The sequence below is a fragment of the Pomacea canaliculata genome, linkage group LG4 (genome assembly GCF_003073045.1).
Source record: "Pomacea canaliculata isolate SZHN2017 linkage group LG4, ASM307304v1, whole genome shotgun sequence".
Classification (NCBI taxonomy): domain Eukaryota; kingdom Metazoa; phylum Mollusca; class Gastropoda; order Architaenioglossa; family Ampullariidae; genus Pomacea; species Pomacea canaliculata.
Genome location: NC_037593.1, coordinates 23,742,940 through 23,867,300, shown reverse-complemented (window position 1 = coordinate 23,867,300; position 124,361 = coordinate 23,742,940). Strand labels below are relative to the sequence as shown.

Genomic DNA, 124,361 nt, shown 5'->3' with positions numbered 1-124,361 from the left:
GTTCCCTGCCCATGAGATTCATGAGAGGATCAGGAACTATAGAAAGAAAGAACATTATAATTATTCTTCTCTTCCTTTCTTGCCAACTCTAACCTGCACCCAGTGTCAGGTAAATGTTTCCGAAATGATTGTGACATGTTTGTAGCCAGTCTCTTACCTGCGATTGTTGTTCATGTCCTAAACGAAGGAATGACGACCACCTCTAGAACAAGCTTAGCTCATCCCTTAAAGGTTGGTAGCACTCTGCAGGTCGCCTAATCACCAAGTATCTGTCTTCTTTTGCTAGGAGCGGTAGAAAGAGGCTCCGAACAGCTCCCAGGCCGCTGTCCTTTCTCACTTGAGTAACACTGAGCCTGCACCTCTAGTAACCATTCATTGGGACTTGACGTGCGTGCGCTACACAGATCTGTTTGAAAAAAACGCCACCAACGCGACAACAAACAAGAAGTCGGTCCTCTTATGTCAATGATCAAGCCTAAGCGCACAAAGCACTTCACCGGCAAGCGCTCATCATCAACCGAAGGCTCATTTGCCTGCGCGCGACCGAAGTCATCACTTCCTGGTTATCGAAAAAAAAAAAAAAAAAAAAAAAAAAAAAAAAAAAAAAAAAAAAAAAAAAAAAAAAAAAAAAAAAAAAAAAAAAAAAAAAAAAAAAAAAAAAAAAAAAAAAAAAAAAAAAAAAAAAAAAAAAAAAAACAAAAAAAAAAGAGACAAAAAAAAAAAAAAAAAAAAAAAAAAAAAAAAAAAAAAAAAAAAAAAAAAAAAAAAAAAAAAAAAAAAAAAAAAAAAAAAAAAAAAAAATTAAGAAGAAAAAAAAAAAAAAAAAAAAAACAAAAAACAAATAAACACAAAAAGAAAAAAAAAAAAAAAAAAAAAAAATAGAATAAATAAAAACACCCAACACCACATCTCTCTCGCGGCTCCGAAGAATCGGAGGCGGTGGTCCTCCTCCCTGCGCCTTTATCACCGCTCACGCGTCTAATTCAATCTGCTTGCAGGCCTTTGTACTTTGCCCCTTCCGCTAAGAAAAAAAGCTGACGTAAAAGTCCACGTGACCAAAACAAAAAATCCCCGGCTCCGCACCTGCAGCGTGCGCGAGGGTACGTGTTGGCTGCAGCGGGAACGAGAATGTGACAAACAGCTGACGAATTGTAAGCAAACGGAATACGTCATCATCCTCATGTTAGCTGTTTCGGGATGTAGGAAGCTGCTATTTAGTGCTGATGTGGTCTCGTCATTGTCGTAGCCGCGCGCGAGCTTTCGGAGGCGAAGCCGGCAGCGAGTGAAGGCCCTGCTCGGCAAGCTGACGTCAAAAATAGCTCGCTTGCTTGCACCGACCGCCCGATTATCAGCTGACTAGGAATCAGGTCAGCGCTGAAAACTCTGAGCAATAGGCCTCTTCTCAGCAACGGCCCCGGCCCATTGTAAGAAAAAAAAAATATCGATGATGGCTTTCGACCGCAAGAAAAAGCAGGTAACCTTCGCTCATCGGCAGGGATTTAGTCAATCCCGAAGGACAGACATCGTCCAGTCGTCAAGGCGCCTGCAGCCTAAAGATCACGGTTGGCTTGCCTACTATCTTTGCTCGTGCACTCCGAGACCGCACAATTGTCGGTTCGCCACGCTGCCAGGCGTGATCGCTTCAGCGCGGTAAAAGTCACAGTCTGCTCTCTTCTCTGGAAAAGTGTCAAAATTTTCCTACCCCAAACCAGGTTACACGCGCACTTTGGGCAAGTAACTGAGCTTCAAAGAGCAAGCTTAACAATGCCAAAGACAAAGGCAAGGAGACTAATTTGACACTAATCCAGCCCTGGCATGGAGGGTCAGGAGAGGGGGCTGATAAAAAGGTACAAAAAAAGCATGGCGTTGGAAGTTCTTTAACATAACCGTGTCACCAAAGTGAAATTGTTAAAACACATGGGTGTTGTTTCAATATTTTTATGATCATACATACTGTGAACCATTTCTTTCTCTGCTTCTTTTTTTTGCAATGTATGTAAAAGGCCAGAAACACTAGTAGCATGAACATAAAGCTTACATTAAAAACACCACTCTATATATAATATAGTCTCCCTCGATTGCCCCTCAAGTCTTTCTCCCCAACATGTGCCCCCCCCACCAACCACCACACAACACCACACACCACATATATATGAACCTACCTTGCCACTAATGTTGGAGTCAAGCAGGGCTTGTGCTGTCTTGTCAAGCACCAGCATCTGACCGAACCTGAAATTCAAAGGGAGCAGGGGGGATGGAGCCACTGCCACCCATATGTTGGTGCCGGAAGGTCATCTCTTTTAATGACCACTGTAGAAAAACCACTACTTGCTACACTACTGGAGCATGCAGGGCTTGAAGTTCTTGAAGATGATTCCCAGCTGCTGCATGCACCTGATGAAAAAAGTAGCTTTGGATGTTGTTGTCTCACAACTTGTTGTTTGGGATATGAATGTCCTAACCTCCCCATTATTTGGCAAAGTGCATATCTTTTTTCAGACTTTGGTTCCATAAACATTTGTGATAACTTTTTATGTGATGATAATGTCTGTATGTGAGATAATAACTTTTCCGTAATCTCTGGCATAAACATGGGGCATGAAAAAGTATAGGTTTCTAAATGGTGTAAGAGCCGGCGCAAGAGAAGACAGCCCAGGTACCTCTGTAATTGCTGGGGAACGTTGGCGACTTGGGACTGACAGACAATGAGGTGAGCACCATGGCAGCAATGGTTTCGTCCATCATCTCAACATCGTCGAAGTTTCCGCCGTTCTCGCTCGACCCTTCTGTGTCCCCTGAGCTATCGCGGTGCGTCTTTGCGCCTGTCGCAAAGTATCAGGACAAACATATGCTAACGCTCGTTAAACAGGCCGCCCGACCATCACGCACATTCATTTCAGCAAAAGCTAAACTATCATAAATGATCATATCCTGTTTCAACAGTTAAAAGTAAATAATATTCAACTCTTCAGTCACGCACACACACATTGCGAAAAGTCCCGCTCGCTAAAGAAAATGCTAACGTCATCACGGCTCGGTTCTTTGGTTGCTGGGCCTCGAACCACCGGCTGCCGTGAAAGTCCAGTGCAGTCACTTGTAAACGCCCATAAAGTGCGCAGCCAACGCGTAAGATAAGGGTTTTAAAGAACAGCATTTTGCGATTAAAATACCCGTTCCCTAGGGATCAAATAATTATTTTGACTACACGTGGAAGAAAAACACTTCTTTTAATGACTGCGGGCAAGCCACGTTTGGTGGCCGGCTAAGTTACGCAAGAATCAGCTGGGGCCTGTGACTTGACCTTACTTTTGTGTCCGCTTTACCGGACCGCCTGCTTTGCGCAAAACATTGTAAACGAAGGCATTGAAGTGGCGTAAGCACGTTAACAAAGGCAGTAAGACTGTAACATATAGAGAAAGAGGAGTGTTCACACGATTTAAAAGAGGAAAAAAAAAACCGTAAAACCACACTTACTGCCTGTTTGAAAGCCTGTGCTGGAACGTCAATATTGTGGGAAAACAGCCCGGCGTTTGGGTTCGCTGAGCTGTAAATCGGCCAGCTTTGAATAGTCTGTGTCCTGATCAACAAGCCTGGCAGATTTTCGACTTTCCATCAGACGAACGTCTTCAAGTCTGCGGCAGATGTTGACATTCTCTGTGTTGCCGTGTTTGACGGTGATTTATCACCTCGTCCGACTCTCGTTATGATAACACCACTAAGCCGGACACTTTTCTCGACCGTTCATCGTGACATAGACCCTTTGTGCTTTTTTTTAGACGAAACCAAGCCGGTCCTGTCTGAAATCCAGGACCGATCACATGTGAAGTCGGCACATCTGCCTTCGAACCCGTCGTCAAAATGGATAGTGTATGTGGCTGAAGAAGAGTTGTTTCTTCGGCCACTTGGGCACGAATAACGCCAGGGTAAAACCGCCATCTTTGCCACAAGGCACTCACTCGAGTCCCAACGATAGATCGCTTGCCAATCGTTTTTGTCCCAGACATAACTTATTAAGTGATCATGAGATCAAGGTAACAATTACAATGAAAATTAAAGTTGGCGTCTTTCCCCAATTTTCCAAATGCGCAGGTATGCAACAGCAATCGCTGACGTCCCGCAGCAGTACCACTGGATGTAAACCAAATGCCGGCGAACTGCGCCGGTTTGTTTTGGTGCTGGCAAAGGCGGAGCTTTCGCGCAACGTCAACACGGCCACATGATCAGCAGAACGTAGTCTAGTTGGGCGGCCTAGCCACACCTCCTGGGTTTGGTTGGCTAGCTCTCCGTAGCTGCCACTCAACTTGAAGGTTGAAAGTTGAGTGCAAAGGTCAGCGCAAGTTTGGTACAGTTGCCACCGATTTTCTGTTTTAGTCAGACGAAAGCTTTCTGCACATTTTTCATCTAACAGGGTTGAAATTGAGTATGTGCACCGTCTGCTATTGCAATTTAAAATTTTGTCTCAAAAATAAAGTACTTTTGATAGTAAAGAATTAATGTCCTGATATCTATACCGGTGCTGACTTCAACAGCGTCACATTTTTTTTAAAAAAACAATATGTATGGTACTTCTATAGATATGACAGTAAACAATGTGACTTAATATATTATAAAGTACTAGAAATATAAGCATTTAGTTTATATTATCAAAAGTTAATATCACATATGTTTTACTAGTTGAACATAAAAACAATGCAATCGTATCGTCAATCAAGTACGGTAAACGGAACAGCTAGGAACAAAATGGGGGCGGGGAAAACTCGGTCACAACTTTGCCGCTCGCGCTGCTTTTCCCACAATTCACCTGCCATAATGTCTGCGCCCTGGTCTTGCAGGGCGTCTGCAATGCTGGCTAGTTCGATAGAGATGCTGTACGTTGTTTGTCTGGCGCAACTGCTTGCAAGCACAATGTGCAACACTGCTGACCACTTTGAAGGTGTGACTGCATGGCCATTATATGTAGCTTCAAAGTGAAAGGGTGTGATTAGACTGCATGGATGTTTCATCAAATCCATATGCTTATCACATTTTAAGCTTTTGTTCGGCGTCAGCAGCAACGGTTACTGTTCAAGTGTGGTGTGTAAAGTGAACAAATAGCACACACACACACACAAGATTCAGTCCTGTGTCGTGAGCAGGTTAGGCGCAGATCCTGTCTTTTACGATCGATATTTTCAGGGCAGCAAAGTCACATGCTTTCAGTTTCCAAGGTTTAGTTAAAACTTTTTTCCATTCACCCTCACATGCATCTCCCCTCCCCACTTCATATCTCCCTCACCACCCGAAAGATTCGTTGACGAAAAGATTCGTTGATGCTAGATTTTATTCATTTAGCTTTGTACAGAGAACAGTATACCCTCCAACGGGTAGGATACAGGGTTGGTTGGTTGTTTTACTCTGTGCCAGCAACTACCCAACGGGTAGGAGGAATTATGCACTAAAGTTTTCACAGTCAACACAAATGGTCGAGGGATGGTTTGTGTGATTTTGTTGGAGGGAAAAAGGCATCATGCTTGAAAATGAATGTTTGCATTTTTAACATATGGAATAAACAGAAGACTGTCCATGAAGGAAAACCAAAGCAATAATTGATAGACCAAAAACAAAGAGAATATTTTTGTGATATCTCTATATACTAATAATAGGAAGTGTTGGTAATGGAAGGTGTGAGGAAAGAAAAAAATGCATCTGTGAACTGCATACAGAGAAACAAAGGTTGTCAACCACATTAGTGGGTTTTCCCCTCCAATGTAGGTGTTTGTGTGCGTTGGAAACTTGAATACTCTTTGCTACTGCATGATCTGTGCACACATGCACAACTTTAAGAGAACATTGTGGTAGAGGCAAAATTTTAACAGATATATGAAGTTGATAATCGGCTATGTAATTTGTCAGATGGCACCAAAAGCACTTTTTAAAGCCAAGGTTTCATTAACTTATTAACTAATTATTTTATCACAATATTTTCATCTAGAGATGCAGCCGATAATTATGTTTTGTAACATTTAGCTTATTCGTTTGCATTGCCTGTGATGCAGCTTAGGGCGCTTTTGAATGATGATAGATTTTTATGAGAGCAGAAGGTTTTGTATCCATGAAACTTGTGCATTTCTGATGTCAAACTGCACAGCTGTAGTCTTTCTCTGTTTGGTAGGATCTCCAGCATGATCATTTTTTAATTAACAGGAGAATTGTTATAGTAATTAATTTTGCTTTGAAACTTGAGCTGTTCTATTTTTATTTGTGCAAATGAATTTTAAATGGGCTTGGCTAATTTTAGTTCCCCATATCTTCATATTAGTCTTATTCTGAGACCTACCTCTCATTGTTTACATTGCTCACTTCTTTATTTAATATTTCCTACTATTCTATTCTCTCTTCCAACACACATGGTCTTCAACAGACTTAAGCAACCTTTTTTTTTCAAATCAGAGTTATGTAGAAACCAAGAGTTCCATGAAAAGTTGCTCATGTTCCATGAGATCATTTTTAAAAAAACTTCACTTTTGAGCATTGCTATCCATAGTCACACATAGACAATGTGGGTAAGTGATAAAGAATTTAAACCTTCAAACCATTTATTTCACTGCCTGTGTCTCATCTGTGGCAGATAAGTGAATTGCAATTGTACTTGCAGCATAATTATATCAATTATTATATCTACAATTTGTTGATCATACTACCATAGAATGAGCTGTATGATTTTTTTTTCCTGCAGAAGGTTTTTTAGAATCTGAAAATAATTAACACAGTCTCTCCAGAGTCAGGCAGCCCGGTCCTGCAATGGTTAGCACCTGTCACCAATTTGGTGAAGGCTGGCTGTCCAGGGTTCAGCTCTCTCATCTCTGTCACACTGTTCTTTCTCTGCATGTGGTATCTGTTTACAGGGGTGGTTGCCTTGACATGATATAGCCTTAGTTGCTTGTCCCTCTCCCCTCCAGGGTAATAAGAAAAGGTTGAGAAAGGCTGGGCATGTTTTCTCTTGACCTGTGTACTTGTCGCTGACTTGCTAGACTAGCATATGTCTCCTTGTCTTTAATTTGCTAAACTTTGTTTCCCAGCAGCTTTGAGGCTGTTTTGAAAGGTTAGATTAATTTTGTTACTTATATCCTCACCTTATCCTCCATCTCTTTTTGTGATTAGGTTTCCTGCTCTGTAGACATTGTGGACTGGAAGTAACAAGAGCAGACAGCCTAGTAAAAATTCCAAGTCAATTGGCACACAGACAACGAAATGATACACTTGCTGGTGCAAAAGGTGTACTTATACAGCTGTTTAAAAATCCACAAGGTATTTAATCTTCCCTAGAAAGCACTATTTTTGAGAGAAAGAGTATTAGAATGCGGTTTGATATAGGGTTTATTTTCCTATTTTCTGGGGAAAAAAATTTAAGTCTTCGTTTTCAATGTCATTTGAGCTGTTATTTGCTGTATCTTATTCTTGATGTGCATATATCATCCTGGTCAGCAGTAACAATTGCTTTGTTTGTTTCAGATTTATCAGATCATTTTTTTTTATTGATATTTACAGGAAAATATTTTGAACTGATCACATCTTCTGAAGCAGATGTGCAAGAAGTTGAACAGGTAAACAAGAAGGGTAAAGGCTCCCCAAACCCATCTTCCTTTATTCCTCATTTTCTCAGTTTTGACAAAAATAATTAGGTGTTTTGAAACTGGATGTAAAAACTTTAAACATAATCACAGTTTAAAGAGAAAGAGGCAGGAGATTCCAAATTCCAGAGCCTAAGAAGAAGGAAAGTTGGCTGAAATTCTGCTATCTAATTTGTGGCTCATGAAAATCAGCATTAGCTGATGGAAGAGATCATCATGGATGATAGAGTAGCTCTGATAGGCATGATCAGACAATGTTTATATTTAAAGCCATGCCAGTAACTAAGACTATATCATGGCACATGATCAGACAAGGCCATGAAGACATCTGACAAAGTAATTTCATGTTCCCTATGGCTATTATACTGATTAGCTATGCATCTTGCAGGTAAAAGTAGTTTGTAATACATAATAATAAATTGCAATACATATATTTTAATTGTAATGAATTGAGCAAAGTGGGAGCATCTGCTGGATACATATATTGCCTCCTATGGTATTCTCTATCAGCCTGCCAAGATTTGGTGCTATATAAGTTATTTATTTGTAATAAATTATTTTAACAATGTATGATTGGCTCGTGTTGCAGCCTCACTTAGCTGATTCCTGGTTTCCTGGTTTTACCTGGACAATAGCTGTTTGTCCTCGCTGTGGATATCATTTAGGATGGTATATGAAATTGTCATCTGAGATTCTCAGCATAAATGCATAGAAGCAGCATGAGAGAGAAAAAAAGAGAGAGTGAGATTTCTTTAAAATGATGCTAGTTAATGATTCTTTTTTTCTTCAAACCTTGTTAGATTTTTTGGTGAATAAATTTTAATTTAGAATAGAGGGATGCACAATAATCAAATAATTTATGTATTGCAGGGTGTTCAAACCTGTTAGTACATCTGTGATGAGCGATTCAATGCATAGAACTAATTACATGCAGCAGTTTATTGGACTCATTTTAGGAAATCTGCTTCATGAACAAGGCAAGAAATTTCTCTAAACTATTGAAGTGTTTTGACAAAATGTGGCACTACTTATGCTGAAGTTGTTGCATGGGATATTTAGACAGATGTATAGTGCCTGGTATTTTGATCTACCTGATATAAGAAAGTTGTGAGTCTATGAAGGTGCTGTGTAAAGATTGGTTCAGTCAATGTATGATTTAAAATGAAGCAAAACTTCAGAAACTAATAGCCAGTCATCAGTAGTGGATATTGTGCTACATAATCATGAAAAACAGACTTTTCTAGAAAGTGACTGTAAAAATTGATCAAGGCAGTACTTATGAACACCATTGTGCAGTTTACCAAATTTTCTGTAATTTTTCATGTGTGCACTGATCTGTGTTATTAAAGCAATAACTGTTATAAAACCCCAAAGAGAAACATCCAGTAAAAATGCTAAGTTGAGGAAGAGTAACTGGGTATTCTTTTTTTATTTAAATACTGTTGCTTGTTGTTTGCTGTTTCAGAAGCTGAGTCAATCATTGCTGCCCCCAAAACATACCTGAGCTAAACGCCAGACAGAAATATTTGCTATTTAAATTATTCTCTGTCATGAAAGAGTGCAGCATGAAGGTGGTTTGAAGTTTTGAGAAATGGTTGTTGTTGATATATTGTTGCTTTTGTTATAAGCTGTTATTGAAATGTATCACTTATATCGTTCCTATGTAAATTTCCTATGCACGCTTCATCATTGAAACATTGGTGCTGAATTGTAAATAATTTTGTGTGGTATATTTGTTGTTTGAGCCATGACTTTGATCTGCAAACTCTCAGGTTAGTTCAGCTAAAGGTCCTTCTTAATTAGACATATATGGGTGAATATTTGACCAAGTTAGGCAACTTTACACAACAGTTATATAAAAACGTTGCCTAACTTTATTCATACCTGTTGAATTAAAAAGAACCTTTAAGGAGGCAGATCTTTTTCTTCACAGAAACAACCTATGTGGATGTAGTCATGTTTGTTTTCACTGATAGGGATAGCCTAGCCTTATGGGCATATGACCAGTTGATCCAGTAAAGGTTGGTTATGGACTAGTCATGTCCTTTCTTCAGGTTTCAGGTACATTTCTGGTTGATTTTGTGTGTGTGTGTGTGTAATGAGTATATAAGCATGAAGAAACTGACTTACAAAAATATGTGTATGACTGACAGTTTTTCTTTGTTTTGCATTGAGCAACTTTTATGAGGTCAATAGTTGCAGACATCATATGAATACCAACCCTGGATGACTTACCAAATAAAGAAGCTTCTATCTTATTAAACAAAAAATGTATCTTTCAAGAAATTGGGCAAAGAAGGAAAAAGGGTGAATAACCACGGACACATATATACATATTCATGGAATAACAGGTTGACATACCATTTCCCTCAATTTGAAAATTTGTGTGTTTTGTTAGCATGATGAAACTTGTTTTTGAATGAACTTTAGCCCCCTAACCCTTTGTAGAGTGTTCACCTTTCTTTAACCAGAAGTCTGCAGAAAATCTAAATACATTGTTTTCTGCCTGTCTTTAGATATTTTAAGGATTTGAAATTGGAGATTATGTGAAGTGAAATAGAATGCTGATAAAAAGTTGATTTATATGTTTATTTTTAGTCATATTTTGAGGCATGCATGAAATTTCAGATGTAGCTTTATTTGTGTTCTTGAGAAATGCCAAGGAAAGAATATAATATTTTGGTGAATGTTTTTGAGTGTTTCCATTAAGTGGAGTGAATCTCTTTTGGTGTCCTATTAAAAACATGCATAATATCCCACAAAAAGTTTCAATTTTTACCTTATTAGTAATACCTTATAAAATACCTTAATGTACACAATGCTGGTCATTAGGTAATCAATGCATATACCTGCTTATATATTCTTAAAGAGGAAGTATAGCATGTACCTTTCAGTACTTTTGATAATATTAAGAGTTGAATGAAGAAATATTCAAATATACTTTTCATGCTCACCATAAATAATCTATCAACAACAAAAATTGCAATAGCATTTATCAATCTCAAGTGTACGTGTATGCATGTGTATATATAACATAAATATAGTGTGCATATGTATGTATATAAAAGAAAAAGTAACATTAAATAAAGCCTGTAATCTGTTAAAATTTGATTAATTTCTAATTAATAGAAATGCTACATGGATGAACACATTTGGCCACAACTATGCATATTTTAAAATGCTTTTTATCACCTACAGCTAATGGTAAATATTTCATTTTGACATTGTACATCTTATAAATTGCTGCGACGTACACTGAACTATGCATAAATATAATAAAAACATTATCAAAATTATTTTAGTTCTTTGACAGTATGACGGGACCAATTACGAGATGTTTTCAAGAGACAGCAACTGATAATTACAACATTGATCATATCAGTCTGCACCCAAGCAGAACGTTACGCTGTGCAGAAACTGTTAAACGCGGTATGTCGACCTTTCCCTTTCAACAAATTCATCGTCTCATGGTCTCGTCTAGTAGAAGTAATCGATATCTAGATAGACAAGGGATCGACTATCTCAAGTACAATGTCTGTTGGTCTCGTCTAGAAGTAATCGATGTGTAGATGGACATTAAGGGACTTGATCTGGTCCTCACTTCTCTATCTGATCTTTTCCGTCCGACAGCGTGTCTTCGAAAATGTCAACGTTATAAAATAAGCATTACCCAAAGGAATCCATTAACCTTAAATACTGTCCGCTAGGCATGAAGATTCAGTATAACCACAGTTATATAGGTTGAAATCGCGGTTTTCCCTTTCAGGCCGCCTTACCACTGTTACCAATGAAAACGAGCAGACGTCTAGTGGGTTAGTCATCACATGACTGTCACATGATCCGGCGAGTACAGCGACTTTCCAACATGGAGGACCACATTAAAAGGAGTATGCATTTCGAGTGCTACACACGTTAAACTAGCACCATGACTTTAACAATATGTCTCTGACAGAAGAATCGATAGTGATTCAAAGAGTAGCAAACTTTATTCGAGAATTTTGTAAATGGAACCGTTATACATCTACACAGAAACTGATAATAATCATCGTTGCAGGCGCTTTTGCAGCTGTTTTGTTTGGTCAGTATGGTCTGTTTGTGTTATTGATTGTCAGTATTGTGTTGACAATCAAAGCTACAAACTGGATACTATCAATCGATGTGTCACACTCGGATACAGAGCCAATAGCACAGCATCTAGAGAAGCTATTTCAATTGATCGAAACTCTGAAGGGGATCAAACATCGTATACAGAACTCGGAGAGCCATGAACCATGTACAGAACTGCGAGCCCGCAGCGAGTCGATCGCTTCTCCAGCAATACCTGACCTGGACGTCGACGGAGAATCAAGTTTTAGCGGTATTTTCAATAAAGCCATTCGATTAGAGCTCAATTCAATAGCGTTGCTCATAATTAGAGACTTTGTGCACGTATGGTATCACAAATTCAGCTACAACCCACAATTTCCGAAAGACTCACGGGTGTTTCTGTTCAAAGCCATCCACAATGTTGTGGAACGTATTTCACGACTGTCTGCTCACGAGACTGTCTCAGAACTTGTTGATTCCTATCAACAACACCTGGCATCATTCTATATGTGTGTTGAGGATAGTCATTCTGAAAAGTCAACATACAACGATGGAAAGGATGAGATGGATCATGATTGGTGGACGGTGGTGGAGGAAGTGTTTCAGGAAAAGTTCCAGCTTCACTACGCACTTGAGAGCGCAGAATCAGAACGGCAATACTTGCGTGCAGTAACAAAAGTGATTTTGATGGGTACTTGTGCTCCAGATGTTACGTCAACCAGAAGTACGGTGATTTTTCTTACTGAAGTTTTGTCCATGAATGTTGTACTTCCAGTAATGGAAATGCTGAGCACACCCGACCGACTCTATGAACTTTTGATAAGACTAACATACAATGGGGATAATGTCATTCTGAGTGATGATGTTATGAGGCAGCTGATTGATGATGAGGTTAGCAAAGTTAAGTCCCAGTTACATACATGCCAAAAAAACCCAGAAAGTTCTCATATGGAGTCGCTGGACAGCAAATTAGATACGATGAAGCTTGAACCAAACAAATATGTTGAATGTGCAGCAGGCAGACAGCCAGTATCAAGTCAGGGATTTTCACAAGAAAAGTCCTGGGAGGAAAACTCAAAGAAGAACATTTCTCAAACAGAGTCCTTGCAATTAATTGTGAGAGAGACTAAAACTGACAAAGATTCTGAAAGCAGAAGGGTGGCAGATGGTAAAGAAAGCTCAGAAGTTGCACAGGAGAATGAGGCAATCAAAGGCAGCCCATCGTTTACACTACTAGATTCTACTTCAATTATGACAGATCAGTCCCATTCTAATGACCGTTCAATAACAGACACAACAGTTGTAACTCCTGTTGTGTCTGATGCCACTGGTGTTGATGATTCTAATAATGAAACTGGAAATGGTAACTTAGATCTTGCAAAGAGTGCACAAGAATCAGTTGAATCTTCAGTTATTCTTGATGGGAGTGGTGAATATTCAGAACAAAGACAGAACATTTATGGTGAAATTGTAACAACTGTTCCAGCCTTAGGACCCAAACTTCGAGCTTTCAAAGATCTCTTTCGGCCTAAAAAATCCAAACAGCAGCAAGTAGAAAAGGTAGAAATTGCAAGTGAAATGAAGATGGAACAAGAAGGCCAAGAAGGGACAAGCAAAGTATCAAGTGACAATATATCTTCTGTTCAGAAACTGAAATCTTTGCGTCTCAGCCCCCTGCTGAGCAGGTCAAACAAGTTTTTAGACTTTGGTAGCAAACAAGACAAAATTGTGATACAAGCAGCAGAAGGTAAAACTGATGTAGAGACCCATCAAGTGACTCTCTGTCCTCAGAGACAGAAAGAGAACAAGGCAAGCACTCTCCAGGCACTCTAACGACACCTAGTCCAACCCAGTTAATCAAATTCTTTCAGCGCATACGCAAGGCATCAGCTGAACCTAAGAAAATGTCTCTCTCTCCTGCTGAAGTAAAATCATTGGGATCTCCACCAGCTGACTTGGAAAATAATGCTTTCAGTTTCAGTTCTCTTGATAGCACTACATCCTGTGCAGTCTCCACAGATCAGTCTGTAACGGGGTTAGTGGTGCCATCTGTGCAAGTGACTGATGAAAGTGATAAGCACGAGGATGATATTGTCTCGAGCTCAAGCTCGAGCCTCAACTCTTCCCCCTTCTACAGTGTAATTGGTGTGTCGTCATATGATGTTATGCCAACAGAAAACAATGCCCAAGAAAATCAGAAAAACACAGATGTTGCATTTGACCTGAATGAGGAGGGGGAGGAGAGCAGGGAGATTAGTGATGGAAGGTCAGGGCCATCACTGGATAGTTCCTTCATCTTCCAGGACATCTCCATTGCTTGGACAATGACGTGCCAACAGTTCCGCAGCAATTCTCAGTTCACTCTTTACCAAATTGAGGTAGGGCATTTTTTTTATAGTAAGAATAATACGAGGTATGGTAGGGAGAGGGTGTTGTTTGAGTATTATTTGAGCTTGCCTGTTTTGTGTGTGTGTGCGCATGTTAGAGAGGGAAAATCTGTGGCTACATGTATAAACTTGTGAAATTAATTAATTACAAATTAATGACAGCATTTGACCACATTACCATTCATCTAAAGCTTGAACCAGATTGGGATCGGTGGTGTCACATCTTAATTCATACTGTTGTAAAATGATGTGGTAACAAGTTTGTTATGGTGAGATTACAGATTTATTACACTGTGTATATGTATTGTAGAGATGTTTATTGAAATTACTGTGGCTGAACTCACAGCTTGATTAAAATTGACTTTTAGTGACTTTTTCCTCAATAAATCAATTTTAAGTTCCATGAAATTGTTGTGGGTAACATCAGTGTATTGCTTGTCAAAATGAATGTATTGTTCAGGGAATAATGTAATACTGCTGTAGAGTATATGTGGGGATATGTTTGTAAATGAGGGGATCTAGTTTATGAAAAAACTTTAATCTTTATTATTTGTTTTAGCAGAAAATGATACTTCTATGTTGTAACATGACCCTCCTTAGACTAAGAGAGAACTGTGAATATAAATGTATATAAGTACAAGTGGTATATAATATGTAGTGTTATACAGTGCACTATGAGTTTATGGGCAATGTACAAATAAAAAGTTTTCTTTATTTTTGTGGAAAGTATGAAGCTCTTCACTTCTCTGATACGGGTATACCAGTTCTACGAACAGGATGTGTTAAACGTCGTTATCGAGAATTTGTCAACTTGATGTTACGCCTGGAAGATAACTCCGCATACAAAAAGCTACTAAAAGGTTTGTAGAATTTCCTGAATTAATTTATGTTCAGCAGCATGAAGTCAGGTATTCCAAGTCAGAAATTTATTATTTAAAAAATGTGATCTTATGTTGAAACTGGAATGGGACAGTGTATCTGGCACCAAGTCTGGCAGATGTCTGGATCAATCATTTGAGGATCAAAGCCCATTTAGTCAATTTCTTATTTTGGAAGTTTGTTTAGTCAGTCCATCAGTTGGTTTCAAACCATCAAGTATTAGCTATTACTGGCTTCATGAAACGTTCCAGATTGGACTGCAGAGCAGTAGAACTTCAGTGTTCTGTACCCCTGATATTTACAATCATATCAGAATACAATCCATCTAATTCCAAAAACATCTGAAAACAGAGGTCTTAGAAATGGAGAGCTACAAAATCTGTGGTTTAGGTGGAGACTAAGGCTTCCTAATCTGACCTATCTCAACACCTCATACAACTAATCTGAAGGCAGATGTCATTTACTTAGTACCATCAGGTCATAAGTTGCATAGACAGGTGTCTACGCATGCATATATCCACAAAGAGTTGTTCTTCAACTGCTTCATTATGTTAAATTTAGATTAGCAGTGCCACAAAAAGTTGGCACAACTGGATTCAGGTCTGAAAAGTTATGCTTGGCATGTTATGTCATTAAAATTTATTCTAGCTATGCAGTACGTTTACAGGTAGATTAAATATGTTGCTGAGTTAGCATTTGTAGGCAATGCAGACAGTCCTACAGATTTTTCTGGCTATACATTATATTGTCACTCATTATAAATCAGCCATAAACATGAACTGCATTCAGTAATAAATTGAGACTGAAAGGCACCCCTTAAATTTGTCCAGAATGATGACAAAATATTACAGGTTATTGACTGGTAGATTGAAAAAGTTGTATACAATATTTTAGTGTTGGATAATGCTTCTCACCTATTATCACTGGAATTGAAAAGTGATTTACATTGAGAAAAATGTTGATCAGAATGTGCCTTAGAAACATCTTCTCATCAGTAATCCATTGAATAGGGTAATGCAGGGCCTTAAAGGTCAGAGAAAAGGACAAGTGTCAGGTGCTTAAAAAAATGGATTTTTTTGCAACCTCTACCATAAAAAAATCATAAATAAATGGTATACAACCATTTGATGCACTTTGGGGATCATTCATGTTGGTGTTGGTAATGAACTGTCATCTAAACAGTGTCATCATTTATAATCCCAGCTTTGTCATTATCTTTGGTGCAGCTTGATGTTATTGACTGCCCCAGTGACTGCAGCCTCCTGTGCTGTGATACTTTGTCAGTCTCATCCAGCTCAGAAGCATTTCTCTGTAAACTGATTGGCAGAGTAAATAATGCAGGAGGCATACAGCCAAGAGATCTTTGTGGTCCCACATTAGTAATTACAAGTCATTGTCGCAGGCGTTCTCTTTTAGAAAACATGACAGTGGCTCAGAATTCTGGAAATCAGTTGAGTTTTTATCTCTCTCTTTCATCCTCTTTTTCATTTATGCCTGCGTTTTCTATCTCACACACACACACCCCTTCCACCTGCTCTTGCACAACTTCAGACAACATTGCATTGGCCTCCGATTTTTCCCAACAAGTGATATATAATTGTAACTTTTTGAACTGCACAACAGAGAAAATGCATTATATGTATGCAAATACACTTTCTCACTCACACACACACATGATCTGTGTCAGTGACTACTTGTTAACAAAAATGATTTGACCTTGTCTTAGCAGATTTAGAGTTGTAACATAGTGTATTGCAAATATCTGGCAAATTTGGTGTTATTTGTGAATGGTATGTTGTGTTAGTGACTGATATGTGGTGTTATTTGTGACTGACATGCATTATCTACCAACATGTTAACTGGCATTTGGCAGATATAAAGGGCCCCAAGCGCTGGGTGTCATTACCATTTAAGAACATGGATAAGAAAACATATCTACTCGTCAAAAGACACTGGAGCAGTTTCTAAAGGTATTGTAAATTCAGTTATAATTTGGCTGTTGCTGTACTACAGTTTTTGTGTCTCCCATTTTATCACATATCCTTAGTAAATTTGCATTTTGAACTTGACAGTATTGCCAATGTGAATCAGTCTGAGTTTTCTGTATAAACTTTTAACTTAAGTAATTTTTTAGATTTTTACCCATCTAAAATAACAACTTGTAAAATGGAATTTGAAGAAGTTCTGCCACACACACTCTCTTTTTCTTTTATGTATCTCTCTCTCTGTCTCTCCCTTACTCATCCTCTAGTTTTTTTTCTCTTTTGCATCCCTTCTCCTGCATGTGCTGCAAGTATACAGCATATGTAACTCTATACATTGCAGAAGATTATTAAGCATTACAGTAACTAGTTTGTTTGGTCACTTCTGCTAACCAGTTCGATCCCATTTATTTGAGTGAAAATAGTTACCTCCATCTGAACAGACTGCAAGCTCCATCAGTCAGCCAGGTTGATGTGGAAATAGTGATCACAGACTATAGAAAGACAGTAGTAGCCAAGTTCTTGTCTTATTCCACTACAGACTTAATGTCATAATATATATTCCACTGTAGCCAATATTTTCTCTGGATATGTGATTACATTTGATTATCTACACTAGGTGGTCTGTTAAGTTTGACAGAATAGCATAACCTTAAATTAGATAAGGAAAATAACCATAAAAATACCTGCTAAAGAAATGGATTCATAAATGGTGGTGACAGTTATTTGGATACTTAATTTTGTCTGAAATGCAGGGGAAAGGCTCATTTTTTTTTTAAAGTGATGGTCATATTCATTGGATTACTTCGACCATCCATTTTTAGGTCTGTTTTGACAATTAGACGTCTAACAAAGTTCACTGCTGGGACTTGCAGGCCTTGATACAAGTGGAGGCTGTGTGTAATGGCCCAGAACTGCGGGAATTCCTGGCTTATGAAGGTGACTCCCACATTGCATTTGTCCGCAGAACTACAGAAATCAATGTTCCTCGCCTGGACAAGGTAATCATGGTGTCACATGCATCAATAAGCTTGTGCATATTTTTGTATGCATGCAGGTAACAGACTTGTGGATGCACACACACACCTAACACATACACACACCTAGAAAAAGATAGAAATGATTCATGTTTGTTCATCTTCCTAAAATGCACCTATTTCTTTGTTTAAATATTTTTTAGTGGACAAGAAAATATCCTCTAATGGCATCTGTTGAAAAAGAACCAAGAAATCTCTCCATGATTAAAAGCTCTTTGTCTCCTATCTGTTTATATAGTTTAAACCTGCCTGAGTACATGGTAGACAGTAAAACCCTTGTTACCTGCAGTCTAAACTTGCCAACAGATGCTGGTCAAAACCATGTCAGGTGTCTTTGATAAGCTCAAGAATCTTCCCAGCCTACCTCAGGAGGTCATCTCAGGCATTCGTGGTCGTGATAACACAGCTGATAAAAAAGATGATGCTCACCTTCTTCGGGATGCAGATGGCATAGTGCTGACCACGGAATTTTCCCAACAAATGGTATGAAATTTTAACCTTTTGAGATGAAGAACAGAGAACACACATGGTAGATTTGTGTTTTATTTATTGTAGAAGAAATATGACTTATGATGTTTAAGAGGTATATTTTATCCTATGAATAAATTTCTTGCAGAAAGAAAGTTTATTAAAGGCAGTTTACAAGACAGATATATCATTATAAAGATCACTATTCATATGTATGAAAGTGTTTGCTACTTCCTTACAAAGATTTAGGTAAGACGGACTAAAACAGTTTTACTGTGAAGTAGATGTGGAGAGTACATAGCCAGCAGCTGTTTAACTAGAAGTCATTTAGTCATTTAATACTTTTTCACACTTTATAATGAACTCTTGTATGCAGCCTCACAGCAACCTTATGAAGGACTTTTGTGAGAAATTTGTCAGTGATGTTCAACTAGAGGGTCTTATTCCCAGGAGCCCTGCCTCTCCTTTGACACTTTTGCTACAGGATGAGAGTTTAAATCTCTCAGACCACATGCTTGCTCAGGTGCCCAGACTGGATAGCAGCGGAGCAGAGTCATCAAAGCAAGAAGCTAGTGGGTATTTTTTGGTCCTGAATTTTTCTTTTTTCCATGCATAGCCCTCACAGAGTATGAACATTTTTATCATCGTCATCATAATCATCATCTATTTGTTGAATGACATGCTCAACCCATCTTGTAGGTGTATGCATGCATGCATCAACACCTGTTATGTGCACACCCTCTGACCATTAAACACCTCCCATGTCCAGATACTTTTGGTCCACATGAGTTGGTTTTTAACACAAAACAACCTTTTGACTGGACAGTTTTGCTTTGGCTTTGTGACAGTGTGACTCATTGTCAAATAGTCAAACAGCTATATGACTGGTTTATGTTTGTTGCTGCAGCCTGGGAAAATGTGCTTTTTCATTTCTTTTACACATGAAAATTTTATGTGAATGTTTATAGCTTTTTCCAATAATCGAGATGAAGAAGAAAGTGCAGTCAGTTAATTAAAGCAAAGTCTTTAGAGTCTTGTTCTACAACACCATCAGTTTTGCTACCCAAACCGTACAAGTCTCAACTCCTTGAGACAAAGTTATGAAGCAAGATCAGGGCTTCTGCTAAGGCTAAGTTCTTTGGGGTCCCAGGGACCCCTTCTTCAGATTTTTAAGGGGTCCCTGTTCTTCGCCCAACTTTGAATGGGACCCCATCGATGAAAATTGAAGGGGTCCTCCGAACTTTTAATGCATACTGTACGCAAATTTTTGCGTAAGCAGAAGCCCTGAAGATGAAGTGTTGTTCCACGAGTGGGGAAACCAGTGACAAACATCTGGTCTCTGAAGTTGCATAGCAGTATGTAGATCACAGCCCCTGTGGTACACATGTGAGACACAGACTCTGATTGCCGATAATAGAGAGGAAGTTATAGGCATGCAAGACCAAGTGCCTGAGGAAGCTGCTCCAAATCTCTAACATGGAATGCAAAATCAGTGACTTTGTATAGAATACAGTTGCCATTTAGTGGAGCACTAGGAACCCATTCTCACAACAGTGAAGCAGCACAGGCTGGTCTGGTTGCCCATGTAAGGCAGCTCGACACGCTAAGACTGACCTTCAGAGTACCTTGGAGGGGGTCCATGCCAAGGTGGACTGAAGAAGAATTGGCTTGCAAACATTAAGGATTAAACATGAAGGACCTCTCCATTCCACTTGACAAGCCAAAGTAGGCAGCCTGTAACTCAGCCACTGTGTTGTCCCATTGTTCTCAGCAGTAAGTTCCAACAGACCAGCATAGCTCTTTTCCAGCTGGTACCAGTCAAGGAATTAATGAATGAATGGAATAAAAACAAAGGTGATAAATATATGACCTATGCATACATGTGCTTATGTATACATGGTTCCTGTGAGCAGGTGCCACTGAAGGTGACTCCGGTACAGGGAATTCTGCAGAAGGACTCACAATGTATGATGCAGGAGCGAGTCTACTAGTGCAGCTTCTTCCTAGTCAGCATTGGTTGTGCCACGAGAGAGTCATGAGAGGCATGCGTAATCTTCTCGGCAGAAAGATAGATAGGTGACTAAAATATTTTAAATTTTATTGTGGTGTTGTTTTCTTTGAATTTTCTATCATGATTTTTGCATTCTGCTCTTCTCAACTTTGCAGAGTAGAGACTAAAAAGAGTAAGCAACAAAATTTTCAACCAATTTTATGAAATATTTTAGGACAGCTCTTGAATATGTAAGTCAGGTTTATGACTTTTAGAAGGATGAGAAAGAACATGGCAAAATATGAAAATGGAAAATGACTCAGAATTCAGCTCTGGAAATTTTGTGTGTGTATGTTTTTGTTTATTTGTTTGCTTTCTTTTTGGCTAGGGAAGAGGGAAGAATAGGGACAACTTTTTGAAAACTTTAAAATGATAGGTTCTTTTAATTGTCATAGCAATTTGACCAACCTTTTTACATCCTGAGTTTTTTTTCATTTTAGAATATCAAAGTCTTAAGATTGAAAAACTCCTCTGAGATAATTTGGATTGGCCGATGCACACAATAGAAATGAAAGCAGTGCATTGAAAAATTTGCAATTTGACAGTGTTCCATATTTTTTTTAAATGCATGTGCCTACCCTTCTTCCTAATCGAAGGTTAATCACATCCTGTCATAAAGACATTGACCCTAAATGTAACTGCACTGCACTTGTCAGCTTTGACTTACAAATGGCTGTGCAACTCAGTGTCTAGTCTGACAACAGAGGAAAAGGTGCCTTTGCTACCTTACTTCCTATTTAAAGTTAAATTACATGCTCTGTTTTAAAGACATTGACCCTAACTGTGACCAGCTATAGCTGCACTGAACTTGTCAGCTCTGACTTACAGGTGGCTACGCAACTCAGTGTCAAGCCTGACAACTGAGGAAAGGTGCCTGTACTACATCCGCTTGCTCCGAGAAAACGTTTGGCCAGGTGGAACTTTCATGTCAGGAGGGAGAACAGAAAAATCAATGGAGGAAAAACTGGCTACAAAGGCTGTGGCAAAATGTCTCCTTCTGGAATTCTTTCCAGGTAAATTCACTTTGTCTTTTTAGGTTTGGTTTGCATGTGTGAATAACTTAGGTGAATTTGCTAAGGTGTGCATGTGGAATCAAGATGGTGTGAGAGGGGGGAAAAAATCCCTCTGCCATTTTTTAATTTTACTTCTATAAATTGAATATTAATGTTATTGGATTAACCAAACGATTGAGTGGATGGCAAGTAAATGTAGTGTATGCATAAAAGCAGGTCATTTCATGGAGCATGCCTTAGTTCTGTGTAAGTGAATGGGAGAGCCATGAGGGCTGTGGCTAATATATTTGATGGAGGAGAGAGACGTAGATGAGTGTTTGTGGTATGATGCAAAGGCATGTTAATGTTTGCATCTGTTAGATCAAACTTGGTCTGAGCATTTCTGAGTCTGATCACAATTACCAGCATTGCTTAGAGTACATCAGAAAGTGCCAGGCTGGACTTATGGTTGTGACTGACACAGCTAGTATTTACTTGCAGGTATAAAGTTGTGACTGACAGCCAGTATTTAATTTTGCAGGTGTGGTGCAGCACTTGCTGGGCACAGAGAGTGTGGACAGTGCAGTGGACAAATTCTTGGGGTCTTTCCAAAACCGCAGACTAAATAAGTGAGAAACTTTTTTTTTTTTTTTTGTTGTTGAAAAGGTTATTGTTTTTTGAGAAGCCAAATTGACATACATCTTTGTGCATGAATTCATAACAGCAACAGATTTTATTGTGATATAAAAGCTGTTTCATGCTGCATAGATGTTTTATTATTAGTCAGTCACATAGACCAGAAGAGTTTCTTTTGAGAGTACAATGTCCTCAAGCTGTGCCAGTAGTAAGCATGTTTCACATGGCACCATCATGTCTGTATTTCCAGTCTCTTTCATTATGTCTAACTTATTAGTGTCAGCATAATCTGTTCCAGGCACTTCCTCTATTCATCCCTGGATAAACTTTTGGAAAAACTATTTCCGGAGATGTTGGACCCTAGCTTCCAGAGTCGAGTCCTTACATGATGCAGTGTTGTTGAGCCCTGGATCCTGGTATTTGTAGCACCCTGTCCTAAATATGTCCACTAACTAATGATATATTTTTAGCTGTAAAACACTTTGAGTGCTCGGAGGGTGCATGTCTTGCTAGTCAGGTGTAGGAGTGAAAATGTAAGTTATTGCCATATAAAGCTTGTCATAATGTATGGTGTGCAAGAGAGAGGACATGGCATACTGTGTAATAATTATAATTGCTGCTGTGATGCATGCACACTGTGTGTGAGGTATATAGACTTGATGTGCTGCATATTATGTGATGTGTTCTGTTTATGACTGACATTTTGTATTCAGACTGAAATACAGCATATAGTCTCCAGTGATTATGTCATATGTGCTATCATGGTTGAGATGTGATTTGTGATAAAAAAAAAATATTTGCTTTTGTATCTGCTTGTTCAGGTCCATATTTCCAGGCAAACATTTATGTTTTTGCAAATATAGATGTGCACTAGGTGCATGCATTCAGATGTATGAGTGGTATGCACATACTAGCAGGTGTAACTGCCATCTGCTGTTTTACAGAAATATGTATGATGATGTTTGTCACATTGCACTTCATGGATAGTATCAGCATCCTAGTCTGCTTCAGTCACATGTTGCAGAAGACAAGAGACAGTGTGTTAGAGCATGTTTTATAAAGTTGGGTATATTTTGCAGCATGTTTCTTAACTTTTTGTATTATTCATATGATAATAACCAACTATCCCTAAAATGCTGAAGTTCCCTTTGTCAAAAGTAAAACCCTCAGAGCACCAACATTCACATGTTAGAGTTAGTTTATCTGCCATTTTCATCATAACAGATCTTTGTTTTTTCCTTTTTTTGGAAGGGGAGTGTGCTTCACTGGCTTCCTTTTCCATGAAAAATGAAATAGTATAAATCTGTATCAATTCCAGGTATTGTATATATTGTTTCAGCATTCTCAGTTTTATTTCTGAAGCTATTGTGCCTAGTGGTGCTATGATACATTTTGCTATTTGTAGCTTTTTGTTTTGAGCTCATTTAACATTATCACAGTCTAAAACACTTTGAATGTTCTAACCCATATAGGGTCTGTGTACATGCCTTCATTTCTGTCAGTACAATGTATACACTTGAATGATTTTCAAAAGAACTAGGTGTGCTTTGTCTGTGTGATACAACAGTACCTAACAGTTGTGTGAGTGGTAGGTATCTGTAATGCACAACTGAAATTTGTCCCATCACCTGTACAGCGCCTTGGAATCAATATGACTGTTGAGTCTCTAGCAAATGTTTAGTTGTCAGAAGAATCTATGAGCAGTGAACATGAATGTACAGCACTCTTGTATGATGATAAGCTTGTCACTGTATGGTAGTTATGGTCATAATTGTTTATATCATGATCATAGTATGTAGTATAAGCATATCAACAGCTCCTTACCATGTTTCTACAGGGTAAGCATATTTACAGCTGTTTTCTTTGTCACCAGTGGAGTATTTTTGCAGCTGTTTACACTTTATTACGATGGGCATTCAAATGAAATGTTGCAGATGGCGGGCAGATGTCAGTCGAGCATCCACATTTCATTTGACTGCCTCTTATATCATTGTTCCTCACGCATACTGTCAGCTGACTGTGTTTTGTCCTTACAACATTTATAGTATCAAAGCATGACACAGATGATTTAAAGTGATGGTACACTCTAGAAAACAGTTTGTTTTAAAGATTTTTTATAACATTAACACTTTGACCACACATATCTCCAAGACTTTTAAAGAACATGCTTGAAAATTTAGATAATAGTTTACACTTTACAAAGACACTAAAATCAATGATCTATGTTTTTGAGTACTGTTTGAAAGTTATTTTGAAAAAAAATAGTACAGTAAAAAAAAAATCATTGATTACAGATTGATGATAAATTTTCCTTGTAACTACATAAAACATATATTTTTAGATTGTTATTTTATATTTGATTATTCCAAATTCACAAAATGTTATTAGAAATCTTTAAAACAAAACACTTTTCTAGTGTGTACTGTCACCTTAAGACGGGAAAAAACCTCATTTTCAGATGAACATTTCCAAGTCTTTTATGTTTCAGAAATTTAGGGGACAGTCGTAATTCTTTTTTTGGCTGCTGTCTTAGTGCTGTTATAAACATGCACTTAAGGCTAGCAGAGTTTTCAGGTGCACACTTCTAATCCATTTCTTTAAGTATAGTGGGAAGAACAGCAGCATTTGCAATATGCTTGTTAATGGCTGAATCAGTGGTGAATAAGTCCTGTAATAGGAGAAGCAGCTTGTTATTGTTTTTGTCAGCATTAGATGCTAGGCTCACTCATGTAGATTTGTATCAAATCACACAGAACCAAGAGAAAAGAAAAATTATTCATTTTTGTTGTTCATAGAAAGTGTTAACACTCTTAATGATGCACATAAACTGTTATGCTTTATTGGAAAATTTGGTATGATCATTTGAATCTCATTTGAATACATTATATGTTCATTTAAAATAAGTGCTCCTAGCAACCAATGACAGCTAAAGAATAAGAGACAGTCCTGTAGTGCAACACATTGAGGATCATGCATCATCTTCGCACTGCATTATATCATGCACTTTGCCTTACAAAGAGTTATTTGCTGGTGCAAACTTCTTTACCATCTAGTTGTGCCATGTCTCATTTCATATTGTGCAATATGTAAGTGACGATTACTAAGCTGCCAAACAGACCAGCTCAGGGATGTGAAGAAAATCTATTGCCTTTGGGCTGTTGAAAATACTTTGTTAGATGTCCAGGCTTTTGTTCAGAAGGTAAAGGTAGACCCATAACATGTGAAAGTGAGTTGTTAGAAACCATACTTCTCTCATGCCAGGTTTTTTTGTTCCTGCGCAGCCTTTTCTTTCTTCAATCCTCTGGGAGTTCAAGTACCCAGCTGGGTCAACTGGGGAAATACAGCGTGAGTGTTCTAACCACTCAGCTGTCTGCATCCCCAAAGTTTTGACTAACATATTATATGAAAACACCTGCAGCAACTGTTCGGATCTTTTGTGAACATTTAGCCAATCGTATGCAAGAGCCTGAAGAGGAGTACAAGCGATGTCCTGTCAAGATTTGTTTCCCCTTTATTCCACTATCATTTTCATGACAACTAACATTAAAATACCTAACATTATTTATGAGTATTTTATCATATTGGATAGCTTGTTTGAAAGAACTGGTTGAAAGCAAGTGGGGACCAATACATAAAAGCTTTTGCTTACAAAGTGTAATTGAGCAGCTGATAATTGACATTCCGGACAAAGCCAATAGTATTCCATACTTTTGGGGCTTATCTTGAGCCATTCTCTTCTCTTTGTGAAAAGTAAATGCTATGGAGAAGTTAAAAAAAAATTACATGTTTATTATTTCTTGTGGAATAAATTTTGGATGTGATAAGTTGAGCAAAATTTTTTTTAAACAAAATATGTGGCTTGTTCAATTTTCAATATTAAATGTGTTGGACAAAGAACATTTTAAATGACCAATTATGAAGTTTCACAGTTCTGTTTATATGTGGGGTTTTATGATTGTTAAAATATTTTAGAGTTTATGTTCTGTTATATAGTTCCAGGTTTTACAGGAAGAATGCTGTGATAATGTAAAGGAAGTTTCAGAACTGTAAGATAACCTGTCATTATTATAGCATGCATGCATGTGGGTCATAACATCATTTTGCATGTCTTTTTTAATTTTGACATTATGGAATTCATAAGACACATTCAAAATGCAAGACTGCATAGCATATACTTTGCTGGGTGTGTTGGCAGGCCCAAGATTACTTCCTTGTTTGTGGAAAACATTTTTGAGTTTAACATTCTTCTTGTGCAGGAACCTTGTCACACAATTTGAATCATCATGTCTACTAGCATGCAGCAGATTAAGAAAACAGCACAGCTATATTCTGATGAGAGTGCAATCTTTTGTAGACTCAGCATGCATTTTTGTGGCCTATTGTGTCAGCTTGATGACATTCCTAAATATCACTGTTTTTAAAAAGATATATGGATACAAAAACAAAAAAAAATAAGGATCCTGTTCATGTTTCTTTTTTTCAGAATATTTTAGCTGGGAAACTGTGGATTCCTGTATATATTTGTGTATGCATGGATCCAAAATTTGGGATTTTACTATTGCTCTACCCATTTTCACCATTCAAAAATAAAAGGCACAGAGCCTTCTAGGAAGGCTTGTAATGTGTTGAATGTTTACATTCTATTGGTCTTATGCTTTTTAATTTCTTTTTTAATAGAAAATGTGTAGAGCAGAAAGCTACCAGGCGTCACTGAAATGAGGGTTAGATTAAAGTCATCGTGGTGACTACTAACCACAAGTGTGAAAAAGAAGCAGCCATTTTTGTCACCTACTCCCCAACACAGATAATGGCCCTGAAAGTCACTTCTGTGTCTGCATGGCATACCATTATTTAGTCAAGTGGTTTGTTTATAATGAGACTTAAAAACTATTTTTAAAAACTAAAACTCTGTAAGTTGCATTCTCCCCACCCCACCCCCCAACACCACTGAAAAGTTGCAAAGAAAGCATTGGACTTTTAAAAGGGACATGAACAAGCTTTGCACGTAGCAACCATCATCACAAAAAGCAGTAAAGCAGTTGGTTTAATGCCTGGTGTGTGCAAAAATATGGTTTTGACTATGCATATCCTTTTTTTCAATATGCATTGATGACGTAACTTGGACTTGGTGACTTTCAAACTTTCACAAGCCACAATTACAGGCTAGCGGAAGTGAAATTGTTCAAATTGTGATGAAGTTATAACTCAGTTAAGCACCATTTAACATGAAAGGTTTTTTTTCCCACTGTATAAAATTTTCAAGAGTTTCTGATGGCATTAATCAAGAGCAACAAATGTAAGGTTCATTAAGCATCTTTCTTTTGTACACCATAACTTGAATGTTGCAACTGCAAGTTATCGAATTTACTCATTAGATAAAAATGTGAAAAGAAAACTAGATCAAGAGTTTTGGTAGGAGCAACTTATTGTGGCAGAACTATAACTGATAGTAATCATCTGGTAAGTACTTGAAATGGTACCAGATAACTACAAATGAAATATCACTTTTTAACTAAAGCTAGTGGGTCATGACATCTTGTAGGTACTCAAAGATGTAATAGGGAAAAACTTGTACTCCTGATTTCTTCTAATGGGTGCATGATGTTCTGAGTGATGTTTCCATATAACTTGCTTTCTTCCCCTCCCATTCCTAGCGTCATCAGTACCATCTCAAATAACAATGTTGTCTGCATTTGTTCTGCAAGTCGCAGTTTCTCTTTCATATAATTTATATTATTTATCAAAGAGGAAAATAAATGCAGTCTAGCATGCACCAACCAAATGGTCCATGAAAGAACCATATCAGTAGGAATATTCCTCCCAAATTTGGTGAGATTCACACAAGCAATGTGGATTTGTACAAGTTTTCAAGTGCTACCCACCAAAAATAAAACACACACAACATTATGATAGTTTATTTTAATATGTGCATCATAATACAAAAAATAGTTTATAAAGATAACGTAAAAAAGTTATTTCAAAAGATTCACAAATTCCTGAGGATTAAACCTGATTAAATCTTGATAACTATGATCTCATCTAATGTAAGCTGTGTGTTTCCCCTTTTAACACTAAATAGCTTAACATATATATATATAACCCAGATGTTTACAGATGTAAGATCATTTGAAATCAACCGCTTCCTTTCATCAACAAAGGGTTTTCACTGCAAGTAACCTCATTCACATTAAAAGCTCCGCCAACAAACCATATGCCTCGAGGGTTTAGATGCATATCTGTTGTCCTTATCACGTGTATAAGAAAGCATCTCAAAGTGATCAAAGAAGCTTGGTATTGTTCATTATGCAAAATATATATATAACTTCTCAGTGCTATAAAGAGCTAAAAATAATACTATTTAGCAATGTCATGCATGAATATGCTGCACACAGGGATTTATGTAGCTGTCGATACTTGCAATTACTAGGCATTTACAAGAGTACATAAAACAAATCTGAGTAGATAAAAACATATACATGCCATTAAGTACATTATTTAAACAAATCAGGTGTTTAATCAATTTGCTTTTGTGATCTTTACAAATCTTGGTTTTCATAAAGAGTTGCAGAATCATTCTATATTTAGTCCACAAAGCTGCTGCACAATCAAACAGTGCGGAATGAGACGAGCCAGCAATGATGGTTCACTATAACATATTGTACTCCTACAATAGCACAACCTTATGTGCCAGTTTGGCATATGGAAGAATATTGGAGGACAGGCCCCAAGTTCCATTTCTGTATTTTTGTCATATGCCTTGATTTCATATACAAGTATATAACGATAGAAGAGAATAAAAAGCAGTTCTGATGTATGAGTACTGCAGACCTAAAAATACAAATGTTTAAACGCTTGGATATAGGGATGCTGCAGTTTTCAGAAAAATGTTGTTGCAAACTGGTATCAAATGCTATTAAGGTGCATTTTTAAACTACTGTAAGCACTACTTTAACAACTTTTTTAATGCATGAGCATAAGTGTACTCACAGGCAAATATGTATATACGTATATATGTGTGTCTGATTTCGCTGTCCCATTGATTGGCTCTCCAGCTATCCTTCCAGCTTTAGCTCAGACATCGGACATTCAACTTGAGAGCTGGATATGGTCGCATTGTAATAAACTGCTTCTTTTTGTAGACAACATCGGGCAGGGGAGAAAATTCAAACTGCCTCAAAAGCATGGCCAGTGCCAGCTTCATTTCCAGGAGAGCAAATCGATGGCCAATACACATGTGTGGTCCACTGATGAAGGGCAGGTATGCATATGGTGGAATCGCCGACTCATTCATAAATCTTTCTGGTCTGAAGTCCTCAGGGTTGTCCCAATATACTGGATTTCTGAAATATATTGAAGCACATATGGATTCAGTAAAAAGTTGTGTAAAAAAATTATTAATAGTTTATCAATGATTTAACAACACAAGCAGAGTGCAAGTTCTTTAATTTACCATTTCTTATATATATCCTATTCATCAGAATGAGTGGTGAAAACAAAATGACTGGCTTGATCTACTGGAATAATAATCCAATACAAAAAGTATAATTTGAAACAAATGATAATGTTTCAAAAGTCATCCTGGGTGTTAAAATAAAGGAAGAGGGGAAGAGTTTTTGTAACCAATGTACTAGGAGGCAATGATTTTGACACAAGTGAATTAGAAGCACCGAAGAAGGAAGCCAGTGCACCACCACATTTGCATGCTGCAGAACTTCAAATATGGACAGGTTTAAAATAGTACAGGCACAAGTGTGGTATATTATTACTCAACAGACTTGAAGGCTAGCTCCTCAAATATGCTCAAAACTTGCTTGCAAATTAGTAGAAGATACAGCTAGCTTTTAGTTATACAGCAATTTATAAACATTTGTAATGCATTTAAAACTTTTGTTATAAAGAAAGGCACACATTCATTTACTTAAATTTGTATTTCTGATGTCCCTAAGGCCATAGCCAATGTGACAGCTTTGAGAATATGAAAATAATATCTTGCCCAATCAGAAAGCCAACATTTGAGAACATGATCATGAGATCTTGTTTAGGCAGAAAGACAACAATGTGCATGTTTCACTTGGATTTTAGTAAACAGTGGCATTAATAAACTAAACCCCTGACGTTTCCAATTTTCTAGCCAACACTAAAAGAACATGGCAATGCTTCTAACCTTTCGATATTAAAGGGAACACACACATATACTCCACAGTAGAGGAATAAAGTCCAACTGCAGAATTCTTTTACATAAACAATTCTCAAAACTTTTATTCAATTTACAACATTTTGTCCACCATACACTGGGTATTTGGTTAAGAAGGACCATACTTTTTCTTTTCATAATTTCAGTCTAAAAGGGTGACAGAAAACATGGTTTGCATGGGCACCTTTGGTCTGTGCATGAAAGATACGAAGTCATGATATAAAATCTTGTAGGGTACTGTTGCTCATTGGGCAATATCTCATAAACATCTGCTCTTAGCTTTCACATTGGGCGTTTCTAAACCAGACACAATGCAACACTTTGTGATAGTAAATTATAAACATGACCTTTCTTCTTCATTTGAAGAAATCCATTAAAAAAAACATAAAGTGCCTAAAAGCTTCACACACAAAAAAACTCACCTATGCAACGCTCCAATACTAATGTTGATGATCGTCCCTTTTGGAATGGGAAAACCACAGAGAATATCATCGTTTTTTGCTTCTCTCATGATTGTTGGCACAGGTGGGTACAATCTGGGTAAGACAACATATAGAACTCCATGAAATAACTATATAAAAACCCCTAAAAATTTCAGCACATTCAGGCACACTGCATCAGTGCTGAACACCTGTCTAAAGTTTTGTTGGGCTGTTTTTGGGGTTATTTTTTAGGATAATCTTGTGTAATGCCATCTGCTTGCACTGACAGTTTTACAGTTAACCTTCACAAGGGTGCCGCTGATTATACCTGAGTGTCTCCTTGACAACACAAGTCACATAAGCCAGCTGGTCCAGATGCTGTGGTGTGATGGGTTGGCCTCTAGGGGGCAGCACTGACAGTACTTCTTGTCGGGCCTTGTGCTGGATGTGTGGGTGCTGTGAGAGGCACAGCAAGATCCAGCTAAGTCCTGTAGCTGACGTCTGCAGACATGAACAGAACTGGTCAGGCAAAAAATACATCTTTAAGGATGTAACACTTTGACACTTGAACATGCAAACCAACTCTGGCCACCTTAATGCTTAATCTAAACACCATAGCACCCCAGATCACACAGCATGACCTTCACCCTAAAGTCATCATAAACTTCTCACATATCTAGATGCTTGAGATTCTAGCAATTACCTAAGACACAGTTATTTTTAAGTTATCTTAGACACAGAAGCATATTAACTCTTCCTATACAGTTACACCTGCAACTGCACTGATTATTTAATGCACTCAGCCACCAACCATGGAAACTCTTGATAATAGTATTCAGCAAACCCAGTTGAGCCTACATGGGAATACCGCTATATAAAAATACTAATACTATTAGTATCAGAACACTCTGATTGGTCCTAGAACATAGCTACTTTATGACTATTTAGCAAATGTATTTATCTTTTTATGGCTGCCAGTATTAATTCATTATTTTCAGGTTGTTTTCATTCAATATTCCAGCTGAAATAATCTAAGCATAAGTGGTTGAACAAAGGCACAAACCAACCTCATGTCCTGCAATTAAAAATGTCATTGAGTGATCTCGCAGCTGTTTTTCTGAGAACCCAAATCCTGTCTCCACATCTGATGCACTCAAGAGTATCTCTAACAGATCAGGTTTGTGGTCTTCACCTAAAACAAACAGAAATGCACACTTCTGAGCTATTTCTTTTCAATACAAAAGTTGTAACTATCTGCTTTAAAAAGTAGGTTTCGACATTACTGTGCAGACAAATATCTAAATGTTCAACACCTGACATTTCTGACTGTTGATACATGTGGTGTATACTATTGAATCACAAATACCAAAAACAAAACACTTTGCATAAAATGGGTTGCTAAAGAAATGAAACAACACTGAAATGTGTACTGAAAGACATGAAAACATGAAATATAGGCGTCACTTTCAAGACCTACCTGCTGATTGTTTGCTCTCTAGAGATTTCCTTTTTCTACTAATAATAGTTTGGATGAGGTCATGTAGGCATTTAAGGCTTTTTCTGAACATCTTGTTGTCTTCATTTGGTATGTACCGATAAAGCTTTGGCAACAGAATTCTCACATGTCTGAAATAAAGTTAAAAACAGACTAGTACGTAAAAAGGTTATAGTGTCTACTGATTTAGACTATGCACAAAGTACAGAACTGGCAAAAAAATTATTAAAATAAACTTTGTTATTGCAGAACCTTTTTGAAATGTAACAGATTTATAGAAATATCACCTTAGTAAAATATGAAATTTCACACAATGTATTTAAATGTGACTTTTGCTTTCCTTTCTTTTGGTTTTGTCTTTTAATACCCTTAAAACTCTCACTTAATTCTGACTTAAATAAACATAGCCATCACACCTATAGAAAATAAAACACTTTCTTTTCTGTTTTACAGAGATATATTTTTTACAGTAATATAAATGGGAATAGATGGAAAGTTTATCAGTAAACTTCAATAGGTGATTTAAAAATACCCACTTTCACCTAAAACTTTTATGAATTCATTAATATACATGGTCCTCTGTCTTACTGACCTGTCAATAGATTTTTTTCCTCCTCCAAGAACATAAGTAAAGGCTTTTGAAAAGAAGTTTTCTGGATCATCTAAAGAATTGCAGTCATACCCAAATCCAGACTCTGTGATAACGTCAAATGCTGTAGAAAAAATGTTGAGACAATTTCTTTTCCCTCTTCAAAGAGTTATCCCAGAATTTCAAGCTAAGGCTTCTGAAAGATTGAACACCATCATTTCTGGGTGTTGGGGGTCTTTTTTCTTTTTTTGGCTGGTTTGTGTGTGTGAGGGCAAGGGAAGGGAAGAGGGGAATGATGTGCAAAATTTACTTAGGAAAAGAATTACAGACATCATTCACAGATGTGCTCATAATACATGCATTATGAGAAAACTCTTGCTATATTGACACAGAAACCAATTATGCACCCCATGCATGCCTCTAAAGTGTGCTTTCATAAAATCTAAGGGTTCTAGAGGTACAAATATACTAAGCATGCAAACTGTATTATGCACTCTTTTACATTTGCAAAATTTTGTGGACTTACTGCATTTGCTAAATGACTGGTGACATCCACCTGTACAGGGCCTTCTTTTCCCATCTTCACCTGTTCATTCCACTTCTTACACAGATGATCAAAGTGTCTTTGAAAAGTGGGCAGTAAGCCTGGGAAAACAAAAATCATGCTTACATGCACATGCACGCATGCACAAAAACAACTGTGCAATAATGAGACAAATGGTCTGTATTTTTAAAATCCCATGTTAATAAAAATGTAAGACAACGAAAACAAATGCTACCGGCCCAAGGGAACATGATGACCAATTGATTCCTTACACTCTGATTTATTCACACAAACATATATATATACCATATAGTCATGCACACTTCTGATACCCAGTACAACTTCCCTCTATTGTGTAGCTGCAACAACATATGATGATCTGCTGGAGTTGAATCTTGCCAATCATAACTAGCAACACAAACATGAAACTTTGGTGTGTATTGATAGAAGAAATTTATCATTATCGCCATAGATTATTTCATTTGGAATTTTAGGGCTAACAATTAACAGATTTTTTTTCTTTGCCCAGTGCTGGCACCATAGCTGATGAGATTTATCTGCGGTGTGGTCATAGCACTACAAAAAAAAAAAGTCTGAATCCTCCAGCTTTACTAATTCAATAATCAAAAGATCATTTTAACATGAAAAATGATAAGATCTCAAATATTTCATACTATGCCCCTATATCATGCCCAAGACATATCAATATTTTATAAAACTTACGATGCAATTCAGGCAACTTGAAAGCACTGTTACAAAGGCGACGCTGTACATGATGTTCTTGCCCTTCTAATGTCAAAAGGCTAGTTCCAACAATCTCCGTAAAAAACCTTGGAATCATAAATCAATAAGTCAGAATATATCAGCTGGTAAATTTCAACTCCAGACATAGATGGTAATAGATTAATAACAATAAATGTTTATCTTACTCCACCAACAAAGGTGGGCTCAAGGCACTTACATGAAGTTGCACGAACACACACATATCATCAGGCATCAAAGGCATCATACAAATTCATTCACCAATCGTAAGTACTAAGTCTCTCTAACACATGCTCACAGGGTGGGAAAAAACTATACTATACAGGAGAAAACCAGTAACAGTTGTTCCTGTAAACAGCTGTCACATTCAGAGAAAGGTAAGACCCGAGATATAAGCCCACGATGCCCCATTTTCGCTGTAATGGTGACAGGCACTTTAGCTACTGCATCACCAACCACCCCTGTGTGCATTTTTGCATCCTATATATGTTTCCAAGCAAGTATATGCCAATGGATTCTGTGAGCATGTATGCATCCTACACATGTTTCTAAGCAAGCATATACCAATGGGGTCTGTGAGCAAAGCATATTTATTTATTTTACAGGACTTTTTCCAGCACTCTAACATCGCAGTAAGTTTTAGTTTCATGCATATTGGTGAACTTCATTATGCTCTCCTACATACATAAAATAAAATTAGCAAATTTCATTCCAGATTTCTTCATGGACGACATTTCGTATCAATGAACAAATGAAAGATGAATGGATTGAACAAATTCATGAACCAGTTTATATTAATATTATGAGAACGAATTAATTCTTGAATACCCTAAAGCACAGAAAAATATTTGGTGGTACAAACTTAAAATGGAAGAAAGGCCGAGGGTAGTTACTGGCATTTGTAACCAGGACATGCTTCACAGCATCAGCATCCACAATAAGCACTCTTTGGGATCCCATAATGTGATAATAGCGGATGATTCCCGTTTTCATTTCATTCATCCATCTGTCAGAAAATCATAAAATACCAAAATACAAGTGTACAACTGCAAGTGTAAATAACCAATGGTGATGAACTAAATCTTTACATATTTGTTCACTAAGTAGTATCACTTAATTACTATCCTTAACTCCTTTTGCAATATTGTCTGTCATATGAACCATTATGCAACTACTCCATCTCTACACTGTTTATGGTACCTATAAATCCCTTCATACCTTTATCCATTGCATTATGCTCTACTCATACTTCATCTTGATGTTCAGAGTGCCTGCATGTATCTCACCATCCACTGTTACCCAGTTGCATAGCTAGGGTATTTGCTGCCTGATGCAGGCCTGCTGTTGATGCCCCCAAACGGACTCTAGTAAGGGGGAAAAACCCAACAAGTTTGATGCCCCTTACCCAGAAATTTTGCTCGATACCTGGTGCAGCCCGCACCAACTGCACCACCCTTGCTAGCCACTGCTATTACCTAATGTTCATTTATGATTACTGGTCAGTGCAGAGAGTGCAACCTATCTTGGTCGTGATGCTGTTTGATATAAATACACATATTGTTATTTAATCTGTCACAAGACTTTCTAGCAATAGTGGTGCTGCTGTTTCTTTTTCTTTCTTATTTTTTTAACAAAAAAAGTAAGGAAAAAAAAGTAAAACATGTGAAAGTGAAAAAGGAAGAAGAAAGTTGTGATGCTAGATACGTAGAAAGATCTTCATCAGAACTCATACTCTGCATAGGGGTCAATAGCTTCCTTTCGCATAATTTCTGAAAAACACCCAAAAAACAGGCTGCCTCTTGGTCGCCCTGGTATCTGCAGAAAAAGAAATTTTATAGAAACTAGTTTAAAGTAAATACTATTTTCCTACCAGGAATTCATCGCTGTCATTATCTACTAGTAAAAGTAATTTATGTTATAATAACTTGAGGGATGAGGTAGGAGAATTGGTGTTTTACACCAAGCCAGCAAACTAATGCTATATCATGGCAAGGCAGCCAGCCACGTAAACAGATGCCACATGCAGAGAAAGACAAGTATGCCTGAGATGAGAGCAGAAGAACCCAGGACAACCAACCCTCACTGTATTGGTGACAGGTACTAACCTTTGCACTACTGGACTACCCTCTTAATAATAGCACAGTCCGTTTGTACAAAATAACAAAATGTTAGTCGTGTATCTGAGTGACCTCATTAGGAAGAAAGTCTAGATGACAGTGACAACTAGTCTATGGACAGTGGCCAATGGCCTTGTCAGGAATGAAGAGTAGCTAAAAGCAAGGAGCTGAGAAAAGGATTCTTCTTCTTGTTCCTAATCATCTCCAGTGGAGCATAGGGCCACAACTACACCACGCCATCGGACCCGGTTCTGGGCATCCCTTTCCAGCTGGGTCCATGTCATACCAGCTGCCTTTGCCTCACTGTGGACCGATCTCTTCCGTGTCTGTCTGGGTCTCCCAACCCTGCTCCTCCCCTGTGGGTTCCAGCCTACAGCTTGTTTTGTTAAATTGTTGGCCTGCTTTCACAATATGTAACCGATCCAGCCCTTCTGTTTCTTTGTGTCTTGGCTGGCAGGTTTTTGCATGGTTCTCTCCCACAGGCCTGTACTGGAGATCTTCTTGGGCCACCTGATGTTGAGGATGTGGTGCAGACATCAGTTGACGAATGTCTGAATCTTGTTGGTGATGGTGTTTGTCAGACGCCATGTCTCAGATCCATATAGAAGGAGCTTGATGTCATAGTTCTTCATTTCCTGTGCTAATTCTCTCGTATAGGGTTCTGATGTTCGAGGTCTCTATCCTGGGTTTTGCCTTGGCCGTGAGAAGATGGATCGGTGAGCTGACTTTATGAGGGCTTTCGCCAAACACATCATAGGCCCTTCCGAAGAGGGGGTTGTTTTACAGGGTGGGGTTGCTAGCCTTCTTCATCCAGGCTTGGAACCGGCGGAGTTGAGAAAAGGATTGGTAGTAGATAAAAGATGGGCTTGAGAATAACTGACTAGCAGAGTGTGTGAATAAAATATTTATATAAAAAGACTGAGTTGTGTCTGGAAGAAGATATCGCAGCAGTAATTAAGCGAACAAAAAAAACCAAAAAAAAAACAAATGATTATGAGGTTTACCTGTCGAAGAGGCGACAGCTGGGGTAAAATGAACAGTTTACAGATCAGCCATGACAAGAGTAGAATACTCCCATATACGAAAATATTAAACCAGGTTAGCTCCCTAACAGCACATGACACCAGCCACATAAACCAATCTGTTCCTCTTTCCTCCATGATCAGTCAGTCTGAAATGAATGTGTTTATTAATGAAGATTTTCTAATCTTGATCTGTTTTATACTAAGTCAAGTTGACTAGCAACTTCTCCATACTACTGTAATTTTGATAAAATTCATACAGATTTAAACCTCTTGATTCAATGTAATCACTTCTGATTGTCTCTTTTAAAAAAAATCTGGGTTAATTATAAATGTTCTGCCCTAAGTCAAGTGTTTTGAAAAAAAAAATGAAGAAGTGATCACAATGTAAATGATTCATAAACATTGACTAGGACCTGTAACTGCCTTTAACACTGTAACCAGAATGAACGCTACACTTATTATGAAAACCCGAAAGCACCTCATGTCTTACAAGATATGCCTTAGTTTAAGTTAATGTTACAGTATCCTTGGCAAAGATTGCGACAAAACATTGTACACTGCTATTAAACCTTGCTAAAGTATACTACTTTTCAATAATCAACTCTCTGTGCTGCTGAAATTTTCCAAGTTTTCTTTGTCTGGGATCAAGAAAACTGCAAGTTAGCTTAATATACTTCTATATTTTTGCAACTACGATTCACCATTTGGTCGTTACTATACAATTTTGAAACATTCAGTTCTATGGCTACAAAATACAGGTGATATAAAAAATATATACAGTGCATAATGACACATTCATGAACTGTAGGACGCCTAGAGCAGACCATGGGCAAACTCTGACCGTCCCGCCGCTGCATCCGCAGCCCTCTAAAACCATCCCAATATCTATGCGGCCCTTGGGTAAAATAACCGATCAAATCAAAGCTCGCGACATTTTTAATGACAATATCAATATGCATTCACTATCAATTCCGCTAATTGCAGTTACTAAAATACTGTCTCCTTTGGTGATATACTTTGTGACTAGAGGCTTCCCCTGTGAAGTGCATCTCTCTGTCTTTCAGAGAGCTTTATTTAGAAAGCTGCGTCGTTAGAGGTAAAGAGCACGCTGTTAGGAGGTGGGCAAAATTTTTCTGCAATTAACTGTCAGATTGCCAGTCAAAAGAAAAACGTTTCCACAATTTCCCAAAGGACGAAGAGAGATAAGCTAATTTTTCTATTAAATAACTACTGTTTACTACTATGCTCTTTTACTATTGATTATTAAAACGACTTTACTGATTATACTGTGAGAATTCTCACTTATGATTACTATTAAATTTGTTTATGTAGATTGTCTCATTATACAACAGGTCAAATAATGATGAAACAAAATGACTGATGTTATATAGAAAAGGATACTATCTCTGCTCCATTTCGAGGAAAGTAGTACAACTGTCCAAACCCCCAAAAAAGTCGCCTGTTAAGATATTAGAGTGTGAGTAAAAATATTGACCAGTTAATTCCGGAAAAAAGTTAAATCTCAACTTTTCTGTCAGCATTGAGTCCACCTCGATTAATCTATTTTAAAGATAGCTCTGTGTCTTCTTTGAAAAAGGAACAAAAAAGAAATCGAAAAAATTATGCTATAACTAAAGTAATTTAAATTGTTAGAAACAGTGTGAAAGAAAATCGTTATAAATCTTTATCTTAAATCAATATGCTATTTCATAGCTGTTACTATCAATTTTCATCGGATATGAATGTATATAAATTATATACTAATGGCCAGTAAACAGAAATACAAAATATGGTGGCTTGTCATAAATTCTCATAAATTGTTGGATTTTTTCGATGCTTTGAAATTTTATAAAAGTAGGTGTCAGCTGTCAACTTTGTAAGCAATTCTTCATCAATAAAAGACATCACCTAGACATTTACTCCAAAGATTAAACACTTCTTTATAGTGTGAAGTGCACTCTTTCGAAGGGACGCAACTGTCTTAACAAAGGCTGAACCCCAATGGCGTACAATGAAAAAGTAGTTTCCTTCACCCTGTTTATCATCACCATCAGTGTGTGTGGTGTGTGTGAATCCTCTGAAGTATCGATTTTTGTTCATCTCTGATGAGCTTTAGCTAAATCTAAAACTGGCTAAATATAAGACACCCGCGAATATACGTCTTAGCTCTGTTTTGTTGTTATGTTTCCGCCGTCCAGGTCCATTTTTGCATCTCTGCACTTCAGGCCCATCAGTGTCTGGAAGCACATGAAAACGTGAGCTACCCATCACGATTCATCAATATCTCTGAGGTTTTTGCGTCATCTTTCAGTTTTAGGGCTAGCCGAATCACTTTATTCTCCAGTTATTCACACTGACATTCCATTATTATTTTTTGGCTTACTACCGCTGAAAGGGACAATCCAGACCGAAGTCTCAGCCTTCGTTGCGCTGGTTTTAGCATGTTGTATTTTGAGAAGTCGATGTGTTCTTCAGCCCTAGGTTTTGATAAAGTTAGGAGAGGGGAAATATCTTTAATCTCGGTACTTTTTGCCGGTCATTTCCAGCACCTTAAGAAAAATAATTGTACCGCAGAACTGCTGTCACATTGTTTATAGACAATAAAAGTGGAGCAGCAGGTGATTATTTACGTGGTGTCATTGTTAATGTCTAAACAGTGCTAGTCTATACCAATTGTGGTCAGAGACACAGATCATTCACAGAGAACAAAAGTGAAACAGCAGAAAATGATCTTTCATTGTCAGTACTATGCTAGACATGCTGTTGTCTAATCTAGGTAAAGTGTTCATGATTTGCACAGGACGCTTCCTGCATCAAAATTAAATGTGAAGGAAAAAAGTCACCATGAGTAAGTTGCAGGTGTTGGTACAACCAGTGCTTACAGGGTTACTAGTCAAACACAACATGCATAATTTTGTAAAGCTTTATTTCAAATTGAAAACAACATATTTTAAAATGCCAACATTAATCAGCCTAAAAGTCATGTGCAAAACTGCATGTTCAGAAGAAAAGTTTTTTTCCTAATTTGGAAAATCTTCATCAGCCCATGACCCTAGTTTAAAAAAAAAAAAACAGAACAGAACATTTCCATGTATCAAAAATAGAGATAATGTGCATAAATAATAGTTTCATGTCATTACAGTTAGGAAAGCTAATCTCTAGCAGAAATTTGACCAAAACCATAACATGAGGTACATGGACAAGCATCCTCAAAATCAAATATGATTTCAGAAAGTATTTGGACTGCGAAACACAAATTGCTCTAAATCAGAGATGATTTTTTAAAAACATGAGCTAGCTCAAAAAAAAAACCAACAAAATCTGTTTGAAGAGAAATAACAGCTAGGAAATAATGTAAGCATAGCTATCTCATGACATGGAAACTTAAAAAGGCTGCAATGTAACAAACCTATTCCGTTGTCGCCGTATCCGCCATTAACCCAAGCAGGTCTGTTGCTAAACTCATCTGGTTCCAAACCAAAGGTTGTGAGGTACTGTTTTGGAGAGAAATTGCCTGTCTGGAAAACAAACCACTCTGACTGAAATGTTTCAAAGCTTTAGAGAAACATGCAATCCACAAAGAAATTAAATTTCCCTGCTACTTGGATAAACATCAGGAGTGGCATGACAGAAGGTTACAGAAGATGTCCATAAAGTTCTCTTTAGCAAATTGTTTTCAACTACCAAGATTAGCTCCACACTACCATTTACAAGTTACAATGAACAAAATTATCATAAAATGAACTTGCCTTATTATACCCAATATAAACAATGAACAAAATTATCATAAAACGGACTTGCTTATCATACCCAATATATACAAAGTCTTGGAAGCCATATCTACATTTATAAATAATTTCAAATAAATTCATAAATACAGCTTGGTCTTATACAGCTCACCTCTGAAGATCATGGCTCCAAGGAAACCTGTAGCCAGTGGTAGCAGTAGGGACAACGGAAGAAAACCTGCCTATCCCACGTGCCAGTAAAATTACTGCTTGGCTTCCAAGCACTTTTGTTGTTTGCATCCCCTGTACCAGTTCCATTACAGCATGCTCCATTTTCAACATCAGTCAAAATTGCACCTCTTCCTCCTGATTCCTGGTTTTTATTTGAAATGGTTCCAGTGACTGATGATGACATCAGGGTTACATTTGTTTTACCAAGGCTAGTGGTGTTCTGCTGTGACTGGACCAAGCCTCGACCACGTCCAAGACCTAAAATTTAAATGAAGGTATAATGTAAAAGATGTTATCAGGACATCACTGACAGAAACAGATTAAACAAATCTGTGACAGTGCTATCAGATGAGTCAATTTTTATGCATAGACTAGGTTTACTGTTATATAAATTAGTGTGGGAGGAGAGGGGGTACTTAAGCCAAAAATAAAAAAGGAGATTTTTATATATGCATTTAGTGAAATCAGCAAATTCGCAGGCGATCACAATCAAATTAAAAATAAATGTAAATTGAATGCAAAACTTAAGAGATCTATTATAGCTTTGAACACAAAGGAGTCTTCTCTCACATCCATTTTAACCAAGGATGGCCATTTATAGAACAGAAAACTAATATTTACAAAGCATGTGTCCAAAAAAGATTTTTATTAAGTATAAAAAATTTCTGTTTATAAGGAAGTTTGCTGGAGGATACATACTTCATGCGACAAATTAATCTTCCATGAGGAAGAAAGCATTTATTGAAAGCAAAAATGTTAGAAATATTGTAGTTTGAAATGCAAACATTCAAGTGACTAAATAAAGAAAAGGGAAAAAAGTGATCTATGGCCTGACTAAAAATTTGGAAATGTATAATTTCACCTCCAGCACATTTTTTAAAAGCAAATTCATAGATATCTGTTGGTGGCATCTCTTGCTTTTCCTTCTTTTGTTTCTCTTGCTGAAGATGAATAGAATAAGCTTGTGAAGGCTTCTGAGGAGCTCGCAACTTTGATTCCTCATTGTATTGACTGAAAAATGAGACGTGAAAATCCATGACTAAATTGAATGGTATTTTTTTCTTTTTTTAGTTTTAACAAAATAAAACATCTTTAAACAATATTAAGGCCAACACAAGGTAACAATACAGAATCTTTGGTGGGAAATAAGAGACATGTTCATACAAGAAATGAGTGGACAGAAGGTGTGCTTTTTTACACTTCTTATTGCCAAGCATGCCCATGCTTGTGTGATAGGGGAAGTTGGGTTAGTTAAGTCGTAGTAATTTAACAGAAAAGGCACAGAATAAAATTTCTGAGAGTCCTGATTCAACAGCTAAAACATTAATAGCATGAACAAGTACCCTCTATGGGAGGAGGAGAGATTGGTGTTTTACACCATGCTAGCAACTAAGGCTATATCACGGCAAGGCAGCCAGCCCTGTTAACAGATGCCATATACAGAGAAAGAACAGCGTGCCCAAGATGACAGCTGAACTGAGGACAGCCAACCTTCACTGTATTGGTGACAGGTACTACCCTTTATAGGAACACCACCACCAACTTATATAAAAGTATGCATGCAGGGTTATTGTTTTTTGGGTGATTGGGTGGGGGCGGGGGTCTTTTATTTTCTTGTTAATTGCCCAAAGCTTTGAGCAAAAACCAGTATTGAACAAAAGGTCCCTATCCTATATCAGTTGCTGCTTAGAATAAGAGTGATCAGTTATAATGTTGGTAATTTCAATAATTTTTGTTTCACATAGTATGAAAAGAATGATTATAAAAACAACATTACATATTTTTAATTTTAAGAAAAAACAATGGAGATGAATACAACAGGTGTGATGCTGTTAAACTTATACTGCCTTCTACATTTTTCTCTTTCTTATAGTAAACATCCTTTCAGTGCCACATAACCGATTACTTAGATTTACCACCAAATACAACTCATTTATGTAGTCACATTGACTGCATACAATATATCCCATTATATGCTGGAGCAGACAACAGTTCCATAAGTACTTTCTTTAAAATCAAGAATTTTTTTGGAATGCAGTAACATTAATAATCAGTACATTCAGCATGGCTTAACCTTAATGTGAGAAAAACTATATTTTCTCCATGCTGTGTCTTGGCCGCAATGTTTTATTCAGTATTTCAACCTGTTATGAAAATAAAGCGCACCTAATTCATACTGCATTTTTTTTTTCTTAAAACAGTGCAAACATGATGGATATTAAAAAATCTCAACCAAACTCGCAAGTAATGCAACAGAACCAAGCTTTGTCACTTGTCTCCAGCCTCACACCAATATGAACTACATATACTGATATTGAGAACTCGAGTAATTGATACAACATATCTTTGCAATTTTTCTCCAGAAACACTTCTCCTCACCTTTAACAAGTATTTTACAGTTAATATCTGTTTCAAACAACAAATGACAATCCGTCTACTGTCAAGTATCTGTCCACTGAAAAAGTAAACAGAAAAAAAATTATAAATTTTAAAATGTTTGCTCACAAACCTGGCTTCCTTGCTCTGAAGGTAAAGATCCCTTTTCTGCTTTGCTGTCAGCCTGCTCAAGCAGAAAGATGATTTTTGTAAATTCTTATTGCAGTAATCAACAGCACTACTTAGTTATTCAAAATCAAAGACATAATATATTCTGGTATATAACATCAACTATGTAGCCCAGTCCATAGGCATGATAAAATGGCAAAAATAATACAATTGCCCTTAATGTCTGCCTTCAAGAAAGTCCAAAATTTGTATCGCTATAAGATTACATATATTTTTAAATGGCAAAAAAAAAGAAAGTTGTTATGCATATTGGTATTACAGCAAAATATTGACAAACCAGCTTAAGAATCAATTCTGGGGGGATGGGGGGTGGGGATCTATATAGAGTAACACATCCAGTATTTCCATCTCTATTTGGTAAATCTGAATAGTGAGATATGCAAATTATGTGTGTGCGTATATATCAAACCACCTATTTATCAAAATGCTGTGCTATGTCTTAATGATTTATTCATTCTGCATAGGAATTACCACACTTGACCCCAAACTCACCCTGGTGTATCCATGGTGCTGACTCGCAGAAACTGACTGTTGGGCAAATAACCAGCATGTGTTTTTTGTATGGTGTATTTGGGGATATCTGGAGAACAAAATGATCTTCCTCTTAAGATGATTGTTTTACTTTACAGTGCATAAAAGATTCCAGGATGCAAGTCACATCAATAACCTGATTTCATTCCATGTATTCCCTACCACTAAGTGCACAATCTTAAAGAAAAAAAGCAAAAAGCATGGAGCTACAAGAATTATTCTTACATTATCATACAAATGTTATATAATACAGTTTTTTTAATACATGTTCTAAAAAAGCGAAAAAATTATGCATCTAGCAAATGAAAGTTTACTTTACTGTCCTGGGTTTCTATACTGACATGCAAAGTACTCACCATCATCCCAGTTTTCTCCCCCGATATTAAGAGGAGTGTAGACTGGTACATCTGTGCATCCTTTTAATTCTGTGTTGTCATCTACTGCATATATTAAAATTAAAATGCATGTACATAATGTACAAAACTAGCCTAAATATTTGAAGAGACAAAAGATTAACATTAAAGTTGCTTGTTCTTGATAAAAAGTTAACAATTTTTTTCCTGAAGGATGTACATCCATTTTATCAACATCATTTACATCTAATTACAATGGAAACTTCAACATACTTGCAAATGATTAAAAAAATTATTTATTATAGAAACACTCACCATGAGAAAACTTCTCATTCAGTCTGACTCGATCAGGGCAAACAGTCAGATGGTAGCGCAGTTCTGCTTTAGGAATCTCATGCTTTGCATTAAAAGGGCAAGCTACAAACCGACGACTAATTTCATGTTGCTGTAATCACAGAATTTTATTTTTAATTTCAATGCTCCATAGGCATGCACAGCACAGCTCCCAGTGTCAGCCATGGCTTTTCAGCAATTCATTCATCTAAATTAATCCCAATACATTCATTCACCCTCATGTTTAATAGATGCTTTTGTTGCAAGTATGTTAGAAGAGTAAACAAGGAATTAACGTCTTAGGGAACTAAGTTGTGCTGCCTAGAGATTAAGGTAAAAAATCCACATTCTTTAAAATTGCTTATTTTTTTTAATCACTCTGTAATTTTCTACCCTTATTCATCTGTCTTTAAATTCTATAGTGAAAATCCATCATCATTATCCAAAGAAAAATTTATGACTTAATATGATAGATTTTTGTCATGTTTAGCAAATACTTAAAAGGGAGGTATATCTGTGTGTGTTCTAGATTCAAATTTATCAAAGAACAATAAGCAACCATTAATTACTTACTTTGCGACATTTAACCAGATGATGCTGCATTCTTTTTGCTCGAATAGCATGTGCATTATTGTAGGGGCAGATCAGTATATCTTCTGGATCTGGTACTTCATACTCAGCCATTTCTTGAGACAGAAATGTAAAACATAATAGTACTATGCTAAGCATGTGCAGTGGTAAACTCAAAACATAAATAATTTACAGTTTATGTAATAATTAATACATGCTTTATGTCAAAAAGATGTCTGCATATGTATTATGTTGCTATACCCAGAAATTGATGTCATTACCTAAGAAATTCTATCCTGAAATACAGACCACAAGATAGATATAACTATTTAGATACATTATTAAGATCTACAATTTCTTCACATTAAAGGAAAGGCGTGCATTACCAGACTGGTATTATAAGATAGGTACGAGCAATATTTTTGTTTATAATTTTAGGTTCCAAAATAATTGCTTACTTGTAATCACATCTACAAAGCTCTTATAAGCTTGCCATGTTTGCATACTCTTGCACAGGAAAAGAAACTGATTCTTATCCATAAAGTAGCAGGCACCACTTGACCACAAAACCATCGAATGATGCTAGGGGACTGTTATAAGTTATGCCAACTGGACCCTTGTTTATATCTTGTAAAATGCCAGATCACATAAGCACAAAGTATAGGGAAAAGGTGTAAACAGAAATGTCCTGGGTCTTATCTTTTAAAATAAAAAGTGTATGAGAGGCACTGGCTTTATATGTATGCAAGAATCTATACAAATTTTGCTTCACCAGATTCAACAAAATAGTGCACGAGGAGGTTCATTCCATTATGCAATATAATGGCATTCCTCTGGCAAGACAACAATATTTTACTTCAGCAACAACTGCCACACTGAACATGCAGTTCCTAAATATACTGTTTATAAAACGGAATGGCAATATTCTTCAATTCTCCAGAGCTCTTCCTCGCTGTATTCTGGTTTGAAATTGCACAGCAATATTCCCAGATCCATGACACAAGTGTTCTGTCCCCATACTTAGGTGACAGAAAGTGAGCTATCATGGTGGGATGCCATCAACAATGTCCCTTGCAAACATAACATGGCAATCTCCCTGAACCACCATGAGCTGTCCATTAGGTACAAATATAAGTAAAGGATTCTATTACAACCCATAAATTTTAGAAAATTCATTTTAAAACATCAATATTTACCATTTAAGTACAACTCTGGTTTTGGGAAAAGCTGCCATTCAAGCTGAAGGATTATCAAATCTACTGTTTCCATGAATACTGTTGTATGTTTATATAAGAGCGCTTGTTATTTAAAAAAGAAAAACTACAGTAACAAATGAAACCTAGAACCTAGAAAATCAACAATACCACAAACAAAATTAAAAGAATGCGAAGTCTAATAATATGTCTATGATGATAAGTCACTAGAAATTACTGACAGAAGTATTATTTGCAAAAGGATGAAGTTTGAAGTGGCTATTTAAATGCCTCGCTGTTCATGACTGTTGCATTGATATATATCTTACACCAGCTCCATAGAAAATGGGCATGAATTTCTTTGTAAATAATCTATACTAAGGTGATTTTAATTTCGATAAAATATAAATACTAGTGTATTTACCATAATGGGGCTTTTAACAATAATTATAAAAATATTTATACACGCCTAGCACTTAGTTACTGTGTTATTTAATCTATTATTGTTACCTGTAAGTGTAAAAATTTTTGAAGTACTTTTGCGTAGCTTCGTCCACCTACCTAGTTACTGTGTTATTTAATCTATTATTGTTACCTGTAAGTGTAAAAATTTTTGAAGTACTTTTGCGTAGCTTCGTCCACCTACGGGTCCCGATACAACTAAACGAATCCTTTAAAACCACGTAACTAAAAATTATTCGGCGAAACAGGCATTTAGCCCTCCTTTGGGAGACCGCGAAAAGGGAGTGTACTCTAAGACCACAGTTACTGTTCACACTTAATTGTTGCACGTTGTATGTAAACAGAATGAAACGACTTTTTGCTATAAAAATCAGTCACGCGATACAGGTATTTATATTGACTCGGATCCACGTAAATTCTCTAATGCGCGCACAGAGCAAGATGTACGTGCGTTAGCCAAGGACGAAATTTATACTTGGTTCGTGGCCCTTTTCATTCTGCTAGCCCTGTTATACACTTAGTAGTAATAACGGAAATCTCCCACTAAACAATGTATAGACTTAAGAGACGATCGATGCGTCTGCAGCCAGAAAGCACTTGAATAATCGAAAAACTTTTGCTAGTGCTGGTTACTTTTTTTTTCAATCATCATTTATGTTTTTTGGAGCCATTATTGTCTTTCGTGCAATCAAATATCTTCAAGAACAGGAGTAACAATTAAACACCACAGCGTAACACCACACTGCTCCGCGGCCCTCTACTGAGGTGATCACAATTCGACGTACAGCTAAACCAATTTTGCTGTCTTACCCCAGTTTCTATACTTTCTCTTACAATAATTTCACCGAAAAAAAATGTATCCATGGAATTTTCTTAGACACAATCTACAGATCGTTGTATCCCATATGTGTTGATCCACCAACAATCCATGAGAAGTTTTTCTTTAAGTGTTTCTTATACTTCGAGGTACATATCTGTCGACGCGTCCTAACTCGATCGCCATGACCATCGTTCACCCCACTTCTGAGAGGTATTACTGCACACTTTGAAAGTACATCTTATCCTGATACTATCAAACTGACAGAGATGCTGCATACATTGTTCCGTCAAGTTAGCGACACAGCCAATTCACCAAAAAAATCATCTGATCACTACGGTATCCTCTTTGAACTGCCTTGCAAACAATCTATTTAAATGTACTAAGTTATATCTTTGTTTGAGGGTATAGAGATCGAACAGCTCCCAGGACTGTCCTTGTGTACTGAGTTATATGTCTCTATATGTCTAGTCATGTTTGTAGGGGTAGAGCCAGAGTCGCCGAGTGAGAGTTTGAATAAAATCTACGGTTAAGAGGCAATTTCCATATTTGTTGTGTTCTTGTACGACTAGCCCACCCCTACGTATGTAGCCATCAGGGACTGACGTGTCGGTTACATATATATATATAAAACTCTGTTAACTTTTAATAGTTGTCGCTGAACGTTATATGTGTAACTGATTTCGTGCAAACCTTTTAGTTTAATAATATTTATTTAAATTGTTTTCGTGACAGTTTTTTGTCAGTTGTTTGTGCACGTGAGTGAAAGGAATTACCTATTAGAGAGCATGGTAACGTACGAAATCGGCTGAGTAGTCGTGAACCACCCAACTAACGCGATCCACAGCTCTTTAGCGGTTTTACCCGGTTTCTACGTCGTTTATTATTTCCCTCAGCTTACCCTGCGCAAACCAGCTGACACCTCTGCCATGCAGGAACCCTCAGAGGAAAAGGAGATCGAGTTGCGAGTCCGCTGGAGAGGTGTTGTTGCGGCCCTATGCTCAAGGAATAAACTAAACTAAAAATGACGTCATTTGCGAGTCATGACATGATGTATTATTTGGTGAGTTGCGTCACCTAGTCACATGACTTTCGTGTGACTGTCCTAAGATCGTGACCATTATTTTGAGTCGCAAAATTTTACAACCACCCCTCAGAACCTGCAAAAAGCAATCAGAAGAGAAAAGAAACAAACAGCAAACACAGGACAAAAATTCATTGCTATGCAGGAACTGAAGAACGCCATTAAGCAATTGAAAAAGAAATATCCCTGCCCAGACATTATAAATGAGATGCTACAACACCTTGGTAACAGTGCAAACTACTAAACATCTTTAACCTAATCTGGAAAGTACTTGTACCCAAATGTTGGAAGGAGGCCAGGGTGATTCCTATTCTAAAAAAAAAAGGAAGATTTGGGGCAACAGAGAGAAGACGACAGCAACCCTTTTTTTTCACTTTCCACCAAAGCAGAAGCTGGAAATGTAATGCTAGGAGACACATTTCTAAAATGGAAAGATCAGCAGACTTACCTGGATTTGATCTTTGACAAATGGCTGACATGGAAGAAGCATATTGCCAGCTTTGAAGGCAAGGCCAGAAGAAAACTCAACATCATGAGAAATCTGGCTGGCACAGATGGGGGAATGGGGAGGGGCAATGAAAAATCCTGAACACTGTGTATCAAGGAACTGTATATGAATGTGGGTAAAGAGCTTGGATGATAGCAGCCGACACATCAACAGACCCTGGATAAAGTTCAGAATAGAGCACTAATTACTGGAGCCATGAAAACATCATCGATAGAAAAAAAAAAAAATGGTGCAGATAACTGCAATCTCTCCCCTTAGCAAGAGAAGAAACTGTAAAGCATTGTACAAGCCACCAGACACAAGCACAGAACAGGCCATCTAATGAGTACCTGACACATACATCTTCAGGCAGGCTCAAAAGATCAATCTTCGTGAAAGAGATAGCTGCCTCCAGAAGTAGCGAACCAGGTCCCCTCTACTGACCCTCCTCCCGGAGGCCAACGTACCTTTTCTGGATTACTTTTTAGCTAACTGTTGATTGTTACTGTTATTCTGTCTTTTGTTCTTCATTCTCATTGTTGTCTCGCTGTTACTCATGTACCACACACTAACCTACTTTTTGTAGCACTTAGTGAATCTTCCTGTAGAATCATGATTTTGAATGAAATAATTTGATCATGATTATTATTTATCAATATCAGGTTTTTCAGACAGAATCCTTGTAGTGGCAATTAACAAGATTTCTGCCTGAAAAAGTTGATGTTACTGATAATGTAGTTCAGCATTGTACTAAATGTATGGCAGTCCTTTTTATTAAGTAAAAACCACATGCTGCATGACTAATAAACACTTGAACTCCTTAGTAATAAAGCATATCTTCAAGATTACTAAATTAATACACTGACATTAAGCAGGATTTAGAATGGATTTATTTACACAATTTAACACTTTCACAAAAAAAATTCTTTTAAACTAAAGAATTTCCATTCCTTAAGTTTTCATGCTTGTCAGACTTCTAATATTTTAAGCAACTCATTGTGGAAAATAAGAGTTATTTTTTGTTCCACTCTGCTCGCTCTTCGATTTCTTTCTCCACTTCTTTGATGTAAGGCGTCAAATATCGAACATCCTGAAAATGAAAAATCTCATTAAGTTCAAAAAGATATTCAAAAACTGCCTCTTAAAGAATGAATTGGAATAACATGGATTTGAAAAATTGGGCTTCTAGTGCCATAAATAATGATAAATATAACAATCTTTATTATTTTATTATCTATAGCATTTATATTATTGGGCCATTAACATTTACTATACAGTACTGTATATTATATCATATTTGCATATAAATTGTGTTGTTAACGAAAGGTTCAAACAAATTAATCCTATTTTCTTTATTTTTATGGGAAAAATAGTTGTAATATAGGAGTTTTTTTACATGCAAGCTCGGTTGTGGAACGAATTGAATTTGCATGCAGAGGTACTACTGTATCTGCAAAAGTAACTAAATAACAACAGGTAACAAATAAAGTTCTGTTTTAAATTATTATATTAAAAAGTAGCTTTTTTTCTGGGCTCAGTAAAAGAAATATATGTATGTGGAGTGTAGGTGTTTTTATATGTGTATAAATAAACTACCTCTTCCATCTTGGTCCATTCATCCTTTGGTAAGATTTCCTTTCGACCAGAAAGGTACAAAGCCCGCGAGATACGAAACTGGCGAGCATCATACACATCAGCTGGCAGACGGCGAATTGCCTCTTGAACAGCAGGGGTTTCATACAGACAGTCATCTCTCATCAAGCCTGAACCAAGCATTGATTATAGTTTTAAAAACACATTAGTGGTTTAAAAAAAGATTTAAAGCAAAGTTATTACAACCTATAGTTTGTACCTGAATAATAGATTTTTTTAAAAAAAATAACAAGAAAGTGCTCAGGGTTTAACTGAACATAATGTCAAATTGTGGATGCTAAAAATCAGTGAAAAAAAACCAAAAAAAGGCAAAAAAGTAAATGAGAAAGTGTTCAAAAAATGAAATGGTGTTTTGGCTAGAACGATGATTTAAAAAAATAAATAATAACATCTTTATACTTAAATGACTTCAGATTATCAGTTCTAATCATGCTGGGTATTTGCCTCATTTGTGTGCATTTTCATTTGATTTTCGTAATACACTTACCTAAGGTAGGAAAGTATGATTTGTAGTAGGCCCAGCGCTGTAAAGCTCGCTTCCATGCAGGAACTGTAAAGTCAGAAACAACAAAAATTAAAACACTTTATGTACATATTCTTATAACAGTTATTTCGCAAGTGCAGTACAACAGTATATATTTTCATAGCAGAATTATTAAAATGAAAACGATTAAAAGAAAATAATATTTTTTTAAAATTCTCATGTAAAATTCTTTTTTAAAAAAATAAACATTTGTATCAATAACTACAGCCAGTTACAAAGCGAAAAATGACCTTCAGCCACAACTCTGCGAGTCGCCATTTTCACTTTGTAGTGTGCCCCGAAGAAATGCAGCGAAGTTAAACAACGTCACAAATTTAAAAGGAAAAGTACTTAATAAACTAAATACATTTTTTATTTTCAAATGCTCTTTGTATTTAATTCATTTAACTTTCTTTAACTTTAACAATAGTTTTTGTTGTTCTTGTTGTTGCTGCGGGCGGAGCATGGCGGAATGTTTGAGGACAGGGGGTGTGTGCAACTAGTGATCATACAGTTTTTTTTCTTGTGAATTATTCCTTGTCTATATTTCTTCAACCATGCCAAAAGCAACAGTGACGGTCAGGTTAGTAGCAGTAGGTATAAAATGAAATAGAGTTAGTTTTATCTAGATAATGGTGTAATTACGTGTTATCGATTTGCATTTCGTCGTCTGCTACACAAACCAGAAGAGGTGTACACAACTTGCATGGTTGTTTTTAACGATAGTCAAATGCTGTTATTGATTAGATTCACAAATATATCGCACTAACACAAAAAGTAAGTGCACAAGAATTGTTTTTAGTTTGATAATTTAGGTTTAATCGGTGATTGTGAATACACACACTTAAGTTTGGCTGTTCCGCAGAAAGCTGAAAGAATGGAAAATAAGTTAATACCTTTCTGCGTCTATTCCACTTGACAGTGCTAATGCATACTGTTTTAGTTGTTAATGCAAAAAAAAAGAAGTGTTAAGAAGGGGTTAATTTCAGCGACCATGTTCGTGTAATTTTGGTAATCAAATATGGTTACAATGACCTCATGAATTGTGTTACAACAGACAAAGAATTGGTGGATTATCTACACAGATTATAGTTGTTTTTTTTGTTTTTGTTTTTAGGGACCTGAAGAACAAGGAAACATGCATAGATTTAGCTGTGGTTTCATACAAAGAATTTCCAGCTAGTTTCATGCGATCAACCTATGAATTCCAGATTGTTGTAGTATCCAGTTTATCTTGCTTCAAACTACCCAGTCACAAAGAATCAGATGTGGTACAGTTTACAGTAAGTTCGCAAAAAAACTTTAAGTGTAATACACTGTGAGACAAAGACTTACAATATTTTGTGCATAGCAATTAAGAAAGTATGCTGATAGCAGTCAGCTTTCAACACAATTCTTTTAATCTTTTCCCTTCACTTTATGTACACTTTGCCAAGGGAGGTTATGAGTTTTTACATATACACACATTTATATAATAGTACACAGCATTTGACATGATAGTTTTACATTAGCAGGAACCTGTTTATCTAGATATTGGTTGGAAATATTGGAGAAACTGCAAAACATTTTTATGGATTTAGGTTGACAAGAAATTCAATGAATTTGAAGAACTACGAGAAAGACTAAATGAAGCCTACTCAGGAACAGTCTTTCCACCCATAGAAAAAAAGTCTATCATGGTGAATGAGACTGTCCTTAAGGAAAGGCGCAAAAGCTTGGATGTTTTCATGAAATTCATTGCTGCAGCTCCTCGAATTGCCACCTGCTATCATGTTCTTGCCTTCCTAGGTAAGCTGTAAGAACTCAGCAATCCTAATCTGGGTGTTCATTAATGAGTTCCTGATCAACAACTTGCCATTAGGCTTTTGAAAATGAGAATATTGTGTTAAGTTACTGAGTAAAAGTTGGGTATATTTTATACACGTTCAAGTGAACTGCAAAGAGTTAAAGTACTCTTGTAATTGTGTATATCTAATTGTTTGTAAACATTCTATGCACTTGACAGGTTCCTCAGCCTGACTGTTAAAGACTTTATTTAACAGTGTACATTTTGAGTGAGGATTGACTAAAGTGGTTTAAGAGACACTGTGTACATTAATGTATTAAAAACCATGGGCACAGGTAGTAACGTTTGAACAAAATAAAGGTAATTTATGGTGGTTGTTTAAGAGGTGAATCCTCAGAAAGCCAGACGTTTCTCTGCGGAAACAGACGAGGTAGCATCCAAAGAGAGTAACAAAGAGTCGCAAGAAGAAGCTGACCAATCAGAGGAACAGTAAGTTAAATCTTTGATTTCATGCCTGTGGGAATCTGGCTACGTTGCTATTTCACTTTCTTATTGTCTTGCTCTTTCTGCTTTAATTGTGCATAGATATATGGATCTATTTGTATAATTTTTCCATTTAAGATGTTCAGCACATTTCTTTTTAAAAATAATTTTGTTTTTCAGTAAAGTAGAATCCTCTTAAAATGTTGTGAAAACAGATGCTTATGTTCTTCATTCATATTTATGAAACTTATCAGGGGCAGCACTGATCTTTTTGATGAAGAGGAGGATGTCAGTGAAGATTTCCTGACCTCAACAGTCAACACTAGTGGTAATGATGACATTGCCTCTAGAAGTGAAAACGTTGACTTTTTTACTTCAACAGCAGAAACATCTTCAGCCAGTAAGTCTGATTTATAAAATAACCTTAACTCTTGTCACTTGGGTAATTTTTCTTTTTAGTTATGATTTCATTCACATGATTTGTTCTTCTTAATGTACACTTTTATATACTTTTACATAACTGAAAATGTTGATTGGCATAGTGCTTATTTTATTTTTTTCTGTAGACTAAAGAGCTATCTACTCATGGCTATCATGTATTTGAAAAAGTAAGTTTTTATTATGTCTGTGTTGTTGTCAAAGAACAAATTTCAGGGCTATGTGATGTCAGGACTTCTTCTTCTTGTTCTTAATCACCCCCAGTAGAGCATAGGGCTGAGATGTCAGGACTGGGTTAAGCATATTTCATTCTCTCCTAGGTGCCCATTTGTTTGAAGCACAAGACCTGAAACGTGAGCTGACAGAGGAGGACGAAAAAGAGTTTGCTTTCATCCCTGATGCCATTATCAAGAAGCAAGATGTAGTTATCTTTGCTGAGGATGACAATGATGACCTTTTAAAGTAAGTATGCTGAACTGAACTTCGGGTAAACTTCAGTTAGCAGTGACTCTAACATTAGTTTATTCTATTTTAGATAATCTGCTGTACAGTTATTTGTAATGTTTCAAGTCGGTCACTTTAATAAATTGTATCCTCTGATTAGCAGTTATAGCATGTGAAAGATGTTCCAATCACATTATTCCCTGTGGGAGCATGATCTGCATAAAACACAAGTGCAGAACATAGAAAATCATATATATTTTGCATCATGTACAAACTAAACAATCTTAAGGCTACATATGATAAAATGGATATACCTCTAGAATGTATTTAAATTAATTCCAAGTAATAATATATATTGATCATCTTGGTAAATCAATCATTTGTTTGAATATCATTCGCCTTTAGTATTGGCGATGTACAGGAACTTGAGCAGCTGGTTCTTCAGAATCCAGAAAAGAAACAAGAACAACCTGAGGAGCAGCAGAGAGACCAACAACAGCAAAAGCAAGTTACAGCTAAACCCTCTCCCCCACACAAGCCCACAATAGCCACAAAACCCAAGCTGAAACCAGCCGTGCCATCCAAACCTATGCCAACAATACCACAAAAACCTATACCAGCACCACGAAAGGTGAAGTCCGAAGCTTCAAAAGCAGCCTCCAAGGTTTCAGTCGCAACAAGTAGTGCAGAGGCAAAAGGAGATAATTCAGAGCTGCCTGTCAAGGAGACTGAACTTACGACTGATGACATAATGAGCTATATTTCAGCCAACACCAGTGATGATACAGACATTGATCTGTTTTCATGACTGCTTTCTAAATTAAATAGTAATAACCCACTAAATAATCAGACTTCTATGTTTAAGAAGACCCAGCAGCTTAATGAAAGGAGGTCTCTAAACTAAAAGTCTGAAATCTAAGCAACTGATTTCCAAAAATATAAGAATTTCATGCAGCTTTTTAAAAAATAAAAGTCTGTTTGATTGATATGAGAAACATTCAGCTGAAGAGAATTGTAACAAAATTCTGAAGGTCTATAGTGTAAATAATATTGCAAGCTAGGCCGACCATTCTACATCATCTTCACTGGCTGCCAGTTTGGGCTTGCATCAAATTCAAGATCACCATGTTTTGCTGTTGTGTTGTTCATGGCCTTGCCCCTAATCTGTATGAGCTTGTGGTGCCATACCAGCCTCATAGGTCAGTTTGTTCAGTCCATGCTGGATTTCTCTCTACTCCATGTATCAGACTGGAGACTGTTGCTCTTTCGCCTTCTCCGGCCCCAGCATTTGGAATGGCCTGCCTCCATCTCTCTGCAGAGTGCAGTTAGTACTTCAATGCTTTCCTATCTGAACTGAAAAACATATCTCTTTGGAAATACTATAACTAATCCATCCTGTTGTCCTTTCAACCCCACACCCTATCTCTGCATTCTTTTGTGTTCTTGAATTGCTAACCGGTGCATATTCATTTGTATGTTGTGCTTGTTTGTACTTGATTGCGACGGCTACATCACACGGTCTCTTTCCCACTGGCCCTGGTCTCCCTGGTCTCTTGTGAAGTGCATCGACCTCGCATGTGGGTAAATGCACTCAAAATTTGAATGAATAACATCACTTTGTTGTCAAGATACATACCTACAAAGGGATCAAACCTGATATCACAAATGTCCAGGGGTAGGCTTGTACAAGGATGTCTGTGTTTTTGATGTCTGTCTATGGATGGGGATTTCTGGGGACATGAGTCTTGAATGCAGGAAGCTGTTCTTGTACATTTAAACTCCAGTGTTTTTTCTTGTCATTTAAAATTTGCATTTAAAATACAAAAACGTTGCAAGCCAGAGTAGACATTAATGTCAAATGATTAAGACATAGGGCACCAGGATAGAAAGATGCAAACAATTTGTGTGTGTTTGTGTGTCTGGGGGATGAGAGTAATGGAAATATGTAAGAAAGAAAAGGGTTGAGAGATGTTAAAATATGAGACCTTTTTTCAGGATTAAAAAAAATCCTTCTGCATTATATACAACATATTTGACTACGAGGCCATAAGAATTTGTGTATGCTTGCTTGCTTAATCTCTGAAAGCATGCATCTGTGAATTTTGCCACCTGATTTTCTTAAAATCCTACTGGTTATGTGTTTCAAGAGACTGAATTCCTCTTACCTTCAAAGGAATACCTGTGGATATGACTCCATTCAATAAATTTATTACAAATTAATAGAACATAAAATAGTGTTGTTAACAAATGAATAACAAAATAAATCAAAAGATTCTGACTAGTGAAATGTTGAATTTGATATTTATGCTTTTTCTTTGAAGCAATCATTTTATTATATTGTTGATTTGGTCTGATGAGCACATGTTTAGAATTTTTAGTGAAGGAAAACTCTGTCCAGTTAAATACAAATTTGTCATTACTTGTGGAAAGTTGTGATTATTGAGAAAACAGTATTTTCCGTGTAGTCAACATCTGTTCATGCTTTGATCTTTAGAAAAAGGTGCCCACACTGATAACCTGGCAACAGGGAAGATAAATTGCTGTCCTAATGTGAAGTTAACTGTTGTTGATACTAATATCTTTTATTTTATTATATATTGTTTGCCAGTTTACTTTTATCTTTAGAGCTATAAATCAGAGTGAAATTTTCAAGCGTTATTTCTGATAAAAGCTTGAACTTTGTTTTGTTTTGTTTGTTTTTTTGGCGGGGGACATCAGACGATGTACAGAAGAGGGGCTTATGTGTCAAGTTAAATTGCTGTTGGCTGTCCTTCATTAGCCTACTTCAAGCTTGATTTTCAGGGAAATCTATTATTATGGTTACAAAATTGTTGCTGTTTATTGTTATTTACATCCATGAATCAAATAAATATTTTAAAAATCACATTTTGGGCTTTGTGGCAGAGCATGCCAGGCACTCTGCATAAGGAGGTCCTTGCTGAAAGCCGCATATCGCTTTTACAGACTCCTTTCCAACGAAGCCACTGTGGTTCTGCAATGGCCGGATTCATTCCAGAGTAGGCACTCGACAGGGCGTCGATCTTTGTCTCCGTTCTGATCGGTACGAGATGTCGGTCGTAAGAAGAGAGTTCAGCTAACCAGGCCATCTCGTATAGTTCACAGAGTTGTTGTCAGTCAACATTGCAAAAAATGTGACCATGTAAATAGTCTTGGATTTTCTCTGTGATAACTCACGTGAGCACAATGAATTTTAGCTTGTACGCCGTGTAATTATCCTCAGAAAGGCTCCGTCTCATGCTGGCAGAGCAAACCACTCTCTTTTTGTTGCCTTGGCCCTGCCGCCCTGGTAGTGGTACACTACTGCATGTTCTCGAATAGTGAATGTCCGTGTGCAGTTCGAACAATTGTTTGTACATCTGGAAAACCAATACCAGAAGTTAAGACAGACAATCCTTTAATTTTCTGAATACCTCTTCCTCCCTTGCGTCCCTGACTCACTTGGCAGGTTTTGTGCGGTCAAGCCTTTTTTTTTTTTTTTTAAATCTTCCTCGTCATTGATGCAGCACCATCAGTGCTAACACCGACACACTGCATCCGATCAACTTTGCTACAGTGGCGTAGGAACCAGGGGGGCAGCGGGGGCAGCCGCCCCCCCAAGGAAAATACAGGGGGGGCAGGAATATCCTTTTGCCCCCCCAATATTTGAGTCGTAATTCCTCACAAAGAGCAAAGAACTGAAGAAAGATAGGGGAACGTAGAGAGGAGACGGTCATCACCGTCACAAAAGCGGGCCCTGAGGCAAGTGGAGGCTCTAACACCTCTGACGATCAGATCTGGTATTTTTTGCCATGCTAATTGCAGGCTGTGTTGAAGCCTGAGCGAAGAAAGCAGCCGGACAGTACATCGGTACATCGAGTGTGGTCTCCCTCCCCCCTCCCCCATAATGCCACGCCTTTTCTTTGGCGGTTTTCGTTTGACCAACATAAAACATCCCCCACCCATTCGCTGTCACCCTAAAATTATCTGCTATCGCTTACAACCAAAGGGGCCGCACTGGCCATCGGGAACACAGAAAGCCAGTAACGAATTAGTTGCATACCAATACCCCAGTCTTGCCAATCAGACAGGAACCCTCACACTTTGTGAAAAGCTAGCGAAACACAAGGACTTCCATCTTACTACACACCAACGGTTTAGTGCGAATTGTCGGCTTTGACTTCACCTAAGTAAGGCAAAGACTCTGAGTCCCTATATTGGTAGTTTTCTTTAGAGACAGAGAGACTGGTATTATTGCTATCTACAACTCAGGGGGAAGTGCATAAGTAACATTTCTAAAACTACACAAGGGCACTCTTTTATCATCAACGACTGTGGCTGGTACTCAACATAAGTTATCTGTGTTATACTGTTTGGTTTGTCTATATGTGTCCGTGTTTTGGTAGATGGCCATAGAACGTGTCGCATCGCTGGCTCAGCACCGTCGGGTAGCGAGGAAGGGGTGGCCCTGCGGCCATTCCCCCCTAGTTTCGTCCCTGGCCACGGTGGTCTGGCCAGTTTATGGCCCTTAATTATACGGTAGCCTTGCGTCCTTCCTCTCTGGTCTCTTTGGTTCTCTTTGGGGTGGATGGGGCTATTTTCCCACGGTGTGCGGACACCGAGTTCAGGTATGGGGCTGTGCCTCTTTGTAACGTGTATTATCTCGCGGACGCTGGGCCTGTGGGTAGGGAAAGAGCCTATAGAAGAGTTTTTGCGCTGGTGGAGAGACCTGTGCCCGTCTCTGGAGTAGTCGGGGGTTTGCCACGTGCTGTGTGTACTGTCGCTGGAACTGGCGTGGTGTCTAGAAGAGGGTTCCAGCAACCAGCGTATTTTCCCCGCGTTTGTTGTGAGATAGAACAAGCGCGTCACGAGCCGTTGGGTGAGTAGGCTTAATTAATCTTTACCTTTGTTTTTCCACCCGATGGCTACCCTGGCCAGTATGCAGAACGCAGTTTTTTCTGCCTTAAAACGAACAAAAACATACTGAGAAGCTCCATGACACAAACGCGCTTGAATAACTGTCTCATTATGCATGTATTTAAAGAGAGGGTTGATCTGCAATGGAGTTCATTAATAGAAATCACCGAAGACGCAGTTTTTTTTGGAACACTGACTTGCCAACCTTGATTAATATGATTTATATGATTATAACGTTTATCACATTTCTTGTGAATGCTTTAGCCGGGGAGTCATTCTTTAATTTGTTTTTTCTTATTTAATGCTGCTTTGCCTTTTAACAATAAAGCAGGATGTTGTGATGCTACCACTGTGTACGTGCGTGCGTGCAGTACCCCAACCCCCATCCTTTTTTACGTAATGTGCGAGCGCGAACGCCGTTCACTGTCAGCAGGGAGTTTGCCCCCCCCCAACGCCGAACATCTTCCTACGCCACTGTGCTACTCAGCATATAAATTATTATCTCAAAAATGTCCTCTCCAGTTGTATCGGTCGGTACAGGCTTGCAGAAGAGAAAGTCATTGTGAAAAGCACCTATATAAGTATTCATACCTGACACATGCCAAAAGGTTTGCTTCGTTCGCTATGTCAGTAGACTCATTAAGTTGAAGCGCAAAGTACTGACTCAGTCTTGATAACATCTGACATTCCACACTTTCAGCCATGTGTCCCCCGCGCCCCTCATCAGACGGGTCACACGTTCACTGATGCTAAAAAAGAAACTAAACCTTTACACTCAAAGAAACGTAGCCCACACTGGGGCTTTCGAGATTATCCAAGCGCCTTCTTAAAAATTAAAAACCAAATGGTCATTCAGATTTTTTTTTTTGCGCCTTCGTGATGTAGACCACGTCCACGTGTCTACACATCATGACTCCTGGGTGAAAAATATGCTGGGAGTGGCAACATTTAGCAATCACGATTCCTCACTGGCCTAAACTTTAAGGTGTGCTTTTTTGTGGAAGACCTTTTAGTTCTGGGACTAAACAAATACTGAGGTGTGTGGCACATCACCGCCCTACCCTCTTCCCAAGATGCACTTCATCGACAGCTTGACGTGAAGGACCGTAACCTCTTGTTTCCCCATCAGCCGTCCTATCACGGAAGGTTGGGGTGGGTGGGAGTGGAACTAGAATTCTTTTTTCCTCCGAGATGCCCAAGAAGAGGTTAAAGGGCGTTCCGATGTTTGCTTTGCGTACGTGGGCGCTCTCTGTCCTGCTACCCGCCACATACCTGCGTCATTTCGCCTCCTCCAAAGTGCAGGTTGAAAGGAGAAACAGATTGGAGGTACAAGGCAGACACACAACTGTCGTCACCTTTTGCTGTCGAGGCGACAAGAGGTCTTTAAGAAGATATACAACACTAACAAGTCACAAGCCAGGCTGAAGGCAACGAGAGGGAAAAATACAGGACAAGTATCAAGTAAACTGCATCCAACTCAGACCATTTAGACTATACCCAGGAAGAAAACAAGAAAACTGCCAGAAGATGGTGATATTTGTTCTGCTTATGTTTACAGGTGAGTATTTTATTGTCTCTTATTTTACCAATCGTGTATATTTTCTAGGAAAACGGTTTTGACTTTGAATATTTTACACTATAAAGACTTCCCAGATTTTGCAACACCTTCATCCTATTGGCGCTCATAACCATCTCCTTCATAACCTTTATATCTTAGGAAAAGAAACCTTGCTGAAGTCGTTGTTGTTGCTGTCGACGTGGCTGCTTTATTACTTTCATATCCAATAATTAATAGTAATGAAAATTAGCTCAAGGCTTGAGGATGAAATTAAGGGCAAGAACTGATGCTACTAAATTATGAAACAAAGAATAGAGAGAAGCAAGTGGTTTATCATGGAAACGACACACCACCAGACGATGATGATAATGATGAGTGTCCTGGCAATCATTATCCGGCAATGACTTTAAACGCCATTCTTGACTGACCAAAAGAATTTCTCAGTTAAATTTGTCCTAAGTCTGTAAGTCATCTTCTAGTATAAAGGTCTTTAAATACATTGCTCTTCAAGACCCCTTTACATTATTCAGTAATTACTATTCTGATAATCTGGAGCCTGAATTAAAAGGAAAACCTCGTTAGAACTAGTGTTAAATACAAAACCACACCAACACAGAACATTATATATTTATGTCCGGGAACATATTAGCCAAAGTAAACACAATAGTTGATGAAATAACTGGACGAGAACGACAACATTTAAAATAATTATTATAACTGACTAGTTTTGATGAGTTTATGATTAACAACTCTGAAGAGACAGATTATTTCATTAAAAAAAAAAAAAACGTGTGCGTAAACCGTGAAACAGCAACAAATTCACACCAATATTTCAGGATTTTTCTGCCTCCATTATTTGTCGATCCTTAATATTTACTACTATTTCATTCCAGTTGTATTGTCACTAATGTATTAAACCTTCCAGGAGAAGAAGCACCTCTGTTTTTCGTTTCGGCAACATTTTATTTAATCAAAAACCAGTTTGGTTCACAACAGGGCTTGTGTTTGATGAGCGGGGTGATTTGCGTACGTCAACACACTCAAGGTTCACTACACTTCGCTCACCGTGTATCTTCAGAATCTCGCACCCATTTGATGTTTGAGTGAAAAAAGAAAAAAAAAAAAAGCATTTGCTATTTTTTCTTTTTCGTTGGTCAAACTTTACATCTTCCTCTGTCAGCACGAGGTTGGACTGAAACAAGTCGTGTCACGTGGGTCGTGTCGACAGTGCAAGCCAGAGGCTTGTTCTTGATGCTAGCACTGACAATTAAGGAACTGCTTGGATAATGAGATGAGGTGGGACAAGTCTTACCACCCTGGAGACTTGCTCATGAGGCAAGGTTACGAGTGCGTGTGCCAGTGTGCACGTGAATAGATGATAAACGAACGGGAAAGGATGGAGAGACTTCCCCTTGCAGGACCTTCTATGTGCACTTGCCGCCCTCCCTGTCCCCTCCCACCATGGTTTATGTCAGCTGCCATGTCAAGAAATTGAATTGAAAGGCAATGAGAAACAAAAAATAAATGCAGAGTGAAAAAGAAGGAGTGGGTAGGGTGAGGAAATCTTTATGTACACACACACACACGCACAGAGACGTAGCGAGAGAGCAAGAGGAAACAGAAAGAGATAAAGAGTGAGGGTGGGGTTTGGGTGGTGGAAGAATTTCAAGAGGTGTGTCAGTGTGTCCGTGAGCGTTTGCGAACGAACAGGGGTTGATCAAGGTGTGGCCGCCCACGCTCTGTCGAACCCCTCGTCACATACTTATGTTCATCATAATCGTGTTCACATCAGCCTACGCCCCGAATATAATGTACTCAAGCAGACTGTGGGCAGGTATGTTCAAACATGGGATGAAGACATCGCTGTGTACATAGCGACAGTAGCGCAGCACGATGGCCATTGTGCTGTCAGGTCCTGATTCAATGGCGAGGGGGAGAGGAAGGAAGCCAATAGGAAATGATGCAGTTTCCTTTAACATAATTAAATGGGAAGAAGAGGACGCAAACATTTGATAGAGAAAACGTGATCCAACGATGTCTGGCTGGCTGACAAGCCGCACCATTCAGGGCCGGATTGCAAGAATGCACATTTTCTCTTCAAACATGAAAGTGTCTGAAGGACTCAATCATCTTCTCTCAATTTATGGTTGGTTTCATGTAGGAAAAAAGATATGAAAACATTTCTAAACTCGAAAGATTGCCAACAGCTCAAGATCTCAACAGTTGCTCAGTCCTTCAGAGGCTTGAATTAAAAGGAAGAAGAATTATACATCAAAGTTTATTCCTTGTTGTTCCTTTGAGGAGCATAGGGCTGCAAAACACCTCGCCAGCGGACCCGGATTTGGCAGCACCCTCTAGTTGGTCCCGTGCGGTTCCGACGTCCTTTGCCTCACTTTCTACTGTTTCTTTCCAAGTCTGCTATTGTCTCCTAACTCTCCTCTTCTCCTGAGGGTTCCAGTCAAGTGCCTGCCTGGCAATGGTGTCAGCTGGTTTGTGCAGGGTGTGTCCTATCCAGCCCCATTTGCGCTTTTTGATGTATTGGCTAGTGGCATTCTGGTTGGTTCTTTTCCACAGGCTGCTGTTGGAGATCTTTTCAGGCCACCTTATTCCCAGAATATGGACTAGGCATCGGTTGGTAAAGATCTGCAGCTTTTTGTTGATGGTGTTTGTCACTCTCCAGGTTTCAGAACCACACAGTAGGGCATGAATGAAGAAATTTTACGGTAACCGTTACAGATAACTGAAGTTTAAAAACCGTATCTGCCTACCAGACCTACTCATCCTTAGGATTTGCTGTACTTTACTCAGTATATACAACAGTCTTGAAATGACCAGCTAGGGTCAGACTGCCAGATGTACGAGAACATATGGATCAGCCGAGGCTCAAGGTAAACAAGTAATTTGCGAAACCCAGAAGAGAGCATGCAAAATAAGCGATTAACAGAGTGAAGGGATGATGATATATGTCATATCTCATATCATGGCATACAGTCTGGTTTTTGTTTTCCTATAATTTTAATTTGCATCCATTCAGCGATAGAGCTAATTCCCAAGTGTCCTGTGAATTTATGAAATGGGTTCTTTGTTGCCTTTATTTTGAAAGACCTCAAATGTCAATACTTTCTGTGACCCACCCTATGACCAAGACTTCAATCCGGTTCTTCCACTATCAGAGCAAGTAGCTCTTACAGTGACAGTAGATAGTGGATATACCTGCTATTTGACAACTGGGAAGCATTCGTTCTCACCTTTATGACAGCCATTGTTCTGTTCACGCAACATGTAAGGGATGGGAAGGCGTGTGTCATAATCATTCAGTAGTGGGAGGACATGTCAATAGAAACATCTAAAGAGTCGATAGAATTTCTCAGGATGGGTTCTAAAAATGATAAACGCTGAATGAAAAGCAAAATTCTTCTTCCTTCTCTCTCTCTCTCTCTCACACACACACACACTTTCGTCTGTCACTCTTCCTTTCTGTGCGTGTATGCACCCAGACCCCAACACATGATATTGAGGAAGTTTCGAACGATCAGACAGTCCAGTATCATTATACTATATTTATTATGACTATGCAGTGCCATCAATCGTAATGTCAATTAATTATCCACTGAGGTTGCTTTATTGGAATAATTTTGGTTAGAGGGGATTTCTGGTCTTAAGAAATTTGAGACCCCTTTGTACTTAACAGCTTTTTAGCAAAATAAAACATAAACATGGCTAGCACGGAAAGTTTGAAAACCCGCTAAAAGGCTGGAAAAAAGTTTCCAATGTTGGCGGAAGTCTGTTACATTAATGAGGGGCATTAGAAAAATTAATCTTGGTGGTGATTATGAGTTATGTGAATAACTGACCTTCTGGTGAAAAATAATGTTAAATTACCAGTTATTGGCTACAAGGCTGAGGACTTTCAGAATATCCTGTTATCTAGCTGTGCATGAAGCCATGCTTTTTTTATGTTGTCCTTCCAGGGCTTCTGTCAAGCAGTTGGAGTCTGAACGCGGGCTGTACTTCTGCTTTTTCTAACTGTACCTTGGTCAAGACGTATAGCATAGTAGCACAAGAATCCCCTTGCAGGTAAGTCCGAGTTTTACAAATAAACGTAAACAACATGTAAACCAGAGAAGTGCAAGGTTATTTGCCAAATTCTGTGTTAGACACTACAGAACACGCTCACTAATCGTCTTTACCTCATCAGCCAATAAGGATGATGCTGGTGAATAGGTGTCTGATGTGATGTACGTATGCGCTTCTTTACCTATCTGGTTCAATATTATAATTCATAACCCACAACACTGCTTTATTCATTCTACCACACACAATTAAACACGAATGTATACTTCCTAACATTAACCCTGCATCTGCAATCTAAATATCCTACTTTAAGAAATTGAATTCCCCCCAGATCATCTCAGCCCTCCTCAACTTGTGTGGCCGTCGTCGCTACCCCTGTGTCTTTTCTGAAGTGAAAGGGTAATGATAATTTTAAAAAAAAGACAGAAAGCCAGGTTGTTACTCTGTTGTATAAACACGCTAAATTCGTATGTTGCTTTTAGAGTGGGCGCCTTCCTTCCACTAACCGCGTGGTCACGTGGTCACACACACAGAGAAACGCAGAAGCATCCTCTAGTCAAGTGCATAAGGAAGCAAAGAATCTCTATTTCTATCCACATCCCCTTAATTAGCTTTATCAAGATTTTTTCTCTCTTTTTTTCTCCTCCAGGTATATGCCAGTATACATCAGCTGCATAAGCCTCATTTTCTCGACTTCAGCTTGCGATGAGTTGTCTACTCTGGTGTTGAGAGACACGACGACCCTTGAGGCCGAGAGCACCAAATCAAGGATAACCTGTTCTTATGGTATGTTTGGGCTACCACACTCATTTCTTCTTGTTTGCCCGATGTACAAATGTTCTTGTTTGCCCAATGTACCTGTACCCATTATAAAACAAGTTCCCCTTGGCGTAAACTGAGTTACATGTGCGTCTTCTTTGCCTCAACATACATTTATACATGACCACGCCCTTCTTTTTTGCTTAAACCTATATAAAGACACTTTTTGACACTGTAAACATGCTTCTTCTGTGGATAAACATACTTTAACATACGTAAACCTACAACATTTAGGAGTAAAGATACATTATCATGGTAGTTTGGATCTCCGTCAAACGGTCAATGAAATTTCAATTCTTTATATTTCTTTATATATATTTTTTAAAACTTCAATTCGTTGGGTTTGTAGATTGCAATGAAATGTGTCTGAACTGCTTTTTCTTCATCTTTCCTCCTTCATACTTTGTCAGCTGATACGACTATCTGTTCATCACCTGTAGGCAATCAACATTACATACTGTCATCTATGTCATCTATTGTCCTGTGACAGAAATCCCCGAAGCCCTCCAGCTAAATGACTGCCAGAAGCAAAAATCCAACTGTTCAAAACTCAGCGGTTATCCGTTTGTTGGGGAGGACATCGGCAAGAAGTGCAAGTTAGTAAGGACTCATTACTTTAACGTCCATGTGTATGTCAGATGCATACATGTGTAAGTCTGTACGATCGAGATGCTGTCAAAGTAATGTAGTTATACGTGGAGAGGGAGACAGAGAAGAGGAAGATCGCCTTTATTACAAATTAATTACAGACGTGTGTGTCAGGTATTTGGAAACATTCCAAAGCTGCTTTGACAAAACGACACCAGCATGTGAGGACAGAGGTGACATCGCCAGGATCGTCAACATGGAGCTGACAAGACTTCAGTGTGAGTTTGTCTGACATCGGCCTGTACTCCGTGTGTGTGTGTGTGTGTGTTCTTAATATACTATGTCAATAGGTCTGTGTGAAGGGATACGTGTGCAAATATGGATTTATGCATGCATTTATATGTGGTTGTGGATATAATGTTATGGACGTGAACATTCGTGCACACATACAGCACGCAAATATGTATGCCCATATATGAGGATACATGCACACACACACATACACACGCATACATACCACATACATCCATGCGTTAGTGATATAAAACTGAATTGTAGTGTATTTATTATTCTCACTTTAAGCTAAAATAAAGACTTCACACCTTTGTACTTTTATCATTTTCTATCTTCCCTCCATCCCACTTTGTTTCATCAGCCTGTTCATTTACATTTGAAATCATGTACATTTAAATATGTTTATCAACCTGTACATTTACACACATTTGTAAACCTGTATATTTACATGCATTTGAAAGTTTGTCAGTGGAGAAATTAAGATGTTGTCCTTTCTTTTCCAGACAACTCTACCTGTGTTGGTAAGAACTCTTGCTTTCACTAGTTATGTGAGAAACTGAACTAATGATTTACGGAAAATTCGAACAAGAGAGAGAAAGAAAGAGGTAGATAAAGAATATGGAAGAAAGAAAGAACACGTAGGTAGACAAAAAATTTTGTTTCTGTCTTGTCACACATTTGGTTGAGTAATTTGTAAAGCTCGCCAGTTAATGCATCGATGTAGTCAACGTAGTTAATAATGTAGGCAATGTAATTAATTAGCAATAGTGGGCCTTGATTTTCTATAAACAGTCGACCACAAACAGATTCTTTTCTATTATTATTGAAATCTCTACCGGAATGCCTTACACATTATCAACGCCTTCGACTGCTTTTTGTTTTAGTTTCACCAGCCTAGAAAATATTTTAGTTTATTGTTTATGTATTATTGTTATTTCACGAGCATTACTCCTGACACCAATTAACAAAGGTGTCAATATTTGTGATTAAAGTCAATGGACTAGAGCAGTTTGAGCAAGGACACTTTTTACTAGTGTCTATGGTTTTAAACACCGCTATCTATTTTCCCTTTGATTAGCATCGTATCAAAATTGTTGGCAATCCACGCATGGCTTCTTGATCTGTCACCCAGGATGGCAATTGACCACCGAACTGACTTCAACGGCCAGTCTGACGACTAGGCAGGGCTCGACAACGATAGCGACAACGACAACCAGCACGACGGCAATGACCACTACACGAGGTGAGTGCCTCCTGTTTGCCTGACGGGACGCTCCAGTCCCCCAGAGGTGGTCGTGATCATCACAGACACAACAAGGAGGCTGGGCAAAGGGTTCGGATCTCGCCGCTGGCATACTTAATTCCTCTCTCGTGACACTTGTTTATGGAGTGAGGCTTCATTGCAGATTTTTTTTTTTCACTCCATGTAACGCTAGCCAACCCTTCCAATCCTCTGCCCCCGGTTACGGTCAGTTGCTTCAGCACTACTCACATGAAGAAAAGAAAACCCAAAACGATGCTTACGAGCTATTGAGACGATGTGTTAATGTTTATGTTTATAAGGACCTATGATGTAGTGGTTATGTTTACATTTGAAAGCACTAGACTAGAAGCTAGGTGATAAGGTCTATAGACCTTGAGAATTGTAATGTTCCACGTCTTTTATACTAGGACTGACGAATCCTGCAACTACGACCACCACCACAGCTCCACGTCCAGCCAGTACAGCAGCGCCCACTGCTCCAGGTGAGGAGGTCTACCTGTTCCCCTTCTGTGGAGTTTAACGAGTTATTTCGTGTTATGCTTTGAGAATATACTCGCTAGCCATGATCTTCAGTGGTTATACTCACATTTGAAGCACTAGACAAGAAGCTAGGTGATAAGTTCTATGGATAATCACATGACCATGAGAAATATAACGCAAATGTTCCACCTCCTTTATACTAGTACTGACGAACCCTGCAACTACGACCACCACAGTTCCACGTCCACCCATCACAGCAGCGCCCACTACTCCAGGTGAGAATGTCTCCGTGTTCCCTTGTGTGGGGATTAGCGAGTTATTTCGTGTTGTGCTTTGAGAATAATATCCGGGGCTTTTCGTACTTTTAGTTTATCCAGTTTCTATCAGCCATGACTATTTTTCTGTTCTTTTCGGTGCAGTTTGTTTGGAAAATAGCGCAGTGTCAAAGTGCTGAACATTTGAATGCTGTTTGTTATGCCTTCTGCCTCTCACATCTATACAATGTTGATCAAGGACTGTTAGGGAATGCAGTGACTTTCTGAGTGTCATTGAGGGAATGTGTAGGCAATAATATTTCGTGCCAAATATTTAATGCGTTTTGTGTTATTAAACAGAAGTTCGTGTTTTTAAATGATATACAGAAACTAGAACAATATTAGTTTATTATTGTCTTTAGTATCGACTAGTACTTTGGCTTGTGGAGCTATCGGATGGATGGATGAGAGAAAGTGTGTGTGCGTGCGTCTGTTCGTCACGTACTCAATAGAAATTAAATTCAACTTTTGCATGTCAGTGAATACTTTCCTTTCAGACAACACCAACAACAGAAATAGCCCCCCTCGTGTCATAGGCAATGGAGGCAATGGAGGCAACAAAGTCGGTGAGTAAAGCAAGTCTTGCGAGAAAGACGCTGATTGCAGTTCATCATTATAATTAATCATGATCGCTATCTCTTAAAGGGACATAGTTTGCTCCCATTAACATAAGTCGATGCACATAGCCTTTTGAAAGAGAAAAATATGTCTAAGTAAAACATACATAGCCTGATTAATGTGTTCTAGTGTCTTCAGTGACATGGACGGTCTTGCTGACCCTAGTCCTCTACGTCTGGGCGCGCACCTAACTCCGAACTCCTTCACGGGAATACAGCTTGTCATCAGTTTCTTCAATTTCTACTGGATCGTTTATTGTTATTTTTGTTCAAGATGTTATTGTAACCTTTCCATTTTTCCCAGTCTGGCTTCCATTTGTCGCTTTTTCACTGGCATGTATCATTTACTGTACACTCTGAAACATTGCATAAAGACTGTTCATTTTTATCATAGATTTGTACGAGGAGTGAGACAAAGTTGTATGTGTGAGCGTACCTCCATGTGTGTGTGTGTGTCTGCTTGTGTGTGTGTGTGGACACATTTATAATTTGAACGTGCTGGTGGTGTGAGGTTGTATGTCAGAGCAGTGGTGGACGCATTCCTGCACTATGTACAATATTGATTAACATATTTTATTCCTGATATGATTAAATAATTGTACTATTTTTGTCCCTGATATTTTTTAAATGCATATCATGAACTATAGCACTATTGTGGACCAAAATCTGTATTTTTTTTTAATTGCAACTTCCTTCTACTTTCACGTTATTATTCATAGATTCAGTTCATTTGCTTACTCCTGTGTTTGGAAAGCAGAAGACATTGCAATGTGTTGTTGTTGTTGTTGTTGTTGTTGTTGTTGTTGTTGTTGTTGTTGCAGCAGCCAAGACTTTGTGTGCAGAAAGTATCAATGGTTGCGTATGACTGTCACACATTCTTTCAGTGACAAGAGTAATTCAAATTCTCCCAGTAGAAAATAAATACAAACATTATTTATTTACAGTTATTGTGTTAAGTATATAGCAGAGGTAAAATCTATGACATTTATATTTTATTTTTTTTTTTGCTCTTCTTTATTTAAGTGAGGCTATGAACATCTGTCGTGGCTCTCTTTCCTAATATAGCTCTAGGAAAATAAGAATCTCGTCTGAAATGAAAAACAAGAATGATTAACGTGAAAAAGTAGACAAATTGCTGATGAGTTTATTTACAAATGCATACATAAAAAACAAAAGTAAAGGAGCTGGTAATCTCACACACATGGAACATGCTATTCATACACTAACAGGGATCAGGATACTCACACTAACATAATACGTGTCCATACGAGTACAATATACCACAAATAGTAACTGTGTACAATGCACATTTGATACATGATGACAACTTTTTCTTTCTTTATTTCTCACACATCTATACGCGCACGCACGAGCACACACACACACAATGTAATAGAACTCATCAAGGTTTTATACCGTCACTGATGTGGAGTAAGATGTGTTTCTGGCAATTTTCTGACCTAAAGTACGATTGTAACCCATTTATGTACATAAATAAAACTCTACACAACCAGTACCTTAATGTAAATTGTCATGACAGTGCCACGGTGAGGTATTTGTAGTGTAGTCCTGACGCCAGCGACTCACTGGCAGGACAGTGACCTCTGACCCTGTCAGCATTGTGTGGATAGGTTTCCGCGCTTCGCGATTCGATTCGATCGATTCAATGGTGGGGGTAGTCGTAGGTGTTACAAAAATTAATAGTTTTATGAAGTGGACCCACTTCATCTATCATGCTGCTATACTATAAGTAAAACGGGAGACATCTTCGACAGTTTTTAAAAAGGAGATAAGTGCAGAAGTAGTGGTGCAGCATCTATTTCTAGCAGAAGTAAAATATATGGATATATGGAGCTGTTTATGCTGAGTAATAATTACTTCTTCGAAACAAAATAACGACGAATATTTAATATTTTACAAACCTTTCATGCAACTGTTCTCGCCTAGTATCAACCTCCGTTACACCCTGCGTAACCACTTCTTGTTTGAGCTTACCGACAAAAATTTCAGACATTCTATTCTTATTCACTTCACCATTTGATACACTTCATTTCTTCAAATCTAGATCGAATTATTACTTGTTTAATTGTCTGTTGTAAAGCATATGCAAATTTTACCATGTGTTGTATTCTATATTTCTGTCTTACTACTTTGTGTCAGCCATGTATCTGTGTCTGCCTTTCTCTCAGTGCTTGGGGCCGCGCCGGCAATAGACAGACAGCAGACGACAGTTGACGTCATATTTCAAGCTAATTTTATCCGGTTCGCGTAGGAAGGTCGAGGCCTTTTTTTTTTTTCGCTGACTGTAGCAACGCCTGACGTCATGACCATGCTACGTCACGCGTCGTCTGCTTGAGTGCTGAGTCTGCTGCTTGTTGTAGCAATGGAGGTGGACCAGCAAAGAGTCCCTGTGCACGTCGGACGGACAGTGAAGTGATGGTCAGCGCGAGAGCTTCGAGTAAGGCCACAGAAAGTGGAGGAGATAAGGTCAACAGAGTACACAGTGTTTTACATCTAACCAGGACGTGTATAGGTGGACTGATGTCTGTATCCGAGACTCACTCTTGCGAAGTTCTCTGTGGTCAGTCTCGGCGAACCAGAAGAACACGTACTTACTTTCGGAAGAGCAGACATACTCCACATGCAAAACTTCACTGGCTTCCTATACACGCTCGTATAAAGCATAAACTGTCTACAAAACTCTACACTTTTTTACACTCTTTTCGACATCCTGACTGACTACACTTCAAGCAGGCATCTCCATTTTTTTTTTCTTCTGCAGACCCTAGCATTCTTTCCAAAACGAAAACCTATGATGGACGCGTACTACCTTCCCTCCCTCTCCATTCAGCATCTTGGTAGTAGTAGTAGCAGTAGCAGTAGCCGATATTTTCATAAACGTTTTCCAAAATGACTACGCCGGCATATTCATTTTCTTTTCTTTCTTGTCATCGAGACTAGCGACACTCATTTCTCATAGTTGCGTGCCTCTTTGATTCATTCATTTATCCTTATTGCATTTTCATATGTCATCTTATAGTACAGTATTTGCACGCTGATAGCGAGGTATTTCACTTTGATCTTAATTTATTCAACGGGACAAGAGAAAATAAACCAGTTATTGTCATCTTTTGAGACTGAAAGCAGTCGGACTCGCTCCAAGACGTGCATAAGTTTGGCGGGTCGGAGGATTAGCCTATGTCAACACACTCGAAGTTCCCTCCGCTCGCTGACAATGATGTTCCCTGACAAAAGTATTTCATTCTCCTCCTCCTTCTCCTTCTCTCTCTGCTACATTTTATTTCAGTGCGTTCGCGTGCGTCTACGAATTATTATGAAATCGGAGGACTACAAAGTCTATTATTTATAGACCATTTAGTTCAGCTAGAACATGGCGATTTAGTGCTAACGGTCAGTCAGTGAAAGTGTAATATCAACAAAACATAATTTTATGCATCGTACTATTTATACAGTGTTCGAAAGCGACTAAGATATAGGTACAGAAAGACGACTAAACTTACACTGTGTCTCGTTCCTCCTCACCTTGGTTCAAAATGCTGAAATAGTTTTCGTATCTGGCTGCGCTTGTTTTTGTTTTTTATTGGTCTGTCATCCCTTTTGTCAAGAAGATGAAACCTGAACACCATCTGCAGACCTACTTCTATTCTCTGTTGTACCACTGCCAAGGTGGTAAGCATAGCAGCATAGAAAAGACTGCACGCACACACACACACGTACACACGTCATGTTCTGCAAACCCAAAACCTTGGCAAGTGAACTATGACTTGTCGCATCATCCTGAGACAAGGGAGGAAAAGTACAACAGCGCCCTGGGGGTTCTGATGTCCACAAAGTTTTGTCGGAAAATGGAGGCAGTCCATCGTTGAACTCAACCACATGGTGTCAAGGAATCTATGGAGGATTATTTTTTAAAAAAAAGACTTTTCCAAATCTTATGGATATCAAAATCCACTGAAACCTGGACCAAAGCAGTCTATTTGTATATTTTGAGGCATCGGTTTGGAAGGGCCGGGACCCAGCCTTTGTTATTGAAGGAGGGTGGGGGGGAATAATTATATGAGAAAAGGGTTTAGTCATAGTGTGTGCGTGGACGTGCTGAGTGAGAGTGAAGGGTCTGTTGCAATTTGGCTAAACTTTATAATTTAGCTACTTTTTATAATTTGGCTGCATTTTATAATTTACAATGGCAGCTATAAGTGTCCTAAAACAGAATAAAACGTCAGGGTTGTGTTGCTTGTTCTTACTACTTTATTTTTACTTTTTTTTACATTTTGCACTATACTATTGTGTATTTACTCTGCATTGTTTTAGAAGAAGTTACGGCATGATGGAAACTTTAGTTCCTAAAAAGTGTTACTGCTTTCGGACGACTGTCGATAATTCTCCAAAATTCTAAGACTTTTGCTAAGCTGGTGCAAAGGCATAGCAAAGCAATTAGAAATCTTAAATGAACACTTTTTTGGCATGTGAAGTCTGGCAAGTTTGGGTGGCCAACAGGTTAATGCATGTCCCAGCGGCGACGGAAAGCAAGTCACGTGTCCAAAGGTGAATGACAAAGACTGGCACAGAAAAAATTCATAGAGTAGAAGGCACCTGAAGCGGAAGGACTCAAACACAGAGAAGGTGACAATGAGAGGGAGAGATGAGAATGTCTGTATTATGCAAGACTTGTAAATAATTTTAACATTAATGAAATAGTTCATATTTTTTTAGCATACTATAATAATATTAGCATATACATTTGTGTAAATGAACTCTTATAAATTTCTCTGGACTGATAAGGAATTGACGTGAACTTCACATAAAGGTCTGTTCCACTACCAGTGTATTAATATATCAGATGGTGGTGCAACTATCCATGCCCAGGTAAGAGGCGTACCGTTGTTTGCTTACATCGGGCCCACTGTCTTTGTTATGAGCACGTGCGCGCGCACCTGCGCCTCCTCCGACGCACAGGCAAAAAAAAAATTAGAGGTGTAAAGTGGATACCTTACCATCCCACCTACCCCCTGTCGTCGTCACCCTTCGCTGAAGAAGCGGCAAGGCGGCTTTAAGGAGACATTCCTCATCATGAGCTACAGACAGCCACATCAGGTGTGAGGGTGGACGACGAAGACCATTTTCTGAGTTTACTTGGACAGCTTGGTGCGAAGGACTAGGAATCCTTGATGCTGACAGAAGTTTGTTTCCTTACCAACATCTTCAACATCGAGATAGTCAACATAAAGCTCAACTTACATCGCCGTTTAGTTCTCTCACGGACTAAGACCAATTATAGTAAATTCAAGAATACAGTCAATAGAGAGCTGTCTAAACATGTTGTCTTTTTTCCTGATTTTCTTTGTAGGTGAGTATGTTTGCTGTAATTTTGTTTTAGCTGAGTATATTGTTGTTGTTGTCTTTTAAGGTCGTACTTAATAGTTCTTTTCTACTAAAGTAACTAAACTGTTTCCAAATTATGAGATTAGCTTTTTACACTTTTTATGAAGTATTTGTAACTTTTTTGTTTTATTTTCTTTAGTTGCTTTTCATTTTCTTTCATTTTTAATCGTTTGTTAAACTTTTTTCTTGATTAGGGCGAGGAGGGAGTTTTACACACAAGAAGTGATGCTGAAATTTGTGTTCTTTTGTTTGAAGATTGTGATAAGCCAATTAATTTCTAATTTTCAATAATAACAAAGTGGAAAATGATGATGCAAAATCCGTACTCATGTCAGTGCACTTGTTAAACATGTGAAGAGAGATTTATGATGAAAAGGTAACAAAGTGAGCCTCCCCCAGCCCACTGTCATGTGTTAGTGTTGTCGCCAAATGTTATCGCCAAGTGTTATCGCCACAGTGTTATCACCAAGTGTTATCGAACCTACATTAGAAGCCATTGTTATAATATATCTGCTATTCCCTTCTCCTTCCCAAAGAGTAGAATTTCTGTTAATTTTATTTCTAAATTTCAGTTTATTTTCTACAGTAGTGAGTAAAACATTAATAACAGTAATACAGAACATCTCTAAAGATGAAGTGTTAATAATAACAACAATAATAGTACAGCGCGTTTCTTAACGACACTGCATCAAAAGAATGACAGTGAAGTTGGCAGTCATGGTGAGGCCAAGTCAACAAATATGTGCTAAACTATTTGAAAGATACTTTCATCAGACATTAACTACCCTGCACTGAACTCATGACTCAGTGCACGTGTCATGCATGTCCAAACAGCCGACAAAAACAAGTTGACATATGGTTGTCCTCGTCTGATGTGCACACAGATGGCTGGTTGATACATCACATCAACACAATAGGCCTGCGACACTGTACACAAGACATCAGGGCTGAGTTTCTAAATTAAAAAAATACATTTAGTTAAAAACGTTTTATAAAATAGTTTTAGTCTAAGCTGCTGATTCACGCAGATTCTAAACTAAAGCAAAGTGGTTTGGCGATCAGTATAAAATTCATAGTGTAAAGTATGTATGCGAAGTAGAAAAGAGACCGTTAGTCGATGAAGAAAAAGTAGGGTGGCACAGGCATAAAAACAATTAATAAAGGGTGGTGAACATCCAAACCAGAATAAATTAACTGGACGAATAACAGGGTTAGTCAGGGTCAACTAACCGGAGGTAGGTGAGGGGTACAAGACAATGATCATGTGAGGAAGACATTAGCGATGATAAACAAGCGCGTGAAAATAATGATAGGGATAATGAACTCAGATTTGAAAAGACATGCAGTACCCTTTAACCCTCTTTAACTTTTTTTTTTTTTAACAAAAATTCTTAACAGTTTTCTCTGTTCATAACCAGATAGATGTCGATCCTTAATATGCAAATGTATTCTGATTTCATTGCAATGCGTCATCATTCCCATTGTATTCTGTGCTGACAAGCGAAGTATTTGGCTTTGTTATTAATTTATTCAACGTGGCAAGAGAAGAAACACCTATGTTTGTTGCCCTTGCGGCAGCGTCTTTTGTGACCATTTGATTCGCTCCAGGATGTACATATGTTTGACATGTCGGATGATTTGCCTACGTCCACCTACTCAAGGCTCCCTACCCTGGCCTCACCTTTGAGAGCCATGTACCCTGATAAAATCATTTTCTCTTCCTCGCTTCTCCTCCTCTCTCTGTCTCTCGCTCACCTTCCCTATCGTTCATGTGTTGATCATCCCCGAGTTCACTCAGTGCTGCTGAAACATGAAGCCGCGAGGTCTTGGTGTTGAAAGCTTGGAAAGGTCAGAGTGCAGCATATATCAACACATCACTTTTATGTCCACTACATGTCTATGAAATTTACCATTAATATCCTCCCCTGTTACGGATGTATATCAACACATTATTAATAAAACGCTTAATTACAATAAAGCTAAAAATTTCTTTTTCGTTTTCCTAAAAAAGACGGAGCCATGTTTATTTTTCATTTTTATCACTTTTGTGTGTGAATATTTTATGCATATTTCAAAAAACGTGGTTATGAATAAAAGGGAGAGATTGAGGAGAAAGGTAAAAGGAGAGAATTATCCAAAACTTCACTGTTAATAATGAAAAAACTTTGAGTCTTACATCAAGGAAACTTAATTTGCTCTACGTCCTGAGCCCTTTACACTCACTCCCACGCGAAACGTTTTGAAACTCAAAAAGAGATGTTCAAGCTGTAGAAAGATATCTTTTATATGCTGACTGAGAAAGTGTATGCCCTGCTCTGACCACTACATTAGAGTTCTTTTTTTTTTTAAAAAAGTATACTAACAAAGTATTAGACTCAATCATCTTCGTAGCAAAACATTACAATTTATGTATGTAAATGGAAATATAATATACCTTCTTTTACATTTTTCGGAGGATTGTGAAATATAGAACAGTATAAAAAGATGCAACAGTTTACGTTAGAGTTAGAGATATTGTGTAAGACATATAATAAACTATTAATACAAGCACAAATAAAGGAAGCTGGTATATCCTCACTAGTTCCATCTTCTTTTTACTCTTTCTTTCTCCACGTCTACTTTTGTTTACTCTCTGTTCTGAATGAATTGTTTTAAGAATGATAGCTATCTTTGAATGATATGTAATGTCATTTTAATATTGTGCTTATTTAATTAAAAACAAACCAATAACACCATCTGTCTTAGTGATGAGAAATCGTAAATGTCTGACCTACTGTGGGGGGAAAATAGCAAATGATACATTATTGTCTACACAGAGAAAGTGCTTTCTAAATACACCCCAGATATCTATATAGCTGTGTATACAGAACTGTGTTTTTTCTGCTTGTTCCCTCCTCTAGGGCTGGTGTCAGAAAGCTGGTGCCTGAACTCGAACTGTAAATCAAGTCAACTCTCCTGTACCGTCGCCAAAGCCGTCAGCATTTCAGTTGCGGAGAACGCTTGCAGGTAAATCTTTTTTTTTTCAATTACGGGAAAAATTCTCTCTCACACACACAGAGAGAGCAAGGGGATTTGACCATCAGCTCTCTGTGTCTAGATACACGCAGACATACGCCAGCTGCATAGACAGCATCTTGTGGTCAACAACAGCCTGCGATGAACTGTCTTCCCTAGTCCTAAGGAGCACGACCTACACAGACGTAGCCAACACCAAGGCTTGGAACAAATGCGACATTGGTAAGTCTTGGCAACAATGTTTGTGAATTTTGTAAACAGTGAGATTATTCAGCTGTCTAACACTCACAAGATTTTACTAATGATATCACTGGAAAAATTCCTCACGTGTGGACATCGTTCTTGTGACCAAAGATGCTTCCAAATTATTTTTCCCCTTTTTGCTTCATTCAAAGGTTTCTTCTCTTTCAGTACTTCTTCAGTGAATATTTTCTGATTATGAAGTATGGAGAAGAGCGAAAGGTGTTGGTGATAAATCATGTCATTGTGATTTTACAAAATTATGATTTGTTGATAAACAACCTAAAATGAAAAAAAAATTACCCTTACATGTTGGTCCTCTCTTGTCACGGGACAGAAATTTCTGACGACTTCGTGCTTAACGACTGCGAAAATCAAAAGGCGAACTGTTCAAAACTTACCGAATATCCTTTTACTGAAGGGGACATCTACAAGAAGTGCATGTTAGTAATAACCTATTATTTTTTTCTTAACTAATAATTATGCATGCTTACATGTTTGTAAATGTGTACATCGACATGTCAAGAAAGTTCCTCGTTGTGCAATGTCACTCGGAAAATAAATGCTTGTTCTGAAATACGTACGCATCTATAAACAATGATATGCACAAACGATTGTGTTTAGCTTTAGTTTTGAAAAAACAATCTTTTCATAAAGCTAACCTTTATAGATGATTAAAAAAAATTTAGTCTGTTAATTTATGATTTTTATGTATGATCACGATACCATCATTGTAAAATGTCCTGAGGTTCATCCTCACTTAGACAGGAAGAAAGAGACGAAAACAACTTAATTATAAACTAATTACAGAATTGTGTGTCAGGTATTTGGAAACATTCCGAGGCTGCTTCGAGGGAGCAACACCGGCATGTGAGGACAGAATTGACATCGCCAGGCTCGTCAACATGGAGCTGACAAGACTTCAGCGTGAGTTTGTCTGACATGGGCCTGTACTATAAACATGGCAGTGAATCTTTTCTAAGCTGCTGTGATGTCTGACATCGGCCATGTACTGTAAACATGACAGGGAGTCTTCTGTAGGCTATGATGCCGTGAGGCAGCCAGCTCTCACCATTCCCATATTGTCTCTTCGCACGTGCATGTGCGAGCACTTGTTTTTGCACGTGTGTGTACGTGTATGCATATGGGTCCTATTTATGTTAATATGTGTGTGCATGTGTTTGTGTGCGTGTGGGTATTTGTCCATGCATGTACCTAATCGTTCAATGTATACACATTTAGAAATCTGTCAGAATAAAAGCTGAAGATGATCTCATCTCTTTTTCAGATAACTCCACCTGTGTCGGTAAGGACCGTTGCTTTTCTAGCGACGAGTGAATCAGTGAGCGGTTTTCTTGACATAAAACAACCAACCAATGCACTACGTGGATTCCTTTCCCCACATTCCCCCGGTCTCTGGTAGTGAGACTGTCTCAGTCCTACACCACGCTAATAGTTCATGTTCTGACGGTGCCCCATTCTCTATGCTTCTCCAGGTGATTTTTTTTTTTTTTTTGTAGTTTGAGACAGGGTTGTGAAACAAAGGTTTTATTTTATTTCTTGTTAGGACTGATGTATCCCATTACTACGACGCCGACGCCGACGCCGAGGCCGAGGCCGACTACAGTCAAGAGTCAAACTGCCACTGCAGCGCCCCCTTCTGGAGGTAAGAATGGTTGAATGTGCCTCATCCTCCCATTCCCCACTTCGAACACAACTGCAACAGCGAGTTTAGGCTTTGGAGTAAAAAAAAAAGTGAAAGCGTTGACAGAAAAATGAACTGCTACACTTATTATTTCATGAAAAAAATAATGTCATACCAACACAAAAACTACACACGAGTCTCGAAACATCACGTTTAACGAGACGTGAACGTGTCATCTTAAGATGACATACATGTATTAGGAACAGACAATAACCAGACTTTTTTTATTAGAGGAAGTGAGAAGAGAGGACAAGAAAAAATAGAATGAGATAAAGAGAGATGACAGCTTGCTTGTGTGTGCTATTGCGTGCATGTGTGTGTGTGGGCCTGGAGTGTGTGTCCGTGCATTCGTCTAGTAAAGATCTTGGTAAAGCCAATTCAACTTTGGTAGTTCAAAAATAATTCTTTTTGCTTTCAGTAAAACCAAACATCGACAACACCAAATTTGTCGACATATACATATTCAACGGAAGCAGCAAATCTGGTGAGCGAACAACATTAATCATTTCTAACCATCAACGTTAATCATCTTTTAACCTGTTCCCCAAATCTTCGCCAAATCTTAAGAAAGACTAGCATGTGCCTATGCTTCATATGGTCATTTTTTTTTTTAATCACCATATACCTATGGGGAAAAAACATCTAGTCAACACACCACAGAACTCTATGAACCTTCAATGTACTTATATATATAATCTATAACCAGTGACCTAGGTCACTTACCCACACACCCAGACACACACACACACACGAAGCACAACCACAAAGCGCCATGACGGGTATCTGTAATGAAATGATGTTCGTTGCTGGATGAGTTCACTTGTCCTCAGGGTGTTCTGACTATACATCACTGTTCTCACCGCAGCTGCTTTCCTCTATATTGTTGTTGCAGTGGTCTCGGCGACATCAACGATTGTGCTGACACTAGTCCTCTACGTCTGGACACGCATGTAACTCCAAACTCCTTCAATGAGGATGCAAACCACAAAATTCTTTTACTGCAGATGTAAAGTTTAAATTTCGTGCACTGCGATAAAGGAAATCTCTAAACTTCTGTTCCTTTGTTAACTGTTGGATTGTCTTTTTTATTTTAAATTTTAACCAATTCATTCTCCTAGTCTCGCCTTTAACACCGTTTTCGCCTGTATATCTCATTTAATGTACATTCGTACAAAATGTACACTAAAATATACGTTCAGGCTGTCAATTGTTGGCGTGGGTTTCTGTTTGTAAGACGAGGGATGTGTGAATGTGTGACCGCGGATGTTTGTGTGCAAGGGTGCGTGCATGCACCTACAAAGCACTTGGATACAAGTAATGTGTCTGTGGGTGAGATTATGTCAGCGGGATGGACGAAGGGATAATAAGAAATAATTTTACTTTTACCAGGGAAACAATAATACTGTTTACCTTTGCCTTTTGCAACATAAAAAGTTCCCACAAATTAAAAAAAATATGGTTCACTTCGGAACTACAGTTACAGCAGGATACTCCGTTTCCAGGGCAACAGCACTAACACATCCTTAACGACGTAGCTGACAATGTCTGTTACGTGATTCTTTCGCGGCTCTCACTGTCGCTAGCACTTGATGACAGCTTCGCCGTGAGTCTGCTTAGTGAATGTTCTTCGCAGTTTTATTTCTCCGATGTCGACCACAATGACCAAAAATAAAACTAGAACGAAAGCTGAGTAACAATGCCGTAGTCATCTTGCAGATGAACTAGCTCCTTATACAAAGCTGGATTCCGATGCGGATTGCAATATGTAATGGCTCACCAAAATAAATAAATAAATAAATAAAATCAAATAAAAAATAAATAAGTAAAAAATAACCCGCAATCTTTTAGAATTTGATCTTTGATTTGCATCGGAAGATAAATGCTATTTTTTTATTCTAGGACTAATAATAGTTATCATTTATAAAGCTCATATTAAACAGGTACTAGGCACACTCTCTCGGTTATGAACACCACTCAGAAAACAACGAATAAACCACCGTTTAGACATAGAAAGCAATACTCAGGCATATCCCGTCAAACAAGACGTGACCGAAGGAAGACACATCACAAGAACTACCTTCTCAGAAAGAAGTGTCTAACTTTGAAAGGCAAAGAATTCCGCAGCCAGGTCCATAGTTTATATTACAGGAACGAGCTCAGTCCCTTGAAGTGGCATCAACAGAGAAGATATATATGTAACTGTATATGGAAGACCGGAGAGAACGAGTAGCGACAGATAAATAGCAGCTACGTCGGTGATACTGGTATAGAGTTAGGAGTAGACAGATAGGTATTGCAGATACAGTTTATTGCAGATACAAACAACCTTGTATTTCATGAGAGATACAAATCTAGTGCAGTTTCATCATTAAATAAGTGAAAGACTGACGAGGATGCAAAATACTGAACGCTGTGAGGGGAGAGTGAGTGACCTCAGTACAATCAGCTCAGAGTTTGCTCAGCAGTCTACACAGTGTACACAAGATGCCATAAGAGTTTTAGTGGTTTCTTCGACAACAATCCTTGTGCTAAAGCATACCCAGCAGCTGCCATCAGGGTAGCTCTCAAGAACTTGAAGTTGTTGATCTCGTCTAGCAGCACGTCCTTTTATGTAAATCTCTGTTTTGCTATGGCCTTTGGTGTTCACCATGACTCTTGTCAGTGTCGGGTTCCATTCCATATTCATTTCCATTGTCCGTCAGTTTCGTCGTAGGGCTTTGCAGTAGTTAAAAATCCTCTCCCTGAATACTAAATAGTACTGTGCTCATGGAGCTTTTCTACAGCTTGATGAGGAGTCAAACAAGGCGCACTTCAATGACCAATTTCCTCAAATCATACTCGGCGAACCTAAACAATGACTATGACTAAACCGGAAGCTATGCACAAACCTGGCTAGTTTGAGTAGTTAATCTGAAAATAATGTGAATAAACCGGAAGCTCTGTATACACCTGCCTCGTTTTAGTAGTTAAGTGGAAAATCGTCTGTCAGCAGTCCAGTAATACAAGTTCGTGATATATGTATATGTAATCATACGTTGAAACAGACAGGAAGCAGACATAAATCCTTATGACTTTAATTTCTTTCAGTTTCATCTAATCATACCCATTAATTTAGGTTTTCCCAGACTCTCCTTCCGCCGGAACGTTTTTGCGCATCTTATTTGAGTACTTTTTTACCGGTCTTGGCGATCTTGGCTGCTGCATCACTCTTCCAACAAGTTGCCATACATAAAACATAAAAACATAAAAACCTACCTATTCTACCAGAGTAGAAACCAAACCAAACAATTAGCGATCGCTCATCATTCCTTATTTCCATTCGCTCGCTGTAGTGCGAGATGCAGATGTGCCTGAAAACCAAAGATAACAATTAAAAAAAAACTAACAAAAACACATTAAACGAAGTGTAAATAGTGCCAGTCGAATTATAATTTGTAAGCATATTATTAAATATTGGAAAAATAATAAACGATTACAATTAATAATCATTGCAAGGGACATGAAAGATCGTCTGCCCAGGGCCTCGTGCTGGCGTTCGGTGGCTATGCAGCTGATAATGTGAGTGAATGAGACACGAATGTAGACGCCTGTTTTGTGCATACAATTGTGTACAAATTTTAATCGAGCTGCAACTGAATTGTCCTCTGGGATAAATAAAGTATTATCTTATCTTAATTGCTTTGACCACCTCCCTCAGTGACCACGGAAAGCACCGTGACGTAACGCTTGTTAACGGTTGGAATGTCCCTGTGCTTCGGAATGAGCGTTAAAGGGAGATAAGTTGCTTCAAGCGCTAATTATTACTCTCCCCTGAAAACAGTTCCAACATGGCTGATCTCGACGAGTTGAGAAAATACCAGCTGGAATTTCAACGGGTACAGAATACGGCCGCAAAACAAAAGTAAGAAACTACGGCAGGTTGCTGATCCTTGTGAAGTTGTTGTGAAAATGTTTACTAACAGAACGATTATGTGTACAGGCGTATGGATCATTTACACGCAAATGACAACAGCTGTTAATTTGTCCGTTCTGATACAGATAGGCAATTGTTACTTTTGTTATTGAACATCTTGAAGCAATGAAGAACGATACATAACTTAGTCTTGAACGAAATGACTGCTTTTTTGCATTCGTATCTGCATGGAAAATAATCTTTGCGTTCTAAAATGATTAATGGAATAGTATGAGAATGGAAAGCTAAACACAAAATATTAACTTGGTCAACGGATGCACGTCATCGACAACAACATCCTCGAACTCCCAATCCAACTAGGAGAGAACATCCAGGAAACCGACCGCTTTATGTATCTGGGGAGCATTGTCAACAAGGACGGTGGAGCGGATGATGACATCAAAAGCCGCATCAACAAGGCCAGGCATGCTTTCAACAGCCTACGCCCCATCTGGAACTCCCGAACATTATCCTTCAGCAGTAAGACCCGCATCTTCAACACCAATGTGAAGGCAGCCTACTGTATGGTTCTGAAACATGGAGAGTGACAAACACCATCAACAGCAAGCTCCAGACCTTTACCAACCGATGCCTACGCCATATTCTGGGAATAAGGTGACCTGAAAAGATCTCCAACAGCAGCCTGTGGAAAAGAACCAACCAGAATGCCACTAGCCAAGACACCAAAAAGCGCAAATGGGGCTGGATAGGACACATACTGCTCAAACCAGCTGACACATTGCCAAGCAGGCACTTGACTGGAACCCTCAGGGGAAGAGGAGAGTTGGAAGACCAAAGCAGACTTGGAAAAGAACAGTAGAGAGAGCGAGGCAAAGGACATCGGAACCACCTGTGCCCAACTGAAGGGGGCACCCCAAAACCGGGTCCACTGGCGAGGTGTTTTGCAGCCCTATGCTCCTCAAAGAGCAACAAGGAATAAACTAAACAACGGGTGCACGAAATGAGGGGGAATTTTACAGTTGAAAATGTTGAATTAATTTGTATGTTCTTAGATTTTTGCAATACCCATTATTATATAGTGAGTGCAATGTACATATATACTTATCTATTGTGTATCCAGGTTGTCAGAACGCAATGTTGTTGAACTGGTGAAGAAGTTAGTAGAACTAAAACTTGTGGATGTTCTTTATACATCTGATGGCAAAGAGTACTTGACATCTCAGCATCTTACTAAGGAGATTCTGGATGAACTTGCTGTGCAAGGGGGTATGTAATATCAGCAAACAATCATCATCAACAACAACAACAACAACAACAACAACAAACAACAAAAATCATTGAAATAAATTTGAAAATACATAAGATTAATTGTAATTTTTTTCTTATATCTCTATATGAAATGTTATAGTTCTTCAATAATAATTAAGTCAATGGTACTATATGACTTAACAACCTTTAAATAACATTTATCTTTGCCCATATATGCATACATTCAATAAATGAAAGTATATCATATAAATGCAAGTATATGCTATATTCATTTATTCTGAATGCATGATGCTTGTATGCATTCTCATAAACAGTTTATACTTGACATACATTTGAAGCCATCATTAATTTATTTTATAGGAAGAATCAATTTGGTGGACTTGCAGCAGGCTCTAAATGTTGACCTAAGTCATATTGAATCTAAGGTAAATGAACTTGTGAAACATGACAAGAACCTCACCCTTGTGCTAGGGCAGCTGATAAGCAGGTAAGACCACATGCTGTTGGCTGCATCATATACCATTGAAGAAATCAAGACTTACTGTTTGCAATTATGTCACTGTTACAAGTAATGTACAACCTCAACTTGCATCAATGACTTAAAATTAAAAGCAACTTCAAAACAAGTACATTGAAGTTTGTATGTTAAGTGATATTTCTGAGCCCTGCACTGAGAATATCTTTTTATCCAAATTACATTTTAGCTCATATCACGACAAGTTGGCAGATGAAATCAATGATAGACTCCATGAGCAAGGGCACGTGACAGTTGCAGAACTAGCTAACCTGTATGATCTGCCAGCTGAATTTGTTCGAGAACTCATTGAAGAAAAAATTGGAACAGCCATCAAAGGACAAGTTGACATTCAAGATAAAGATGTTGTTTTCACAGACAGTTTTGTCTCAAGAATGACTGCTAGAATCAGAGGTGGATTTAGTGCATTAACAGTGTAAGTATTTCCTGGTGTTTGATAACCATACCTTTGCTTCAATTCATTAATTAATTAAAAAATTTAAATGGAAGCATGTTCAAGCCTAACTAAACAAAAAATTAATTGCTTTTTTGTTAACTTGAAATCAGACTGCTAACATGGATGTTTGGATATATGGGAGTTCAAATACTTTCCGTAAATATTTTTTGTGGAGTAGCATGTTCTCTCTTAAAACAGAACTAGACAAACTGTTTTGCAGGCCAGTTCCAGTGGGTATCATTCGCAACAGAACAGGATGTCATGAAAGACTCTTTCATAGTAAGTTCAGATGCATTGAGAATTTGTATGCTAGATATGACATTTTTAAAAACATTTAAACGGATCTTTAAAGAACAGACCAGTCATCCTTTTTTGTCTAACTGGGGTTATATTCATGGACATGGGTTAAGCCTTAACCAATGGCGGTCATGTGACTAATCGTCGGTTCGCACAAACATGGCATATTTGTGGCTCAAATTTGTGCTAACAAATGACCCTACCATTAAGTCTTGAAACCAATGGTTAGATTCTTGTTGCTAATCACCCCTAGTGGAGCATAGGGCTGCAACTACACCACGCCATCAGACCTGGTCCTATTGATAAATACAATGATGTTTTGAGGACTGTTGTGCAAATTTAAATCATAACCTTGTGGTGAGAAAAATTTGCCTTTTGATTTTTATTCAGCCTGGTTTGATGCCATACTGCTTTCTAAGTACTCATGCTTTCAAGCGTAAATGCACATGCAGCAAAGGGGATACCTTAAGTGCTTAAAATAAACCATTGGTTTAGTAACCCAGCGTGCTTTCTTTCTTGCCCATGAATATGCCAATAGCTTTACCATTGGTTAGGATTTAACAGTTGGTTCCCTAACCAGCAGTCATTAACTAAAGTGTCAGTTACTTTAAGGAAGTCCATGACTTTAACCCCTGGCCCACATAATTTTGAAACTGTTCATGCTTTTAAAAATAACTGATCAGAGTTGCAGATGATAAAGCTCAGTGAAGCAGATGCTTTTTGATGTTTCCTGATATCTTGATATGCATTATTTGGGGGTTTTTTCCTGTTGTAATCTCCTTTCAAGAACTTGTGTTTTGGATATGTATTACATGAGAAGTCTCATTCATACCTTATTTACAGCCATTTTGGAGGACTTAATAAAGCAGGGTCGCATAAAAGGAAGCATTTCAGGAGGTCACCAGGACAAATCAGTGTTCTATCCTGATATCTATACTCGCTCACAGAACCAGTGGGTAGACAGTTTCTATGCACAGAATGGTTATCTTGGTAAGTCAAAGTTCAAGTTTGTAAACGTCGTTTGTCTTACAGTTGTTCTTTTCAAATTTTCACCAGAGTTGTGCCTTGTATGAATTTTTATCATTTTCAAAAAATTGAAAAAAAAATAACCATGTATGATACAACTGTGGTTTTTGTTTTACTAGATAAATATTAGTTGAATTCAGTTTACGTCAAGCTTGTTTATGCATAAAGTTTGAGTGCTATTTTGCACTGAGGAGTCACAGGCAGTAACTAGTCCTAGAAAATTTCAAATGACTGCCAGAAAACAATTGACTAAACAATGCCAAGGAAGGTAACTGCAGAAAAATGATTCCTCAAGTAATATCCAGTCATATCCTTTAATCTCCCCATGGAAATGGACTAAAGAAATATTGACTAGCCACCATAACACTGCCTTACTCAGTGATCTTAGCAGGCATAATAACAATCTACGAAGCAACTCCCGTTAAAATTATTTTTGATAGATTTTCTCAATAGACATTGACATTCTATCATAGTTTTAAAAGTTAGAAAATATTTTAAAATTAAATTATTGGCATCATTTGAAAAATTAAATGTCTTTTTTTTAAGTCTGGGGAATAGTTGAGTGAATGCTTAATTTTATTTAATTATTCCCTCTGCATAATATCATTACATTTTGTTTTCTTTTCTAGAGTATGACTCTTTGGTACGACTAGGTATCCCAGATGTGAAAAACTATGTCAAGAAGAGATTCAAAAATGAAAAATTGCTGTTTCTCAAGTCGTGCTGTGTAGGACCAACTATTCAAGATCAGATAGAGGCCAGCATTGACGATGCATTATCTAGTGATTCTTGGGTTGATATTGCGGTGAGATTTTTCATTAAATTTGAAAGCATAAAATTCCTGAATGATAATATTTTGAAGATATATATTCTGTTAAAAATAACCACATCAAAAAATATTTTCAAGAATAATTTTTTATTTTCCTTTGTTTCGTAGGCTGTCTTGCCATCCTCCTTTGATTCTAATGATATTGGTAAGCTGTTGACTCATTGCACACAAGGCCGCCAGGGTGCATTAGTGTGTGCTAACAGTATTGTTGCAAGCCAGAAACTCATCAGTAACAGTGCTAAACTATTTGGAGATGTCATTCAACAAAAGGCAGAGCAGGTTAGTGGCATGAATTCCTGAGATTGTATAGTTGTATCTTTATTATGCATCTGGAATGCTTTTTTAAAAATATTTTAGCCAGTGGTTTTTATTCTTTACATTTACTGTGTATAGCAACAAGTAGGAGACATGGTACAGAATCAAAGGACTACAGAAGGAGAAATAAATATGCAGACAAGTAATAAAAGACAAACATAGAAGACACAAAGAGGAAACGGGGGAAAAAAAGTAAGGATGGAGAGTATCATAAATCTGCAATGAAAGATGAGCAGGCAGACTTGTCATTTGACTATAATCATAACTATTGACAATTATGTTGATGACTGTAAGGAGTAGTGTGTGGTATTAGTCTCCTTAAAGTGATGGTATGATATAACAAGTATAAATCTCATAGCTGCATATGTGCACAGTGTATGCATATTAGTGTATTTAAATGTAATTAAAATTATGTGCATGTGCACATTACATGCACACATATAATTGGATAATGCACATGTTTGTCATGATCATTTTGTAGAATGTGAAGCAGAATCCAGCTTTGTTGAAGGGTGATGGTGATAAGATTACCGTTTCAAAAGTGATCTTGGATGAGAATGTGGCTCATGAAGACAAGAAAGAACAACGAAGGAAAAAGGCTGCAGGTTGGTTTGCATCTGGTGATAAAGATGTATTATCTCATTAATGGACCAGCTGGTTGTTAGTGGTATTAACTTGAGGCAAATATAAAAGATACAAAACAAACTGGGAGATTAAAGAGAATTTATTCTGACACTAGTTAGAAAATTCTGAACCTTTATTGCCTAGCATATGTTGTGATTGATTCAAGAAAGGCAATGAAATTACAAATTTCTTTTATTATGTATTGTTGTAAAAGTCTGTTATTAGTGTTATTTTCATTGTAAAAGTCTGTGCTATTGGCATGACATGGATTTATCATAATCTCCTAAATGTGATGGTAAAAAGCAGCTAATACCACACATAAATTGAAAAACATTTATAGTTTGCAACATCATAAGGCATAGTTCACTTTTCCAACCATAAAGGAACAAGACAGCTACCCAGATAAAAACCAATAGTGCTTTTCTTTTTTCAGCAGGTAGTAGGAAAGAGGGAACTGGAGGACGTGAGATCAAAACCAAATCAACAAAGAAGAAAGGCCGTGGGCGTGACCTTGAAAATGATTCAGATGACGACGTGACAGCAGCTGCTGGAGGTGGTGGTCGTCACCCAGATCTTGTGTTTATGGATCGGAAAGAAATTGAACAAGTGCTGGAGAGTCAATCTGAATTTAAAGAGTGTCCAGAGGAACTGATTACTGAAATAGCTTCCCAGCTTTACAGGTAATGTCAGCTGTGCTGCTCATTAAAGGGATATTTATTTAACCATCCTGTTGAAGCAACCATTTTGTTGGAGGGTTGCCCACCCCTGCCACCCTTTTGGGTTTTTTTTAAGTTTATTTACCAAACACTCATCTGGTAAATTCTATATTGTTTCTAATTTAGGGTGTGTATAGTCTTTATAGGAGAGAGCTCCTTCCTGAAAAAAAATCATGGCAGACCTGGGATGGAAAATTAAACTTGGTAAGAATGAGGAGAACTAAATGAAGACAGTTTAATTGATCATAGTAGTGCAACTGTTAGCTGTCACCATCCAGGATGTCATAAGGTTGGGGCTATAAAGGACTTTTGCTAGTGTCTTTCCTGCGCTCCTTTTTCAGGCCTTTAAACAAGCAGTACCAGGAGGCAGCAAGATCAATCTTCCTGCAAGTATCTGGCTCTGGTACCAGTGCTGATCGCAAGAAGTCTTTTGGTGAACTGCAGGAGAGAGTGTCTGGTCTGTGGACAAATGCACGCCTTTTTGAAAAAGGATCCAAGCTGTTCAAAGGTAAATAATATTTACATCTTTTACTGTCTGGCGTGCACACAGATTATTGATAGAGATGTCACACCAACAAACCAGCAGTGCAAAACAGTACACAGGAGATCACAAGGTTTCAGTCTTGATAGATATAGACCCAAAATATAAAATGTACCAAAGGGTTTAGAGATTAGCGAGTGTAAACCTCACGGTGAAGTAGAGAATATGGCACATATATGGCTGTGGAGACCATTAGTCGATGATAAAAAGCAACAGAGGCATAAAAAAACAACATTGAAGAGATGCAGGCAACAAAACAAGAACACAAATAAGCAACTGGCATCGCTGTCAACAAAAATCACCAGCAACACCACAAAGAAGACAAAGGATGAGAAGCAGTTACTATCATGCCAAAACTAGACTGTACAATTTGTTGAAAATAAAGGGCCATCGTGATTGTAGTGGGTGAACATTTCCACAGATCCAAATCAGACCAACCTGGCAAAGCACCTGTTGAAAACATTGTGCACAGACATGACCAACATACTTGTCAGTGCACTGGCAACAGAGCACATGGTTTCCATTTCAGAGGACACCCATCTTTCCACAGAGGTAAGATGCTTGTTTTATTTTATTAGTGCGTAAATATGCAAATTTTGTCCCAGTTTCAGAGCACTCTCCTTATGAATGCGTATGTTTTGTCTCAGAGGTAATGTCATTGCAATGATTTGATTATTACACTGATACTACTGACACTTGTTGAAAAATTCTATTTTTGTGTAGGCAAGGTTAAAATTGATAAACAGTTTACCAAAAGATGTTCAAGCTCCTCTGATGAAACTGCACCAAACACTGAATGGACAGGTATGAAAATCTAACAAGGAGTGACAAGCGCGAAAGAATTAATCTTGTTTATAGATTTTTAATCGTTTCATTGCAAAGCTCAGTTATATATAAGTGAGGAGAAAGCACATTTTAGTTGCATTAGAAAAATATGGCCATGACTTTTATTTATACTGTGCTCTGTTAACTCCTGTAGTGATAGTGTTATTACTTAGAAAAACACATGGTGAAGTGCAGTTGCATTTCACACTTTTAGGGCATTCTTAGACTGTGGTGTCATTTTAGAAGTTTCTGTTTACACACATGCTATCTTTCTTTACTGCTGTGACATTTTCTTGACTTCAAACAAATTGTATTCTTGTGAAAACATTAGAGCCTTGAGGAGTTCTTCACGACTCTGGAAAATCTGTGCAGCTCAAGTCATCTCTCTATTATGCTTAAGAAGCCAGACAAGAAGAAGGAAAGGTGAAATAATTGATTCAGCTCCCTTCAACTAACTTATAGACAAGTCTTAATATAAGCAATGTATTCTGCAATGCAATAAAGAGAATACTTAAAGAGATCGTACTTGGTCCCAGAAGCATGCAAAGGCGGTACATTGCTTCCAGCTCAGGAAGAACTAAATAGTATTAAAATATGTCAACATTTACTACTCTTGATACGAGTCTAAAAGGTTTAATTGGGGGATAATTGCCAACTCCATAACCACTGCGAAGGAAGATTTATTCACTAGTCATGACTGAATTGATGCAGAGTGACCAAAAATCGCAAGAAGACAATAACTGTATGTAGGGTAAAGTATGTTAATCAGTAAGCCATTTTTCATAATCCTCTTTTTTATTCTAATGTAGAGATGAATATATGTTGTATCTCTTCTCCAGACAGCTGGTGTTTGCCCATCGTCAGACTCTGTCCGACCAGCTGAAGGGAGAGAATGACCCGGCAATGGCCATGCACTTGGCTGTAGTCCTACTGTTTCAGACTTTCACCCAGGCAATGGTACATGCACCAGGACGTCTAGTTCCAGCTGTACTTCAGCATCTTCAGGAATCTCTGGATGCTGAGAAGTATCAGAGCCTTACCCTCTTTCAAGGTAGGACAGATTAGTTTTTCTTCACGGCACATTTTCTCAACACTCAATTACAATGTAGCAGAGTCTGAATGTCAAGAGCTTTTTTTTTTTATCAAAAGTAGAAGTGGGAAAGTTTCTATCAAAGGGCTATTGGCTTCCATTTGTTTCTGATATGGTCCACTTTACTAAAATATTCTTCAATCCCCTGCAAAAATGGCTATCTTGCATGAATGTTGAAATTTGCCAAATAGCATTATCTCATTCAGCAGTCTGATACAGTTTGTGTGTGTTCATGATTGCCGTCATTCTTCTGTCTAGATCTTGTGGTGCAGAGGGTGCAGGCAGAGGCAAATGGAGAGCAGCAGAAAGTCCAGGATCTAATGCAGGAATTGGAGACAATGTTACCAAAGATCAAGGAAATTGCCTTGACCACCAAGCGCAGTGTACAGACACACGAAGATCAGTGACGTGGTGTTTTTATTCCATTTGTTGAACCATGTTTACTTTTTTTTTTTTTCTTTAAACGTGTCAATATAAATGTGAAAGAAATATAAAAACTGTAAACATGTGCTTGGAGTCTTAGCCTTGTAGAAAAGCAGAAAATATGACAAGGCTTCACTGCAGAAAGGTGCCAATTTTCTCTTCATTCAGGGCGTTTGATGGAGCTGGCAATAGGATAACTGCTGTGTGATTGGGTTTCTGTATTCTCAAGATACTCCACCCAGTGTATCTCTTTTTAAAAAAAAGAATTTGTAAAAGAAATTCTGGTTATGGGGCAATAAATCATGTGTGTTGCATGACTGAATCTAGTTGTATGATGAAGGGCGACGAAAAATTAAATCATCTCGTCTTTTTTATGCTTTCTGAATCATTTTGCAGTGATTTGTACTCTTCTTAGCAGGTTCGCATGCTCTATAGGATATGTTCTTGCTGATGTGAAAAGGTGGTACAGCAAATACAAGTGCAAATCTAGAGAACCCCTTCCCCTCAATAATCAGATGTTAAAAAAAAAACCAAAACTGGTAACAATTTTTAACAAAATAGTATTTGTTGCCAATGAGAAAAATGTTACAATGAACAAGCTTTTTAAAACACTGAAGATGCAGATGCCTAAAACTATCCTGGATCATTCCAAACATTTTGGACATATAATTTACAAGATAAAATACAATTAAAAGTTGATGCAGTCTAGAAAAAGATTATAGGGCAAAAATGAACATGAACTGCACTGCTTCAGCAAGTTCTTAAAACCTTGTGGTCCGCAGTCTACAGCAGGTTCTGTCTGTTTTCAGTGAACAGCTGTATTGGCTTTAAGATCTTGACTGAAACAACACTATAGCTTATGAAGATGGTGTGGTAGGTGGTCGAGGAGTGGGAAGACTGTATGAAGCTCCTAAGAAATGATCTGCAATGCGCCCTGCCTCACGAAAGCCACTCAGGAGAGCCCCATGCACAGTGGCTGGATAGTTGCGGATGGTGTGTTCTCCAGCAAAAAAGATACGTGGCTTAATATTTGGTCCAGGAGTGACTGGTGTTGCTAGCAGGTCATAGTCGTTTCCTGGAATAAAATGTTTCAAAAATAGCTAGAAACAAGATTGTTTCAAAACAGTCAAGTCGATCTCAAAAGTCAAATTTCTTATACCATAAAATAACTTGTCAACTAACCAAAAGCCAAGAACAAACTTTGTTACCTGTTGATCCAGATGCCACATACGAGTAGGAACCTCGAGCATAGGGATCAGCTCTCCATCGAGTCACAAGTGTCTCCTTTGGCTATCATCAAAAGAGAAAAGTTTACAAATTTAAAATTAAAAATAAACCTATGATCATTAACATCTGTAAGGAATGACGACAGTGGTCTGACTCGGGAAAGCTTACTGGAAAAAGAAAGGAAACTTCACATTTACACCTCAATCAGGACATTTCTAACACTCAAATTCAACCTATTTAGCCACAAAGATGTGCAATTTATAAAGCCTGCTGTTGTCCTCATTTTGATGTATTTATACAGTCTTTAAGTCAACATACAGTTTAACATGCCCTTAGCTGAAAATAAAAATACAAAATTTTTTTTTCACCTCCCTACATTCTCTCAGGAATGGTGAAGGCAACTAGAATGAGCTAGACTCCTACTACCAGCCATGTTCTTCTTAAATGTGTAATAAGATAGATGCGCTACTCCTTCAACTCAGATCTCATCAAGACTTCAAAGACTAGCCATGTTTCAATACAGAAAAACACTAAGCAAACACCAAGATACCCTGATTCAGTTCTTCAACCTGGCTTCTCACTGCTTCGTGCAGATGGATGTCATGACGTTTTACATAAGTGTGTGTATGCATAAGCATGGGGAGAGGAATTTCCATTTTTGTACATAGGTACTTATAGTGCTGCATATAGTGTTGTCTACAAATGTGTGATTGGTGATCATCAGAAAAATATGAAAAATGTCTCTTGCAATTTCCCTCGGCAAATAAATTGTAACCTTATAACATTGCAAGACTCACCTGAGGCACAGCATTGTTTCCAAAGATACCCTTGAGAACAGCTATGCATCGGCCCACAATGACGTCATCACTGACATTCTCCATGATGGCTGCAGCTTCTCCAGCAACTAGTGCAAGCAACACAGGTGCTTTGTAAAGGTTCCAGAAGAGAAAGAGCTCTCCTCGGCTTGCAGTTGTGCTGCCTACGTGACCAAATAGGTTGGCACTTGGGTCCCAAAACACCCGGTCAAAACAGAGAGCCACCTAATAAAAATCATAAGGGCAAACACACATTTTACTGCTAGAATTTGAAGCTATTCATTGTTTTTAATTATACTGTATGTTGATGTACCCAACCAGATTAAGCTTGTACACTTACAATACCTAAAACCATACACACTTCTGATTAAAGCCAGAGGCAGGCAATTTAAAACAGCTGCTAGTATAAATTTAACCTTGTTTAGATTGCCAAATCCAAGTCGCTGTATAGCAGCTGTCTTCCATTCTGGAAGGGGTGGTGCAAAGACTGGAGCATTGGGCCCAGAACCCCTAACACTCTCTTTTAATACTCCAAGTGGTAAGGTGCACAGTACAGCATCCCCCTTCCATGTCTGAGGTGCACCTGAAGATCTTGCTGCTGTTGTTACCACCTCTACCCCTACAAGAAGCAAAATCTTTTTCATTATTGTTATACAACCATCATATTTCAGCATCTAAAATTTAATCTTTTCTTTGGAATGTTGCAACAACAACTTCTGCTTCAGGACAGACACCAATTTCTTCCAAAAGCAATCGGACTAAAGCAGGCAAGCCTGCATACCTGCCAGTATGGTAAGAAGTTGAGCTGTACAAAATCTTAAGGGAGGGAAGTTAGTGTTGACAACATCCCAGCTGATCTGTTCAAGCAGTGGGGAAAAAACAACAAAGGCTTTTACCTCTCTGTGCCAAAAAAAACATAGGAATGCAGAGAATGGACACTAGTCATACCCCTTCCAACAAAACTAAACAGCAAACTGCCAAAACTGCAGAGCAAAGTCATGATAAAGGTAATCCAGATACTACTGCTGAGGAAGTGTTCAAAGAAGCACAGCTGCACAGATCTTCAACATCACATCCTGACAGAAATAGCAACAGCAGGATTTCTTCCACAACTTTAAAAAGCCATTTGAGAGATTCTGGCACAAGGGACTAAGGCAAGTGATTTGAACATTCAACAAAGAGAGCCTCTTGCAATTCATTCATGTGGAAGCGCTGTACAAGAGCTCAATGAGTGCAGTAGTAGATTTCATTATGATATATATATATGTTATCACAATAATGAGAAGGTCTGCATGTTTCTATACATTCGTGTACAGTTATGTGAATATGGCTCACCTGTTGCTGTATGTTTGATTTGACGAACAATTGTGTTTAGTCTGATGTCCAATCCCTCTGACAGAGCTACTGGAACGCAGGAGTAGCCATTGCGCACTGCAATACCACATAAAGATATCAAAATGTAAAATATCTTCAAAATGTTATAGCCTAATTCTGGTTTAACCCTCACCCCTCCATCCCTTAAAAAAAACTCATGAGCCATTTGGGTTTGAATGATATTCATAACTTTGGAGATGTGTTCTGTGCATCACCAGTTTATCAATGCAAACAAGCCTCTTTCTGCTTATATGGTAGCTGACAAAGCAAAACCACTCTCCAAAATCCAAATGTCCTACATAACAATGAACTATATTTTAAAACACGAACTGCTAAATTATTCATTTTGCACTTCCATCCAGTGATAACAGGATGCAAGAAACCTTTCAATAAGTAATGCAGACAACATCCAAGGCATGTGCGTAAGCAAATCTATTATTTATATATATTTATAGATGCATGAATTGCACAATGGCGATGTGTGAATTTAAATGGTGGATCAATCATGGCATATTTCTAGTTTGCTGTAACATTTAAAGGATTGGAGAGGAAACTGAATCCACAGTACAGATTTCAAATCCTAACAACTGAAGAACCCCATCACTACATACATTTTTTCTTTTTAAATCAGAACACAGAATTCAGCTTTTATCAAATTTGATTTTGGTGGGTTTTAGGGAGTCTATAGGAAGGTTCACTGTATCTCTTGCTCACAAACCCAATTACATGGTGAAAGAGAATAAGCCCTGCATGACAGTACTTAGGTCTCACAAAGTGTCATACAAACTGCCAATGAATATTCTCAAGCAGCTACCAACACATCTTTTTCACCTTACAGTTGACCGGCTCAGTCTACAATGCCTGAGGCTAAATTTTTGTTGCATGCAAATCTTAAGGTTGGCTTAACCCTGTCCACTCCTGATTCTTTTTTCACCTGCTGTTTAAATTTAGAGATACCTCCTAGATAGTCAGATCTAGGGAAATCCCACAGCTGTTCATGGCCGTATGACCATAACAGAATGGGAGAGTCATTTCCTGCATCTTTCATTGTAGAAAAATTTGAAAACAATGAAAATCAAACATTAGCCTACAGATTGGTAAAGTCTATTAGAGAAATAAATAAATGGGAATGCTTTTAGAAGAGATTTGTAATAATTAAGATAGGCTGTCTCAATTTGTGAAACACAAGGTGCTGAACAACTTGAAATCCATATTTCCTAAGCCCAAAATTTCACCCATGAATATAATTTTCTTTACAATCAAGCACTCTGATGTTCTGATGTGAAGGGACTTGATATGGATATGTGGAGCAAATGAAGAAGGCAGAGGCTAATTTCTAGAACTGAACTGTCAAAGACACGATGTCTGTGACCAATAGATACTATTTAGAAGATAATTTATGACAATATTATAAAGATACTTTAGGCACAGTACATACCTGTGAGGTGGCTTCCAGAAAACTCAAAATCATCATCCTGATCCCAATGTTTAAGAGAGAGATTGCTTAATGGTGTGGCATTTGCAAATTCCAGGTTAGCAAAGTGCCAGTCCAGAATTTGGCGATCACGTGATGAAAGATAAACATCACTCGGAGGATTTGACTCCAGCTCATGCAACTTGTCTTCAATTTCTTTCTGCTGAGTTTGCAGTTGCTCATATTGCTGTGGAATGACAGTTGATTTTGTAAGCCTTCATAAATAGATAGCCATTGCCAGAGGAAAAAGTCAACCCTTTAGAGCAACTCGAATAGTTGGGGGGAGAGTGGAAAATACCACTGGACATATCTCATTTTGCATTTAAAAAAAAGTACACATTCAGGAGGGATTGAGGAAGGAAAAGTTAATTTATAATTATTTTGTATATTTCTTTTAGGTTATCCTTCTATCTGTTAGTTTTTTCAAATTTTGTGTGTGGAAATATGATATTTTCGAGCATTCCACGCTAGCTAGCAATCTTATCCCTGATTTCCAAATGAGTTATCAGATCATAAAGTCTACAGTCACAGACCAGAAACATTTCTAATAAAACAGTAAATTGGACTATTATAGTCACATTTAGTACCTTGCACACAGCCCTCAAGTCTCTCAGCTTGCTCTTAACAAGAAACTCTGCAGTAATATCTCTGGGAGGTTTCACCTCAGCTGCCTCCTTACACTGTCTATGTAATTCCTCTGCTTTTTCTTTCAAATTCAACATCTGCATACAAATAAAGCTATTAGAAATGAAAATCTATAAATTAAAACATGACATTGTTTCTAAAACCTTTGTGTACTCAAGTACCTTTCAAGATACTAACATTCCTAATCTCTACAACAGCCCTAAATTTGAAATGAAAATGTAGACTAAAAATCTAAAATCAGCCAATTTCTCCCAACACCCTAAAAAAAAACCCAGACAGACAGACACCATTAGATGAATCACAATACTAGTGTCCTCTGTAACAATCTCAAACCAACATTTAATTCAACAACTCGGTACATTCTTGTCAAAAGCTGCTTGGTGCAGTCATCATCTAAAAAGCATAACCTCTGACCTGATTTTGAGTCTTTCGGAGATTCTCCTGCATTTCAATTAGTCGTCTCTGATGTTCACACTGTTTTTCCTTCACATGCTTTTCTTGAAGCCTAAAAAATTGGGAGAACAAAAGCCATTTCAAGATACTTCGAAAAAGGCTGCAGACTATATAGACATGCAGGGCTACATTCTGTAACTACAATCTTAACTTTTAACATCACTTACTTGATGACAGCTTCCAAGGCCTGCCCAAGTGAAGCAGGCTTTCCATTTATCTCATTAAAGTTCATCTGGTGTGAGATGTAGGAAGTAGTCTCCAAAAGTCTGTTGAATTCCCTTTCCACCATCTCATCCTTCTCTTTCATTACCTGCACATGACATGCCTCTTCTAATAAACTGCATAATAACTAGTACACAAAATAAAATGCACATTAACAAATACAAACAAATGGTAGTTCTTATCTACTTAATATTCTCAACACTCTCTCAGTATCTTCTTTCGACATTAGATGGGAAATGCTTGGCAGCAATTTTGAGGGGTGATCAGTAGTTGCTGGTCCAGGCCAGTCATAGTTTTATGCCCAAAAATTGAAATACGACGTGCTGGTCACTATTCCAAGATCAACTCTCAGCAGTGATTTTACACCAATCAGTCAATCACAGCCTCTCTTTATGATGGGCATCCTTTGAACAGGTGGCAGAGTACCAGAGTGATCCAGGATGATATTGCCCGTCCTCAGAATTCTCTTCACTCTCGATTAGTCAAGCATAACATACACATTCTCAAACCATTCCATTAACTAGCTAAGACCAATCACTACCTAGCTAGTATGTTCTGGTCTTCCACTGCCCATCAAGACCTACTCCTACCCAACAGGAGGAAGAGGTGCCACAAAGTCAGGTTTCCTATTCACTACCAATGTTCGTGACTCAAAGTTATTGTATTCATGCCAAGTATGCCCCATGGACTTCAAATTAAATAAAACCTAAAGATCAACACTGCTCAGAAGTTCCCAGCCACTGCCTGATCTTATGGGAAGATAACAGGCAGCAGTAGTATCCTTTGCCCCTCTAATTCCTGACAGCATAGTGATGCAATCCGACAGCCGCTGTGTTCCACAACGTAACAGCATCTAACCCTCTACTTGTTCTCAGTGTCTGTACATCTGTTTGATTGCATGTTCACCCAACCGAGTACAATATAAGTTATCTCATGAAAGTCTTACATGGTGACCAGCTACAGTAAATATTTTCAAATCTAAAAAACTCGAATCTTTTACTAATAACTTTAGTTTCTATATACAAAGATATTTAAGTGTCTTACTGTAGAACCATTGCTTTCATACAGTGGACATTTCTGCTTTATCTTGTATAACTCCATGTTGATTTGGCGACTTAGTATAGTCACAGGATTTCCACCTACATGGGAGGTAATCAAAAAAAGTTATGATTTTATGCCACAATTAAAAAAATATAGTCAATTTGTTTTTAAAAATGCAACAATAAAAATTTTAGAAGCTCAGTGTAATGTTTTCTAACAACTTATGCTTATCATTTTATGGCACATAAAGATCTCTAACACTTGAGCACATTGGAAAAAAGGGTTCAACTGTGAGATTATGATACCAGTCTACAGTTTTGACATACCACTTGACTGTTTATAAGAATAAAAGCAATGTTGAAGAAATTTTAAAGAAATTATGTGCTTTTTTTTCTAATTGCTTTGGTAAAGAAAAGTATTCTGTTTTAAGCTAGGACATAAATATAAGCTTTTAAAGCATGTTGATCATCCAGCCATTACAGTGAAATGCTGACTCACCTAAACCTGTGACCACCATGGCCCCAAGGTCAGCCACATAGTTACCTTTACGGAAGGTAGCCACACGACCTCCAACTCGATCCTTAAATAAACATAAGCTAACATAATATACAACTTACAAATATTCTTATCTTTGTTGAATAAACCATAGCTGGTAGTGTTAAAGGAATTCAAAAATAATTTACACTTAAAGTGATTTGCAGAGACAGTTCCAAATTTAATACATATTAATGCATCACATAATTACTCATGAAAGACCTGTACCACTTTACTGTAGCCAGGATCTAGTCTGGAAAAAGAAATGCCATGGTACATACATGACACAGGTGTGGACAGACAGTGCTTATGGCACATACTCTTTAACTTCTGCATTCAAAGACTAGAAAGTGAACTTTATTAGTAAATGCTAACAACATGAAAGATTTATTACCCTCGCCTCCAGTATAACTACATCCATCCCAAAGGAAAGAAGCTGCCGTGCAGCTCCAAGGCCTGCAATTCCAGCACCAATGATGATCACTCGTCCATGTCGTTTAGCTAGTAAAATAAATGTGTACATGTATATATACAAACCATGGATTATAAATATATCAAGGGCATGCTTGTACATAGAATCTTATTGCAAACTTGTAACAGCAAGACTGCCAATATTTAAACATTGTAACACAAGTCTACCATGATCTCCCTGTGCTTAACACCACAGTTCACCCAGTTTTGTCAATTTGCTTTTGTCATCTGTTGTTGATATCAGAATGCAGCTAGTCTCCACATTGTTGGTTGCTTTACACCATTGTAATTGTTTCATGGAAACTATACAGTGGAAAGAGTTTGCCTGTTGGCTGGGATATCGTGCTAGATAATCAAACTTCCTCATTATTATTAATCATTCTACTCTAGTAAAAGTGTAAAAAAAGGTAAAGACATAAACTACTTGTGTAAGATATGCACAATATGTGCTTTGTACCTGAGTTTGGTACACATAAAAGCATTTTTAACTCGTAAAAATCTTTTTACTTATTAAGCGGTTATGATTCATTTACTTCATGCATTAGCAATATGTAGCAAATGTTTTTGTCTGAAACAATCAAGCACACATAAAAAGTCAGAACTATTTTTTTTCTGCCTTCTTGCTCTACTAGAACATCTCAGACTTTGTAAGTCCCAGTGTACCTGGAATAGGCTTCAAGCGCTTAAAAACTCCAAAATTTATGTAGCCATATCGTTCAAGGTAGGCATGAACTCGCATGACCAAGGGACCATCACCTGCAAAAAGCCGTTGTCAATATGTTCCGATTTATTCTTTTGAATTATAAAAAGGAGAAGAGTTGTTAAAGTCATAAGGCACAGCCACTAACCCAAAAAGATAAACAGTTAAACATTGTCTTATAAACAAAGTTAGAGACAAAAAAACAAACCAACCGATATTAAATACATAACATTTTGAAGTAACAGTCAATGAAAATTAACTATTTCATGATCTTTTATGTACCTTACTTGGAAGTCTTTGCTTATAAAACGTTAGTTTAAAAAAAAGTCTAAATCTCTTTAGTAGAATGAAATAGCACTCACTGTTGTAAGGTGGCTCAACTTGTGTCATACATATTTCTACAGTCAGCTGTTGCTTGGGGTTCTCCAGCCACAGTTGTAGCTACAAAGTTGGAAGTGTGTAGGTGCATAAAGTTCATATAAGTAAAAGCAACAATTCTTTTTAAAAGTAATTTTAGTACTTTTTTACCCAAATATTACACACAAAGATTACAAAAAAAGGTTTTATAGAATGCCAAAGACACATTTCATGGCATCACTTGCAAAAGAAAGAAGCATAAACAAGGAGAAATGCATCAGTGTCATAACAATCACAATGAACCAAGAATTTATTTCAATTTCAGCAGTCATTTAAAGTGAGTTCTGCTTTTAATTTTCTGCTATTTTTTTCAGGATACAGAAAGCAAACCTTATGACAGGGAAAATGTGAACATCATTTGCTTTTGCTTTACTGCTTCTTAAAACTCAACATAAAACTATTTTCAGTTTTAAATCTCTTTGAATTTTTTTTTTTTGGCCGTTTGTCTAGAAAGTACTTTTGTTTATATACAATGCTTACCAATCTGTTTCGAAGGTAAAGAAAGATTTTTTGGCCCTGAGGTGAGCCATTCACCAGATCTGGAAAGCAGTTGGCTTCTTGTGATGTCATTTTATCCACAGGTAGGCGACTCTGAAAGGCAGCACCTTCCAGCCCTGCAGACAAATCAGAAAACAGCTTAAGCTGCACTACAAAACAGACATTAAATTATACAATATAAACAATTTAAAGACAGACAGCTGATGAAGTCCTTCAAAGTCTAATATATGAAGAACCTAAATGATCAAATGAAACAAATTTTCATACATTTCCATTAGCTTCTACAAATCTAGTAAGCAGAGATGGAAAACATACTTTTAATGCATAGTCTATAACATAAATAATATGTTCTTCAGATATATCTGTATATTATAATAACAACATACAGTCAAATCTCGCTACTATGCCACCTACAGCAAAAGTGGCATAGTAGCGAGGGTTCGTAAAAACGGCTTTATTTGCTCAAGCTACCCGTCAGTCCAAAGCTCTCAAGAATTGTCGGCTGGCGCATGTTCTTTCGGCGGATCTCGTACATCTCGTCTAGTCGATCCCACGCTTGCATCACACCGGGCTTCCCGCTTCTCTGTGGTAAGACCTTCCCGACGGTGCTCCAAGCGCGCTGGGCTTCCTCCATCGAACAATTTCCTCGTCGATCTCGTCCTCTTCGCTTTCCACTGGCTCCTCACTGCACAGCATCTCCTCCGCAATCTCCTCCATCGTGAAAGACCTGCCAGTTGCGAGGCGCTCGTCGGCTTTGAGAAAGTCAGACAGCTCGATCTCCTCGTTCTCGTGCATCTTTTCCTCAGCAGGCAGAGCTTCCCAGATCTCGAGCAGCTCTACATCCTGTGCCTCAGTTTGAATCTCCTCTTCGATGAATTTGGCCTTCACGAAACTGTTCCTGATCGTCGACTTGCCAACCTGCTCCCAAGCACGCCGGGCGATGTGTAGAGCGTCGAGCAACGTGAACATGAACTCCTTTCCCTCTTCCATGGCCTCAAGTCGGCGGCATAGCAGGAGCTTCTTGTAGTTGCGCTTGAGGCTCTCTATGATTCCTTGATTCATTGGTTGCGAATTGGCTGTCGTGTTGGGTGGGAAAAAGACCAGTTGGATGTTGTTCAGCTGGAGCTCGGGAGGGTGGCCAGAGAAGTTATCGAGACAAACCAGCACTCTGCGTCCCTGCTGGCTGAGTCGTCCGTCCCACGCACGCAACGTCTCCTCGAAAAGCTTAGCCGTCATCCATGCCTTCGAGTTGGTCTTGTACTCCACCGGGATCTCCTTGTTCTTGAAGGCACGAGGTCTCTTGGAACTGCCGACCACCAGAAGAGGGAGCTTCTCGCTACCACTCATGTTTGTTCCAACCAGAAGAGTGACCCTTTGCTTGCTTTTCTTACCTTCTGTACACTTCTCTCCCCTGAAAGCCATGGTCTTGTTCGGAAGCAGCTGCCAGAAGAGTCCAGTCTCGTCCAGGTTGAAGACGTCGTCTGCAGAGAACTGCCCTATTAAGGGTCGGAGAACCTGTTGTTGCCACTCAAGAAGGGATCGCGAATCCACCGCTCCAGCTCCGCCCTGCACTGTCTTGAACGTGATGCCGTGGCGCTTCTTGAAATTGTCCAACCAACCGTCGCTTGCCATGAAGTCCGGAATGTGCATCAGCTCGGCCAATTTCAACGCCTTCTCCTTGATCAGACCGCCGCTGACAGGCAGATTCTGTCCTCTTGCTTGCTTCAGCCACATGAGCACTCCCTCATCAAGCTTCGGGTCGTGAGCCTGCGTCAACTTCATGCGTTCCGATGGAACTCCAGCTTCGATTGCAGCCTCGATTGCATCCTTCTTGCTGAGAATGCCCTTCACAGTGGTTCTCTTAACTTCGACGCCCCATTTCTTGCTTATCTCCCTGGCCAACTTGGACTGATTCGGCTCCTTCGCAGCAGCATCGATGATCTCCTTTTTCTCCTTCAGCGTAAAGTCGGTTCGCTTGCGTTTCTGAGCTGACATTGTGGACAAACTCTTTTTTAAATGTTGTCACTGTTATCCCTGTGCGTCTGTGTATGCTCGCGCTTTTGCGTATCTTGATCGAGCTAGGGTTGCAGGGTTGTCTCTGTGCATGTGGTGATTGGCTTGTTGCTGGCGTCGGGAGGAAGCATCGCGTGCTTGACGTTGACAGTCTGACTATGCACATACGTATTATGTTGTGCGCAGCTGGGCTGTAGTTCGTCGCTTCATCCTTGGAACGTGAGTGTAATTGTAACAGAGTAAGATGCGGTGCTCTTCCCTCAATCTTTCCACAACACTTTCGTGGCTTCTAAATCGCTTTCACTGCAACGCCAGTCGATGGTGCTGGCTGTAGCGAAACTCGACCTCGCACACTCGCGCTCTTGGTGGAAACTGTGTTCCCACCTTTGCGCTAGCTGTCTCCTCTCATTCTCCCCCTCGCCTCTTCATCCTCCACCCCTCCCAACCACATCCGCGCACCTGCATCCTGTCGCTAGTCGACCCCCTCCCGCTCTCCCTGTCAAGGGGCTGTCACCCGGCCAGCGACCACCCCCCCATCGCCAGCCTCCACCCTCCCTGTGTGAGTGCTATGTTCCATCCCACCTAACTGCGATGTCCCACGCTACCATATAATAATCGAGCACTGCGCGGAATTTCACAGCTCGTGCCTTTTATCTCGCTACTATGCCACTCTCGGTATTATACCACTTTTGCTCGGTCCCGACAAAATTCAATGCAAAATAAATTTACTATGCCACCACCTACTCTCGCTACTATGCCACTGTCGTGTGACTGGTAAAAGGCACGAGTTGTGACAGTCACGTGACAGAGGGAGAGCGGGCAGGCCTGACGAGAGGGGGGGTCTGGGGGTCTGGTGTACCCGGGCCCGCGGCTGTCAAGGGGGCCCGGCCTTGGTCACTGGATTTTTTTTCTTCTCCTTTTCTTTTTCTTTTAAAGAAAGGTCTAAGGACAGAACACCCAAGCATTACACATGCAGAAGTTGAGTTTCAAGTCTGTTAGAATACAATTTCGGGGTGCTGGGGCCTGTCGTGAGAAGTGTAGTCAGCGGGTATCATATTCTCGCTGGACAAGCCAAGAGGTGACGGCCGCTGGACACCAAAGATTTTATCGCGTGTCAACCGCCCTGAAGAACGTTCGTGCCATGAGATTGCTGGCTACAGGTGCCAAAGGGGAAAGGTGGGGTGGAGGAGGGGGCGGGCCCTGCAAGCAAATCGGAATTAACAGTGGAGATCAGGCAGGTATGTTACTGATGTGTGGCCACTCTGTGAACCGACATGCTGCAGCCTGTAAGCGAGAGGCATCAAGGCTGCCTTTTTTTCATAGTTACTAAGCAACACTGAGACTTTTTTTAACCGTATCTCCATCACCAAACAAACAACTACATTAGTCTACACAGTAGATCCTTGATACAATGAGACTATTTTATCCTGTAATACTATCGCAGCCAGCAAAATAGAACACATTATTGCAAAACATTTTACAACTGCTGTCCCGCAAATATTAGGCTTACAAATTGATCACGGTGGTGTCGCGGGAAGTTTGGAGCTGGAGGAGGATGATAAAGAGGAGGCTAGCATGAGAAAGGTAATTTAAGTTTAGAGACAGTGTTCGCACGGTGGGTGGATGGCCCGGATAGAGGTAGGAAGGAGAGTTATGTCACCGGAAAGGGGAGGACTCTGACTACTGTAACTAAAGGTGTGGGACGATCGCACGACCTCCGGCGATGTACCAGCATCGCCCTGTAATAACACATCGGCCTCCGACCTTCTTTTGCTCTTTGCCGACAAAGCCCCCGGTAAAAAGGAGATACTATCTACCCATCATCCGTCCCCAAAGCCACCTCGGAATCTTTTCTTATTGTGCGCTAGTTGTCTTCAAGGAAGCTGTCATATATGATGCTGTATACAGTCAAATCTCGCTACTATGCCACCTACCGGACCGAGCAAAAGTGGCATGTAGCGAGGGTTCGTAAAAACGGCTTTATTTGCTCAAGTTACTTGTCAGTCCTATGCTCTCAAGAATCGTCGGCTGGCGCTAGCTGTCTCCTCTCATTCTCCCCCTCGCCTCTTCATCCTCCACCCCTCCAACCACATCCGCGCACCTGCATCCTGTCGCTAGTCGACTCTGTTACGAAATTGAGTATTCTTAGTTGACGGGGCCTTGGCGGAAGTGGGATGTCAAGGTCAGGGCGTACTGCGTCTTAATTTTTTATATATTTTTTTAATATTTTTTTTTTATTTTGTATTTTTAGCATTTTAGAAGGGATCTATAAAAAAAAGCTGGGGTAGACCTAGGTGGTCGTTATTCGATTTTTTCTGAGTTGGAAGTACTCTGTGTGAGTTGGAAGTAAGAGAATGTAAGTAGCCTGTGTGGCAGTCCGCTGATTATGTGGTTATAACGTTGAGTTGTTGAACATTGAAATAATACTGAGAAATATTACAGTGTGAGCCGCTGTATATGTGTTCTATCCTCTGTTCAACGGATGACTGAAGTGACTTTGTACAGGAAAGTGTGACACCGCAGATTTTCAGATCTTTAAACGAGCCAAGTTACCGCTACAGTCGTAACAGACTCCCTCCAGGTCTCCCTCTGTCACGTGGCTGTCACCCGGCCAGCGACCACCCCCCATCGCCAGCCTCCACCCTCCCTGTGTGCGTGCTAGGTTCCATCCCCCCTAACTGCGATGTCGCACACTACCATACAGTATAGTAATCGAGTTTATTGGCAAATAGCATTTGACAAGGCAGGAACATCAGTGTCAATGAGAGTGACTAGCGTCTCAAATTGACTGACAATAATGAAGTTTGTGAGAAAAGCTCATAAAGTTTTTAGTCAGCAGGTAAAATGACAATATTAGTACTGTATAACTTTGTTCTAAGAACTATTACGATTCAGCTAAAATATGCTAAACATTTCTATTTTTCTGTCATTTTTACAAAACCTTCTAATCTCCTTAAATATTAAAAGTATTAACACTTACTAGCTAACTAGTCTTTAAAACAGTTGCTTTGTCTTCTAAAACTCAGCAGGTATTTTAACGGCTAGTGACTGATGGCGGTTGAAGTCGACCGAGTTTATGCTTCGTAAAAAGTTGGATGAATTCAAAATTTCTGCTTTAAAGAGTCTGAAGGCGACAGTTCAGTTCAGATATTTGTTTACGTGTAACAGCATGCGTGTGTGTAGTTATTGTGTGTGTGTGTGCGCGCGCGCGTGCGGTTTTGCTATAGGAATAATATAGGAAGGAACTTTCGATAGGTGCTGCGTGTTTGTTATGTAAGTTGATAACAATGATAACTGATGTGCTCTGCTGTTCGTCGCAGCAAACACTTTTTTAATGAGGTTGTTAACGACACTCGATGAAGACTTGTTTAGGCATTTACTTCTTCGGTTCTTCCTCTTTACATGTAGAAGTATAAATCACTTACATATACATAGAGAACATTTCCTTGTACATCAGTGAGCTTAGTACAAAAGCGCAGCACTTACAACAAAAGGCGATGTGATACCTCTACCCGTTGTTCTAATCTGTCGAGGTTTTGACATCGCTGCTGACGTAACAGTCCTTACTAAGGGTGGGGGGGGGGAGGTCTATGGAGCGGGGTGCTACAAGTCTGATCCTTTAACATAATGTTTCCTCATTTACTAACCACTCGCATGTAAACAACTTTATGTTCAAGTAGTGATGTAGATCCTAGTGCACTTGTCCTACTGTTTGCAGTCTATATTTCGTTACTGAATGAAGTGTAGATATTGAGATTCGAATTGTAAACATACATTATATACTGGGAAAATAATTTACGATTACAAGTACAAGGGGCCCGGAGAGGTCGTCTGTCCCGGGGCCCGGGCTGGCTCTCGGCGGCCCTGTGCGCGGATGTGGTTGGGAGGGGTGGAGGATGAAGAGGCGAGGGGGAGAATGAGAGGAGACAGCTAGCGCCAGCCGACGATTCTTGAGAGCTTTGGACTGACGGGTAACTTGAGCAAATAAAGCCGTTTTTATGAACCCTCGCTACTATGCCACTGTTGCTCGGTCCCGGTAGGTGGGCATAGTAGCGAGATTTGACTGTATAAAAATACACAAGTATGGGCACAATAGATTCTGGTTAACTGGGACACACCTAGATTAAAACAATAAAGCAAATTCAAGAATTATAACAATTTTCATTAAAACAACTGTAAAAAACAAAAAGAACAAATTACCTTTTGTTATTTTTAAAAATTAAAATTAACAAATGATTTTGAAAAAGAAAACAAATATGAGGAAAAATGGATGCACTGATTCCAAATGACTAGAACCTATTGTTAAATATATATTTTATATGTATAACTATATAAAGTAAGCAATAAGAACCAAATGCATAATTATATGTAGAAACCAGCCACAAATAAGTATACAAAAAATGTAGGCAGAAAATAAAACATACACATACAATAAGGCAATAAACTGCTTAAATAATGTTACAAACCCCTCTATTTACTGCAAATCTTCATTTGCTCAAAAGTTCAAGCTAAGATTAAGACAAGCATTCATCACTTTTTGAATCTATAGTTGAATAATCTATAATTCTATAATTGAATTTTATTAATATATTGTTCAAAACTCATGCAGCTAAATATAATTAAAGGATCAATACTTTGTATAGAATAAATGAAATTATAAAGACAAATATCAAATACACAGTTTACGTTGGTCTTTATGTGTTGTAACTCTTCATATCCACACATAACAGGAGCGATTACTGTGATATATAAATAAATGTTGTACTTTAGCAACCAAGGGTTGCATGTTGACTATAGTCAATACCCAAAGCCAGTGAATGGGTGCATGCAACAGTGAATGTCATTGTAGATTGACCTGAAGACATCTGAACTATAATTATTAATATTATAATGAAATATCAATAAAGAATATACCAATCTACATTTCCTTAACCATGCATCTATTAGTAATTTACTAACAAGTCTCAGAAGATAGAGTAAATAATGTCAGTGCATTTACTTTTCAGTCATGTAAAATTTCAGGTCACATATGCATTCATATATTAATGAAATGCATATCTTGACTCATTTTAATATAGTAAGGCTTCTTTCTAAAATAAATAAATAGCAATCTCCCTGATATTATTAAAAATCAAATAAAATTATTTCACTCAAAATACTTCTGAATTGTGCATTGTGCAAGATTTTAAATATACATCAAAGTAATAAAAAAAAAAAAGATTTTAGCAATACAGAAAAACATGTCATGGCAATTGCTCTTTCTCTCATTAGTCTCAGTGAAAGTGTATGAGTGGTTGCATGATTATATTGTGTGCACATATGCAAATGTAAGCATATCTTATAGGAATTATTTACTAGTTACAGGCGGTCTTCGACTTACGACACTGTTCCGTTCCTACGTCGCATTGTAAACCGATTTTCGCTGTAAGTCGGGACATACGTACATACTGTACCTAAATAACATACTGTAAGCACTTATCCTATCCTAACACAGTAATTATAAAAAACACATATAAAATACATTTGATAATAAAATGAAACAGGAATAATAAACAGTTCACGTTACGACGTTTACGACGCAAAACCACTTAAGTCGAAACAAAGCTTTATACAGTAAATGGAGATGTGTTATAACCACGAAACATCATAACTCGGGGTTGACGTAACACGAGGACCGCCTGTACTAGTAATACAATTCAAAAAGCAGTGAGACTAAGACAAATCCTCTGGATGCTGCCATATAAAAACTAATATAACTTCACAGCCAATTCACAAACACAATCCTAAATACCACCAATAACATCAACTATAAAACAGGTTGCAAAAAAATTAAAGGTTATTATCCAAAACATTTTGCGCATGCATTGTTGTTCTTAACAAAATAAGACAGTTACCATACAGGTGACCATTTGGACAGGAGACTGATACTGCTGAGAAATCAAGTTTGTGCTCATGATACCGAGCAATACCACCAAAATGTAGTTTCACACAAGATGCTGTTCATATTCAGTATGCAATACCTGGGCTGGGAAGGGTGAAAATGCTGAAATCCTGATGTACACCTTATAGTGAATACATAACCTACATCAAGTAATTAATCTAGCAATTGAATATTTGTATACGGCTATGCAAAATAAAATAATATGGGTGAGCACCTATGATGTAATTGCAAGCCAGTTACCTGTGCCTATGCAGCAACTGCTCTTAAATGATGCAGTACTTGGACCATACCGGCTATAAAGAGATCTGTAGCTTTATAAGGAGGCTGATCTGCATTTTCTTACCTTTCTTACCTGTAGGGTCATCAGTATTATGGTCACTTTCTTCACCCTGTTCTATCTCCTCTGCCTTTAAGGATGGTTTCTCAGCTTCTTTGCTTTCCTTATCCGGCACTTTGTTGTCTTTTTCCTTTTCTCGCTCCTTCCTTTCCTCTTCTGAGTAATACTCATCTTCTGACAGGTGTGCAAGATGGTCATCCATTTCCTTATACTCCACCTGCATAAAATATGAAAGCAGAACATGAGTAGTTTATTCCTTCTTGCTCCCTTGAAGAGCATAGGGCCGCAACAACACCTCGCCAGCGGACCCGGTTTTGGGCAACCCCCTTCAGTTGGGCCCACTTTCTACTGTTTTTTTCAAGCAGAACATGAAGACAATAATGAAGACTGCAAGTGTAAGTGGTTGATGCGACAATTGATATATTTTCTCTGTTAATGGAAGCGAAAACCCACTATATCATGGTTTATGCAGTCTACCCATTGAGATAAAATGCAGATTATCTTCCAATATTTATCTGCAAGCATCACCGAATTGAAATACCACCATAAATCACAACTGGAAAAAAAAAACACACATCTATTTAATCAACATATAAACAATTTACATTTTAAATTACAATCTCAAGACATATTTGCAAAATAATGGCATATCCAAATCTGTTGAACATAACACTGTATCGTCAGCCCTTTTCAAAATAAAACATTTTAGAAAGCTTTTATTTAAAACAAACCTTTGCTCGTTTTCTCTTGCTCACTCTTCTATGACTTTCCGATGCAGGCGTTTCATCGTTGTGGTCATCAGCTGGGGAAAGTCGTCGCTTGTTGCTTTCTTCCGTGGGCCCATCGCTATCTTTGCGATCTTTAGGAAGAAGCGTCGTGACCTTTCCCGATGATGACATGAAGAACTTATTTCCAGACTTGCTAATCAGCTGGTATCCTTTCAGTGAAAGAGTTTTCTGTCTTCTCGCACGTTTTGCTTTGTTTTGCTTAGCGCCCTCTCTAAATACTATAGAGTAGCCTCCCCCTGAACTAAGAGTCTGCTGTTAGCGGTGATGTCAACCTGTAATACCATATTATTTGAATCAGTCGCTGCAACATAAAGCCATTATTTTATATTGATGAACACGTTCATTTCATCCATTGATCTGTACTGTTCGGGGTACTACGGATACGCCAATCTAAATGTGCGCCGTTGAATTAGCACCGTATATCGTGTCGAGCTCGGTGACCTGAGGCGCACTCGTCGGCGAGTTGAATGTGTTTGACTGAAAACTGTCTCACCATCCACTGAGCGATCGGTAAGTCTATAACACAGAGAAATGATGTGTTGCACATTGTGAACATACAGTCAAAACAATCTATCTTCAGTCCACCTCTTCCAAGAAGCTTTTTTGATATTCTGCCATTGAATGACTGGACTTATTACAACACCACTGCCTTCGTACATGCTTCATAGTTACCGCAAGCTTTCAGTGACATTATTATCTCCGATAATTGATCATCTCTAGACTCGATGTCAGCACTTGACAACATTTATTGTGGTGTTCTCCTGGAATCTGGGCTTTGACCATTCTCCGATCGAGGCAGATGTAAAGGCAATCATTATCACAGTCAACTCAACAACTTGCCAGTTTAACCCAATACCCACAAGCCTTCTAGAATTCTTAGATGTTTTACTTCCTGCCATTACAAATATTGTTGTTTCCAATCTCTGCTTAAAACTGCCCTAGAGAGGCCACTTCTTCATAAGTCCATGTTTGATGTGAATGTGTGAAAGAACTACAATCACACCCTCATCATTGCGAAAATGAGACAAAAGAATTATGATTCAGCTTTCAAGATGTAAATATTTGCGCCTTATAAACCAATATTTGTAAATAGAGTAATAGAGATATAAAAAAATTAGTGGGTGCTGCTTACAGATGTGCTCATTAGACAGAAATTTATGGTACTAATAAATGTTATTTATATAGTGCTGTACCCAGCCTTATGGACAAGCTCATGGCGCTTTACAAATATATATATTAATTATAAATGGAACGGCCATGGGTTGGGAGGTGTAGTGCTATCTGATTAACAGCTAAAGAAATATAGTCAGGCCTGACGAGCGTGCAGTCTGTATTATATTACTAAATGAAATATGGTGGTTCTCTGCAGCCCTAGGTGGACGCTTTAGCAACTGATCAATTGCAAGTTGAATGCTTCAATTGTATGTGGTTTTGATTTAGATAAGCAAGCAGTAATTAACACTTTAACATTACCAGTTAATACTGTAACATGGAGCTCATTGAAAAATTAATTGGAATCAGAAAAATCTGCAAACAAGGTGCTGTTCCACAAAAGGGAGGGGAGTCACGACTTTTAGTCCAAAATTTATGGTGGTAATAGTATAGTGCTTTATTACAGTTTGAAAGGCTGTGTTAGGGCAATCTTCAGCTTTGACTGCAATCTGGCAGTAACTCTTCAATAGGTCAATTTTGGTGAAAAGTTTTGCATTCACCAATTTACTAACAGTTTCAGAGAATAGATTCTGCTTTAAACTGCCTGATCTTGTTTAATGCTTGGTATAGTCAGCTCAAAACCATATCTTTTCAAGTAATATCCGAGAGGAGTAAGGTAAGGTTGAAGGCTCAGTCACTCCCATCCTTAGCATGGAATCAATTTCTTGCTCAGTCTGCTGCTACATGGCGAAAGGCACAGGATAGGGCATCTGATGAATGATCAGATGTGTTAATTTCACTGCATGTTCCATTCTGCCATTGAACATACCTGGCTGAGTGGTGACAGTCCACGAATGATGTTGAAGCAGCGTTTTGAGTTGCAGTTGCATAGGTTGATATGGTTCAATCTGTATAGCTTTTAAGTTATTGCATAATTATCTTCTGATAAATCTTTGTTTCTTGAAAAGTGTTTATGCTTTAATGTTGCAGGGACTTAATTTGTTCAAATTTCCACAAAAGAAAATAAACAAAAATCTTAAATGTTTATTTTTATATTTAATTAAAAACTATAGAATCACACAAAAGCACTCAAAACGTGATTTTATTTAAAAGTCATGGAACTGCAAATTGTATTATTCTTTAAGAGATATACATCTGTAGCACTCAAGGTCACGGGAACTAGACAGATTAAAGAGATCATTTTTTTTTTACCATAAAGAATAACATCTTCAACAGATAAATGTTTAAAGGATTAGTGAGGTGCAAAATCGCGAGATCATGAACATCATATGTTCCCAGCTCTCCCATTGACAAAAGCATTCACAATATACATTATCATGCACTATCCTGATGTTCACACTGTTGACTTCTTTCTGTGCATGTTGATGTTGGCATGTACCTCAAGAATAGAAGTGGGTACTCATCCAGATTAGGAAAAAAAAACTTGCATTGAGCTTTACCCAATCATCAAAAACAAAAATTGCACCACATTAATCCTTTAAAAGCAGACAAATCTAATTATGTTTTCAAAATTCATGACCTGACATTTTAATATAGCCCATTAAGTGATGTTTCTTACCACGTAGAGCATGTCAATTTTAACAACAGAGACAATTTTCCCTTGATTCACTTTCAGAACTGCGGAATATTTTTGATGTATATTACTTTTTAACAGAATTTCAGCATATCTGTGTTTCAGTGGTAAGACAATTTTTTAAAAATTTTGTTTTCTTCAACACGAGTGCTTTAACAAATTACACTTCCCAGTGATAAAACAATAAATGTCAGAGAACAAATAAATCAATAAGCAGAAGTTAAGCTAGAATAGGGGTGTGATGCGGGGATGGCAAGTTAAACCTAAATAATAAGACTATTCAAGGTCTTTTGTATTTTACTTTATCAAGCCATTTTTATCAGATAAAATACTATAAAGTACTATACTGCATATTGAAAACATAGCTGGTTTCTTTGGGATTGCATGTCTGTGGCCAGCTCATCTTTATATAAATATGAATAGAATATGAAAACGATACAAAAAATTATGCTGCCAACATTTGCAAAAAGTTTGGAGATCAACATTAAACTAAAAGAGTAAAAACATGCTGGTGATGTTTAAAGCTCTGATCTTGTTACTCATAGTTGATTATGCAAATACAAGTTTAAAAGTCTGTCGGTGGTTAATCCTGGTTTTCAATCAGTTACATAGTCATCAGTTGCAGTAAACTGGTGATATGCCCATTTCACAGTTGTGCAAAAGTAACATTCAGACCTTGACAAATTAGCAAATAGGATATATATATATACGAAAAACATTTTCTCTCCAATACCATAACATACTGCTTCTCCCATACATATTTGCATGCACACACACAAAAATGCATGTGCATAAGTATAATAGGGCAGCTTAACACTTTCTTTGGGCACTGAGGAAAACTAGACAAGACCAAGATATAATTTCAAATGCTGCTAATAAAAAAGCTGGATTTCAATCCAGAAAACTCGTGATCAAGGAAGTCATGGATATTTTAGCAGTAACATATATATTAGATATTGCCATGTCATTAATCACAGGATTTTACAAAATCACCTCAACAATCATTTAGCTTTTTTTAAACGGGAAATGAAATAGTTCAGAAATCAAGAAACAATGTGTCACAGTGGTTTCATGGAGTATTTCTCATTTGGCACTGCAGCATAACTGGCTCACCAGATGAAAAAACAGGCCAGCGGAATAAAAACAAGTATCATAAAAGGAAAAAAAACAAAGCTCACATGAGACGCAAACATTAGATATAGCAATCAACTTCTACAATTTCCTGAACAATTATTCACTGGGTAACAATATAGTTCTGTGAAAATAGAGTTCTGATTTTGATACAGCATAATCCATCAACTTTACATTGTTGAAAAACTGAAGTGAAAAAAAACAAATTTATCTGTTTTTATAATATAATCACTAACACACTCTTAATAAACACAACACATGCAAAGTTGTTCATTTCTATGGTACCAGTAAGTTAGTCACATAAATGTTCACTTGATAGCTCCATTATTTTCTTGTTTATTAATGGTTCACTGCTTTGGTATCCAGTATATTATTCTTGTATATTGTGAATATCTGTTAATTCTTTGGAAAAATATTTTACTTATGGGAGTCTTACCACAAGTTTGGCATTAAAATAATTCAAAACTGTTTCGTCTTAGCTTAAAATGTTAAGATTCAAAACAAAAAAGGTACAATCATATAACATCTGGATATTAAGAGAAAGGTATACATTTCCAGTTGTGGTTTGAATAAAATTTCTTATAAGAAAAATAAACGATCTGAGACCAAGATCTGGGCATAAACTTTTTCAGGAACATTTTAGTCGACATTGAGTCTGCGAAAAGTTCCACCCAAAGACTCTGTGGCATCTTGTCCAGTTTTTGGATTAGCAGGAATGGTCATGTCCAGAAACCCAAACTTATTCTCATCAGCAAAGTGAGCCTCACAAGAAACTAGTTTTTCCATCCATTGCTGCCAAAATATCAAGATTTAAATGATCTTCAATAAGGTGTGAAATGCGAAAAGAAAAAGTAACGCCCTAAATGCTAAACTTAAGCAACCGTTAATGGTGCACCAGAAACACTGGTTAACTTCAACAATCATAAATGATGGCGCACCAGAAAGGATAAAAAGCTCTTACCACTCAATGCGTAGTATATGACCTCACTGTTCATCAATGAACACAAATGTTATAGTTTAAGAAAGATGATAGAGTAGATGTGAGCAATCAAATACTGTTATGTGTTATATAAACACACCCTGTCGCAATGGCATTACCCTTCTTTAGTACCAACATATATCCACAACAGTTCAAGTATCAAGATCAAAAATTAAAAAATGAAATGGCAATGTTTACCTTAGAACTTAAAGGTGGCAGCTTGCCTCCATAATCCACAGGAAGAATATCTGCTGGTAGAAACTGGTGCAATGATTCCATCTTGTCACCATGTATATGGATCTGCAAGTATGTACAATTAGTGTACTTTCCAACATCTGGACAGTGGACGATGCATAAGGACATTTGCAACAAAGAGAGAGAAGTCTTGAAATTCATTTAAAAGGCTCGTTTCTCACAGTGGAAGCACTATCACAAAGTACTCTAAGCTGAGAAATGGGAAAAGAAATTAAATTAATTAAATAAATGAAAAAATCTAAATGAAAATCAATACAAGTATGCTGGAATTAAGATCAATAGAAAATGGAGAAAGAAACATCTAACTAAAAGCAAATCTGAAAGTAACATGTCATTAGTATTTTTTATCATGGGTTAAAGATGATGCCAAAAGTATTTACATGGAAACACCTCTTGAAAAAAGTAGATAATAAAAAAATATTTTACCCACTTTTCTGTCCCACTAAAACACATCAGTGTTAGGAGGCATTTGTGTACCACATTCCCCACTGCTGAAAACCATTGTCACATCTTCAAAACCTACCTCTTGGTGAGCAACAAATCTAGACTATGTCACTGACATCATGTCAATGTTCATTGCTGTCACTCTATTAGCACAGCTATTCAGGAGACTATAATCAGCATGGTTTGTAAATACAGGTATGATGGCTAGAAGGGACCACTTGATGGACCTAGTGGTTTCTGTTCTTATGGTGTTTTATGGTTCAAATAGCTGTATGCATCTTTTAAGTTACCAACAAATGCACATATGTGTTTTTGTATTTTAATGTGTTTTGGTCTTTTCTCTGCATGGTAGCGATGGAACCAGCATCTGATCTATGGTATCCTGAAGATGGATTAATCTAGTCTTGCCAATGAAATATTAGACTGTTCAAGTTGTCTAACTATATCAAGCAATTATCTTTATCTTGGACTGGGAAAATAGTGATATTTTATTGAACAACAATTTTTGTTTTTTTGTTCATAAAACAATTCCCAGGATTCGTGACTTAATGCTGTGTTGTCGGCTATTTAATATGTTATGTACACATCAGCACCAGAGAGAGTGATAAGAGTTATTCTGCCTACAGTGCATATAGTCTTAGAGTGATGTGCTCCAAGAATCTACATATTCTAAAAATAACCTTTAAGTAACCGTTATTATTAATAAAGTGCTTTAATCCATAAGATTTTGTATTCTTAGGGTGCTCTTTTTGATAGATCTTTTCTCCAATCTATTCTTTCCCATTTTTCCCATTTACACTAAACACCTTTGTTTCTATTTCTTTCACTTTGTTCACCTGCACAGCTTTGTGATTGTTCACAATAAATCTGAAGAGCTTTTAAACAACACTAAAAGACTGCCAGATTTTTATTTGGTAACTGAGCCATTAAACAGAGCTGAGAACTAAAATTCTGGATGAAATGACAATGGGAAAAAAGCTGCTGAAAGACAAGTATCTTTCATTTTACCATGATCTTGTATTACTGGACTGCTGGCAGGCAATGTTTTCCCAGTTAACTGCTAAAACGAGGCAGATGTGTACAAAGCTTCTTGTTTATTCACATTTCAGATTAACTACTAAAATGACCCAGGTGTGTACAAAGCTTCCAGTTTAGTCACATTCATTGTTTAGGTTCGCTGAGACTAACAGTGGAGAACTTCGCAAGAGGCTAAGCGTTGGTCTCGGCAGACAGACAGCAATCCACCTATACACGTCCATGATTTTACCTTCTAGTTGCTCCTGCCTTACTGCAGAGGTGGGTATCACAAGAGCAAGAGGATCAGATAGAACAAGAAACTTAGCAAAACAACAAACATACAGAGATACCAACAGAGAGACATAAGTAGTGAGTACAAGACCAACAGAAAGGGAGGGGCAACTCCTATAGACTATAAAAGAATTAAAAGAAGGATATACTTACACGTCTGAGAATTTTCTCTTTCATGAACTGCTTTACTATGGCAAATACAACATCAAAGAATGTTGGTTCATTCAGGTAATGCAATCCCTTAAAGCGTACTGGAAAAGCTTCCTGTAATGATTTTATGATAAAGTTAGCATAAATTATATAATAAGCATAAATTATATAATACAGCATATGTTGTCTATGTTTTATCACTGGCAAGAGGATGAGACTTTTCTGTTTTCCTCTCTCCAAGAAAATCTACTGACCATATTAGTGATTTTTTTTTAACAGGCAGCCCAGTGATGTGAATGTGTTGGTTCAGTCCTAAGACTTTCTTTTCTTTAGTTGTCCCCTTTATTTACATATCCAAGTAAGAATTCTGTTCTGATGACTGTTTTTATTTTTTGTCACTTTACTGCTTCTGTAAATGTTAGCTATTAATCTGCTTCTGATGGATAAAAGTAACACTGTTTGCTCAGATTTAGAAATTTAGTATCTTTTGGGCAATTTAGATGCTCATGTGGAGAGGCAGACCAGACTGTAGAACACATCCTACAGGACTGTAGGAATCTCCGTACCCTGAGGAAAGAGACGTGGCCACAGTTGGAGACCCTGCACAACAAGCTGTACGGGCCAGTGGAGACTCTACAGAAGACCACCAATTTCATATCAAGAGCTGGTCTCCAAGTGTGAAAGAGGCGAACGACAAAAAAAAAAACAAAAAAAAACAACTTGAAATAATAAAAAAGCAATTTATGCGTCTGCAATGACATGCCTGAATGATGGTTGTAAATTTTTTGGCAGTAAAGGGGGAGATGTGTTTTGCCTGGTGCCACCCAACCTCCTTCAGGTCTATCAACATTGTTACTCCACACACCTGTGTCTCCTCTTCCTAGAAACAGAAGATATCCCACACAAAAAATTACTTCTTTTTGTTATTAAGTCATAACACCACATAAACATTTGTAACAGTTTCACAGGTAAGTCTCATTTAACAACATATGGTTACTATATGTGTTTATAAAAAACATTCTTCAATTTGTTAACTTTACTTGCATGCACAAAGAGATGTCAGAAGGATATTCTCAGAAAGAATAAGGGGTAAAAAATAATGAATAAAAGGTGTTGTATACTTAACATTTAATATCCTAACGTGGTGGCTAAAATATCAAATAAATCAACAATTCAGCCACGTTCAGTTTTACACAGCTGTTTCTTTAGGTATGGTTGAATTTTCTAACCCTAGTCAAAAATTCACACCAAACAGTTTAGAGAGAATGATCCTTCTTTTATGGTAGAACAATGGAACTTGTTCCCATTCTTAGTTAAAAAAATTCATACCTCATAGTTTAGAGTAATCCTTTTATCGTAGAACAGTGAAACTTGCACCACTCTCAGTTCAAATCTTTCAACTAGTTCTATGCTTCAAAAAGAGCATTAAAGACTTAATTATTTGTTTGGAAATATCTGCTGCAGTAATACTATTCTCACTGCAGTTGTAAGTTTTTATGCTTGTATAGCCTTGTGAAATGCAAAGAGCCTGGCCACATGCCGGAATTCCACACTATACAAGCATTTTTATCATTATTAACACTGCTAACCTCAATCAGTTTTGACAAGGTGAGGTGGTTGCTACCAATCACAGTGGCCATATCACACTTGTCAGGGTCCCACTTTCCTACAAAAAAGAAGATAGAAATGTTTCCTTTGTACAACATAAACTCCATTACTGCTCAGTTTATTTGTTGCCAAATTTTCTCATTTTGTATAAAACTAGATTTGAATGTGTAGTACGTGCTACATCTAACTGAAATGACAGTTTCTTAACTGAAATGTACTCCTGTTCAATAAAGCCATATAGCCTCATGGCAACAGAGGCGGTGAATATGTGGTTCAACATGCCTAGAGCAGGCTAGCCTAACCTCCTTTATCCAGAGTTAAATCAATATTCAGCTTTCAGTATTCTGAATTGAATATTCCATATTTTATTGTCTCTGGAACCAAAATTTAGTCACATGTAAACATCCCCATTCTCTCCCTACTCCACAATGCTTTCTCTAGCACTGTCTCCAACATATATGAATGCATATGTGCATGCATGCAAAGTCAAACACACCTGATCATACAAACAGAAGAATATGTGCTAACATATGTATACCTGGTCTGAACACAATAACACGAGAACCATCAGGGGCACGATTTTGCAAAACTGTGTCCACTCCTGCTTCCAAGAGAAATTGGACTCTCTTTGGTGTCAAGTTTTCAAAAACATCAGGATTCTCTTTTCTTGTCTGATAGTACTGTATTAACTGTTTATAAGCATTTTCCTGGTCAAACTTTCTGGCACGAAGGAATCGTAGAAGAAATGTATCTTCTGTGCGACTCCTTAAACCTAAAATGAAAAAGGCGTTGTGGTCAAGGGTTACTAAGCATGTCAAACATCAAGGCAATTCAGGGCAAGTATCTGAACACAAAGGTGGTCTTTACAACATTTCTTGCTCTTTTTTTATTCATGTCCTCTTATTATTTTAACAGTATTTTACGACCAGTTTTAAAAAAATTATGTCATACTTCATACAACAGCAAACTCATATCCTGACCTGGAACCTTTTCAACACGTTCTCTCAAAGCTTTTATTTCAAGCAAACGAGTCTTTGGGTCTTCATTTAATTCTTTCTTAGCTTTTTCCAACATCTCTTCTCTGAGGGTGCAGGTGTACGTCCCTTGAGCAGGTTTTGCCATATCTGAACAGAAATCGATATGGGTAAGAGAAATACCTCATCCCTTCACTGATAATGTAATAGGGAATTTAAAAAAGCATGTCAGAACTCTAAAAACGTAAGAGTTTGGATCCAAGATTTAATTGAGTAAGGTATTTTGTAACAAACATGATGTAAAAGTTTATATTTCATCATTATTGGTTATAACATGATAGTTCCACAGATTTATATGAATAAAATACAACAATACCAGTAAAGCATTTTCCTGACACCAGAAATCAAGACAAAATTAATGGACATACTTTTTTTCTGCAAATGGGTGATAAAACTCACAATAAGCTTACATAAGTTAAAGACTACCAACAATTTTAGAAAACCCTAGTACATTATGCATGATAAAGCCAAAAACGTTCCTTTTAGATAAACACTAGCCATAAATGTGTTCGTGAGCATTTGTTTATGATATAATGAGACTGTTCCCCTCCATTGTGATGACCTATTTTGCCAGTCTTCCACCTTTTTCTTAACTGGTGTCACTTAAAGAACAATTATTTTTCTGAATTCTGCATCTTATGCAAAAATTCTCTGACTTGCTCTTGACGATTATTTCTATGTTCTAGCATCATATTGCTGAAAATGGATAGGTGGATAGCTGGATGCGGGTGTTACATGCACGTTCACACCTGAGAAAGACAAGACATGCCCCAGTGTTAGTCTCTTGCATGTCATTTTTCCAGTATCCTAAATATTTCAACCATCAACAATTACGTTCTGGTATGAAGGTCGGATCGTACCATAAGTAACATTGTAGACGGTCTTGATTATATCATGCAAATCACCAGTTGCTGACTTTAACTGACCACCCGAAAAAATTTTCCTGTATAACAAATCTTATGTAGTGCTTGAGATAATTAGCATTTATCACCTCCAATGTTGCATCAAAAATTCTGAGACTTAGATGTTCTGGTTACGTCCCCTTCTCATGTACCGTAGTCGGATCTACAACTTGGTAAAAAATGTTAATACATTTAATTGTATCATGTTTGGCTACTAACAACTTCAGACTAACCTCGAGGATAACTAAAAATATTCTAGGTCTACTGTGATGACAATAAGTTACAAGAGTCTAAGTATTAGTATCGCACTCAGAGCAGACGATCGAAGGGAAAAAAATGTAGTCCGCATGTACCCGCTTCCGCGTTGTCGATAGCAAGTCCGCGTATGCCTGTTTTATATATATATACAAATAAGATTCTATCTTATTGTTTTTAGTAAAGTGGATTGTGGGGGAAAAAAAAAGGCATATTTCGGATCAAACCTGTAGATATCCCGTCAAATCGTGGCACCCTAGCAAACGGTTGTAGGCGGAAACGCGTTACCTCATGAAGTAGGCCAAGAGACTGTCTGAGGGCGTTACCACCCGAGCAATGGTTCTCAAATTACATCAGACCTCGGCCCACTTAACTACAATTTAAAAAAATACGGCGGACCACCAAGGTCTAAAATCACTATCGTGAATTTCAAATTAAAATACCGCTTTTGTTTCATTACAATTCAAAACTAAATGCACTTTTGTGACAATAGTATAGCAATAAGTTTACATAAAATTACATACTCCGCGAAGTACCCATAAAAATTAAAAATAAGGTAACGGATGACGCGGTTAAATGACAATGCGACGAGGAGGAAGAGGAGGATATGTTGCCTCTCATCATGGACGTGTATAATACAAGTTCGTGGTCTCATAATACTCATTGCGACTATGGAGAAAGGGGATATACCAAAACCTCGAGAGGCACTTCTGACATTTTGTCTCGTCAGTGGATCCACGTTGACTTTTGGCGTGTCTTTGATGTGCTTTTCTTGCTCCCCTTATAGATAGGTCTTCTATGCCTGTGCCAACATTAAGTCGTTTCTACCCAGAGACATCGAGCGATCGTTTGGCCATCTTGGTAGATTTTCGTTTTACGATATTAATTGCCTCCGTTAACTTCTGCAAATTTAACCTTCGCGCATCTGTGGACCATGCAATTTTTTCTTTATTTTGCGATGTCGACTGAACTTCTGAAGATAAGTGTGTTTTGTGACATCTTGTTCCATAAATATTTCTAGACTAACTGCCGTATTCACTACTCTTTACTTGGCACCAGGATTGCACTCAACTCTTACTTGCGCTGTCCCTTCACGTGTGTCCAGACTATATATAACCTTACTCGCCTTCACCGTTAGGTTTTGCTCCTTTTGATGGTGTTTACTCTTTGCTTTGGTCTATGTATGATTGTATGTGATCTGTAAATCGATATTTGTATATGTTTTTTCTTGTTTTTATTTTTTTACAGCACATTCAATCTACTTTAAAATAAGTAAATTCACTACAAAAATATCCTACTTCTTACTGCTATAAAAAGTTTCACAGTGTGCCGGAGAAAAGGATGATGAGGAAGAGTAATTAGGAGGAGGTTGACAATTCACCTTAATATTTGTGTTTGAAAGACTGTGCTTCAAATTCCACGTCTCAGTATGTGATTGAGCAAAACATGACACTTCGGAAAGTCGTAGGAAAAAAAATCCCACCTCAAGTAACAGCAGAAACAGAATAGAACCCTTCCT

General features: G+C 38.1%; 10 protein-coding genes across 19 annotated transcripts; 6 read left to right on the top strand and 4 right to left on the bottom strand.

Moving 5' to 3' along the window:
- The first annotated feature begins 4,755 nt into the window (after positions 1-4,755).
- LOC112562081 (protein cereblon homolog) lies at positions 4,756-10,299 on the top strand. The gene is made up of 6 exons (XM_025235081.1): positions 4,756-4,933; positions 7,141-7,287; positions 7,528-7,583; positions 8,200-8,279; positions 8,481-8,587; positions 9,076-10,299. Exons 1-6 carry the CDS (start codon positions 4,810-4,812, stop codon positions 9,117-9,119), a joined length of 558 nt encoding a protein of 185 aa, XP_025090866.1. The 5' UTR covers positions 4,756-4,809; the 3' UTR covers positions 9,120-10,299.
- Positions 10,300-11,426: 1,127 nt separating this feature from the next.
- On the top strand, positions 11,427-26,768 carry LOC112562080 (sorting nexin-19-like). Of its 6 annotated transcripts, XR_003098781.1 has the most exons (12): positions 13,532-14,074; positions 14,811-14,943; positions 16,836-16,932; positions 17,820-17,945; positions 18,288-18,464; positions 18,826-19,021; positions 20,363-20,525; positions 21,328-21,512; positions 22,033-22,120; positions 22,426-22,543; positions 23,379-23,445; positions 25,409-26,768. XR_003098781.1 is itself a non-coding variant. In XM_025235080.1 (11 exons), exons 5-10 carry the CDS (start codon positions 18,288-18,290, stop codon positions 22,514-22,516), a joined length of 900 nt encoding a protein of 299 aa, XP_025090865.1. In that variant the 5' UTR covers positions 13,532-14,074; positions 14,811-14,943; positions 16,836-16,932; positions 17,820-17,945; the 3' UTR covers positions 22,517-22,543; positions 25,409-26,768. The 6 variants fall into 6 exon arrangements, 3 of the variants coding, with proteins under 3 accessions (XP_025090865.1, XP_025090864.1, XP_025090863.1); XR_003098780.1 differs by having other exon boundaries at positions 22,426-23,445; XM_025235080.1 differs by lacking the exon at positions 23,379-23,445.
- A 1,258-nt stretch (positions 26,769-28,026) lies between these two features.
- LOC112562313 (cytochrome P450 4A4-like) lies at positions 28,027-48,985 on the bottom strand. Its single transcript, XM_025235496.1, has 13 exons — positions 48,960-48,985; positions 45,590-45,702; positions 37,255-37,421; positions 35,866-35,948; positions 34,996-35,139; positions 34,095-34,201; positions 33,356-33,472; positions 32,831-32,954; positions 32,221-32,369; positions 31,811-31,935; positions 31,072-31,244; positions 30,744-30,857; positions 28,027-29,467 (listed from the first exon to the last, which is right to left on the bottom strand). The coding sequence occupies exons 3-13, from the start codon at positions 37,408-37,410 to the stop codon at positions 29,194-29,196; spliced, it is 1,566 nt and encodes a 521-aa protein (XP_025091281.1). The 5' UTR covers positions 37,411-37,421; positions 45,590-45,702; positions 48,960-48,985; the 3' UTR covers positions 28,027-29,193.
- Positions 48,986-50,501: 1,516 nt separating this feature from the next.
- Positions 50,502-52,140, bottom strand: LOC112562558 (cytochrome b-c1 complex subunit 7-like). The gene is made up of 4 exons (XM_025235852.1): positions 52,057-52,140; positions 51,770-51,832; positions 51,226-51,392; positions 50,502-50,719 (listed from the first exon to the last, which is right to left on the bottom strand). The coding sequence occupies exons 1-4, from the start codon at positions 52,082-52,084 to the stop codon at positions 50,642-50,644; spliced, it is 336 nt and encodes a 111-aa protein (XP_025091637.1). The 5' UTR covers positions 52,085-52,140; the 3' UTR covers positions 50,502-50,641.
- A 99-nt stretch (positions 52,141-52,239) lies between these two features.
- LOC112562556 (HCLS1-binding protein 3-like) lies at positions 52,240-57,842 on the top strand. The gene is made up of 7 exons (XM_025235851.1): positions 52,240-52,388; positions 52,923-53,088; positions 53,386-53,593; positions 53,975-54,080; positions 54,329-54,474; positions 54,833-54,974; positions 55,362-57,842. The coding sequence occupies exons 1-7, from the start codon at positions 52,363-52,365 to the stop codon at positions 55,762-55,764; spliced, it is 1,197 nt and encodes a 398-aa protein (XP_025091636.1). The 5' UTR covers positions 52,240-52,362; the 3' UTR covers positions 55,765-57,842.
- Positions 57,843-60,782: 2,940 nt separating this feature from the next.
- On the top strand, positions 60,783-70,801 carry LOC112563235 (cell wall integrity and stress response component 3-like). Of its 2 annotated transcripts, XM_025237056.1 has the most exons (11): positions 60,783-61,428; positions 65,400-65,505; positions 66,152-66,288; positions 66,812-66,917; positions 67,084-67,187; positions 67,707-67,724; positions 68,336-68,446; positions 68,875-68,949; positions 69,151-69,222; positions 69,759-69,827; positions 70,009-70,801. In XM_025237056.1, the coding sequence occupies exons 1-11, from the start codon at positions 61,398-61,400 to the stop codon at positions 70,068-70,070; spliced, it is 891 nt and encodes a 296-aa protein (XP_025092841.1). In that variant the 5' UTR covers positions 60,783-61,397; the 3' UTR covers positions 70,071-70,801. The 2 variants fall into 2 exon arrangements, with proteins under 2 accessions (XP_025092841.1, XP_025092840.1); XM_025237055.1 differs by lacking the exon at positions 60,783-61,428 and having other exon boundaries at positions 65,235-65,505.
- Positions 70,802-74,570: 3,769 nt separating this feature from the next.
- LOC112563236 lies at positions 74,571-81,440 on the top strand. Its single transcript, XM_025237057.1, has 9 exons — positions 74,571-75,246; positions 78,182-78,287; positions 78,379-78,518; positions 78,874-78,979; positions 79,360-79,463; positions 79,825-79,842; positions 80,104-80,202; positions 80,660-80,725; positions 81,134-81,440. The coding sequence occupies exons 1-9, from the start codon at positions 75,216-75,218 to the stop codon at positions 81,193-81,195; spliced, it is 732 nt and encodes a 243-aa protein (XP_025092842.1). The 5' UTR covers positions 74,571-75,215; the 3' UTR covers positions 81,196-81,440.
- A 2,582-nt stretch (positions 81,441-84,022) lies between these two features.
- LOC112561003 (E3 UFM1-protein ligase 1-like) lies at positions 84,023-93,398 on the top strand. Its single transcript, XM_025233121.1, has 16 exons — positions 84,023-84,142; positions 85,275-85,420; positions 85,784-85,910; positions 86,128-86,373; positions 86,615-86,673; positions 87,535-87,681; positions 88,347-88,522; positions 88,655-88,825; positions 89,343-89,466; positions 89,919-90,165; positions 90,543-90,709; positions 91,164-91,294; positions 91,466-91,546; positions 91,899-91,990; positions 92,407-92,618; positions 92,916-93,398. The coding sequence occupies exons 1-16, from the start codon at positions 84,069-84,071 to the stop codon at positions 93,062-93,064; spliced, it is 2,349 nt and encodes a 782-aa protein (XP_025088906.1). The 5' UTR covers positions 84,023-84,068; the 3' UTR covers positions 93,065-93,398.
- Positions 93,399-93,622: 224 nt separating this feature from the next.
- Positions 93,623-112,257, bottom strand: LOC112561001 (lysine-specific histone demethylase 1A-like). 4 transcript variants are annotated; one of them, XM_025233119.1, is made up of 17 exons: positions 111,974-112,257; positions 111,258-111,459; positions 102,934-103,067; positions 102,399-102,477; positions 102,000-102,092; positions 101,260-101,366; positions 100,830-100,911; positions 100,335-100,429; positions 99,236-99,378; positions 99,030-99,120; positions 98,558-98,692; positions 97,935-98,157; positions 96,458-96,553; positions 95,539-95,741; positions 95,105-95,347; positions 94,289-94,370; positions 93,623-94,155 (listed from the first exon to the last, which is right to left on the bottom strand). In XM_025233119.1, exons 1-17 carry the CDS (start codon positions 112,139-112,141, stop codon positions 93,938-93,940), a joined length of 2,394 nt encoding a protein of 797 aa, XP_025088904.1. In that variant the 5' UTR covers positions 112,142-112,257; the 3' UTR covers positions 93,623-93,937. The 4 variants fall into 4 exon arrangements, with proteins under 4 accessions (XP_025088904.1, XP_025088903.1, XP_025088902.1 ...); XM_025233118.1 differs by having other exon boundaries at positions 111,249-111,459; positions 111,974-112,256; XM_025233117.1 differs by lacking the exons at positions 111,258-111,459; positions 111,974-112,257 and adding an exon at positions 104,343-105,401.
- Positions 112,258-114,268: 2,011 nt separating this feature from the next.
- Positions 114,269-123,179, bottom strand: LOC112561007 (alpha-tocopherol transfer protein-like). The gene is made up of 8 exons (XM_025233127.1): positions 123,070-123,179; positions 121,632-121,775; positions 121,190-121,423; positions 120,633-120,709; positions 119,807-119,923; positions 119,047-119,157; positions 117,085-117,186; positions 114,269-116,699 (listed from the first exon to the last, which is right to left on the bottom strand). Exons 2-8 carry the CDS (start codon positions 121,771-121,773, stop codon positions 116,547-116,549), a joined length of 936 nt encoding a protein of 311 aa, XP_025088912.1. The 5' UTR covers positions 121,774-121,775; positions 123,070-123,179; the 3' UTR covers positions 114,269-116,546.
- Positions 123,180-124,361: the final 1,182 nt, after the last annotated feature.

Coding starts and splice junctions, on each gene's coding strand:
- LOC112562081 (XM_025235081.1), top strand. CDS start 4,810: ATGTCTGCGCCCTGGTCTTGCAGGGCGTCTGCAATGCTGGCTAGTTCG. Junction 4,934..7,140: donor CACTGCTGACCACTTTGAAG/GTGTGACTGCAT, acceptor TTTTGTGATTAG/GTTTCCTGCTCTGTAGACAT. Junction 7,288..7,527: donor GCTGTTTAAAAATCCACAAG/GTATTTAATCTT, acceptor TGATATTTACAG/GAAAATATTTTGAACTGATC.
- LOC112562080 (XM_025235080.1), top strand. CDS start 18,288: ATGCTGGTCAAAACCATGTCAGGTGTCTTTGATAAGCTCAAGAATCTT. Junction 18,465..18,825: donor CGGAATTTTCCCAACAAATG/GTATGAAATTTT, acceptor TCTTGTATGCAG/CCTCACAGCAACCTTATGAA. Junction 22,121..22,425: donor CAAAACCGCAGACTAAATAA/GTGAGAAACTTT, acceptor AATCTGTTCCAG/GCACTTCCTCTATTCATCCC.
- LOC112562313 (XM_025235496.1), bottom strand. CDS start 37,410: ATGGAGGAAAGAGGAACAGATTGGTTTATGTGGCTGGTGTCATGTGCT. Junction 32,370..32,830: donor GGAAAAAAATCTATTGACAG/GTCAGTAAGACA, acceptor ACTTTATTTCAG/ACATGTGAGAATTCTGTTGC. Junction 30,858..31,071: donor GTTGTCAAGGAGACACTCAG/GTATAATCAGCG, acceptor TGTCTTACCCAG/ATTGTACCCACCTGTGCCAA.
- LOC112562558 (XM_025235852.1), bottom strand. CDS start 52,084: ATGGCGACTCGCAGAGTTGTGGCTGAAG. Junction 51,833..52,056: donor TCGCAGAGTTGTGGCTGAAG/GTCATTTTTCGC, acceptor CTGACTTTACAG/TTCCTGCATGGAAGCGAGCT. Junction 50,720..51,225: donor AATGGACCAAGATGGAAGAG/GTAGTTTATTTA, acceptor TTTCATTTTCAG/GATGTTCGATATTTGACGCC.
- LOC112562556 (XM_025235851.1), top strand. CDS start 52,363: ATGCCAAAAGCAACAGTGACGGTCAG. Junction 53,089..53,385: donor CAGATGTGGTACAGTTTACA/GTAAGTTCGCAA, acceptor TTATGGATTTAG/GTTGACAAGAAATTCAATGA. Junction 53,594..53,974: donor TCATGTTCTTGCCTTCCTAG/GTAAGCTGTAAG, acceptor TGGTTGTTTAAG/AGGTGAATCCTCAGAAAGCC.
- LOC112563235 (XM_025237055.1), top strand. CDS start 65,366: ATGAAGCCATGCTTTTTTTATGTTGTCCTTCCAGGGCTTCTGTCAAGC. Junction 66,918..67,083: donor GACATCGGCAAGAAGTGCAA/GTTAGTAAGGAC, acceptor CGTGTGTGTCAG/GTATTTGGAAACATTCCAAA. Junction 69,223..69,758: donor AGCAGCGCCCACTACTCCAG/GTGAGAATGTCT, acceptor CTTTCCTTTCAG/ACAACACCAACAACAGAAAT.
- LOC112563236 (XM_025237057.1), top strand. CDS start 75,216: ATGTTGTCTTTTTTCCTGATTTTCTTTGTAG. Junction 78,519..78,873: donor TTGGAACAAATGCGACATTG/GTAAGTCTTGGC, acceptor GTCACGGGACAG/AAATTTCTGACGACTTCGTG. Junction 80,203..80,659: donor TGCAGCGCCCCCTTCTGGAG/GTAAGAATGGTT, acceptor TTTTGCTTTCAG/TAAAACCAAACATCGACAAC.
- LOC112561003 (XM_025233121.1), top strand. CDS start 84,069: ATGGCTGATCTCGACGAGTTGAGAAAATACCAGCTGGAATTTCAACGG. Junction 88,826..89,342: donor TTCAACAAAAGGCAGAGCAG/GTTAGTGGCATG, acceptor ATCATTTTGTAG/AATGTGAAGCAGAATCCAGC. Junction 92,619..92,915: donor GAGCCTTACCCTCTTTCAAG/GTAGGACAGATT, acceptor TCTTCTGTCTAG/ATCTTGTGGTGCAGAGGGTG.
- LOC112561001 (XM_025233117.1), bottom strand. CDS start 104,946: ATGTCAGCTCAGAAACGCAAGCGAACCGACTTTACGCTGAAGGAGAAA. Junction 100,430..100,829: donor CATGGTGGTCACAGGTTTAG/GTGAGTCAGCAT, acceptor CCTCCCATGTAG/GTGGAAATCCTGTGACTATA. Junction 98,693..99,029: donor TCCGAAAGACTCAAAATCAG/GTCAGAGGTTAT, acceptor ATTTGTATGCAG/ATGTTGAATTTGAAAGAAAA.
- LOC112561007 (XM_025233127.1), bottom strand. CDS start 121,773: ATGGCAAAACCTGCTCAAGGGACGTACACCTGCACCCTCAGAGAAGAG. Junction 120,710..121,189: donor TGTTATTGTGTTCAGACCAG/GTATACATATGT, acceptor TCTTTTTTGTAG/GAAAGTGGGACCCTGACAAG. Junction 116,700..117,084: donor TGCCACCTTTAAGTTCTAAG/GTAAACATTGCC, acceptor ATATTTTGGCAG/CAATGGATGGAAAAACTAGT.